Raw genomic sequence first — 144,179 nt, 5'->3', positions numbered from 1 at the left:
GATGCAGACTTGGTGAAGGTATGATCTCCACATGTGTGGTTCCCACCATGAAGTATGGAGGAGGAGGTGTGATAGTGTGGGGATGCTTTGCTGGTGACATTGTCAGTGATTTATTTAGAGTTCAAGGCACACTTAGCCAGCATGGCTACCACAGCATTCTGCAGTGATACGCCATCCCATCTGGTTTGCGCTTAATGGGACTATCATTTGTTTTTCAACAGGACAATGACCCAAAACACACCTCCAGGCTGTGTAAGGGCTATTTGACCAAGGAGAGTGATGGAGTGCTGCATCAGATGACCTGGCCTCCACGATCACCTGACCTCAACCCAATTGAGAGGTTTTGGGATGTTGGACCGCAGAGTGAAGTAAAAGCAGCAAACAAGGGCTCAGCATACTCCTTCAAGACTGTTGGAAAAGCATTCCAGGTGGAGAGAATGCCAAGTGTGCAAAGCTGTCATCAAGGCAAAGGGTGGATACTTTGAAGAATCTCAAATATAAAATATGTTTTGATTTGCTTAACATTTTTTTTTGGTTACTACATGATTCCATATATGTTTTTCAGACTTTTGATGTCTTTAGTATTATTCTAATGTACAATGTAGAAAATATTACAAATAAAGAAAAATCCTTGAATGAGTATATGTGTCCAATCTTTTGACTGGCACTGTATGTATGTGGGTGTGTATATGAAAATATTGAGTAATCATCTGTGTGGGTTATGTATGTGTGTTGTGTATGTGTGTGTGTGTGTGTGTGTGTCTCTAGCCCCATTTACACCTGGGTCTAACATGAGTCCTGTGTCCTGATATTGTCCACATTCTGATTGTGCCAACATTTTTCGACAGGTGTAAACGATTTAAGAGGCACATTGTGATCTGACTGTGATCAGATCTTCCTGACCACCTCGGGAGCAGTGGTGTAAAGTACTTTATTAAAATACTTTTTGGGGGGTATCTGTACTTTACTTTATTATTTATATTTTTGACATATTTTACTTCACTACATTCCTGATGAAAATAATGTACTTTTTTCTCCATACATTTTCCTTGACATCCAAAAGCACTTATTATATTTTCACAGGACAATGGTCTATTTCACACACTTATCAAGAGAACATCCCTGGTCATCCCTACTGTCTCCGACCTGGCAGACCTCACACAATTGCTTAGTTTGTAAATGATGTCTGAGTGTTGTAGTGTGCCCCTGGCTATGCGTCAACAAACAAAAAGAAAATTGTGCCGTCTCGTTTGCTTAATATGAGGAATTTGAAATTATTTATACTTTTACTTTTGATACTTCAGTACATTTTAGCCATTCCATTTACTTTTGATACTTAAGTATATTTAAAACCAAATACTTTTAGACTTTTACTCAAGTAGTATTTTACTGGGTGACTTACACTTTTACTTGAGTCATTTTCTATTAAGGTATCTTTACTTTTACTCAAGTATGACAATTGACAATTTTCCACCACTGCTCGGGAGGTAGTCCGGCAGGCACTGTAATTTACATACAGAGAGAGACGAGGAAATCTGATCACAATGTGGACACAGTGGAAGGATACGAGACACATTTTAATACCACGTGTAGACATATTTTGGAAAATGTGGGCACAATCAGAATGTGGACAAGATCAGGACAAAGGATGCATGTTAGAGCCAGGTATAAATTAGGCTTCTCTGTGTGTATCCACTTGCAAGCATCTGTCATCTTATGATAGTGATGTTTTTAGTGTTCATGTGAAACTGCTCTTCTCCATGATGTTTCATTACGAGCACTAAAATGCAATTAGCCAATCCAAATTAAAACTAGGCAACAAGTCTGATCCTACAAAGTCAGGGATGGTATGTGTGTGTCAGACTCGTCAGATTCCAAGCTCGACAGACGGACGTATTTATGTTGAACTTCGCACGCACACAAACACACACACTGCTAAATCTCCATGAATATGTCCCCAACAGCGTCCATCAGGAATGTGTGTGACCATCAAACCAAGGACAAGCAGCGCTCCATGAGAGACAACAGTCAGGTGAAAGCAGACAGCTTGAAGACAAGATTCCCAAGCAGACACCTGGCCACCTGGCCACCTGAAAGCTCTACTGGGCCTTAACCAAATCAACTCCATCCTTGGCTGATATCTAATTGAAGTTGGGCTCCACTAAACCCATGCCGTTCTCCATCAAATCAAAGAATAAGGTCTATCCATCCAGTTGAATCCAGCAGTCCCAATTGGTGGAAGCCAACCATTATAATGAATTGAATTCAAGCTACTGCATGGGTTCTCAAATCAAATCAATTAACGTTTATTCATCAGCTCTAGTTTAGTGATCATGATTTTAGAGCAGCAAGGCTATAGTTTAATGAAGCACAATTCATTTATTCAATACACATGAGGTTATGGGTTGTTGCCCATTAATGGCACAAGGTAATGTGCTGCTTTATGGCTGGTAATGGTATGGAACATTCACTGGTTCGGTCCAGTGAAGTGATACACACCTAATGCTGCTAGTTGCAAATCACTTAATTATGAATGGCTACTTTCAAGGCAATTCAGGTGAGTTGGATCAAAACTCCTTTGGGTCCCTGGAAGTCACAAGGTCAATATTAAACAGCTAAAGCCTACTAAAGAGACAAGATGCCTTTGTATCAAAATGATTTATTTTCAAGAAACAAACGTTGCATTCAGAGCAATATACTTGCTATTTAACACTCCTGAGAAATTAATTTTACAAGTCAATTCAAATGGGTAGAGGCCAGTGCTTTAGAGTTGGTGTAAGTCTCTACTTCCCTCTCTCTCTCCTTGAATGATTTCAGAGTTCAATGCCTTTATTTTACGTGTGACTTCCTTCACCATGGATCAGAGGTTCTTCGGAAAAGATCACAAAAAGGACAGCAGGCGTCTCGACTCAGGCATACATTCATCACAGCGAAGTAATTAACCCTGTGGGTAGAATGTCGTGCCAGGCTCCTCGGAACAAAACGGGAGTGAATTTAATTACATTATATAGCGGAGAGGGAAGGTTGTTCTGTTAGATCAGGTGATGAATGCATCTTGAGGTGTGACTGACATGCTTTCTCTCTGACCCTCAAACACTGCCTGATTGTAAAGCATGTGAAGGGAAGGCAAGGCAGGGCAAGGCATGCAGATTATGCACCAAACTCAATTACCTCCCCCTTTCGATGCAGAGGGCAGTGACATCAAAGTGATGCCTTGCCTGGAAAATAGCCCTCCAAGATACGAGAATGTTAATGCAAAGTCAATTTCACACTCTATTGGATTTCTGATTTCTTCCATACACACGTGCACACACACACATACAGTACACACGTACAGGCACAGGCACACACATACAGTATATACATATGTGCACACGCACAGACACACACAAACAGTCAGAGTAAAATTCCTGGCCAAGGAGCGACAGCAGCAACACTATGAGGTCGTCTGGTCAGAGCAGTAACTCCTGGCCAGGGAGCGACAGCAGCAACACTATGAGGTCTTCCTGTCAGAGTAGTAACTCCTGGCCAGGGAGCGACAGCAGCAACACTATGAGGTCTTCCGGTCAGAGCAGTAACTCCTGGCCAGGGAGCGACAGCAGCAACACTATGAGGTCTTCCTGTCTGAGCAGTAACTCCTGGCCAGGGAGCGACAGCAGCAACACTATGAGGTCTTCTGGTCAGAGCAGTAACTCCTGGCCAGGGAGCGACAGCAGCAACACTATGAGGTCTTCCGGTCAGAGCAGTGACTCCTGGCCAGGGAGCGACAGCAGCAACACTATGAGGTCTTCCAGTCAGAGCAGTAACTCCTGGCCAGGGAGCGACAGCAGCAACACTATGAGGTCTTCCTGTCAGAGTAGTAACTCCTGGCCAGGGAGCGACAGCAGCAACACTATGAGGTCTTCCGGTCAGAGCAGTAACTCCTGGCCAGGGAGCGACAGCAGCAACACTATGAGGTCTTCCTGTCTGAGCAGTAACTCCTGGCCAGGGAGCGACAGCAGCAACACTATGAGGTCTTCTGGTCAGAGCAGTAACTCCTGGCCAGGGAGCGACAGCAGCAACACTATGAGGTCTTCCGGTCAGAGCAGTAACTCCTGGCCAGGGAGCGACAGCAGCAACACTATGAGGTCTTCTGGTCAGAGTAGTAACTCCTGGCCAGGGAGCGACAGCAGCAACACTATGAGGTCTTCCAGTCAGAGCAGTAACTCCTGGCCAGGGAGCGACAGCAGCAACACTATGAGATCTTCTGGTCAGAGTAGTAACTCCTGGCCAGGGAGCGACAGCAGCAACACTATGAGGTCTTCCAGTCAGAGCAGTAACTCCTGGTACTGTCATTTCCAGCCATAAGCTGTCATGGACTCCCCCAAGCACATAAATAAGTGACCACACTAAGACACTTTAGTTACTAAAGAAAGCTCTAACGGGTACAGTACCACACGTCACATCCCGCTGGGCACACACTGATTGATTCAACGCTGTTTCCACGTAATTTCAATGAACTAGGTCTGGGGAGGATGTCGGATTCTCTAGGACATTGTGAAAGGGTCTTCAGACAGGCAACTTCCAAGAAGTTGGGTAGGCGGGCTACAGCTGAGTTTTCATGAGTTTGGGTAGGTGGGCTACAGCTGAGTTTTCATGAGTTTGGGTAGGCGGGCTACAGCTGAGTTTCCATGAGTTTGGGTAGGCGGGCTACGGCTGTAAAATTCCGTAACTCTTTCTGTAGCCTGTAGGCAGACATGCCAGAACCTCGAGTTTCAAAATTAAAGTTTGCAGGCAAAATCTTTTAAGTGGTTTTACTGAAAGTAGTGGATGCAAACTAGCCAGTTCCGAAATGCACTCGTAACCTCTGTGTTCTCCATCTTGCTAGCTAGCTTGCTACTGTGTGTCTGGCAGGAATGTTTTCACTAGGACAACAAGGGGATCCGTCCCTGATGTCACCGATGACGCGGCTGCCCATTTCTGACACCTTCTCTCTATCCCAACTGACTCTGGAACTTCCACAGAACATGTATGCACGAACATTGGTACATTGTGGAAGGCAACCTGTCTGTCTAGATAGGCTATACATAAGATATAGGCTGCACTGTGTGTTTGGATATCCATATACTTTCCAGCCTACCCCGCTTCCCCGGGGCATAAATAGAAAGCTGAAATAACAGTTTTTCCACATACAGCAGCTGGCCGGAGGCTAGAAGGGGGGCTAGACAGACAGAGTAGTGGTACTGAGATGCCTCCAGGGGGCTTTGCTATAGTGACAGAGGGAAAGCAGGCTGTTTCAGCCTCTAAAAGACTCTCTGTGATCACACCAGGCCTGCGCTGCACCATGCTCAGCCAGCTGGTGTCCTTTCAATCAGGGCAATTATGTTTTCATTACCTGGAACAGCTTCTCAAAACAATGGTGGAAATTGCATCGTCCTCGCGGCATTTTTGTCAAGGGTGGCAAGAGGGCATATGAGAGGGACATGTGAGAGAGGACGCCAGGATTGTGAGCTCGATACCCAGGGCCATCCATACGTAAAATGTATGTATGCATGCATGACTAAGTCACTTTGGACAAAAGTGTCTGCTAAATTAAGGGGTTGGGTTCCATGGCTGGTTGAGTCTGGAGGTTGGGACTGACAGTTGTGGTGCTACCTTGACCATGTGGTGACCTTTGTATCGACACGGTCTGGGCTTGTTATACCTGATCAAGAGTTTATGATTATCCGCAGTAGATGGGTTCATATCTTCATTCCATTGAGAATCTCCCTCTGACTTACATCTCCTCTAATCTATACTGTAAACTTTACTTTATGCAACACTGTATCCCCATGCTGGAGATAATTGACATTTTCATCATTACTTGAGAGCTCAGATATTGGCTTCCTGTCTGATCTGTCTATATCAATATGACAGGCCCGGTTTACATGTTCATAAGGAAACAACATTTTAATCTTCTCACGTTGCATTAACACACGGCACGTGCAGCCATGGAGAGTGTTGTGTTCCCTGCCTGTTGGCCTGGCTCTAGGTGTAATTTTCTGAGGAGAGAGACAGAGAGAGAAAGAGAGACAGAGAGAGAGAGTGAGAGATAGAGAATGAGAGGGGGCGGCACAGAGTGAGAGGGAAAGGAAAAGTGCTCCTCATAACATTGTAGAAAAGAGGACATGATGCAGGATTAGCAGGGGATCAAAACTAGCTCGGCGAAATGGTGCGAAGGAGAGGAACTGGGCTCACACTCCTCTCACCTCTCCTTTAACCTCCATCCTTCAATCAGAAGGCTTTGGCTTCTCTGTCTTGTAGAGTCTCCTCCTCTCAATCACCAGTAGGGAAGGTCTGGCCTCTTGTAACGTTTGTCTTCATCCTCCTCAGACGAGGAGTAAAAAATGTCAGACCAATGCGCAGCGTGGTAGATGTCCATAGTGTATTTAATACAAATACTGAACACTTGAACAAAAATAATAAAACGACAAAAACGAACAGTCCTGAACGTTGAAACAGAACAGAAAATAATCACCCACAAATCAAGGGTGAAAACAGGCTGCCTAAGTATGGTTCTCAATCAGGGACAACGATTGACAGCTGCCTCTGATTGAGAACCATACCAGGCCAAACACAGAATTCCCAAATCATAGAAAAAAAGAACATAGACTGCCCACCCCAACCCACGCCCTGACCATACTAAAACAAAGACATCACAAAGGAACGTGACACCTCTTCAATCTACCAAATTCTTTCACCATATATTATTATTATTATTATTCGTCCTCAAAATATATAATTTCAAACACTATTATATCCAGACAGACTACACCTCCGGGCTAGCTGTTGGATCCACTAAAAACAGAATAAAATAAAGGACTTAAGTTACAGCAGCAGCTGTCCATTCCGCTCACTCACCTGTGGTCATCCAGACACAGAACCTTGGAAAATGTGTCCTGCGGTGAGCACTGATTGAATCTAGCTGCTTCCTGTAACTGCCATGGCATCCGTTCTACAGCCCTGCTATTACTCAAACAGTGGTTGGAGGGGCAACAAGCACCGAAGGGCAGCTTATTTGTTCAACCAATGAGTTGTTTGAATTGCACACAAAAAAACATGAAGGAGCTTTGCAACCGTCTCTGATGGGTATGAGGATCAAATGACTCCTGTGGAGAGTAATCATTATGCAACCTCGTTGAGAGAACGAAGCACTGTGAAGATGGCATAATTGTGGTTTCCAGCTGTTGAAATGATAGACCACATTCCAACAGCCGTCTGAATACCCCCACAGAATTCTATATCCTGTCTGAGGACTAAATATTGATTTCCAGCTCAGTGTGAGAGAGAAAAGAGGGGGGTTGAATCTATGATTTCTGCTTATTCAGTCTATATTATTCTGTATTATTCTTCTTTGACATGGTCTGTTTCTGTCATAAAAAAACAATGTTCTAGTGAGTGCCAATATATAAAGCTCCTGGCATTGGAACTACATTTTTTTTACTAGCAGCTTCCCCTCAGTCTCTCTCTCCAGAGGTCCTGTGAATTGGAACTGGCCACTTAACTTAAGCATTCTGATTCCTATGACCTTGTCTCTCCCACTCTGGCACAGAGTGACATCTGCCACCAATGTCATTTAACCACCACAATAAAAGTCCATGAACAGGGGATTATGCAGTTCAATGTCAGTAGTTTGTTTGCTCCTTATCCTTACTGGAGCTGGGATTTGGGCTTTTGAAGTGTTGGCGTGATATGGGGGACTACCTTGAAGCTGAAGAGAGATTACCTTGAAGGTTCTCCGAGACACTGAGAGGTGGTAGCTAGCTGCTAGAGAAGTCCCCTGAGAGGGGTGACCTAGAGAAAGCCTTTTAGGAGCTCTCCAGGGCTGTGTGAGAGAAGCATCAGGGGACACAAAAGAGAGAAAGAGGCGCCAAACCACACAACTGGACACTTCATGGAACACAAAGCCTTCACTCTCATCCTGGAATATCCAAAGCCTGAGGTCATCAGCTTCTCCATCCTGGAGGGGGAAAGCAATCATTTCCAGGTCGAGGGACATGTACTAGTCTGTGGCGACCTAAATGCCAGAAATGGACAAGAACCTGACACCCTCAGCACACAGGGGCAAAAACACCTACCTGGAGGTGACAGCATTCCCTCCCGCATATGCCCCACTAGGCACAACTTTGACAACATAACCAACTGAAATTGGTCACAACTCCTGCAACTCTGTCGCATGCTGGGTATGTACATAGTCAACGGTAGGCGTCGAGGAGACTCCTATGGTAGGTAAACTTATTGCTCATCTCTTGGTAGTAGAACTGTAGACTACTTTATCACTGACTTCAACAGAGTCTTTCAGAGCATTCACATTCAGCCCACTGACACCCCTATCAGATCACACAACAACAAAAAAGATCAGTCTACTTGAACTGTCAGCAATTGGGTGCAGAGATGTAGCAGAGTCAGGCGCAGGACACAGGTTTTGAGCAACACAACGGAGTTTACTCAAAAAGTCAAGCAAAAATTTCAAATAGGAACATACATACACACTAGCACAATCAACAATCACTAAAGACACCAACAATCACGGACAGAACAGAAATGTATGCCAGAGGGTTAAATAAGGAACATGATATGGGGATTGAAACCAGGTGTGATTAATACAGACAAAACAAAATGAAACTGAAACATGGATCGTTAGTGACTAGAAAGCCGGTGACGTCGACCTCCGAACACCACCCGAACAAGGAGAAGGGCCGACTTCGGCGTAAGTCGTGATAGTACTCCCCCCTTGGCGCGCGGCTCCAGCTGCGCGCAGACACCGGCCTCGAGGACGACCCTGAGGACGGGACGCGGGGCGATCCGGGTGGAGACGGTGAAACTCCTGTAGTAATGAGGGATCTAGGATGTCCTCCACCAGTACCCAGCATCTCTACTCCGGGCCGTACTCCTCCCACTCCACCAGGTACTAAAGGCCCCTCGCCCGACGCCTTGAGTCCACGATGGCTCGTACGGTATACGCCGGGATCCCCTCGATGTCCAGAGGGGGCGGAGGAACCTCCCGCACCTCAGACTGCTGGAGCGGATCAGCCATCACCGGCCTGAGGATCGGTGGTGACTAGAAAGCCGGTGACGTCGACCAACGAACACCACCTGAACAAGGAGAAGGCCCGACTTCGGCGGAAGTCGTGACATGAACAGAGGCATCAAAGTTAAAGGAAATTAATAATATTAAGAAAAGCTACAGATGGAAAGAAAGTAGTGTGGAACCTACCAAAATACAATTAGGCAAAACCAAATTCAATCCCCTTTAGACAACTTCCTGGACAAAAATGTCCACTGTAATCTTGGCAGAAAACCTAATCATTACACAGTTGAAGTCGGAAGTTTACATACACTTAGGTTGGAGTCATTAAAACTTGGCTTTCAACCACTCCACAAATGTATTGTTAACAAACTATAGTTTTGGCAAGTCGGTTAGGACATCTAGTTTGTGCAAGACACAAGTCATTTTTCCAACAATTGTTTACAGACAGATTATTTAACTTATAATTCACTGTATCACAATTCCAGTGGGTCAAAAGTTTACATACACTAAGTTGACTGTGCTTTAAACTGCTTGGAAAATTCCAGAAAATGTCGTCATGGCTTTAGAAGCTTCTGATAGGCCAATTGACATAATTTGAGTCAATTGGAGGTGTACCTGTGGATGTATTTCAAGGCCTACCTTCAAACTCAGTGTCTCTTTGCCTGACATCATGGGAAAATCAAAAGAAATCACCCAAGACCTCCACAAGTCTGGTTCATCCTTGCGAGCAATTCCCAAACGCCTGAAGGTACTACGTTCATCTGTACAAACAATAGTAAGCAAGTATAAACACCATGGGACCACGCAGCCATCATACCGCTCAGGAAGGAGACGCGTTCTGTCTCCTAGAGATTAATGTACTTTTGTGCGAAAGTGCAAATCAATCCCAGAACAACAGATAAGGACCTTGTGAAGATGCTGGAGTAACCAGGTACAAAAGTATCTACATCCACAGTAAAACAAGTCCTATTTTTACATAACCTGAAAGGCCGCTCAGCAAGGAAGAAGCCACTGCTCCAAAACCGCCATAAAAAAGCCAGACTACGGTTTGCAACTGCACATGGGGACAAATGTTGTACTTTTTGGAGAAATGTTCACTGGTCTGATGAAACAAAAATAGAACTGTTTGGCCATAATGACCATTGTTATATTGGAGGAAAAAGGGGTTGACTTGCAAGCCGAAGAACACCATCCCAATCGTGAAGCACGGGGGTGGCAGCATCATATTGTGGGGGTCTTTTGCGGCAGGAGGTACTGGTGCACTTCACAAAATAGATGGCATCATGAGGAAGAAAATAACGTGGATATTTTGAAGCAGCATCTCAAGACATCAGTCAGGACGTTAAAGCTTGGTCTCAAATGGGTCTTCCAAATGGACAATGATCCAAAGCATTCTTCCAAAGTTGTCTCAAAATCGCATAAGGACAACAAAGTCAAGGTATTGGAGTGGCCATCACAAAGCCCCGACCTCAATCCTATATAACATTTGTGGGCAGAACTGAACAAGAGTGTGCGAGCAAGTACATACCTGACTCAGTTACACCAGCTCTGTCAGGAGGAATGGGCCAAAATTCACCCAAGTTATTGTGGGAAGCTTGTGGAAGGCTACCCAAAACTTTTTACCCAAATTAAACAATTTCAAGGCAATGCTACCAAATACTACTTGAGTGTAAACTTATGACCCGCTAAGAATTTGATGACAGAAATAAAACATTCTCTACTATTATTCTGACATTTCACATTCATAAAATAAAGTGGTGATCCTAACTGACCTAAAACAGGTTTTTACTAGGATTAAATGTCAGGAAATGTGTAAAACTGAGTTTAAATGTATTTGGCAAAGGTGTATGTAAACTTCAACTGTATTTGACCGCTCAGCTTCCATATCAAATAAAAAAATGTCAAAAAGAAAACGAACAATGACAAATGGTTTGATGAAGAATGAAAAAAAAAAAAATGTATGCAAAAAAAAAAGAAAAAGAAATTGAGAAACCCATCCAGCCAAAAACACCCAGAAAACCTGTGCCTACTGTACGTCTTCACCATGGTGAATCACTAAAACAATTCAGAAACACACTATGCAAAAGGAACACCTATGTTCCAAATCAGCTCAGTGCAATTGAAGAATCCATAGACTAACCACTACTGGGAGAAATTGGAAACATTAAACAAACTTTCAACAAAGTTATATCGAAAACTGAGATGTATGGGTAAACCACTTCCATCTTTTTGGCCTTTATAACAGCAAAAACATATGATCAAAAATACATCTTAGAGTCAACTATTAAAGACTTTGAGAACCTGCTGGATTCTTCAACTACATTGAGTGAACTACAGGACAAAATACAAACCCTTCAACCCAAAAAGGCCTGTGGTGTTGATGGCATCCTAAATGAGATAAAATATACAGACAACAAATTCCAATTGTATAAGGCACAAGGCAAGACTCAGATGCAGACACAGGAGGCAGATGGTTAGAGTCCAAGGTGTTTATTAACAATCCAAAAGGGGTTGGCAAGAGAATGGTCGGGGACAGGCAAAAGGTCAAAACCAGTTCAGAGTTCCAGAGGTAGAGAATGGCAGGCAGGCTCGAGGTCAGGGCAGGCATAATGGTCAGGCAGGCGGGAATGGAATCCAGAAAAACAGGCAAAGGTCAAAACAGGGAGGACTAGTAAAAGAGAATAGAAAGGCAGGAGCACAGGAAAAACACTCTGGTTGACTTGAACATACAAGACGAACTGTCATAGAGAGACAGGAAACACAGGGATAAAAACACCAGGGAAAATAGCAACACCTGGGAGGTGAAACAGATCAGGGCGTGACAGTGTCTTTAGCCGGAACCCAGCACCTCTCCTCCGGGCCATAACCCTCCCAGTCAACCAGATACTGGAAACCCCTGCAACGTGGTCGAACCCTCAGGAGGCATCTCACCGTATACGCTAGCAGATCCAGGACAGAATCTGCCATCTGACGGAGGAAGCCCAGTGACGAAATCCAGAGAAATATGGGACAGGAAGTGGCTGTAGGAGGCCAGACAAAGCTTGCCGGGGAGTCTTGCTTTGCGCGCATACCATGCAGTGACGAAGGCTGAGACATCAGAAACCATGGTAGGCCACCAGAAGTGTTGACGGAGGAAAGCCAGGGTCTGACGAGTACCAGGATGACAGGTAAGCCTGGAGAAGTGAGCGCATTCCAGGGCCTGAGACCGGACCACCTCAGGCACAACCAGACGGTTAGCCCCAGGACAGCAACACATTAGACCCAACCAATTCATGAGAAAACAAAAAGATGATTACTTGACACATTGAAAAGAATTAACAAAAAAACAGCGCAAACTAGAATGCTCTATGGCCCTAAACAGAGAGTACACAGTGACAGAATACTTGACCACAGTGACAGAATACCTAACCACTGGGACTGACCCAAACTTAAGGAAAGCCTTGCTTGAGCCTTGCTCAAGAGAAGACAGGCTATGTGCACACTGCCCACATAATGAGGTGAACTGCACTGAACTGCACTTCCTAACCTCGTGCCAAATGTATGACCATATTAGAGACACCTATTTTGCTCAGATTAAACAGAAACACAAAGAATTTGAAAAACAAACTATTTTGGGTGAAATACCAGTGTGCAATCACAGCAGCAATCACAGCAGTGACAACCCATATTTATATTGATTTATTTTCCATTTTGTACTTTAACTATTTGCACATAACATGACATTTGTAATGTCTTTATTATTTTGGAACTTTTGTGAGTATACTGTTTACTGTACATTTTTATTGTTTATTTCATTTTTGTTTATTATCTTGAGAGAGAGAGAGAGAGCCCTTCTAATTTCCTTACTTTTGTGGCTAGAGTCAAATACTTTCTGTGACACACATCAGAGTCAAATACTTTCTATAGAACAAACTTCACGTCAGGATAGGCAACCCAAATTAATAATAATTGTGTGTGCTATATTAATCAAAGAGGGAGTAAAATGTTGGCAAGCAATAAACATTTCAGAACAACTATGGCTGAATTATTATACTTACACTTTCAAAAATACTAGTAGAATAAGACATGGGAGAGATGACGAATTTTGGCAAAGAGATTTATTTATAGACCAATACAAAACCAGTGGGGGATTTAGGTATGGGCGACATGGGCGAGCTGCACGGGGCGTCCTGGCGCTGAAGGGGGATTTAGGTATGGGCGACATGGGCGAGCTGCACGGGGCGTCCTGGCGCTGAAGGGGGATTTAGGTATGGGCGACATGGGCGAGCTGCACGGGGCGTCCTGGCGCTGAAGGGGGATTTAGGTATGGGCGACATGGGCGAGCTGCACGGGGCGTCCTGGCGCTGAAGGGGGATTTAGGTATGGGCGACATGGGCGAGCTGCACGGGGCGTCCTGGCGCTGAAGGGGGATTTAGGTATGGGCGACATGGGCGAGCTGCACGGGGCGTCCTGGCGCTGAAGGGGGATTTAGGTATGGGCGACATGGGCGAGCTGCACGGGGCGTCCTGGCGCTGAAGGGGGATTTAGGTATGGGCGACATGGGCGAGCTGCACGGGGCGTCCTGGCGCTGAAGGGGGATTTAGGTATGGGCGACATGGGCGAGCTGCACGGGGCGTCCTGGCGCTGAAGGGGGATTTAGGTATGGGCGACATGGGCGAGCTGCACGGGGCGTCCTGGCGCTGAAGGGGGATTTAGGTATGGGCGACATGGGCGAGCTGCACGGGGCGTCCTGGCGCTGAAGGGGGATTTAGGTATGGGCGACATGGGCGAGCTGCACGGGGCGTCCTGGCGCTGAAGGGGGATTTAGGTATGGGCGACATGGGCGAGCTGCACGGGGCGTCCTGGCGCTGAAGGGGGATTTAGGTATGGGCGACATGGGCGAGCTGCACGGGGCGTCCTGGCGCTGAAGGGGGATTTAGGTATGGGCGACATGGGCGAGCTGCACGGGGCGTCCTGGCGCTGAAGGGGGATTTAGGTATGGGCGACATGGGCGAGCTGCACGGGGCGTCCTGGCGCTGAAGGGGGATTTAGGTATGGGCGACATGGGCGAGCTGCACGGGGCGTCCTGGCGCTGAAGGGGGATTTAGGTATGGGCGACATGGGCGAGCTGCACGGGGCGTCCTGGCGCTGAAGGGGGATTTAGGTATGGGCGACATGGGCGAGCTGCACGGGGCGTCCTGGCGCTGAAGGGGGATTTAGGTATGGGCGACATGGGCGAGCTGCACGGGGCGTCCTGGCGCTGAAGGGGGATTTAGGTATGGGCGACATGGGCGAGCTGCACGGGGCGTCCTGGCGCTGAAAGGGGATTTAGGTATGGGCGACATGGGCGAGCTGCACGGGGCGTCCTGGCGCTGAAGGGGGATTTAGGTATGGGCGACATGGGCGAGCTGCACGGGGCGTCCTGGCGCTGAAGGGGGATTTAGGTATGGGCGACATGGGCGAGCTGCACGGGGCGTCCTGGCGCTGAAGGGGGATTTAGGTATGGGCGACATGGGCGAGCTGCACGGGGCGTCCTGGCGCTGAAGGGGGATTTAGGTATGGGCGACATGGGCGAGCTGCACGGGGCGTCCTGGCGCTGAAAGGGGATTTAGGTATGGGCGACATGGGCGAGCTGCACGGGGCGTCCTGGCGCTGAAGGGGGATTTAGGTATGGGCGACATGGGCGAGCTGCACGGGGCGTCCTGGCGCTGAAGGGGGATTTGCCCAGGACGCCATACAAGCTAGAACCGCCACATACACTTGAAACAAATAGCCAAACCATAAACTGCAGACAAAAATGATTTCTGCTACTAAGATCAGTGAAATGTAGGCTAAACTGACAACGGAGTGAAGAGCAGGAATCTCAACTAGCAAGTAAGTAGCAGCAATGAAGAACGTGAGAGGGGGGGGGGGGGGATTCTGTCAGGGGGAGATTTTCAGCACCACACCGGAACGCATGAGAAAACAAAATCACCTTTATAGTGCAACTGACGGAAGTTGCACACATGGAGAACATTTTTAGTGGCCTAAGGTCTGGGAAAATGTGCAATTCTACATAATTTGACATGACTGGAGACTTTTATGCAGTGTTAAAAACATGGGAACTCGGAACTGGGGAATACCTGACTTCCGACTTCAGTACGTTCAAAGACCACTGGGAACTGGGGGAACAAATCATCCAACTCGGAATTCCAAGTCGGGAACTCAGGCTTCATTCTAGAGCTCTGACTTTCCCACCTGAAGATTACTGACGTCATGATTCAACATCGTTCCCAGTTGTCATGAAAGCACCATCATAGCAAAGAAATTATCGAAATTACAGGCTACAAACTGAGAATCTGAGATCAACAAAAAACGACCTTAAATCCATCAATAGCCTATGCCTAAGTGTGTGCAGACACAATGTAGGCTACAATATTAGGAGGAAATTAAAGTCCTAAAAACACTTTCTAGCTTCACTGACTCACACAATGATGCGCAGCTGACTCGCTGGTGATGCCGATGTGCTCGTGCCAAAACCCTTTCTCTCACTTGTTTTACTTTGTAAAACAATATACCTATTTGAAAGTTTATCAAATATTTCGATAGCCTACAGCAGACCGTTTAGAGTCTTCTCTTTTCAGATGGAGCCATTTGCTGAGCAATACTTGTGTTTTCCAGCAATTGTATTTGTTGCCTTACCTCCCTTATCTCACCTCATTTGCACATGCTGTATATAGACTTTTCTACTGTATTATTGACTGTATGTTTGTTTATTCCATGTGTAACTCTGTGTTGTTGTATGTGTCGAACTGCTTTGCTTTATCTTGGCCAGGTCGCAGTTGCAAATGAGAACTTGTTCTCAACTAGCCTACCTGGTTAAATAAAGGTGAAATAAATAAAAATAAAAATAAACCCAGACCTTTTTTGCCTTCCTTGATGCAAAGTCATCAATTACATCATCATAAGAAATCTGCCGAGCAATTGCATGGTTAATACTGATGACAGCAAGGTCACTAAGATGTTCCTGTGACATGACCTCAAGTAGGATTTGATGAGCTTCAGCTTTGAAAAGCTCCTCTCTGCTTCAGCTACGGTCACTGGAAGAGAAAGACCAATTCTGAGAGCAGTCCACAAATTTGGATACACTTCCTTTCATGTATACATATCAGCAACTCAAGCAGGGTCATGGTCTTTGATGCCAAGTCAGGCAAGTTCTTCAGTTCCTGTGCAAGATCTCTGCCATCCAAGTCTGAGTGTCTTTATAGTGCAGGGTCATACTAAGGGCCTCACATTGTTCTGTCAGCTCCTCATTTGAGAGACATTGGAAGGTTGACAGCACTCCAAACTTCTCTCCCACATTTTCCAATGTGGAAAATCTTTCTTGAAGGGCTGAGGTTGCAGCATCAACAACGACATTGAAAAATGTCACTTCCAGCTTCTTCAGGGCATCACTCAAAGGCTCATCAAATTATTTATATGAAAGTGCCGCTTTGTGGACCTCAGGCTTTTTGTTGTAGAACGGCCTCTACCTTCATACTCTCGCAAATATCCTTGGCTGATGTTTGTGCAGTCACAAAGCCTGTTGCCCTGTAGTAGCTGAGACCTCTCTCTGTCTTTCTGAGAAGACTGACTGCAACAACCACATGAATACTGGGAGACTGCATCAGCTTGCTCACATGTTGGATCTGGCTCCAATGTCATACCACACCACTGTACAGATGCTGAAGCAGTATGATCCCACCTCCTCTGACAAGGACTGGGCCTCAATCTTTACCATAGGGTTTTGGTTTGATCCCTCACCTCAATCAGTGCCTCTCTCAACGCTACTGCATGATACCTCAGTGGCTCGACACTCTTAACTTTACTCTCCCACCTTGTCTCAGTCCTCATCTTCAAGGTGATGTCCACATCTTTCTTCAGGATGGCCCATTGCTGTGTGCAGGCTGAGAACAAGGTGTACAGTTTCTGTAAGATGCCAAAGTAACCTGTGGCTTTTGGCAGCATCAGCCACAACCAGGTTCAATGTGGGACCCCCACATGTCACAAACAGAGCTTGTGCATTCATTTCCAGGAGTCTGGCTTGGACACCTTTGTTTTTGCCTCTCGTGTTAGCGTCGTTATCATAAGACTGTCCTCTGCAGTACTCAAAAGGAATTGTTAGCTCCTCTAATCTTTTGAGAGGGATGCCAAATGTTGGCCCGTGGACTTCTCTGCCTCCAAAACCCCCATAAAATGTTCCTTTATGTGGGGCTCCTCCTTCAGTGAAACAATTCTAATCACAACTGACAACTGTTCAGTGTGGCTGACATCTGAGGTGCAATCTAGAATGATAGAGAATCATTTTTCCAGGGTGATGTCACTCACCATTATTGAAATGACCTTGCTGCTCAACAAATCAATGAGTTCATTCTGTATTTGGTGGCCAAGGTAGCTGGTGGTGTGACTCGAGGTCACTTTTTGAACACGGTTAAGGTGCTCTTTCATGACTGGATCAAATTGTGCCATCAGTTCAACCTCTTTGAGGAAATTTCCATTCAATGGAGAGCACAGTGTTTCTGTGTGTCTCCTTAGTGCAAGATTTCTAATTGCCAGAGACTGCACAATAGCAGTCAGACATGTCAACACCTCTCTCCATCTTATCCTCTCAGCCTCCATAAGTGCCATCTCTTATCCGGCATAAATGAAGCACTACAGATTACGCAATAGAAATGTAACATTTATTTTTGTTTGAGCCAGTATATGTATTGTTTACCGTGAATGCAGTCTCTGCTAACCTGAGAACTTTGCCTTTAATTTAAATCACACTGTAACGCTGAACTTCCGCGATACGGATTAAATAGAGTCCTTAATTCCTGAAATCGTCCCGTCTTCATCCTATTGGGAGGAAGTCAACCCTCCAGACTGACACTGACATTTTGATTGAATCATTTTACTTAATCTCATTTTGAAGAAAGATTGGAAGTCTAACAAATCCCCCAAAAATTGCTCAAAATAACAAAAATATTTGGTCAATGTGTTATTGAATGTCATTGAATGACATCATGATATGGACTAGGCTCAATGTCCTAATATCAGTCTGGTGACTAGGCTCAATATCCTAATGTCAGTCTGGTGACTAGGCTCAATGTCCTAATGTCAGTCTGGTGACTAGGCTCAATGTCCTAATGTCAGTTTGGTGACTAGGCTCAATGTCCTAATGTCAGTCTGGTGACTAGGCTCAATGTCCTAATGTCAGTCTGGTGACTAGGCTCAATGTCCTAATGTCAGTCTGGTGACTAGGCTCAATGTCCTAATGTCAGTCTGGTGACTAGGCTCAATGTCCTAATGTCAGTCTGGTGACTAGGCTCAATGTCCTAATGTCAGTCTGGTGACTAGGCTCAATGTCCTAATGTCAGTCTGGTGACTAGGCTCAATGTCCTAATGTCAGTCTGGTGACTAGGCTCAATGTCCTAATGTCAGTCTGGTGACTAGGCTCAATGTCCTAATGTCAGTCTGGTGACTAGGCTCAATGTCCTAATGTCAGTCTGGTGACTAGGCTCAATGTCCTAATGTCAGTCTGGTGACTAGGCTCAATGTCCTAATGTCAGTCTGGTGACTAGGCTCAATGTCCTAATGTCAGTCTGGTGACTAGGCTCAATGTCCTAATGTCAGTCTGGTGACTAGGCTCAATGTCCTAATGTCAGTCTGGTGACTAGGCTCAATGTCCTAATGTCAGTCTGGCGACTAGGCTCAATGTCCTAATGTCAGTCTGGTGACTAGGCTCAATGTCCTAATGTCAGTCTGGCGACTAGGCTCAATGTCCTAATGTCAGTGTGGCGACTAGGCTCAATGTCCTAATGTCAGTCTGGTGACTAGGCTCAATGTCCTAATGTCAGTCTGGTGACTAGGCTCAATGTCCTAATGTCAGTCTGGTGACTAGGCTCAATGTCCTAATGTCAGTCTGGTGACTAGGCTCAATGTCCTAATGTCAGTCTGGTGACTAGGCTCAATGTCCTAATGTCAGTCTGGTGACTAGGCTCAATGTCCTAATGTCAGTCTGGTGACTAGGCTCAATGTCCCAATGTCAGTCTGGTGACTAGGCTCAATGTCCTAATGTCAGTCTGGTGACTAGGCTCAATGTCCCAATGTCAGTCTGGTGACTAGGCTCAATGTCCTAATGTCAGTCTGGTGACTAGGCTCAATGTCCTAATGTCAGTCTGGTGACTAGGCTCAATGTCCTAATGTCAGTCTGGTGACTTGGCTCAATGTCCTAATGTCAGTCTGGTTGACTAGGCTCAATGTCCTAATGTCAGTCTGGTGACTAGGCTCAATGTCCTAATGTCAGTCTGGTGACTAGGCTCAATGTCCTAATGTCAGTCTGGTGACTAGGCTCAATGTCCTAATGTCAGTCTGGTGACTAGGCTCAATGTCCTAATGTCAGTCTGGTGACTAGGCTCAATGTCCTAATGTCAGTCTGGTGACTAGGCTCAATGTCCTAATGTCAGTCTGGTGACTAGGCTCAATGTCCTAATGTCAGTCTGGTGACTAGGCTCAATGTCCTAATGTCAGTCTGGTGACTAGGCTCAATGTCCTAATGTCAGTCTGGTGACTAGGCTCAATGTCCTAATGTCAGTCTGGTGACTAGGCTCAATGTCCTAATGTCAGTCTGGTGACTAGGCTCAATGTCCTAATGTCAGTCTGGCGACTAGGCTCAATGTCCTAATGTCAGTCTGGTGACTAGGCTCAATGTCCTAATGTCAGTCTGGCGACTAGGCTCAATGTCCTAATGTCAGTGTGGCGACTAGGCTCAATGTCCTAATGTCAGTCTGGTGACTAGGCTCAATGTCCTAATGTCAGTCTGGCGACTAGGCTCAATGTCCTAATGTCAGTCTGGTGACTAGGCTCAATGTCCTAATGTCAGTCTGGTGACTAGGCTCAATGTCCTAATGTCAGTCTGGTGACTAGGCTCAATGTCCTAATGTCAGTCTGGTGACTAGGCTCAATGTCCTAATGTCAGTCTGGTGACTAGGCTCAATGTCCTAATGTCAGTCTGGTGACTAGGCTCAATGTCCTAATGTCAGTCTGGTGACTAGGCTCAATGTCCTAATGTCAGTCTGGTGACTAGGCTCAATGTCCTAATGTCAGTCTGGTGACTAGGTTCAATGTCCTAATGTCAGTCTGGTGACTAGGCTCAATGTCCTAATGTCAGTCTGGTGACTAGGCTCAATGTCCTAATGTCAGTCTGGTGACTAGGCTCAATGTCCTAATGTCAGTCTGGTGACTAGGCTCAATGTCCTAATGTCAGTCTGGTGACTAGGCTCAATGTCCTAATGTCAGTCTGGTGACTAGGCTCAATGTCCTAATGTCAGTCTGGTGACTAGGCTCAATGTCCTAATGTCAGTCCAGTGACTAGGCTCAATGTCCCGATGTCAGTCCAGTGACTGTTGTTGAACTTGTAAGAGAGCATGTATGTCTAATTTGGTCCTTCATCAACTGTTTCCTTTCCTTCTCTGTTAGAAACACACACTAACAATTACATCATGTGCCCACTGACACACTCGGGGAAATCAGCTGTTGAGATTAATAATTTGCATTTAGATCACATATTAATAAAATGTATGTTGAACGTATGAACAGAAGACAATAAATAAATATTGTACAGTAACATGTCAGAATTAGACATTCATTCATCCATGTTTCTCAAATGTCAAATTTCGAAGTTGTTCCAAACGTCACATTTTGAACTGTTTGAAGTTAAGTTTAGGCATTAACTCAGAATTTTTAAGGTTAGGGTTAAGTTTAGACATTGCCATTTAGAAATCTTAAGGATAGTCATTTTCTCTGAATCGTTAAGGTAAGGGTTAAGGTTTGGGATAGGCTTAAAACAGAAATATCAAAAGTAAACATGCAACCTTTGGAACCAGGGGCAGATTGCCAGCAGCATACTACCCTGCATCCCACTGCTTTCTTGCCTCTGAAGCTAAGCAGGTTTGGTCCTGGTCAGTTTCTGGATTGGAGACCATGTGCTGCTGGAAGTGTGTTGGAGGGCCAGTAGGAGGCACTCTTTCCTCTGGTCTAAAAATAAATATCCCAGGGACATTGCCCTGTGTAGGGTGCAGGGTTGGGACGTGAAACGGGTGTCTTGACTCTCCGTGGCCACTTAAGATCCCATGACACTTATAGTAAGAGTAGGGTGCTAACCCTGGTGTCCTGGTTAAATTCCCAATCTGGCCCTCATACCATCATGGCCACCTAATCATCCCCAGCTTCTAATTGGCTTATTCCTCTCCCCTGTAACTATTCCCCAGGTCGCTGCTGTAAATGAGAGTGTGTTCTCAGTCAACTTACCTGGTAAAATAAAATATGCTTATGCAAATCTGCTATCCCCAATGTCTTAGCTAAACTGAAACCTATTTGAAGGTAACAGTGCTCACAGTGGCCAGATTCCATGTTTTCCTCAGACATGGATGGGTGTTGAATAGTGACTTCTATCACGGTGACCTTTCTGCGTATTGTCACATTTCCATTAAGTCTGGGATTTCTTCCATATAAATAACTTTCCTGTTTTTCTTTAACTTTGCAGAGGACATTTGTAGCTGAAGGTGAATGGCTCCTGAGGATTTCCCTCTCTGCCGCTCCTGTCTGTATTTACTGCCTGTTGGCCTGCTATCATAGGGGGGAATTCCAACCCGGGGTAGCCTTTTCCTCCAATCAAATTACCAAATCGTGCTCTAGTAGCCTCATGGGTGGAATGTTCTTAATTCTGTTCCTAATTTCATAATTAATAAACATGAATATATTTTAATAAACACCAAAAATCTGGTGTTTCTATGTCAAACGGTTTTATTGTATTTCAGTATTCTGTGATGTATATAAAGTGTACTATTGGGATGAAAACTCAAAATTGAATATATTTCAACTCTGTATCTGACATGGTACATGTGTCTTCTTTTTTTAAGCCCATAACCATGTGTGTGAGTTGTATACTTTTTGATTTAGCCCAATGCAGTAAAAGATTATGGTCTACCCCAACTTTCTGTTTCCTATTTCTATCATGTTAAATATTAGCCACTATCAATATTGACCAGAAGGCCTAATAATTAAGTGATAATGCCCTCGAAGCCGGTGTTTGGAGGATATATTGGGCCAACATATCCTCCAAACACTGGCTTCAAGGGCATTATCACTTTTATACAAATAGTTACCAACATATTGAAATGTTGGGCCAACAACACAGCTAACACAATCCCTTCAAACGGAAGCAGGAACGGCTGCAAACTAGCTGCACTCCATTTCGTTTTACCTTTTTCATTTACATTTCTTCGAATATGTATCCAGAAAAATGATGCCAGCTGATTCATGATTTCGACTGGCTGAGAAACGCTACCTACCTGTCTGTCTCATTCCGATTCTCCAAACGTTCATTACTATGAGACAGATGGATGTTTTATTTGAATATTGAAACAATATTCAGACAGCAAGGGTTATACAACTCTCTGCTGTTGAGATAATGTCTAGATGCTTTTTATAGTGGAGATCAAGTTTGTTAGTTGCCTGGCTGGGCTGATGAGACAGTGGATTGCGTAGTCAGATGGAACAGAGTAAATAGGTATTTTAACGTCATAGATTTAGCCGGTGGTAATTTGTGGAATAGACACTGGCTGGAATGCGGTTTAAACCAATCAGCATCCAGGATTAGACCCACTCGTTGTATACATATCCAACTGATCATTTACTGTTAGCTCCCTTCAGTTGGTATAGCCTACATTATCATTCCATTTAATTACATTGTTTTGTTCACCTTAATTTGCTTCCTGTCTAAAAAACGTTACATCTGTGTTGCTTAGGATAATTTGTATTCATTATGGATCCCCATTAGTTCCTGTCAAGGCAGCAGGGTACCTTTCCTGGGGTCCAGCAAAATTAAGGCAGTTATACCGTTTTTAAAACATTACAATGCATTCACAACACATGAATTGTGTGCCTCAGGCCACTACCACCTATCTACAACACAAAATCCATGTGTACATGTGTGTATTGTGTGTATGTTAACGTGTGTATATGCATGTGTCTGTGCCTGTGTCTCTTCACAGTCCCTGCTGTTTTATAAGGTGTATTTGAATCTGTTTTTTAAATTAGATTTTACTGCTTGCATGAGTTACTTGATGTGGAATAAAGTTCCATGTAGTCATGGCTCTATGTAATACTGTGTGCCTCCCATAGTCTGAACTGGACTTTGGGATTGAAGTTATTTAAAATATGATGAAAAAAACATGACTGTTAAGAAGTCATTACAACAACAACAAAGGACTTCAGAAACAAACTTTCAAACCAATGGGAACTTCTTGGCAGGGAAAAAAACACATTTGAATAAATGTGAGTTTTGACCCTCATATGTAGGTGTCATAACCAGCCATAAAATAATGCAGTATACAGTGCATTCAGAAAGTATTCAGACCACTTTACTTTTTCTACATATTATTACGTTACAGCATTACTCTAAAATGTATTTTTTTATTTTTTTTATCTCGTCAATATACACACAATACCCCATAATGTCTAAGCAAAAACAGGTTTTAGAACTTTTTGCAAATGTATGAAAATAAAAAACAGAAATATCAAATTTACATTAGTGTTCAAAAACACCTTTGGAAGTGATTACAGCTCGAGTTTTCTTGGGTACAAGCTTGGCACACCTGTATTTGGGGGAGTTTCTCCCATTCTTATCTGCAGATCCTCTCAAGCTCTGTCAGGTTGGATGGGGAGTGTCACTGCACAGCTACTTTCAGTTCTCTCCAGAGATGTTCAATCGGGTTCAAGTCCGGACTCTGGCTGGGCCACTCAAAGACACTTGTCCCGGAGCCTTGTCCCGGAGCCACTCCCGCATTGTCTTGGCTGTGTGCTTAGGGTCGTTCTTCCATTTTAGAATGATGGAGGCCACTTTGTTCTTGGGGACCTTCAATGATGCAGAAATGTTTTGGTACCCTTCCCCAGATCTGTTCCTTGACACAATCCTGTCTCTGAGCTGTACAGACAATTCCTTCGACCTCATGGCTTGGTTTTTGCTCTGACATACACTGTTAACTGTGGGACCTTATAAAGACAGGTGTGTCATGTCCAATCAATTGAGTTTGCCACAGGTGGACTCCAATCAAGGTGTAGAAACATATAAAGGAAGATCAATGGAAACAGGACGCACCTGAGATCAATTTTGAATCTCACAGTAAAGGGTCTGAATACTTATGTAAATAAGGTATTTCTGTTTTTGTTTTTTATACATTTGCAAACAAAATTCTAAAAACCTATTTTCGCTTTGTCATTATGGGGTATTGTGTGTAGATTGATGTGGGAAAAAAAATATTGAATCAATTTTAGAATAAGGCTGTAACTTTACGAATGCCCAGTATGTCACAACTGGTGTAAATATATGGGTCATGACAGTGTTATGACCATACTATGAAAGGTTATGACAAGTTATGTCAGCTGTTATGGCATATTATGACATGGTTATGACCGTGTCATAATGTGTTATGACGCTGGGTGTCAAGTAAAGTGTTACCAATGAATCAAACAACCGTTTTCTTTCGTGCGTAAAGACTCTCCTAACCTTTTTTGCTGATAAGTGTGTAGAAAAGGCGTGAATTCCACTCTGTGAATAATAATATGTTCTTTGTGCTGCTTTGCAGTGGGCCCCAGCTCTCTTAAATACTGAATGAATATATCTGTTGCAACTGCTGTGCCAGAAACATACACTAGCTAGCTGTGGATTATACATCAGATTTTCTATTCAAGAGCATTATCAAAGCAAATAGAAGAGGGTAGAATGAAGTCTAGACAAAGAGCACTACTGTAAACATTGAAGTGAAGATTTACCACACCAACTAGAAACCTGTATTTATTAAAAATCTCAGAAAACTTGAAGACCACTTTATTCTCTGCTGCTCCAAGTTTTAGTGTGTGTAGTCTGTGTGTGTGTGTGTGTGGCATTTGTGTCTGCTTGACCCTTTCTATGGTAACTGACAAAAAAGTAGTTGGCAGGAAGGACATGTTAGGCCTCACTTATGGACTGGAAACATACCAGAGGACTGCGAACGTACCGTGCCTCTGCTAGAGAAGCAGGGTGAAAACAGAAGGCAAAGCCAAAGCAGCACCAGACAGAACAGTGATAGCATCTCAATTATTCATAACTGAACTGTGAGAGGAAGCATCACTGCGGTTTTACGCCCCAATTAGACTGGTTAGTGACATAGAGAAAACAGGAAGTGAGCAGTCACGTCACAAAGACAATAGAAAGTAAAGTCATAACCCATAGAGATGGAAAGAGGTATTAACTCTGTATATATATCATTACGGCATCTATGAAGCATGATCAGCTCCATAGCGCTATTGAGGCTATATCTTCATTTTAAATTAGTCATTTTTCTTCTTCTGTTGTGTTTGAAAAAAGTGTAAGCTAACATTTGTGATTTACCGCCACCAGCAGTGCTAAAGCCATTTTGAAGCCGAAGACAATGATATGATCATTGACTGATTGCTCTTAACCAATAGGAATCCCCATCCAGTTGACTACTTTTAAATGGTGGAAGCACTAAACATGTTATTGCCAAGTTGAGTCCTCTAACTATGTCTATGCCCAAACCTTGCATCATGTCCACAACCCAGTTCCGCATGTCCAGTCTGCAAGGAGCCGCCGGAGCCGCCAGTCACCCGGGATCCGCCGGAGCCGCCAGTCAGCCGGGATCCGCCGGAGCCGCCATTCTAGCCGGGATCCGCCAGAGCCGCCAGTCAGCCAGGATCCGCCAGAGTCGTCAGCCAGTCCGGAGCTGCCCTTCAGTCCGGAGCTGCCCCTCAGTCCCGAGCTGCCCCTCAGTTTGGAGCTGCCCCTCAGTCCTGTGGAGCCATTTAGTAGGGTTGCCAATCCTAGGTCGGCGACGATGGTCGCTACAAAAACGGACTAAGACTATGGTGGAGTGGGGTCCACGTCCCGCACCAGAGCCGCCACCGTGGACAGACGCCCACCCAGACCCTCCCCTATGGGTTTAGGTGTGCGGCCGGGAGTCCGCACCTTTGGGGGGGGGGGGTTACATTTGGGGGGGGGGTACCTTTGGGGGAGGGGGGGGCAGCGCAAGGAGGAATGGATGATGTGTTGGACGGCAAGGGTTGCTACACTTGGGAGGAGATCCTGGCGGGAAAGGATCGCCTCCCATGGGAACAGGTGGAGGCAGCTAGGAGAGCAGAGCCAGCCGGAGAGAGGAGCCAGCGATACGAGGGAACACGGCTGGCAAGGAAGCCCGAGAGTCAGCCCCAAAAATGTATTGGGGGGGACACATAGGAAGTGTGGCGAAGCCAGGTAGGAAACCTGCGCCAACTTCCTGTGCTTACCGGAGGGCGAGAGAGACCGGGCAGGCACCGTGTTATGCTGTGGAGCGCACGGTGTCCCCAGTGCGTGTGCATAGCCCGGTGCGGTACATACCAGCTCCTCGGATCGGCCGGGCTAGAGTGGGCATCGAGCCAGGTGCCATGAAGCCGGCTCTACGCATCTGGTCTCCAGTGCGTCTCCTTGGGCCGGCGTACATGGCACCAGCCTTGCGCATGGTGTCCCCGGTTCGCCTGCACAGCCCAGTGCGGGCTATTCCACCTCGCCGCACTGGCAGGGCGACCAGGAGCATTCAACCAGGTAAGGTTGGGCAGGCTCGGTGCTCAAGAGCTCCAGTGCGTCTGCATGGGCCGGTCTATCCAGTACCACCTCCACGCATCAGCCCTCCGGTGGCAGCTCCCCGCACTCACCCTGAGGTGCGTGTCCTCGGCCCAGTACCACCAGTGCCGGCACCACGCACCAGGCCTACAGTGCGCCTCCCCTGTCCAGCACTGCCAGAGCCTTCCTCCTTTTCAGCGCAGCCGGAGTCTCCCGCCTGTCCGGCGCTGCCAGAGTTTCCGCCTCTCAGTCCAGAGGCGCCAGAGCTCCTCTGTCCAGCACTGCCAGAGCCTTCCTCCTCTCCAGCGTTGCCGGAGCTGCCCGTCTGCCCAGCGCCGCCTGAGTCTCCCGCCTTTCCAGAGCTGCTAGAGTCTCCCGCCTTTCCAGAGCTGCTAGAGTCTCCCGCCTGTTCTTTATCCCTTTACACTTGTGTGTATAAGGTAGTAGTTTTGGAATTGTTAGCTAGATTACTCGTTGGTTATTACTGCATTGTCGGAACTAGAAGCACAAGCATTTCGCTACACTCGCATTAACATCTGCTAACCATGTGTATGTGACAAATAACATTTGATTTGATTTGAAATTGAACAACAATTCCATGTGAATCCGATAACTCTGATGTGTAGACTTTCCACTGAAGAGTTTGTCATCTTATCATTGATGAGAATGTCTCAGATGACAACCGAACTGACATCATATTCACTAAGTACCACCGCATATGTTCAATTGGTCGGATTACCAGAATATAGTTAATTTCCCCCACCTTCTGATGTTCCCAGAATCTCTATGCTAACCAAGGGTTTTTAAATGTAACATCAGTAGGGTAGAGAGAGGAAAAAGGGGGGAAGAGGTATTTATGACTGTCATAAACCTACCCCCAGGCCAACATCATGACAGTTGGCAGACCATTCCATTGAAATGGAGCTCTATAGGAGAAAGCCCTGCCTCCAGCTGTTTGCTTGGAAATTGTATGAACAATAAGGCCTGCTTTATTTAGAACTAACTGAAGTTTATTGAGTGCCTTATCTGGGTAGCCGGAGAGTAGAGAATTGCAGTAGTCTAATCTTGAAGTGACAAAAGTATTGCAATGTTACTAAGTTGTAAAAAGGCTGTTCAAAAGAGAGATCATGGTCCAGAGTAACTTGAGGTCCTTATTTGAGATAAGAAACATCTTGCAAAATTCGAGATTCATTGTCAGATTCGACAGCAGATCTCTTTGTTTCTTGGGACCTAAAATTAGCATCTCTGTTTTGTCAATGACCTCATCCACCTGAGCCGCGGCCTATTCACCCCACTATCATCTAGAAGGCGGAGACTGTACAGGTGCATAAAGCTGGGATCGAGAGACTGAAAAACAGCTTCTATCCCCAGGCCATCAGACTGTTAAATAGCCACCACTAGACAGCCTCTGCCCTGTAGCCTGCCCTCAGCCCAGTACCCTACTCCGTCCAGTACCCTACTCTGCCTTTCAGTCACTTGCCGGGTGTACTCTACCATGCACCTTAGGGACTGCTGCCCTATGTACATAGTCATTGAACACTGGTCACTTTAATAATGTTTGCATACTATTTATGTATTTACTGCTGTACAACATTTTGGATTTATTTAAAGATTTTTGATTATTCTGTGCTTGTTGACATTTACTGCATTGAATGATAGGAAATAGGTTCAAAAGCATTTTGCTACACCCGTCATAACACCTGCTAAACTGTGTACACAAATGTTTTTATTTCATTTGATTTGATATTTCAATGGCTTACTCTATGCCATCCTACCGTCCTCGCTTTCTCTTTATCCCCTAACTACCTCACCACCCACCCTTCCATGGTCCATGCCAGGTCGGACGTAACTGTTAGAGAAATGTAATCCTGCCATTGTTAAGTCTGTTCCTGTTCTGATGCGTCAAGACATAAATCTCAGGCTGCTGTCTAGCAGGCAGGCCCACATCTCTTCACACACACACACACACACACACACACACACACACACACACACACACACACACACACACACACACACACACACACAAGGGGAGGAGGGGGGCTGAGCGATGGCAATCCCCCCCTGACAAGCTTTTTTCCAGGCTGTTCAGATGCTTTATCTCACCGCAATGACTTTGTCATTTGCATTTTTACCGATGACAATCTGCCAGCCTCTCGTTGAGAGATCAATTAAACACCTCTGTTGTGCACTACCCTCTGTGAAACATGTGTATCTGTCTGTCTGTCCGTCCGTCCGTGTGTGTGTGCGTGCGTGCGTGTGTGTGTGTGTGTGTGTGCGTGTGTGGAATAACTAAGATGGAAGAGACTTTGCCTGGAGATGTGTGTTAACACAATGTCATATGTGAACAAACCAAATAAAGGTGACAAGTGTGCACCTTGGAACAAACCCTAAAATAGCCACACTATCTGGGCCAGTGCAGCAGTACTGTCTGTCAGAACTTGTGAGGTCTCACCCAATGTGAGATGTTCCAGGAGAATGTCCTCCCGCCCATACACACACACTGGACCCCAGGAAAAGTAACTGCTGCTTCTGCAAAAGCTAATGGGGATGTAAATAAACAAATAAATAAATAAATCAGGGAGATGAAGGGTGCTCTGGAACTTCAGCAATGTTTGGGCTGACAGAGGCAATTTGTATGCATTAATCTCCCATCCACCCCTAACCAGTGCTCACAGAGTGCGGCCTCAAGTACTGAGCATGTGCAGAATCATGGGGCAAGCAGTGGAATGAACGGAGAAGGAATAGCTAAGAGCAGACAGGAAATAATGAGAGAAAGAGTGGGAGAAAGGCGAGAGAAAGAGGAAGGAGGAGAGGGTGTGAGGGGATTGAAAAAAAAGAATGAAAAACAGTGCTTAAAGAACAGAGTGAGAAAGAGAGAGCAAGGAGAAAGAGAGCGAGAGGAAGAGAGAGAGAGACTTCTCACCAGCAGCTGTAGTTTTCACATCACTGCACAGAAAAACATGTAAGTGTATTTTACAAACCCAGCCATTTCCAAAAGTGCATCTGCATCCTCTAAATGAATTGTCTTAGCCATCTCAGTTATTATTTACACTGTTATCAATGTGTCTGAAAAGCAGTAATAATAACTGAGAAAAGTTATTAAAAGTAAAGGTTTTTATTAACATCTAAACTTTTACATTGACAACCCTTCAAAAGCATATTCTTCATCAGTTTTATACGTAAATCACAGCAATAAATACAATGTATTTCTCTTAATGAAAAAATAAAAAATCTTATAGCTTGACCACTGCGCTCCTTCTCCCTGTGCATCCACATGCATACATGCCAATTAAGAATGATCTTCCTCTTACCATCATCATCATCATCATCATATAATCTTTGTCAACATCATCGATAGCTTCAGCAGCAGTTTTCACAAGATCATCAATAGAAATATGAAGGTCATTTCCAATTGAACTAACATATGCAGTGTGTACAGTGAATGCAGTCTCTGCTAACGCGGGAACATTGCTTTTAAATTTCAATCACGCTGTAACGCTGAACTTCCGCGATACGGATTGAATAGAGACCCTAGTTTCTTCAAAGCAAAACTAAAATAAAAAACAAACAACCAAAACAATACACAAAGCATCAAAGTGTATCATGCACATTCTCCATCATCACGGAACACAGTATCACAACAACGGTATTCAGCGTCATTACGGCCTGAATTAATTCACTTGATTTGTACTAAGATGAACTTCTTCATAAAAACAGTATTGTCCTTATTCACATATCGTATTGAGTAAGTTGGTTTGCTGTAGTGTTTTAAGGTAATGACATGAAGTGTAAAATGCATAGAATAGGTCACATGTCTTCATGCATTACTAAGAGTACAGTTGAAACCTGTAAACTGCATAAGTACAATGTCGTCCGAGATAAAACAGCTTTATTGTGCTTATAATGTACCAGCGAGGGTTTTTCCAGGACACTCCGTCGAGGGGCATCACAGCACCCCATTCCTGACTCAACAGAAATGACCAAATCTGCTGATGTATCTAATGTAGTTGTCTATTCAGTCTTATATCCTTGTGTAACTCTAAGCCTAACGCTATATGCTGACTCCAACCCTAACGAGTTAACCCATACTAACTGGGTTAAATTGTAAAGGGGTTGTTTTTGGTAAATCTCCTGTTTGAGATCATGAGCATAAAATCAGGCACCGTTTGACAATCCAATTGCCTAGTTAGTAGTAGGACCTTGTGAGCTCCTACCGTTGGCATGCTCCCTCACTTATTTGTTATTTACAACCAATAGGGTTTTTACAAATTGTTTTCTACGCTAATGTACGCTGGCCATAATGATTGTCACAATGATATAGATATATCGATATAGAAAATAAACTGTGTGATAAATACTTTTACAGAGGAAACTGTGAAGATAACAAATGTGTCTTTAAATACCCTGTCTTATACAAAAATGTCATGGGCGTAATGGGGTAAAAAAAAATGCAATAATACTTTTGGGGCTTAAACTTTGAAATGCATAATGCTACAGCAGCAGAGAGGAGGCAGGCAGCCTGAGGTGTATACTTAAGGACATGATACATAATAAGTTAGAACATATATGCTTCATGAATGGCACTCTTCGAATTGTGAATAACACAGTCAGTTAGCATCAGTCAACACCATTGTGTGTGTCTTTCTCTTTAATACGCACCATTCTGACTGTTCTTTGAGGCTTCGGTAACAGCACAACTGTGCAGTCAGTGAGATACAGGAGAGAAATGGGACTCCATGACTGAAAAGAGAGAGAGAGAGAGAGAGAGAGAGAGAGAGAGAGAGAGAGAAGAAAAAAGAAACAAGTCCAACAACACCATAGGGGAGGAGTGTAGGAGAGGAGTGGAGGAGAGAAGAACCTTGGAGTCAGCGTCACAAAGCCTCTCCCTTGACGTGATCGTTGTTGTTGAGTCCCAGTCTGGGCGAGGGCTTGCTCCTCATACCCTCTGTACCCCCCTGTGACGCCTCCTGGAAGAACAGACCAGGCATCCACATGGACATGATAATCCGTTTGTATTCCTTACGGAAGTTCTGGTTGAGCAGGCCGTAGATGATGGCGTTAAGGCAACTGTTGAAGTACGCCATGAAGTAGCTGACCACGAACAGCCACTCGGGGATCCGTGGCGCCACCGTCTCTGGGTCGATGGCCACGGCCAGACCGATGAAGTTGAGCGGCGCCCAGCAGATGGCAAAGAGCACGAACACCACGAACATGGTGATGAAGTTGCGCATGTCGCTGGGTTTGAGGCGGGGCTTCACCTCTGACTTCACCTTCCTCCTCACCTGGATGACCAGGATCCAGATCCTCAGGTAGCAGAAGGTAACCACGGCTATGGGCACAAAGAAATGAATCACCACCACGGTGATGGTGTACGATGTACTGACGGCCTGGGCAAAGGTACACGAATACACCCTGGGGTCGTACTGGAGCGACCCTACGAAGAAGTTTGGTATGATGGCCAGGATGGTGAGAAGCCAGATGAGCCCCACCAGTAAGAGGGTATTGCGGTAGCTGTACAGCCTGTCGTAGGAAAAGCTGTGGCAGATGTAACAGTAGCGGTTGATGGCGATGCCGGTGATGTTGAAGATGGAGCCAATGACGCTCAGGCCCATCAGGAAACCACTGACCTAGAAAGAGAGAGCGAAAAACAGAAGCCCTGTTTATACTTGGTTCTAACATTCAGCCTTTGTCGTGATCTTGTCCACATTCTGAATTTGCCCACATTTTCAGAAATATGTCTCCGCATTGTGACCATATTTACTCGTCCCTCCCTGTATGCAAATTATTTGACAGCTATTCTTTCAAAATAATATTGATTTATTTTAAGCCATATGGATGCCATAAGTCAATGGTGCCACCTGTAAATGATTTCAGAAGGCAGGATTATTATGAGTTAAATGGTTTCATTGTCCAGCTACGTCTATATTTGTAAGATATCCAGACACAATGAGTGCCTGACTACCTCCCGAGGTGGTCAGGAAGATCTAATCATAGTCAAATGACAATCTGTATTATAATCATCTACACCAGTATAAAAATGTGGGCACAATCAGAATGTGGTCAAGATCAAGATAAATAACATGTTAGAACCAGGTATAAACAGGGCTAGAAAGGCAGAGAGACAGACAGACAGACAGACAGGCAGGCAGGCAGGCAGGCAGGCAGGCACACAGACAGACAGACAGGCAGGCAGGCAGGCAGGCAGGCAGGCAGGCAGGCAGGCAGGCACACAGACAAACAGGTCTTAGTCACTTTGCACTGTGTCTCTCCCAGCGACCAGCCGTCATGGAAGATGGCGTAGAGCACCAATGGGTAGGGGTAAAAGGCCACCACGAGGTCAGCAAAGGCCAGGCTCACCACAAACACGTTCCCTACAGAGGAGAGAGACCACAACACATTAGCTTATTGGTCCTTTATCAAGGGAAAGGGTAAGGGTTAGGATTGTGGCTAGGGTTAGGTTTGAGGTTAGGGTTGAACCGGGGTGTGCACATTAAGCTAGGGTTAGTGTGAAGGTAAAGGTTAGGGTTAGTGCTTAAAATTGCATTTGAGTTAAAAAGTGCTTGGCCGTGTCACAATACCTGTATTTGTGTTCTAAATAGTAGACATTTTGGGTATGTGAAAAAAAATTGTTTTATAGTATGTGAAATTTAGAAATGTTGTATGCTTTAAATGACAGGATGTCATATTAATTTAAGCTTTTGATCTATTAGAATTCACTGCATACAATTAAGGAAGAGAATCGTCTTTCGAGACCCACGTGTGTCTGACAACAGCTGAGGCGATGCGCTGTACCAAAATGAACGCATGGCTGGAATCAACGCAATAGTGCATTAGATGACCCATTCTCAGTAGGATGAACCTAGTATGATGATATTTTTTGCTTACTGCATTCGTTTTTACTAAACAGTACATTATAAATAGTATGTAGTACACTGTGGGTTAGTTGGGGAGGACGGGCTTGTGGCAATGGCTGGAGAGGAATAAGTGGAATGGTAGCAAATACATATAACATGTGGTTTCCATTTGTTTGATACCATTCCATTAGCGCCGTTCCAGCCATTATTATGAGCCGTCCTCCCCTCAGCAGCCTCCATACATATACAGTACATGGCATCCTCTGCCACTTCACGATCAGGCTGGAAGTCAAGGGCCGTGACCAACATCTGATTTACCTACTACTTATTTCATCTGCATACTTAAAATGCATACTGTGTGCTATTTATACTTCATTGCATATCAATCACACAGACAACCACCCAACTAGAAACACACACCTGCTATCATCCTACCTTGCATATCAATCAAACAGACAGAACCAACCAACTAGAAACACACACCTGCTATCATCCTACCTTGCATATCAATCAAACAGACACAACCACCCAACTAGAAACACACACCTGCTATCATCCTACCTTGCATATCAATCAAACAGACAACCATTCAACTAGAAACACACACCTGCTATCATCCTACCTTGCATATCAATCAAACAGACAACCATCCAACTAGAAACACACACCTGCTATCATCCTACCTTGCATATCAATCAAACAGACACAACCACCCAACTAGAAACACACACCTGCTATCATCCTACCTTGCATATCAATCAAACAGACAACCATCCAACTAGAAACACACACCTGCTATCATCCTACCTTGCATATCAATCAAACAGTCACAACCACCCAACTAGAAACACACACCTGCTATCATCCTACCTTGCATATCAATCAAACAGACACAACCACCCAACTAGAAACACACACCTGCTATCATCCTACCTTGCATATCAATCAAACAGACACAACCACCCAACTAGAAACACACACCTGCTATCATCCTACCTTGCATATCAATCACACAGACAACCACCCAACTAGAAACACACACCTGCTATCATCCTACCTTGCATATCAATCACACAGACACAACCATCCAACTAGAAACACACACCTGCTATTATCCTACCTTGCATATCAATCAAACAGACAACCACCCAACTAGAAACACACACCTGCTATCATCCTACCTTGCATATCAATCAAACAGACAACCACCCAACTAGAAACACACACCTGCTATCATCCTACCTTGCATATCAATCAAACAGACAACCACCCAACTAGAAACACACACCTGCTATCATCCTACCTTGCATATCAATCAAACAGACAACCACCCAACTAGAAACACACACCTGCTATCATCCTACCTTGCATATCAATCACACAGACAACCATCCAACTAGAAACACACACCTGCTATCATCCTACCTTGCATATCAATCACACAGACACAACCACCCAACTAGAAACACACACCTGCTATCATCCTACCTTGCATATCAATCAAACAGACACAACCACCCAACTAGAAACACACACCTGCTATCATCCTACCTTGCATATCAATCAAACAGACACAACCCCCAACTAGAAACACACACCTGCTATCATCCTACCTTGCATATCAATCAAACAGACACAACCACCCAACTAGAAACACACACCTGCTATCATCCTACCTTGCATATCAATCAAACAGACAACCATCCAACTAGAAACACACACCTGCTATCATCCTACCTTGCATATCAATCAAACAGACAACCACCCAACTAGAAACACACACCTGCTATCATCCTACCTTGCATATCAATCAAACAGACACAACCACCCAACTAGAAACACACACCTGCTATCATCCTACCTTGCATATCAATCAAACAGACACAACCACCCAACTAGAAACACACACCTGCTATCATCCTACCTTGCATATCAATCAAACAGACACAACCACCCAACTAGAAACACACACCTGCTATCATCCTACCTTGCATATCAATCAAACAGACACAACCATCCAACTAGAAACACACACCTGCTATCATCCTACCTTGCATATCAATCAAACAGACAACCATCCAACTAGAAACACACACCTGCTATCATCCTACCTTGCATATCAATCAAACAGACACAACCACCCAACTAGAAACACACACCTGCTATCATCCTACCTTGCATATCAATCAAACAGACACAACCACCCAACTAGAAACACACACCTGCTATCATCCTACCTTGCATATCAATCAAACAGACACAACCACCCAACTAGAAACACACACCTGCTATCATCCTACCTTGCATATCAATCAAACAGACACAACTATCCACCGAAAAACAAACACCTGCTATCATCCTACCTTGCATATCAATCAAACAGACACAACCACCCAACTAGAAACACACACCTGCTATCATCCTACCTTGCATATCAATCAAACAGACACAACCACCCAACTAGAAACACACACCTGCTATCATCCTACCTTGCATATCAATCAAACAGACACAACCACCCAACTAGAAACACACACCTGCTATCATCCTACCTTGCATATCAATCAAACAGACAACCATCCAACTAGAAACACACACCTGCTATCATCCTACCTTGCATATCAATCAAACAGACAACCACCCAACTAGAAACACACACCTGCTATCATCCTACCTTGCATATCAATCACACAGACACAACCACCCAACTAGAAACACACACCTGCTATCATCCTACCTTGCATATCAATCAAACAGACACAACCACCCAACTAGAAACACACACCTGCTATCATCCTACCTTGCATATCAATCAAACAGACACAACCACCCAACTAGAAACACATACCTGCTATCATCCTACCTTGCATATCAATCACACAGACACAACCATCCAACTAGAAACACACACCTGCTATCATCCTACCTTGCATATCAATCAAACAGACACAACCACCCAACTAGAAACACACACCTGCTATCATCCTACCTTGCATATCAATCACACAGACAACCACCCAACTAGAAACACACACCTGCTATCATCCTACCGTGCATATCAATCACACAGACACAACCACCCAACTAGAAACACACACCTGCTATCATCCTACCTTGCATATCAATCACACAGACACAACCACCCAACTAGAAACACACACCTGCTATCATCCTACCGTGCATATCAATCAAACAGACAACCACCCAACTAGAAACACACACCTGCTATCATCCTACCGTGCATATCAATCACACAGACACAACCACCCAACTAGAAACACATACCTGCTATCATCCTACCGTGCATATCAATCAAACAGACACAACCACCCAACTAGAAACACACACCTGCTATCATCCTACCTTGCATATCAATCAAACAGACACAACTATCCACCGAAAAACAAACACCTGCTATCATTCAAATACATTTGCTCATTGAATCACATCTCATTACCTTTTCCCTGGGTCTAATTTCCTGTGTTATACTGCACTATTCCCACCACACGGGTCAACCAAGATTAAAGGAGATTTCTGCTCGGTAATGACTAGGAAGTCGAGATTGACTTGAGGACAAGTATGGAATATTAAGGGACTTAGAGACGGCGTAGAGAGAATAGAAAGAGGATGTATCTTTAGTAGAAGAATATATAAACTAGAGTGATATGAGCACGATTTCTCAGACAGATCTGTTGTGTTGTTAGCACGCAGGATGCTAAGCTAAGCCATGGGGTCTCAGAGCTGACTCACTCGATCGCTCGTCACCAAGCTAATTGAATGAGAAAAGGTACACGGCTCCTAATTGCCTTGTGAAAACAATCATTGTGTCAAGTCACTCCCACTTTGCCAAGACAAAATAAAGTATGTGTACTGTGCAGTGGACACGGGGGAGTAGCTGGTTAGGGTTAGCATATTAGCATGCACTATGTACTTTTCATTCTCCTAGATTCGCTCCTCATTTTGAATGGCTGTTAATTTCCACCTTAGCCTGCGTACTAATATTCATAATCGTCAGTCTAAATTGTTCCGATGCAAGGCCTTACCTCAGACCAGCCATTCTCCCTCTACAATGTACTGTATTATACTGAAATTTACTCTACTCAGCAGTACTCCACTGAACTCTACTCTACTGTACAGTACTGTACTGTACTCCATTGAACTCTACTCTACTGTACTGTACTGTTCTGAACTCTACTGTACTGAACTCAACTCAACTCTACTGTGCCGTGCCGTACTGTACACTACTGTACACTACTGAGCTCTACTGTGCTATACTTTGATGTCCAAACTTGTGAAACATAGACGTTTATGATTGGTTCAGATTTGGTCTTGTTTGGGGGCTGAGCTCATAAAAATAATAGCCAGTGTGAAGAATAATACCCAAAATATGCAGAGGAGGATATTGGATATTCCTACCTTTGTTTACCTATTCAGGATACATCACTATGAAGAGAATGACATTTATACCCATAATTATGCATTTCTGTATAGTACAGCTTAGGGACCAATGACGAAATTCTGTTACCGCAATTCCATTACCAGGTATAATTCCCCTTCACTTACTGTAGTTCAATAACCAAAATATGTTTTTTCAAAGTCAAGGATTCATGTCATAGCTGACACCTCATTCTTCTACAGACATCTTTGATACAGAGTGTTTAGACATGGTCACATAAAAAACTGAGGGAGATTTTACCTAAATTCTGTTACCAAACATCTGCACAGTTTTTACAGTAAACTTGTTTTGGTAACATTTTCAGTGTAAATTGTTAAAAATATTCCTTGAGCATGGATTTGTATGGTTTGTTAAAATTTTAAATCAATCGTTTTTTGTTTGGCATACATTTTAGATGCAAAAAAATCTGAGTCTCAGTGCAATTTCGTTACCGTGGAATGACCCATTACTGTCTCCTCCAGTTAATATTCCAGGTATTAGAATGAATGATATTGCTGCTCCGGTCCAATGGCTACGGAAGGAAGGGAAAGAGGCCTATGCTTCATGAAAAAAATATTTCCAAAAATTGCCTGCCACTTCAAAGACATTTCTCTCCTTCCGACTTTTCCACTGTGCTTCCATCTTTACTCTGTTCACTATTCCCCTCTGCTTGTCCTTTTCCCCATCTCGATATCACTTTCTGACATTTCTACTTCCTCATATCTATCGCTATACTTTCTACACCTATTAGAACAACAGTTGTGAAGTTATAATAGGTGCTAAACAACATACCTTGAAGAGGCAATGTGCAGTTCCGAAAAATGTCACCACATAGACAGAGCTATGGACGTATGGGCAAATTGGCACATGGTGGGCGAAACACATGTGGATAATACCATGAGCTCACATTGGGTACAAATAGGGCCAATGTGAAGCCGATGAGCCCAATGTGGTCAGCCTACATGAGGACATTATTTTAGCCCTGGGCCCACATCATGTCGGTCATGGCCGTAACTAAATATGAGGACAATGAGGTCCGGACCTTGGTTATTTTATATATATATATATATACAGTTGAAGTCGGAAGTTTACATACACCTTAGCCAAATGCATTTAAACTATGTTTTTCAGTTTTCCTGACATTTAATCTTAGTAAAAATTCCCTGTCTTAGGACAGTTAGGATCACCACTTTACTTTAAGAATGTGAAATGTCAAAATAAAAGTAGAGAGAATTACTTATTTCAGCTTTTATTTCTTTCATCACATTCCCAGTGGGTCAGAAGTTTACATACACTCAAGTAGTATTTGGTAGCATTGCCTTGAAATGGTTTAACTTGGATCAAACGTTTTGGGTAGCCTTCCACAACCTTCCCACAATAAATTGGGTGAATTTTGGCTCATTCCTCCTGACAGAGCTGGTGTAACTGAGCCAGGTTTGTAGGCCTCCTTGCTCGCACACACTTTTTCAGTTCTGGCCACAGATTTTCCATAGGGTTGAGGTCAGGGCTTTGTGATGGCCACTCTAATACCTTGACTTTGTTGTCCTTAAGCCATTTTGCCACAACTTTGGAAGTATTCTTGGGGTCATTGTCCATTTCGAAGACCCATTTGCGACCAAGCTTTAACTTCCTGACTGATGTCTTGAGATGTTGCTTCAATACATCCACACAATTATCCACCCTCATGATGCCATCTATTTTGTGAAGTGCACCAGTCCCTCCTGCAGCAAAGCACCCCCACAATATGATGCTGCCACCCCCGTGCTTCACGGTTGGGATGGTGTTCTTCGGCTTGCAAGCCTCCCCCTTTTTCCTCCAAACATTGCGATGGTCATTATGGCCAAACAGTTCTATTTTTGTTTCATCAGACCAGAGGACATTTCAACAAAAAGTATGTGCTTTGTCCCCATGTGCAAACCGTAGGCAGTGACTTCTTCCTTGCTGAGCGGCCTTTCAGGTTATGTCGATATAGGACTCGTTTTACTGTGGATATAGATACTTTTGTACCTGGTTCCTCCAGTATATTCCCAAGGTCCTTTGCTGTTTTTCTGGGACTGATTTGCACTTTTTACACCAAAGTACCTTCATCTCTAGGAGACAGAACGTGTCTCCTTCCTGAGCGGTATGACGGCTGCGTGGTCCCATGCTATTTATACTTGTGTACTATTGTTTGTACAGATGAACCTGATACCTTTAGGTGTTTGGAAAATCACTCCCAAGGATGAAGCAGACTTGTGGAGGTCTACAATTTTTCTTCTGAGGTCTTGGCTGATTTCTTTTGATTTTCCCATGATGTCAAGCAAAAAGGCAGTGAGTTGGAAGGTAGGCCTTAAAATACATCCACAGGTACACCACCAATTGACTCAAATTATGTCAATTAGCCTATCAGATACTTCTAAAGCCATGACATCATTTTCTGGAATTTTCCAAGCTGTTTGAAGGCATAGTCAACTTAGTGTATGTAAACTGCTGATGCCACTGGAATTGTGATACAGTGAATTATAAATGAAATAATCTGTCTGTAAGCAATTGTTGGAAAAATTACTTGTGTCATGCACAAGTACTAACCGACTTGCCAAAACTATAGTTTGTTAACAATACATTTGTGGAGTGGTTGAAAAACTAGTTTTAATGACTTCTGACTTCAACTGTACGTACACAATTAGAAAAATCAATTATGGGTCAACATCTAAGTATTGCTCCCAGCATTGATCAAAGCTCAGAATGCTTATATTCATGATCTGACTGAGTTCTAATCACATCTGTAAAAGATAGGCTACTAAGTTCTCATAATAACTTTGCTTTGCATAGAGTAGGTTACTGAGAGAGACAGTGATGTGGCGCTCAGTGGTGAGGCAGGCTGCAATCCATGCAGGAGAAGCAGAGCGAGAGAGCGAGAGAGAGCGAGAGAGCAAGCAGAAAGAGAGGTTAGTACAGTGGTTCCCAAACTTGGGGTCAGACCCCCATGCGGGGTTCCTGAGAAAATCTATACTAATCTTATCAAACATGTTAGGAACATAACTTTAAAAAAATAAGATATGTTTCAATTTGAACATCTCATACAGTAGCTCTCTTTACATAAATACGGTATCTATTTGTAGCCCCCCACAATGCCACCACTCCCAGATGGATCTCACTAAAACTCAAATGCGGGTGACAGCCCCCTGATGCCAATGTGGGCATGTTTACTGGGTAGTTACAGTACTTGGCACCAATACAGTCTACTGGAGATAGGGAGATGTAAAAACCCACCAACAGACTCTTTGGAGAGTAAAGCTTCAGACCTGGGGCGGGAGCGAGGGAATATAAGAGATTATCCAGTTGAATACTGAGAGAGAGAGAGAGACAGAGAGAGACAGAGAGATAAGAGAGAGAGACAGAGGGATAGAGACAGAGAGAGAGAGAGAGAGAGAGAGAAGAGAGAGGGAGAGAGAAGAGAAGAGACAGAGAGAGAAGAGAGAGGGAGAGAGAAGAGAGACAGAGAGAGAAGAGAGAGAGACAGAGAGAGAGAGAGAGACAGAGAGAGAAGAGAGAGAGACAGAGAGAGAGAGAGAGAGAGACAGAGAGAGAGAGAGAGAGAGAGAGAGAGAGAGAAGAGGGCTGCTGTAGGCCTTTTTTAATTTCCCTCTCCACGCTAGCACAAACGGGGCCAAGGCTATGCGCGATCTGAGAACTTTTCCTCTGGGAGAAAGACAGACACACACGCACAAACACACGCACAAACACAAGCGTGTCTTTGGAGTGTTCCATCAAACAGCAATTACACAATCCAGTTGCTAGGCACACACAAACACATTTGTTGTCTCAGTTGGCATAACCCACTTAGAATGCAATGTTAATTCAAAATTTGCATTAACCGATGAGGAAAACTGTGCTTTGTTATTGATTTAACATAATCTAATATACCCTTCTCTGCCAATGCAATTTCCTCCTACCACCCCCTTTGGCATTCCCCAACCACATTGGCACTGTGGTCCCTCTGGCACTTTTCTGCCTCTCACACTCTTTACTTTATAAGTCTCTCTATATACACTACAGGTCAAACGTTTTAGAACACCTACCTACAAATGGATACAATCAGAGAAAGAGACAGACAGAGAGAGAGAGAAAGAGAGAGAGCCAGTTTCATCAGAGCACTTGATGGTTTTTGCGACTGCACTTGAAGAAACTTTTTATATTTGACATTCTTCAAAGTAGCCACCTTTTGCCTTGATTACAGCTTTGCACACTCTTGGCATTCTCTCAACCAGCTTCATGAGGTAGTCAGTCACCTGGAGTGTGTTTCAATTAACAGGTGTGCCTTGTGGAATTTCTTTCCTTCTTAATGCATTTGAGCCAATCAGTTGTGTTGTGACAAGGTAGGGTTGGTATACAGAAGATATTTGGTAAAAGACCAAGTCCATATTATGGCAAGAACAGCTCAAATAAGAAAAGAGAAACAACAGTCCATCATTACTTTAAGACATGAGGGTCAGTCAATCCTGAAATTGTCAAGAATTTTGAAAGTTTCTTCAAGTGCAGTCACAAAAACCATCAAGCGCTATGATGAAACTGTCTCTCTCTCTGTCTGTTTAACAGTTTTTAGGTTACTACATGATTCCATATGTGTTATTTCATAGTTTTGATGTCTTCACTATTATTCTACAATGTATAAAATAGTAAAAATAAAGAAAAACCCTTCAATGTGTAGGTTTGTCCAAACTTTTGACAAGATACGCATCCCAACTGCTCTGCTAAATCCTCCAAAGCAGTCTCCAGTATCTCTGGCACGTATTGTAACTCATCTATACATTTTTAAGGGGAGTGGCAATCGATATCCTTTTATCGATGTACAGGAGCTGATTCTGTCATTCATCAGACCTTGTTTTGTGGTTAGGCAAGGCCAGACCAAACTAATCTAGCACCCTACTTGCCCCCGCTACAGTTTCCAATTCTCCTAGGATTTTCACTTGGAAAAGATGGCCATAGAAGAGCCTGTTCACACACTAACCTTCCTCATCCATCACTCTTACGGTCAGACAAGGCCAAGGTCAGTCCTAACTGCCTGCCAAGCAATTCACCACTTTTCTTTCTCAGTGTCCCCTAGGCTGGCCTAGTGGTATTTAATGGAGAAAAGGTGGCCATAGTGGTGTCCATTCCTATACTTTTTTCCTTATCCATCTCTCCTTCATTTGATGTTGGGCAATGCCCATGCAAGACAGGACAGGACAGTCCCAACAGCCACCCTGCAGCAGCCTCCATCCCACTCCCCTCCACTGGCATGGCAGGTTCCTTGGCTGGCCAAAACTGTGCCTGATCATCTCTACCCAGCAGGAGCTCTGAGTGTCAACCAGAGTCCATCCTGTGCCTGCCGTGAGGTCAACGCCACTCTTGTCAGCCCTATAGTCACGTGGAGAATTGTCATCTTTATCAGAAAATTGCCATCAATATCCGAAACTTTGAATATCCCACGGAGCACAATTAAATACATTATTAAAAAATGGAAAGAACATGGCACCACAACTGTTAGGAATTTTATGAATAATGACTAAACAATATCTACATTTTAAATAGAACTATAACTAATGAAACTTATACTCTGTTTTATTATATCTGATTAATAATATGAATTCATAAGGAAGGGATTGTAGAGCATGAAACAGGGGGTAATTAAATTAAATAAATACCATTCCAGCTAGGTTGGAGAAGACTGGAATTGTGGGTTTTAAGTAAGCAGAAAGGATCGTTAACCTATGGTTGAACCAACTCAACTTAGCTCCGGGATGTTTAGCTAAGGCAGAGAGTGTTTTCTGGGTTTTCCATTATCTGGAACTGTCTTCTAAATAGTGATGGATGAAGGTGAAGATTCCAGAAGTTAATCTAGATAAGTGTGTATCTGCAGTGAGTGAGCTAGTGGGTTGGAATAAACTATTGAACCTGTTCTGTCCTTGTCGATAGGAGGAATTAGAATAAATAACCTATGACATCATATTTTGTATATAAACTGTTGTTCGTGGTTTCATGGGAGCACGCTCCGAGAATAAATAATATTATCTCATTTTGATTAGACTGGTCTCTGTCTATTTTATGCAAATAAGAATCTTACAAATTCTCATAGAATAGACTAAGTTAATTCAATTAATGAAAACATATTGGAATTATGAAATTACATTAACAACAACAAACCTGCAAAAAGAGGGCCGTCCACCAAAACTCACAGACTAGGCAAGGAGGTCATTGATCAGAGAGGCAACAAAGAGACCAAAGATAACCCTGAAGGAACTGCAAAGCTCCACAGAGGAGATTGGAGTATCTGTCCATTGGACCACTTTAAGCCGCACACTCCACAGAGCTGGGCTTTACAGAAGAGTGTCCAGAAAAAAGCCATTGCATGAAGAAAGAAATAAGCAAACACGTTTGGTGTTGGCAAAAGGCACGTGAGAACTCCCCAAACATATGGAAGAAGGTCCTCTGGTCATATTAGACTAAAATTGAGCTTTTTGGCCATCAAGGAAAACGCTATGTCTGGCGCAAACCCAACACCTCCCATCACCCCGAGAACACCATCCCCACAGTGATGCATGGAGGTGGCAGCCCAGACCTCAATCCAATTGGTATGACTTAAAGATACACCAGCGGAACCCATCCAACTTGAAGGAGCTGGAGCAATTTTGCCTTGAAGAATGGGCAAAAATCCCAGTGGCTAGATGTGCAAAGCTTAAAGAGACATACCCCAAGAGACTTGCAGCTGTAATTGCTGCAAAAGGTGGCTCTACAAAGTATTGACTTTTGGGGGGTGAATAGTTACAGTATGCAGCTCAAGTTTTCTTTTTTTGTCTTATTTCTTGTTTGTTTCACAATAAAAAATATTTTGCATCTTCAAAGTGGTAGGCATGTTGTGTAAATCAAATGATACAAACCCCCCAAAAATCTATTTTAATTCCAGGTTGTAAGGCAACAAAATAGGAAAAATTCCAAGGTGGGTGAATACATTCGCAAGCCACTATACATCCTCGTGCATGGGTGTGTTTCCCTGTCAGGAATGCCATGCCACGGTTGCCCTTAGTTTGAAGATGTAATCCGAAGACAGGTGTTTCCTGTAGCTATCATACTCAAAATGTGCTCCTCCAGAAAGTGGAGCAACATATATGCAGCTCCACTACACAATATATATATTTTTTACATGCAGCGTTCGACAGGATTACAAACACAGACTGACAAGCTTCTATGGCAGACGCTTCTGAACTCCTCCCTCGGCATGTCCAGCCCACTCATTATCTCAGCCAATCATGGCTAGTGGGAAGGTTGCTCACTTTTTCTGTGGCTTAACCAACAAGGCTCGTAATTTAACAATTTTATTTGTATTTACAGATGGCAAACAAGTTTGTTATTAAGGCGCATGAAAGTTCACATGTTCAAGATGGCATTTCTGCAACAAAAAAAAAAACATTTTGAAGTGGAGACGTGCGAAACGCCTAGTTTCCTGAATCAGGCCACATTTTACATCAAACAATTTAACTTTATTTCTAGTTTAATCACTCTCTCACACACACGCACACACACGCACACACACACACACACACACACACACACACACACACACACACACACACACACACACACACACACACACACACACACACACTGCTAGATGATGACCTCTGGGTCATGGTTAATCTTTTCCCTTGCAGCCCAGTGGTGTGATAAGTTTGATTCGGTATCACCTTACGCATCTTCTCTAATGGCATCATCAGGCAACTGAACTTTAACCCTTCACCTCCAACCTAAAGGTTTACCATCCACCGTACCCTGCCTGGAGAAACCCCCAGGGTGTGTCTGGAACCCTATTGAGTACATTCTTAGAAAATTGGCACTATCTAGAACCTAGAAAGGTTCTTTGGCTGTCGCCATAGGATAACTGTTTGAAGAACCCTTTTGGAACCCTTTTTTCTAAGAATGTATATAGTGCCCTACTTTTGATCAGAGCCTGATGGGTTCACTATATAGGGAATAGGGTGTGTCGTGACGTTGTTATCGTTAATGTGATGACATGCTATTTATCGAAAAAGAAACTATGTTTATTATTACTTGATTAATTTAATCATGTAACAATTAACTCAGTAACCTGGCTCACCACAGAAAAAAAAACATCAATCCCTCTATACCTCCCGGATTGCAGGAGGGAGCAATATCTCTGTAGAACTAACTATCTACTGTAACCTGATTCTTACAGGACAGTCATGACAGGTGCCATTTCTGATTTACATACATTTAGTATTTATTGACACTTCAGAGTGTTTCATCATTATAACTACCACAATGTGGTAGTATACTAACTAGTAGTATACTAACTCGTATACTAACTATGTTGATAACTACACACAGACATAGCCACACAATGGATGCAATCAGAGAGAGAGAGAGAGAGAGAGAGAGAGAGAGAGAGAGAGAGAGAGAACAGACCCACAAAGAATTAAAAAACAAATCCAATTTTGATAAACTCCCATATCTATATTGGGTAAAATAACACATTGTGCCATCACAGCAGCAAGATTTGTGACCTGTTGCCACAAGAAAAGGGCAACCAGTGAATAACAAACACCATTGGAAATACAACCCATATTTATTTATTTTCCCTTTTGTAGTTTAACTATTTGCACATCGTTACAGCACTGTATATAGACATGATATGACATGTAATGTTTACTGTTCATTTTTATTGTTTATTTCACTTTTGTTTACTATCTATTTCACTTTATTTGGCAATGTAAACATATGTTTCCCATGCCAATAAAGCCCCTTGAATTTAATTGAATTGAAAGAGATAGAGAAAGAGATAGAGAGTGAGAGAGACAGACAGACAGACAGACAGACAGACAGACAGACAGACAGACAGACAGACAGACAGATAAACCGACAGTCTGAACTACAGTGTCAGACCTTAACCTAAACATTAACCCCTACACTCATGTAAAATAAAAAGCATGTCTATTTTATTTACCACATTTAGAACACAGTTTTGTAATTGCTTACATCAATAAGTAAGTCCATAGAGCAGTGCAGAGCCTCAAGGTCTTACCAGGCTTAGCACTACACGCCTGTGTATAATTCCCCAAGATGGACCTAGCTATAGAAAGAAACAACCACTACAGAGATAAGAACTGACCTACCGAAGGCAATCTCGGTTGAGCTTTTTGTGCTAATCCCAAATTGTTAAGATTTTCAGGAAATATCTTGTACTTTTTCTATTTTCTCTGTTGTTATGTAAAAATGTTTGTTGAGTCATTCATAGCTTCCTATATTTATATTCAAATTCCGTATCACATTCTGCTCTTGTTCCCAGTAAATATGAATAAGGAACTGTGAAAGAAAGCCTATGTTCTGAACGATGAATGATTTAATCGCGTGCTGAATGCATTTATCCCTTCTTTCCTCATTAGACAAACAGCTGTTCCCAGTTTTATCTCGTAGCTTCCTGTGAGTTAGCGATACAGATTTACTAGAGCCCTAACTGTGACCCCGTTATACAACCCTGACCCCGGGCCAGCTCTTACTCATCACGATCATCACAGCTTAGCTGGAGAAAGCCGGAGGGTAGAGGAGAGAGTGTGAAGTGGGTGGCAGGATGGGCTGTGTTGGGGTCAGTCTGGAGAGAGCAGAGAGTGGGTAGCACAGCACTGGTGGCCGGATGGGGTGTGTTGTGGTCAGCGCTAACAACAGCTAGGTTAATCGGGGTAAATAAAGGATCTAGAACGAGAGGCTGAGGGTGAGTGAACCTCGTCGTCCTGCAGGGTGCCTCAGCTACAATAGCTACACCTGGTTGGTTTATAATTACAGGTTGGAGGGGAGGAGACAACACCATTTGTCCAGATACTAACACTGAGGGGGAACAAAAGCCACGGCTGGTTCTGTAGAATAAAACTAAGGCTGGTTTGGCAGACATACACTGAGGCAGACGATGTCAGGGCAAGTTAAGAAATACAAGAACAGCAAGGGGGAAATAAAGCTAGTCTAGAAAAAGAAAGAGCCTCCATCAGGTATCACTTTGCATTGAGGGGTATAAGTGATGTTAGAGGTGTCTCATTCTTGTACCAGCTCTGCTCTCTCTTTCTAAACGGTGCGGAGACAATCGACAAGCCAATGTGCTGCTAAACAACAGAAACCATAAGTAGGTAAAGAGATAACAAGATGAACAGAACAAATGGATCGCACCATTCTGCCGTAACTAAGAAAATAACCAGTGGTGGAAAAAGTACTAAATTGTCATACTTGAGTAAAAGTAAAGATACCTTAATAGAAAATGACTCAAGTAAAAGTCACCCAAAAAATGTATGGGGGTAAAAAAAAAAACATAAATAGGGCCTGAGGATAATGAGAGGGAAAGAAAAAACAGAATGAGGGTTGGAGAAAAAAGAGAGAGGAGAGAAAAGGTTTTTGCATTCGAAATATGCCATTAGTGCTCGTTTGGCCATTTGAAAAAGGTCCTCCATTCATACATTTCCAATTAGCTAATGAGCCAATTACACCCTTGGAGCTCTTTAATTGGTGTATAATTTGTGGAAGGGGGTGTTGTGGACATGCTAATGTGCTCCTCCACACAAACAGACAGGGGGAACAGAGCATTTTTAGGGATAGAACAAGTGTTGGGCTACATCTGGCCTCTTATTCCCTATATAGTGGCCTACTTATGACCCAAGCCCTATGGACCCTTGTAAAAGTAGTGCACTATCTAGGGAATAGCGTGGGTAAAAGCTGCTGAGGGGAGGATGGCTCATAATAATGTCTGGAATGGAGTAGATGTGCCTGATGTATTTGATACCATTCCACCTATTCCGCGCCAGCCATTACGACGAGCCCGTCCTCCCAAATTAAGGTACAACCAACCTCCTGTGGTAAAAGCTACACCGCATAGCATCCTAGTATGAACACATCAGAAGGTGATTCCACATAGCCCTGGAATCTTGATGAGCTATAATCTCATCTCTGGTGCTGTTAATGCTATTTATTCCGTCTCTCTAATCCCCTGCATAACCCATGTATTGAGGAAGCACTAAATGAGACACAACCATTAAGGGCGTATAAAGACATCTACTTTTAAAAGCTAGCCACGTCTGACTGCAATTACATCAGGGTGATGAGCGTCAGGGTGATGAACGTCAGGGTGATGAGGATGCTGACTACTATGCAAAATGTAGTACTCGTTGCCACACACACCCACATTTGTTTTACATCACAGTGCTGGTGGACGATCTGAAACCTGAAACACTACATCAATTGAATTGGAGAGTAAGAGAAAGCGAGAGCTTTTGTACTTTAACCATTTGCACATCGTTACAACACTGTATATATACATAACATGACATTTGTAATGTTTTTATTATTTTGGAACATCTGTGAGAGTAATGTTTATTATAGTCTTTTACGTTCCAACAATAAACATTTTAAAAAGTTGATTTATTTGCTCAGAAAACCTGGGGGGAGAAATAAAATCCCCCGCGGACCGGCATTCGGGGAACCCTGGTCAAAACTGAGGATTCACTTTGGATCAAAGTGCTAAATGATCATGATCCCTGCTCAGTGCGCTGTGTCTGTAAAGTGATCTTGTGTGCCTGACTTCTGATTGAAGACACCAGTCTGGGGGATAAATAATAACATTTCTCTCCAAGACAGAGCTGAGTATCAAGATATATATAGCTGCATATTACACATTGATGAATGGTGAGAGCCATAGGTCATTCATTCTCCACCCCAGTCCGCTGCTCTAGCTAGCGTCACAGCCTCACCCTTTCTCTACTCTCCATCACGAGCCCTGTTTTGACTGTTGTCTGTTGAGCACTCTAAAGTGAGTTCCTCACACTCCAACTATACAGACACACTTCAGAGAAGACATGGCAGTACAAACGTTGGGCAGAAACCTACTCTGCTCCTATTATACCTGCATTTATCAAATTGGAATCTCATTAGTTGTACCGGATGTGCTCTTTAACGTCCGACACCCATCCTGACAAGTAACAAAGACATCTGACGGTTCCTCTTCCTCACACCGGCAACTGCACCGTCCATAAGTGTAGGGCTCTCCAGATGGTGGTCTGGTCAGCATAACGCATCACCGGGGGCAAACTACCTGCCCTCCAGGACACCTACAGATGTCACAGGAAGGCCAAAAAGGTCATCAAGGACAACAACCACCCAAGCCACTGCCTGTTCATCCCGCTACCATCCAGAAGGCGAGGTCAGTACAAGTGCATCAAAGCAGGGACCGAGAGACTATCTCAAGGCCATCAGACTGTTAAACAGCCATCACTAACACAGTGAGGCTGCTGCCTACATACAGACTAGTCACTTTAATAATGCCACTTTAATAATGTTACATATCTTGCATTACTCTCATATGTATAAACTGTATTTTATACCATCTAATGCATCTTGCCTATGCCGCTCGGTCATTGCTCATCCATATATTTATATGTATATATTCATATTCCATTCCTTTACTTAGATTTGTGTGTATTAGGTAGTTGTTGTGGAATTGTTAGATTACTTGTTAGATATTGCTGCACTGTCGAAACCACAATAACATCTGCTAATCATGTGTATGTGACCAATAAAATGTGATTTGATTTGAAACAGCTCTGCCAGTAATTCCATTCACCTGTCTATCTGTTTACCAGCTTCAGTCGCGGCTGTACAGCGAGGATCCATTAACAGCCAGGGTTGGGGAGTAACGGATTATATGTAATCCGTTCCATGTAAGGGATTACAAAAAATGGTAACTGTAATCCGTTACATTACCAGCAATAATATTGTAATCAGATTACATATACTTTTGAAAAACTAGTTGATTACTTTGAGGATTACTTTTAAATTCAGAAAGAATGTTTGCAAAAAAATCTTTGACATTTCTCAGTTTTCTCAATGACATTCAAATCAGCATTGAAAAAAGGCTCAAATTTAAATTTGTTCAACGTGAGCGAATCTGACCACAAGTCAGAGACCACTATGATGAAACACCGAATGTGTTTGATGGATCGCGGGAAAAGAGCAGGAACAGGCTTTTGTAGGCTACAGTCCAAGCGATGTCTTCCAATGGTGTGACTGCTGTCAGCATCCAAAGATGATCTAATTTGAATAAACGCTTGGAGGTGAAGATGACAGCAATGGTGTAGTCTACGGCGATATGGATATCACTTATTATTGATATCTACATAGCGCATTGATGTGAATCACACTGCTGCTCTCTCATTTAGCTATTTGTGCCTTACGGATTGTGGTTGTTGTGGATGGCTCCCAAGTGGCACAAGCGGTTTAAGGTACTCAGTGCTTGAGGTGTCACTACAGACACCCTGGTTCGAATCCAAGCTGTATTACAACTGGCCGTGATTGGGAGTCCCATAGGGCGGCGCACATTTGCCCCAGCATCGTCCGGCTTTGGCGATGTACTGTAGGCCGTCATTGTAAATAAGAATTTGTTCTTAACTGACGTGCCTAGTTAAATAAAGTTTCAATTAAAAAAAATATCAATGTGCATTTGAACCCAATAATGGTTGAATAAAAAAAAAGTTTTAGCTGCCTATCAATCATTGTTTTTGAAACCAGTGGACAGCCAGTGAAAAATGAGCTCTTGAAACAGCTGCATAGTGCGGATCCCAGCCTATGGAATAAAAGTGGTACTTTTTTCAATACAATTAATGCTGATAAAAAATAAATCCATAGGCCGAATGGACACATATTCAAACTCGTACACTTTTTATAGACTTAAAGGGGCCATCTGTAGTTGCTTCATCCATTTTGGGATTTATAAATTATATATACACTAACGTTCAAAAGATTGAGGTCACTTAGAAACGTCTTTGTTTTTGAAAGAAAAGACAAGTACATTAGAGTGTCTAGTTTGAGATACAGACACCTCACAAGTCCTCTAGTGGCAGCTTCATTACCCGAAACAACCACCCAGTACCCCAAAAAACACCAGTCTCAATGTCAACAGTGAAGAGACAACTCCAGGATGCTGGCCTTCTAGGCAGAGTTCCTCTGTCCAGTGTCTGTGTTATTTTGTCCATCTTAATCTTTTCTTTTTATTGGCCAGTCTGAGATATGGCTTTTTCTTTGCAACTCTGCCTAGAAGGCCAGCATCCCAGAGTCACCTCTTCACTGTTGATGTTGAGACTCGTGATTTGCGGGTACCATTTAATGAAGCTGCCAGTTGAGAACACTCTAATGTACTTGTCCTCTTGCTCAGTTGTGCACCGGGGCCTCCCACTCCTCTTTTTATTCGGGTTAGAGCCAGGTTGCGCTGTTCTGTGAAGGGAGTAGTACACAGCGTTGTACAAGATCTTCAGTTTCTTGGCAATTTCTCACATGGAATAGCCTTCATTTCTCCGAACAAGAATAGACTGACGAGTTTCAGAAGAAAGTCATTTCTGGCCATTTTGAGCCTGTAATCGAACCCACAAATGCTGATGCTCAACTAGTCTAAAGAAGGCCAGTTTTATTGCTTCTTTAATCAGGACTACAGTTTTCAACTGTGCTAACATAATTGCAAAAGGGTTTTCTAATGATCAATTAGCCTTTTAAAATGACAAACTTGGATTAGCTAACACAACGTGCCATTGGAACACAGGAGTGATGGTTGCTCATAATGGGCCTCTGTACACCTACGTAAATATTCCATTAAAAATCAACCGTTTCCAGCTACAATAGTCATTTACAACATTAACAATGTTCCCACTGTATTTCTGATCAATTTGATGTTATTTTACTGGACAGAAAATGTGCTTTTCTCTCAAAAACAAGGACATTTCTAAATGACATCTGTAAGTCTTTGCTTGGTAAAGCTCTGGCTTATCTCAGCTCACTGATCACCATAGCAACACCCACCCATAGCATGCGCTCCAGCAGGTATATTTCACTGGTCGTACCCAAAGCCAACACCTCCTTTGGCCGCATTTCCTTCCAGTTCTCTGCTGCTAATGACTGGAACGAATTGCAAAAATCACTGAAGTTGGAGACTTATATCTCCCTCACTAACTTTAAGCGTCAGCTGTCAGAGCAGCTTACCGATTGCTGCAGCTGTACACAGCCCATCTGTAAATAGCCCATCCAACCAACTACCTACCTCATCCCCATATTTGTTTTTGTTCTTCTGCTCTTTTGCACACCAATATTTCTACTTGCACATCCTCATCTGCACATATATCACTCCAGTGTTAATTGCTAAATTGTAATTACTTCGCCACTATGGCCTATTTATTGCCTTACCTCCTTACTTCATTTGCACACACTGTATACAGATTTTCTATTGTGTTATTGACTGTATGTTTGTTTATCCCATGTGTAACTCTGTTGTTTTTGTCACACTCCTTTGCTTTATCTTGGCCAGGTTGCAGTTGTAAATGAGAACTTGTTCTCAACTGGCCTACATGGTTAAATAAAGGTGAAATAAATAAATACATAAAAAAATTGAACGGTAGTATATATATCCATTCATTGTTGAAGAATATAACTTATAAATGCCTCATGAGCTTAGTTCAACTGTCACACTCCATGAGAACACAAAATATACGCTTGTTTTTGTAAACAAACACGGTATCGAATCATCACATGGTTAAAACAATAATTTTGATATCATGGATGGTCAGTCCTTGCATCCATAGCTCTGTCTATTAATCTGAGAGTGGTTACATTTCTCCAGGCCCATCCCTCAGCTTTTTACCAAAACAGATGCAGAGCTTTTTGTTAATGTTTCATCTGTGGATATGCCCTTTAAACAGCTGCATATTATCAAAATATCAAAGTGTCACCAACAAAAAGATAAACAATAGGCCTATAGCAAATGCAGCATATGGCATTCATTTTCCCCATGTAAATATCACTTCTCAGTAGTGCTCAAAGCATGCCATTCCATGAGCACAGCATTTATGTTTCAACTCAAATCGATGATCGAGAGAGAGATTGAGGAGGAGGAGAATGAGAGGTTGCTGTACCCTTTGTTCATCTCTCTTTTTCTCCTTTCCTTCCTCTCTCTCTCCCACTTTTTATGCCTCCCCCTCTCCCACCCTCCCCCTCTCTCTCCATCTCGGTCACATCCCTCATCTCCTGTCCTGTCTCTCCCTGGCTGTCCAGATGAAGACTGATAATTTCTGCTTGAGTGGCACTTCCATATAGGGCTCCCTGATATATTCCCACTGTTCCCCTCATCCATCCATCCCTCCTTCCTTCTCCTCCCTCCTCCACTTTCCCTCCACCTCATTCTCATTTTCTCTCAGTTCTGCCCTCTGACTCTCTCCAGTTGTCAGTCGCTAGAGGCCAAGACCCTGAGTAGAAGGCAGGTTTGTATATATTTGAGCAGTGACTGAGAACGGTGACACTAACTAAGACCATGAAGGAATTGTGTTTGAGCATTCACAGAGGAAGACTATGAGTGGACAGAGAGTGAGCCAGTTTAGATTGCAGGTTACTATTCAGGCTCTCTCTCAGTCACACCAAAAAGGTCCCATATGTAGAAATGTGCAGTGAACGTGTGCCGGTGTCTGTACAAATTGTTTTGAGGCTGTCATACAGAAAGATTTCAATTCAGTACACAACATGACCATGATGTCACAAATGACGTCAGCCAATTTTGCCCACTAGGTGTGTGGCTGTGGGCATGTTGAAGAGATAATATATTTGGTGATGTAGTGGCTGTGGGCATGTTGAAGAGATAATATTTTTGGTGATGTGGTGGCTGTGGGCATGTTGAAGAGATAATATATTTAGTGATGTAGTGGCTGTGGGCATGTTGAAGAGATAATATATTTGGTGATGTAGTGGCTGTGGGCATGTTGAAGAGATGATACTGTATATGTGGTGATGTGGTGGCTGTGGGCATGTTGAAGAGATGATACTGTATATGTGGTGATGTGGTGGCTGTGGGCATATTGAAGAGATCATATATTTGGTGATGTAGTGGCTGTGGGCATATTGAAGAGATAATATATTTGGTGATGTAGTGGCTGTGGGCATATTGAAGAGATAATATATTTGGTGATGTGGTGGCTGTGGGCATGTTGAAGAGATGATACTGTATATGTGGTGATGTGGTGGCTGTGGGCATGTTGAAGAGATAATATATTTGGTGATGTAGTGGCTGTGGGCATGTTGAAGAGATAATATATTTGGTGATGTGGTTGCTGTGGGCATGTTGAAGAGATGATACTGTATATGTGGTGATGTGGTGGCTGTGGGCATGTTGAAGAGATAATATTTTTGGTGATGTAGTGGCTGTGGGCATGTTGAAGAGATAATATATTTGGTGATGTAGTGGCTGTGGGCATGTTGAAGAGATAATCTATTTGGTGATGTGGTGGCTGTGGGCATGTTGAAGAAATAATCTACTTGGTGATGCAGTGGCTGTGGGCATGTTGAAGAGATAATATTTTTGGTGATGTAGTGGCTGTGGGCATGTTGAAGAGATAATATTTTTGGTGATGTAGTGGCTGTGGGCATGTTGAAGAGATGATACTGTATATGTGGTGATGTGGTGGCTGTGGGCATGTTGAAGAGATAATATATTTGGTGATGTAGTGGCTGTGGGCATGTTGAAGAGATAATATATTTGTTGATGTGGTGGCTGTGGGCATGTTGAAGAGATGATATTTTTGGTGATGTAGTGGCTGTGGGCATGTTGAAGAGATAATATTTTTGGTGATGTAGTGGCTGTGGGCATGTTGAAGAGATAATATATTTGGTGATGTAGTGGCTGTGGGCATGTTGAAGAGATAATATTTTTGGTGATGTAGTGGCTGTTGGCATGTTGAAGAGATAATATTTTTTTGTGATGCAGTGGCTGTGGGCATGTTGAAGAGATAATATATTTGGTGATGTAGTGGCTGTGGGCATGTTGAAGAGATAATATATTTGTTGATGTGGTGGCTGTGGGCATGTTGAAGAGATGATACTGTATATGTGGTGATGTGGTGGCTGTGGGCATGTTGAAGAGATAATATTTTTGGTGATGTAGTGGCTGTGGGCATGTTGAAGAGATGATACTGTATATGTGGTGATGTGGTGGCTGTGGGCATGTTGAAGAGATAATATATTTGGTGATGTAGTGGCTGTGGGCATGTTGAAGAGATAATATATTTGGTGATGCAGTGGCTGTGGGCATGTTGAAGAGATAATATATTTGGTGATGTAGTGGCTGTGGGCATGTTGAAGAGATAATATTTTTGGTGATGTAGTGGCTGTTGGCATGTTGAAGAGATAATATTTTTTGTGATGCAGTGGCTGTGGGCATGTTGAAGAGATAATATATTTGGTGATGTAGTGGCTGTGGGCATGTTGAAGAGATAATATATTTGTTGATGTGGTGGCTGTGGGCATGTTGAAGAGATGATACTGTATATGTGGTGATGTGGTGGCTGTGGGCATGTTGAAGAGATAATATATTTGGTGATGTAGTGGCTGTGGGCATGTTGAAGAGATGATATATTTGGTGATGTAGTGGCTGTGGGCATGTTAAAGAGATAATATATTTGGTGATGTAGTGGCTGTGGGCATGTTGAAGAGATGATATATGTGGTGATGTGGTGGCTTTGGGCATGTTGAAGAAATAATATATTTGGTGATTTGGTGGCTTTGGGCATGTTGAAGAGATTATATATGTGGTGATGTGGTGGCTTTGGGCATGTTGAAGAAATAATATATTTGGTGATTTGGGATAGAGAGAGAGAGAGAGAGAGAGAGAGAGAGATCGATTTAGAGTTAGATAAACTTGGATTTTTCGGCAAGGACATATACAGGATACTAGCCTCCACAACATAACCTTCACTCCAAATCAAAACTCCAAACCTACAACCTGATTTTGGACAAAATTACCCGGAAAATATTCTTATTTCTCAAGATGTATAGCAAATGCTCTGGCAAACAAACAACATAACCCTGAAAACACCATCCAACCTGGAAATTAATGAATAATGTTTAGTCTGAAGCTATTTTTAAAGCCAAGATGATATATTTCACTTTATAAGGACTGAATGCTAAGTTAAGGCTACTAGCTTTCTAGTACAGAACAGATACAACTTCAATTAGCATTAAAGTGAGAGGTGTCAAATCCCTTGAGCCCAACACTGGCAGGAGAGTCTCACAGCTGACCCCACTCAAATGCAGAGGCATTTGAAGCCCCCTCCTGCTGTTCACAGGTAATTACAATACAGTAGTCTCTGGATGTAAAAACTTATTAGGCACAAAAATAATAAAAAAAGAAGCTGCTTATGGAAAATCAAGAGACACTTTTTGCTGACTTTTATAAAAATGTGAACATAAGCAACTTAACTTCTTCAATATAGGGGGCACTCTTTTAATTTTTGGATGAAAAATGTTCCCGTTTGAAACAATATATTTTGTCACGAAAAGATGCTCGACTATGCATATAATTGACAGCTTTGGAAAGAAAACACTCTGACATTTCCAAAACTGCAAAGATATTGTCTGTGAGTGCCACAGAACTGATGTTACAGGCGAAACCAGGAAGTGCCCCATTTTTTGAAAGCCCTGCATGCCAATGACTCCTTATATAGCTGTGGAGGAGCTAGGAGTCAGCTTACGTTTTCCACGTTTTCCCCAAGGTGTCTGCAGCATTGTGACGTATTTGTAGGCATATAATTGGAAGATTGACCATAAGAGACTACATCTACCAGGTGGTCGCTTGGTGTCCTCCGTCGCAATTATTGCGTAATCTCCAGCTGCAGTATTTTTCCGTTTGCCTTGGATGAGAAACCGACTGCCAGGAATGATTTTTAATCAAATAGAATTGTGAAAAACACCTTGAGGATTGATTCTAAACAACGTTTGCCATGTTTCTGTCGATATTATGGAGCTAATTTGGAAAAAAGTTTGGAGTTGTGTTGACTGCGATTTTCATGAATAGGAAACGTTGCGTTATTGTAATGAGCTTGAGGCTATGATTACGCTCCCGGATACGGGATTGCTCGACGCTAGAGGTTAATCTTCCACACAGACCATCCCTTGGCATGGCACAGTGCTCTATTAACACACTACTCCTCTTTGTTAGCGATGGGTGGAAACTCAGTATACTAGACAACGAAGACTCTGAGTCAGCCAATGTGAACATGTACAAATCTGGAACAGTAATGGTACAGGGCAACCCCAAACAGTTTCAGCTGGACTTTCACATTATCAAAGAGATAGCTCAGCAGGATAAGCTCTCTCTTGAGAAAGATACCCCCACCCCGAGCGTGTCAGACCAGACCTCTTCATTATACAACCCCACAGACGAGCAACCCCAAGCGGAAAGTCAACCTCCCAGCACAGAGTACTACTCCCTCATTGAAATTATGGATGAATTCACCCAGTTGGAGGTAAGACAGGTGGAGCTGGAACAGCAAGTGAACACACTCCAGTCAGCACAAAAAAATAGTCCAGCTCAACAAAACCCTCTCAACCAGACCTAGAGAGCTGGAGGTGGAGAGAGACATATCTGCACTTTGGACTGTGGTGAGACAACATCAACAGGAGAAAGAACAGGAGCAGGACAAGAACAGCGCCCTAGAGAGGATCAGTGCTGGAGGAGGGGGTGAGGGGGATGGATTGTGACAGAGAACCACCCATTAGAGATCTGACCAACCCCGCAGAGAAGCCAGCAGAACGGCCCACTTCAGACCCAGACCAAAGTCTCGACATCACAGCAGGACAGACAAATGAAGAACCCCAAGCCCATGGGATCCCACCCCCTCTGAGCACCCCCCCTGTCAGCCACCCTGATAGCCCTCCTGACAATCCCCCCACACCAACTGAGGACATACACAAGCCACAGATTGTACACCTTATGGACTCAAATAGGAAATATATAAAATAACATTGCTGTCCAAACACCCAGCGTGCCCTAGACCTTCTGTCTGAGGACCAACTAGGGTCACCCAGCCACATAATAATACACACAGGCACAAACGACCTGAGAGCACAGCAGGAAAGGGTGGCCACAGCACACATAGGAGTGATTGAAAAAGCTTATTCTACTTTCCCCAATACACAAGAGGTTATCTCCACCCTGCCAAAATGAAAATACTTCCAACTTGCTACCATATAGTGTGTCAACGCAAGTGCTTCCCATGACTGGTGTGAGGTGCTGGGGCTGCGGTTGAGGGCAATGTCCTTTAGGGTACGGGTGAAGGTGGGAACTGCTGCCTTGTATAGGTGGACCTGATCATAAAGGCTGTTTAAGTCCAGGGTGGATTGGTGGGCCAGGTAAACATTTGGTTTTGGGGCACTGACCTCAACCCAGAGTCTTTCAGAGCGTTCACAGTCAGCCCACTATCAGATCACAGCAAAATCACAGTCTACTTGAACAGAGCAATACTCAATCATGAGGCATCAAAGCCAAAGGAACTGAATGATATTAAAAAATGCTATAGATGGAAGGAAAGTAGTGTGGAAACCTACCAAAAAACAATTAGGCAACAACAAATCCAATACCCTTTAGACAACTTCCTTGACAAACATTTCCACTGTAATCTTGGCACAGTAATAGTGAAGGAGTAAACTTGGCAGAAGAAAACCTAAACAGTATATTTGACCTCTCAGCTTCCCTATTAAGTCTAAAAATGTCAAACAGAAAACTTAACAAAAATGAACAACAATGACAAATGGTTTGATGAAGAATGCTAAAACCTAAGAAAGAAATTGAGAAACCTATCCAACCACAAACATAGAGACCCAGAAAACCCAGAAAACCTGAGCCTACGCCTTCACTATGGTGAATCACTAAAACAATATAGTTACACAAATACACAACGGAAAAAGAAGGAACAGCACGTCAGAAATTAGCTTAATATAATTGAAGAATCCATAGACTCTAACCACTTCTGGGAAAATTGGAAAACACTAAATAAACAACAACACGAATAGTTATCTATCAAAACGGAGATGCATAGGTAAACCAATCCAATCTTTTTGAACATCTATGTTATGTATATATATGTTCAAAAAGATTGGATTGGTTAACCTATGCATCTCCGTTTTGATAGATAACTGATCACCACAATTATATTAAGCTAATTTCTGACGTGCTGTTCCTTCTTTTTCCGTTGTGTATTTCTATATTGTTTATATATGTGATACGCCCAGGCTATATATAGAACATATATATATATATATATAGAACATATATATATATATATATATAGAACATATATATATATATATATATATATATATATGATCAAATAAAAATCTTAAAATGAACTATTAAATACTACCAGAACCCACTGGTTTCTCCAGTTATAATGAATGAACTACAGGACAAAATACAAACTCTCCAGCACAAAAAGGCCTGTGGTGTTGATGGTATCCTCAATGATACAATATACAGACCACAAACTCCAAATGGCTATACTTAAACTCTTTAACATCATCCTCAGCTCTGGCAGCTCTTTCTCAAAATTTGGAATCAAGGACTGATCACCCCAATCCACAAAAGTGGAAACAAATTTGACCCCAATATCTACTGTGGGATATGTATCAACAGCAACCTTGGGAAAATCCTCTGAATTATAATTAACAGCAGACCCGTACATTTCCTCAGTGAAAACAATATACAGAGCAAATGTCAAATTGGCTTTTTACCAAATTACCATACGACAGAGCACGTATTCAATCTGCACACCCTAAATGACAAACAAACAAACCAAAACAAAGATAAAGTATTCTCATGCTTTGTTGATTTCAAAACCGCTTTTGACTCAATTTGGCATGAGGGTCTGCTATAGAAATTGATGGAAAGTGGTGTTGGGGAAGAGCAGAATTAGGCTGATACCCACTAATTGCCAAAATCCAGAAAAGAGCCGTTAAATTCTACATCCACTTAAAAGGACGCAATTCCAAAACCTTCAATAACAAAAACCATCGTCACCTACTGAGAAATTAACCTGGAGAAGAGGCTCCTAAGCAAGCTGGTCCTGTTCACAAACAGACCCCACAGAGCCCCAAGAATGCTATTTTTTCCTAAACAGAGAGTACACAGTGGCAGAATACCTGACCACTGTGACTGACCCAAAATTAAGGAAAGCTTGACTATGTACAGACTCAGTGAACTTAGCCTTGCTATTGAAAAAGGCTGCCGAAGGCAGACCTGGCTCTCAAGAGGAGAACCACAAAATGAGGTGGAAAGTGAGCTGCACTTCCGAACCTCCTGCCAAATGTATGACCATATTATATCCAAACAGCTTTCTTTCTGCTTCGAAACCAAACAAAACATAAAATCGTTACCTCTTTTGAACCGTCCCACAATGAAGAACTCATGATGTCAGTGGTTTCAATAAAAAAATACAGTGATAGCATCAGTGATAAGGATACATGTGTATTTTTCCTTGAACAGAGCTTTTCCTGCTGATATATTTGATATATCAAATCAAATCAAATGTTATTGGTCACATATACATGGTTAGCAGATGTTATTGGTTACATACACATGGCTATCAGATGTTATTGGTCATATACACATGGTTATCAGATGTTATTGGTCATATACACATGGTTAGCAGATGTTATTGGTCACATACACATGGCTATCAGATGTTATTGGTCACATACACATGGTTTTTAGATGTTATTGGTCATATACACCTGGTTATCCGATGTTATTGGTCATATACACATGGTTATCAGATGTTATTGGTCACATACACATGGTTATCAGATGTTATTGGTCACATACACATGGTTATCAGATGTTATTGGTCACATACACATGGTTAGCAGATGTTGTTGGTCACATACACATGGTTAGCAGATGTTATTGGTCACATACACATGGTTAGCAGATGTTATTGGTCACATACACATGGTTAGCAGTTGTTATTGGTCACATACACATGGTTAGCAGATGTTACTGGTCACATACACATGGTTAGCAGATGTTATTGGTCACATACACATGGTTAGCAGATGTTATTAGTCACATACACATGGTTAGCAGATGTTATTGGTCACATACACATGGTTAGCAGATGTTATTGGTCACATACATATGGTTAGCAGATGTTATTGCTTCTGCTTCTAGTTCTGACAGTGCAGCAATATCTAACAGGTAATCTAAAAGTATGGAATGGAATATAAATGGTATAAAATACAGTATATACATATGAGATGAGTAATGCAAGATATGTAAACATTATTAAAGTGGCCTTATTAAAGTGACTAGTGATCCATTTATTAAAGTGGCCAATGATTTCAAGTCCGTATGTAGGCAGCAGCCTTTCTGTGATAGTGATGGCTGTTTAACAGTCTGATGGCCTTGAGGTAGAAGCTGTTTTTCAGTCTCTCGGTCCCAGCTTTGATGCACCTGTACTGACCTCGCCTTCTGGATGGTAGTGGGGTGAACAGCCAGTGGCTCAGGTGGTTGTTGTCCTTGATGATCTTTTTGGCCTGCCTGTGACATCGGGTGCTGTAGGTGTTGAATGCTGAGCTATAGTCAATGAATTGCATTCTTACATAGGTATTCCTCTTGCCCAGATGGGATAGGGCAGTGTGCAGTGTGATGGCGATTGCATCGTCTGTGGACCTATTGGGGAGGTAAGCAAATTGAAATGGGTCTAGGGTGACAGGTAAGATGGAGGTGATATGATCCTTGACTAGTCTCTCAAAGCACTTCATGACAGAAGTGAATGCTACAGGGCAATAGTCATTTAGTACAGTTACCTTTGCTTTCTTGGGTACAGGAGCAATGGTGGCCATCTTGAAGCATGTGGGGAGAGCAGACTAGTATAGGGAGAGATTGAATATGTCCGTAAACACACCAGCCAGCTGGTATGCGCATGCTCTGAGGACGCGGTTAGGGATGCCGTCTGGGCCGGCAGCCTTGCGAGGGTTAACACGTTTAAATGTATTACTCACGTCGGCCATGGAGAAGGAGAGCCCACATAATACAGTGCCACCGACAGGCCACGTCAGTGGCACATTGTTATCCTCAAATCGGGGAAAGAAGGTGTTTAGTTTGTCTGGAAGCAAGACGTCGGTGTTCACGACGTGGCTGATTTTTGTTTTGTAGCGATTGTCTGTAGACCCTGCAACATATGTCTCGTGTCTGAGCTGTTGAATTGCAATTACAACTGAAAGTACAATGAAAGTACAATTACACTTCTGAAAAGTGCAATGGTATTAGTAATTTAGTTTTAAAAAGTTTGACTTTTTTCTTTTAATTTTGATCATGACCTGCATTCAAAAACAGAGTTTACACTTATCTCAAGAAGACTGTACGTTTAACTGGAAGGCTTGGGTAAATTACTCCCAATCTCACACAAAACACACACGCATGCACGCACGCACGCGCACACGCACACACACACACACACACACGCACACACACGCACACACACACGCACACACACACAAACAGTTGCCTGGAGATCTGAGTGAGAGTGACAGGCAGACGTTCCACTCCTGTCCCTCTCAAGGCGATGAATAAACAAACAAGCCATTTACTATGCAAATAATGAAATCCTCCCCTGGACTGTGGCAGGGCTTCCCAATCAATCATGCTGCGCTGAAGAGACAGAAACGTGTGTGTGTGTGTGTGTGTGTGTGTGTGTGCGTGCCTGTGTGTGTACAAATCAAATCAAATCACATTTTATTTGCCACATGCGCCGAATACAACAGGTCTTACAGTGAAATGCTTACTTACAAGCCCTTAACCAACAATGCAGTTTTAAGAAAAAACAAAAAAATGTAAGGGGTAAGAATAACAATAGCGGGGGGGGGGGGGGGGGATTGATTAGCTGTTCGGGAGTCTTATGCTTTTGGGGGTAGAAGCTATTTGGAAGTCGCTCCGGTACCACTTGCCATGGGGTAGCAGAGAGAACAGCCTTTGACTAGGGTGGCTGGTGTCTTTGACAATTTGTAGGGCCTTCCTCTGACACCGTTTGGTACAGAGGTCCTGGAAGGCAGGAAGCTTGGCCCCGGTGATGTACTGGGCCATATGCACTACCCTCTGTAGTGCCTTGCGGTCAGAGGCAGAGCAGTTGCCATACCAGGCAGTGATGCAACCCGTCAGGATGCTGTCGATGGTGCAGCTATAAAACCTTTTGAGGATCTGAGGACCCATGTCAAATCTTCTCAGTCTCTTGAGGGGGAATAGGTTTTGTTGAGCCCTCTTCACGACTGTCTTGGTGTGCTTGGTCCATGTTAGGTTGTTAACGATGGTGTTGGAGTCGTGCCTGGCCATGCAGTCATGAGTGAACAGGGAGTACAGGAGGGGACTAAGCACGCATCTGGGTCCCCATGTTGAGGATCAGCGTGGCGGATGTGTTGTTACCTACCCTTACCACCTGGGGGCAGCCCATCAGGAAGTCTAGGATCCAGTTGCAGAGGAAGGTGTAAAGTCCCAGGGTCCTTAGCTTAGTGAAGTGCTTTGAGGGTATTATGGTGTTGAACGCTGAGCTGTAGTCAATGAATAGCATTTTCACATAGGTGTTCCTTTTGTCCAGGTGTGAAAGGGCAGTGTGGAGTGCAATAGCATTTTGCATCACCTGTGGATCTGTTGGTGCAGTATGCAAATTCAAATCAAATCAAATCCAATTTTATTTGTCACATACACATGGTTAGCAGATGTTAATGCGAGTGTAGCGAAATGCTTGTGCTTCTAGTTCCGACAATGCAGTAATAACCAAAGAGTAATCTAACTAACAATTCCAAAACTACTACCTTATACACACAAGTGTAAAGGGATAAAGAATATGTACATAAAGATATGTGAATGAGTGATGGTACAGAACGGCATAGGCAAGATGCAGTAGATGGTATCGAGTACAGTATATACATATGAGATGAGTATGTAAACAAAGTGGCATAGTTTAAAGTGGCTAGTGATACATGTATTACATGTACGTAGATATATGAGATGAATAATGTAGGGTATGTAATCATTATATTAAGTAGCATTGTTTAAAGTGGCTAGTGATATATTTTACATCAATTCACATTATTAAAGTGGCTGGAGTTGAATCAAGGTGTTGGCAGCAGCCACTCAATGTTAGTGGTGGCTGTTTAACAGTCTGATGGCCTTGAGATAGAAGCTGTTTTTCAGTCTCTCGGTCCCAGCTTTGATGCACCTGTTCTGACCTCGCCTTCTGGATGATAGCGGGGTGAACAGGCAGTGGCTCGGGTGGTTGTTGTCCTTGATGATCTTTATGGCCTTCCTGTGACATCGGGTGGTGTAGGTGTCCTGGAGCGCAGGTAGTTTTCCCCCGGTGATGCGTTGTGCGGACCTCACTACCATCTGGAGAGCTTTACGGTTGTGAACGGAGCAGTTGCTGTACCAGGCGGTGATACAGCCCGACAGGATGCTCTCGATTGTGCATCTGTAGAAGTTTGTGAGTGCTTTTGGTGACAAGCCGAATTTCTTCAGCCTCCTGAGGTTGAAGAGGCGCTGCTGCGCCTTCTTCACGATGCTGTCTGTGTGGGTAGACCAATTCAGTTTGTCTGTGATGTGTACGCCGAGGAACTTAAAAATTACTACCCTCTCCACTGCTGTTCCATCGATGTGGATAGGGGGGTGTTCCCTCTGCTGTTTCCTGAAGTCCACAGTCATCTCCTTAGTTTTGTTGACGTTGAGTGGGTCTAGAGTTTCTGGGATAACGGTGTTGATGTTTTTTCCATTTTTATTTCACCTTTATTTCACCTTTATTTAACCAGGTAGGCCAGTTGAGAACAAGTTCTCATTTACAACTGCAACCTGGCCAAGATAAAGCAAAGCAGTGCAACAAAAAACAACAACACAGAGTTACACATGGAATAAACAAACATACAGTCAATAACACAATAGACATATCTATATACAGTGAGTGCAAATGGAGTAAGGCGGTAAGCAATAAATAGGCCAATAGCAGCGAGGTAATTATCATTTAGAAAATTAACATTGGAGTGATAGATATGCAGATGATGATGTGCAAGTAGAAATACAGGTGTGCAAAAGAGCAGAAAAAGTAAATAAAAACAATATGGGGATGAGGTAGGTAGTTGGATGGGCTATCTACAGATGGGCTGTGTACAGCTGCAGTGATCGGTAAGCTGCTCAGGTAGCTGATGCTTAAAGTTAGTGAGGCAGATATAACTCTCCAACTTCAGTGATTTTTGCAATTCGTTCCGGTCATTGGCAGCAGAGAACTGGAAGGAAAGGCGGCCAAAGAGGTGTTGGCTTTGGGGATGACCAGTGAGGTGTACCTGCTGGAGCACGTGCTATGTGAGACATGAAAAGCCTTTCAAAGCATTTTATGGCTACAGACGTGAGTGCTACAGGTCGGTAGTCATTTAGGCAGGTTACCTTAGTGTTCTTCGGCACAGGGACTATGGTGGTCTGCTTGAAACATGTTGGTATTACAGACTCAGACAGGGAGAGTTTGAAAATGTCAGTGAAGACACTTGCCAGTTGGTCAGCACATGTTCGGAGTACACATCCTGGTAATCCATCTCGTCTCACTGGGCAGCTCTCGGCTGTGCTTCCCTTTGTACTCTGTAATAGTTTGTAGGCCCTGCCACATCCGATGAGCGTCGGAGCCGGTGTTGTATGATTTGATCTTCGTCCTGTATTGATGCTTTGCCTATTTGATGGTTCGTCGGAGGGCATAGCGGGATTTCTCATAAGCTTCCGGGTTAGAGTCCTGCTTCTTGGAAGCAGCAGCTCTACCCTTTAGCTCAGTGCGAATGTTGCCTGTAATCCATGGCTTCTGGTTGGGGTATGTACGTACAGTCACTGTGGGGACGACGTCCTTGATGCACTTATTGATGAAGCCAGTAACTGATGTGGTGTACTACTCAATGCCATTGGAAGAATCCCGGAACATATTCCAGTCTGTGCTAGCAAAACTGTCCTGTAGTTTAGCATCTGCTTCATCTGACCAGTTATTTTATAGACCAAGTCACTGGTATTTCATGCTTAAATTTTTTCTTTTAAACAGGAATCAGGAGAATAGAATTATGGTCAAATTTGCCAAATGGAGGGCGAGGGAGAGCTTTGTACGCGTCTCTGTGGGTGGAGTAAAGGTGGTCTAGAATTTATTTCTCTCTGGTTGCACATGTAACATGCTGATAGAAATTCTGTAAAACTGATTTAAGTTTCCCTGCATTAAAGTCCCTGGCCACTAGGAGCACCGCCTCTGGATGAGAGTTTTCCGTTTTGCTTATGGCGGTATACAGCTCATTGAGTGTGGTTTTAGTGCCAGCCACGGTCTGTGGTGGTATGTGGACAGCTACGAAAAATATAGATGAAAACTCTCTAGGTAGATAGTGTGGTCTACAGCTTATCATGAGATACTTTACCTCAGGCAAGCAAAACCTCGAGACTTCCTTAAACACCAGCTGTTGTTTACATAAATGCATAGGCCCCGCCCCGTGTCTTACTAGAGGCTTCTGTTCTGTCCTGCCGGTAGAGTGTATAACCTGCCAGCTCTATGATCTTAATGTCGTCATTCAGCCACGACTCAGTGAAACATAAGATATTACAGTTTTTAATGTCCCATTGGTAGGATAAACGTGCTTTCAGTTCGTACCATTTATTTTCCAGCGATTGAACGTTAGCTAGCAGGACGGAAGGCATGGGCATATTAGCCACACGGCACCCTGATCTATTTCAGCGAAGTCTCTGTTTCCTTCTCCAGCGAATAATGGGGATCTGGGCCTGGTCGGTTGTCTGTATTATATCCCTCCAATCAGACTCATTGAAGAAGGGCTCTTCGTCCAGTTTGAGGTGAGCAGTCGCTCAAAATAAATAAATTGCATGGTTGGTTAAGATCCGGCGCCATCACTGCTGCCGTGTGTCCCATTGGTAGGATAAACACACACTGTGCATGTGTATGTGTGTGTGTGTGTGTGTGTGTGTGTGTGTGTGTGTGTGTCTGTCTGTCTTCAGCCCCAGCAAAAGCAGAGAGGATGAGTAACACTGTATGAAATTAGGGTTAGAATCAACATCTGACCTAATGTTGGCATCCTGACTACCTTCCACTGTCTGGCTCTAACACACACACACACGCACAAACATTGGAACACACCACAAGCACAGGACCATGGCCTTATGCCCAAGTTATGCACTGAGGGAGAGCGAGAGAGAAAGAGGGAAAGAACGAGAGAGAGAGGGGGAGAGATAGGGAGAGATAGAGAGAGACACCTGTAAGGGAGAGAGAGAAGGAGACAGACAGACAGACAGACACTGAATAACAAAACTGCTGTGCAGGGCAGCACTCTGTAACCTGGCAATTTCCCCTTCATGAACACCTAATCAAATTACTGAGGTGTAAGTGCATACTGCATCGCTGTGCAAGGTGACACTGGCACACAGGATTATGGACCTTTTTTTGCCTCCCATTTTCTCAGATCTTAGACCAATAGAAACTTAATCTCTCTCTCTCTCTCTCTCTCTCTCTCTCTCTCTCTCTCTCTCTCTCTCTCTCTCTCTCTCTCTCTCTCTCTCTCTCTCTCTCTCTCTCTCTCTCTCTCTCTCTCTCTCTCTCTCTCTCTCTCTCTCTCTCTCTCTCTCTCTCTCTCTCTCTCTCTCTCTCTCTCTCTCTCTCTCTCTCTCTCTCTCTCTCTCTCTCTCTCTCTCTCTCTCTCTCTCTCTCTCTCTCTCTCTCTCTCTCTCTCTCTCTCTCAGCCATTCTCATTCTCATGACGGGGCTGTAGTGGAGCAGGTTGAAAGCTTCAAGTTTCTTGGTGTCCACATCACCAACAACCTATCATGGTCCAAGCACACCAAGACAGTCGTGAAGAGGGCACGACAATGCCTATTCCCCCTCAGGAGACTAAAAAGATTTGTCATCGGTCCTCAGATCCTCAAAATGTACTACAGCTGCACTATCGAGAGCATATTGACAGGTTGCTTCACTGCCTGGTGGCAACTGCTCGGCATTCAACCGCAAGGCACTACAGAGGGTAGTGCATACGGCCTGGTATATCACTGGGGCCGAGCTTCCTGCCATCCAAGACTGATATACCAGGCGGTGTTAGAGGAAGGCCCAAAAAAATTGCCAAACATTCCAGCCACCCTAGTCAAAGACTGTTCTCTCTGCTATTGCACGGCAAGTGGTACCGGAGCGCCAAGTCTAGGTCCAAAATGCTTCTTAACAGCTGCTACCTCAAAGCTATAAGACTCCTGAACAGCTAATCAAATGGCTACCCGGACTACTTGCATTGCCCCCCCACCCCCATTTTTACGCTGCTGCTACTCTCTGTTTATTATCTATGCATAGTCACTTTACCTCTACCTACATGTACATATTACCTCAATTACTTTGACTAACCGGCGCCCCCACACATTGACTCTGTACCAGTACCCCCTGCATATAGCCTCGTTACTGTTATTTTATTGTTGCTCCTTAATTATTTGTTATTTTTCTATTTTTCTTATTTTGTTTATTTTAAAATTATTTTATGATTATTTTTTTACTTCCATTTATTTTAGTAAGTACTTTGTTAACCCTTTTTTTCTTAAAACTGCATTGTTGGTTAAGGGCTTGTAAGTAAGCATTTCACTGTAAGGTCTGTTGTATATGGCGCATGTGACAAATAACATTTGATTTGATTTGATCTTAATCTGACCAGTTTTTTACATCAGAAAAATAATCCTGTAGCAATTTATTATTGTTTGGATTATAATTAATGGAGATTTTTGTAGGGTTTGATACATTTTTAGTTAGTGGAAATCAAGTCTGGCATTTTAAAGTGGAAATTACAAACTTTAGAAGCCTCGAATACACTACAAATTTGCATTTCCTGCCGTGCAGGACATTTCCTGCAACAACAGGTTGATAAAATACACTAGTCTAACACAATGGCTACCAAGGTCCAAGGACATGTCTTTACAGCCAGCCTGGCTCGATATAAACAGCACTTTGCTTGTCTCTATGAATGGATAATCAGTGAAATAGGAGTCGTAAAAGTATGCCCTGAACAAAGGAATTGGCTAACACTGTTAGAATCCTTAAGACAGGGACACACACACGTAGGAATGCATGTACGCATATACATGCGCAAAGGCGCACATAAATGCAGGCACACACACAAACACACACAAAGCGATATCTGACACCGAGCGGTTTCCCTGTGGCAGCAAAAAGACGCCCTCTCTACTCCTTTCATCCCTTTAGTTTCAGGTAGCCAATCAAAAGCCGTACCCCTGAGGCCAAGCATTGAGTTGGCATCTCTCTAAAATCCCTCAACTTTTGACCTTTTCGCTCTGCATGTTCTTCCCCTCATCATTCCTGCCAACGCTGTTAATCCTTAATAAGAAATGAAAAACAAATGTTCTGGATAAAAACACGGGGCCAAACTGCTGAATACAGAGAAGTCTCTAAATGAATCTCATCCCATGGAACGTGCTTCATTCATTGGAACGGTGGGTCATTCTTAAAGAATTATTATTTTTAGATTATAGGCTCTTTTCAATCCGTTTTAGCTGACATCTGCATAGCGGTTTATTTTGGCAGTGGAGGAGGTGGAACCACGTTAGAGCTGCTAAATCCATGCAGGTTAGAGATTTTTGTCACAAATGTGACTAATTTCCGGAAACTAGGCATATGTCTCGCGTCACTATTTCACAGTAGCACCATTTGAAAGTAAACTTATTTTTTTATCAAAATGCATTTTTGGGCAGAAATGCCCTTTGGAATATGTGAACTTTAATGTGCCTTAATAACAAACTTGTATGCCATCTGTAAATACGAATAAAATTGTTAAATTACGAGCCAAGTTTGTTGGAAAAAGTCAGCGACCTTCTGCTAGCCATGATTGGCTGAGATAATGAGTGGGCTGGACATGCCGAGAGATGAGTTTGGATTGGTCTGCCATGTAGCGTGCTTCTGTCTATAATATGAGCTGGTCAGTATGTGTAGGTAGTCCTTTATAACACAGCTTTTTTGACAGACATCACGTAGTAGAACTGCATAAGTGTTGATCTCCACTTTCTAGAGGACCGAGCTTTAAAATCAGTGGAATTTGAGTATGATAGCTAAAGAGATGGAGAAAATTCTGCCATTTGATTGCAAATATGCAGACGGCGTCGAAATGAAAAGTTGTATAAAACAACGGATTACATCTTCAAACTAAGGGCAACCATGGCATCCATGACAGAGAGGTAGAAGCGTCCATCCATGTATCGGGAAGTGATTCTATCTACCTACATTTTCAGATATAACACATTTTTTATTTAGTCAGAAAGTCATCTTCATTCCATGTTAAGTTGTATTGTTAGCTAGCTAACCAACGTTAGCTGGCTGGCTAGATAGCGAACATCACGTGTATGACCTGTGTAGAAATATTCGTATCTCAGAGCCATTTGCATTGCTAGTTATTGACTTATGTTAGCAAGCTAACATTGTACCTGGTTGGTTAGCTACCTGCAGATTCATGCAGGGTAGTAACGTTATGAGTTGGGATTATGGTTCATTGTTTAGCTAGCTAGCTACGTGTCTAAACAAAAGACTCCACTCTGCAAGTAACTATTTCAATAGAATGTTTATGGCAACAATTTAATTACAACTGATGATAGACATAGCTGGTAAAGAGCGCAGAATAACTCATGAATATACGTACGGTCAACACCCGTTGAATATGGCTGGTGTCAGTAAACATTGGCAAAAAAGTGTAATTAAATTGTTGCCAGCAGCACAGTTGCAGTCACCAACACTCTGGATAACATAAAAACACCCTAACCATTTCTGTTAGGGCGAGTAAAATGGTCAGAGTCTATCTGGAAGTAGCTAGCAAGCTAGCCAACGTTAGCCAGTTACGTTGGGTGTTTGACTACTGTTAGGTCAGAACGCTCGGATCAACCATACTTTTCGTCCAGAGCCTCCAGTGTGGGCTCTGAATGCTCCCAGAGAAAAACGCTCTTAATTTACGAATAGCCAATCTGACAACACTCAGTGTTTAAGAACGTTAAGAGCACACTCTGGCACTCCAGATTAAATTACCAAAACAGCTGTAGTATAATCCAGCCTTTAGTCTTGAAATATTTGGTTGTTTCACATGTGAATCCTTAAAGAGATGGGTGGGAATAAAGCTTAAAAGTGTGTGAAGGGTGCTGAATGGGTGTCCACAAAGAAGGGCTCTCCAGTAGTAGTACTAAAACATTCAAGGGTCATTTGCTCAAAAGTGAGGTTACAAGTTTGAATTACTTTACCATTGTTCCTCAACTGTACTGTATGATAATATACAATTTTATAGCTCTAAGTCTCTACCTCCATCCAATGTAAAAAAAACACCATTTCAAATTTTGCTACATAAGACCGAACTGATTTTAAACTTAACCCGAACCTTAACCCTAACCACATTGCTAACCTTAGGCGGATGAATGGCATGACAATAAACCTCAGGATCTTGTCACGGTATCTCTGTGCATTCAAATTGCCAATGATAAAATGCAACTGTGTTTGTTGTCCGTAGTTTATGCGTGCTCATACCATAATCCTACTGCCACCATGGGCACTCTGTTCACAACGTTGACATCAGCAAACTGCTCACCGATTGGACACTCTGCCAAATTCTCTAATACTATGTTGGAGGTGGCTTAAGGTCGATTAATTAACATTAAATGATCTGGCAACAGCTCTGGTGGACACTCCTGCAGAAAAACTTGAGATATCTGTGGCTTTGTGCTGTGTGACAAAACTGCACATTTTAGAGTGGCCTTGTATTGTCCCCAGCACAAGGTGCACCTGTGCAATGATCATGCTGTTTATTCAGCTTTTTGATATACCACACCTGTCAGGTGGATGGATTATCTTGGCAAAGGATAAATTCTCATTAACAGGGAGGTAAAAAAAAAATCCACTGTATATACAATATATACACTGAATGTACAAAACATTAGGAACACCTTCCTTATATTGAGTTGCGCCACCTTTTGCCCTCAGAACAGCCTCAATTCGTTGGGGCATGGACTCTACAAGGTGTCAAACGCATTCCACAGGGATGCTGGCCGATGTTGATTCCAATGCTTCCCACAGTTGTGTCAAGATAGTTGGATGTCCTTTGGATGGTGGGCCATTCTTGATACACATGGGAAACTGTTCGGTGTGAAAAACCCAGCAGCACTGCAGTAGCTTGGCACCTACTGACACCTACTACCATACCCCATTAAATATTTTTCCTTGCCTACTTACCCTCTGAATGGCACACGTACACAATCAATGTCTTAATTGTCTCAAGGCTTAAAAGTCCTTCTGTAACCTGTGTAATCCCCTTCATCTACACTCATATAAATGGATTTAACAGGTGACATCAATATGGGATTATATTTTTCAACTGGTTTCACCTGGTCAGTCTATGCCATGGAAAGAGAAGGTGTTCCTAATGTTTTGTACAATCAGTGTACATGCTGTGTCTGTGAGAACACAAGCCTTTGGCAGTTATTATATTTTCATTGACATTACATAACATAGGTATCTATGTAACTTTCCAGCGTTGACATCACTGCTGTGAGTTAACGAGCTCGTCAGTTGCCAGGGTGATCCTGAAAATGACATGAAGACCAACCTTTCAGACTCAGGTTCTGTGTATAGAGGAATAGAGGCAGTTCACTCCCGGAGAGGAGGTGAACAGAATTATCTGAAGGACAATAAAACGTTGCCCATCAGTGACTACGCTACACCACCATCACAGAGAGAGAGAGAAACAGACAGACAGACAGACAGACAGGTTAGAGTTAGCATTAGCAAAGCATGTGTTTTAGAGTGTGTTTGAATGGATAGAGTTAGCATTAAATCTAATCAAATTGTATTGGTCACATACACATGGTTAGCGGATGTTATTGCGAGTGTAGCGAAAGGCGTGTGCTTCTAGTTCTAGTTCTGACAGTGCACCAATATCTAACAAGTAATATATAACAATTCCACAACAAATAAGTAATACACACAAATCTAAGTATGGAATGGAATAAGAATATATAAATATAAATATATGGATGAGCTATGTCAGAGCGGCATAGGCTAAGATGCAATAGATAGTATAGAATACAGTATCTACATATGAGAGTAATGCAAGATATGTAAACATTATTAAAGTGGCATTATTAAAGTGACTAGTGATCCATTTATTAAAGTGGCCAATGATTTCAAGTCTGCATGCAGGCAGCATGTCTGTGATAGTGGCTGTTTAACAGTCTGATGGCCTTGAGGTAGAAGCTGTTTTTCAGTCTCTCGGTCCCAGCTTTGATGCACCTGTACTGACCCCGCCTTCTGGATAGTAGCGGGGTGAACAGGCAGTGGCTTGGGTGGTTGTTGTCCTTGATTATCTTTTTGGCCTTCCTGTGATATTGGGTGCTGTAGGTGTCCTGGAGAGCAGGTAGTTTGCCTCTGTTGATGCATTGTGCAGACCACACCACCCTTTGGAGAGCCCTGCGGTTGTGGGTGGTGCAGTTGCCGTACCAGGTGGTGATACAGCCCGACAGGATCCTCTCAATTGTGCATCTGTAAAAGTTTGTGAGGGTTTTAGGTGACAAGCTACATTTCTTCAGCCTCCTGCGGTTGAAGAGGCGCTGTTCTTCTTCACAACGCTGTCTGTGTGGGTGGACCATTTCAGTTTGTCAGTGATATATATGTATACCAAGGAACTTAAAACTTTCCACCTTCTCCACTGCTGTCCCATCGATGTGGATAGGGGGGTGCACCATCTGCTGTTTCCTGAAGTCCATGATCATCTCCTTTGTTTTGTTGATGTTAAGTGAGAAGTTATTTTCCTGACACCACATTCCAAGAGCCCTCACCTCCTCCCTATAGGCTGTCTCGTCGTTGTTGGTAATCAAGCCTATTACAGTACTGTTTTGTTTTGTCTGTAAACTTGATGATTGAGTTGGGGGCGTGCATGGCCACGCAGTCCATGGGTGAACAGGGAGTACAGGAGGGGACTCTGCACGCACCTTTATGGGGTCCCAGTGATGAGGATCAGCAAAGTGGAGATGTTGTTTCCTACCTTCACCACCTGAGGGTGGCCCGTCAGGAAGTCCAGGACCCAATTGCACAGGGCGGAATTGAGACTCAGGGCCTCAAGCTTAATGATGAGCTTGGAGGGTACTATGGTGATGAATGCTGATCTATTGTCATTGAACAACATTCTTACATAGATATTCCTCTTGTCCAGATGGGATAAGGCAGTGTGCAGTCTTACTCATGTCGGCAACAGAGAAGGAAAGCCCACACGCCTTGGTAGCGAACCGCGTCGATGGCTCTGACTCCCTCTTCTCCGATGGCGTTGTTTTGGGTCAGCCTCTGGAATCAGTTCAAATGCCCTGGGTGGTGCGGTACAAAGAATCCGCTTCGGGAAAGTCGTATTCCTGGTTGTAGTGCTGGTAAGTTGGGGTGGCTCTGATATCTAATAGTTCTTCCCGGCTGTATGTGATAAAACGTAAGATTTTCTGGGCTAACAATGTAAGAAATAATACAATAATACATAAACGTTCCCTAAGGACTAGAAGTGAGGCAGCCCTCTCTGTCGGCGCCATTTTCCACCTCGTGTGTGTTTTAGTATGTGTTAACTGGCTAGAGTTAGCATTAAGCATAGTCCCAGCAGGTTTAATTGAAATAATTTATCAGAGAGGATGGCCAAGGTGCCAAAGTCATTCAAATGAATCATACATCACTGGAAGCAAACACGATGTTAGAGCATTCTAGCATATGCTCTGGGCCATGGCTCCCTACCAAAATAACACACAGGGGATTTGGAGGTACACACAGGAACGTGAACTGGGTTGCTATCAGCTCACTATACCCCCTAGAGTCACTTGGTGTGAGTACGCACTTTGCTATTTTCTCTACTCCGATGTCCTTTCCTCTCTTCTATCCCCCTTATCCTTCTCTTTTTCCCTTCTCATCTCTTCACCTTCCTCCACTTTCCTCCACTCTCCTCCTTCCCTTCTCTCCGCTCCTCCACTTTCCTCCACTCTCCTCCCCTCCCCTCCTCGCCACTCCTCCTCTCTGGTGTCCTATACTTCCCCTTGCTTCGTCCTCTTCATCTTCTCTCTGCTGTCCCCTTTCATTCCCTCTCCATGCTTCTTTTCCCCTGATCTCTCCTTTCCTTTCTCAGCTTCTCTTGTCTATTCATAATTATCCCCATTCCCTCTCCTCTCCTCTCCTCTCCTCTCCCTTCTACCCACTCTATGGGTGCATGGGTACAGAGGGATCATCTCTTTGAAATGGGAGCCAATTGTCTGGGAGAGACGCTCCTTCAGTTTTATACCATGCCATCAGGGAGGTTTAGCTGTGACAAAGCTCGCTGTTGAATAAAGATGACTGTTGAGGGAGAGTATGTGTGTGTGTGTGTGTTTCTGTGTTTGTGTGCGTATGTGTGTTTGTGCGTGTACCGTGGCTGGTGTAATGTGCACTAATGATTGCCGTTCTTTTTAAAGGCTCATGGAAATGTTGGGTCCACCTCAAAGCCTAGCCTATATAACCTCCAACCACCTACCCTGACCACGCACGCACGCACGCACGCACGCACGCACGCACGCACGCACGCACACACGCACACACGCACACACACACACACACACACCCCCCCCCCCTGTGGCTGAACCTCGCAGGTTACATAAGCCATGTTCCATTCTCATGCGATGACCACTGTCGCGCTGCAATGGCCATGTTTCCTAATGGGTAAGCCAGGGTAGTATGGAGAGGTTGCAACAGACATAACCCATCTTTCAGTAATGAGAAAATCCACCAAACGAATTATTTTCACATAAAGCAAGCTCTTAACTACAATAAATGGAATCTCTGGCATAAAAAGAGTTGAGCATTTTGAGCCTCTGTTCAACTTGTTGACTAAGCATCCGCTCTACCCACGGAAAGGAGAAGGAGAGCCATCCAGTCCAGTCCAGTCCAGTTATCCCCTTCAAAACAGCCAGTGAGTCAGTTGGTCAAGCTCCCCAGCAGCCGGCACACATCCCAACTTAGCTCAGCTCCGGGTGCTAACACAGAGACTGCTGGGTTCTTACTTGGGCCTCACTGGGCCAGCCGCATTCACCTCTATCAGCCCAAATACGTGGAGGTGAGAGAGGGGGGTGGATGAGGGGGTGGATGAGAGGGTGGATGAGGGAGTGGATGAAGGGTTGGAGGGATGAGGGGCTTTGTGTTGGGTTACGCTTCACATCGTCTGAAACCAGACTCAGCCCTCCATATTTATCATGAAATGAAAATGAGGCTGACATTTCAAAGTCACCTTGCACCCCTCACAGGCTTAGTGTGTGGCCCTTGGCACACAAGTATAGTGTGTGTGTCCCTTGGCACGCAAGTATAGTGTGTGTGTCCCTTGGCACGTAAGTATAGTGTGCATGTAAGCTGTTTGCTGACAGCACGGAAAATGGAGGGGAGTGCTAGCAGAGGCGACAGAGCGTTGATGCCCCACACCCTTGGCTTGTTCCGTGTGTGTGTAGCTCTTAGCATGATGGCCACCGACAATACCCTCTCTGAATTCCCTTCCTCCCTCATAAGTTGTATTAGAAGTCACAAGACAACTTCCCCAACCCCTCGAGAGCCCCTCTTCAACGGCCTCATAGAATGACAGTGTGAATGACAGTATGATAGAAGGTGACCTCCAAGGGAAGCAGTTCCAAACACACACATACACACACAAACTCAGCTACCGTAGGGGGTAGAGGTGACAGTTGATATACCATCAGGTAGGGATAGTTGGTGCTAGGCCCGACAGCAAATCACAACAAATAACAATACTTGTTTTGATATAATTCAAGAACGGCCAGGGCAAATATTTTAAAGGCTTTTTTATGGCCAAATTCTCAGACATCATCCTACCTAAATATTGAAAAAGAACATCATGTCACAACTTCCGCCGAGGTCGGTCCCTCTCCTTGTTCGGGCGGCGTTCGGCAGTCGACGTCACCGGTCTTCTAGCCTTTGCCTCTCCACCTTTCATTTTCCATTTGTTTTGTCTTGTTTTCCCGCACACCTGGTTCACATTCCCTCATCAGACAAAATGTATATTAACATCTGTTTCCCCCATGTCTGTGTGTGGAATTATTCTTTGTGTAGGGTGTTACACTACAGGCTGGCTTGCTCTAGGTTTGTTTCAAACCTAGGTTTGAAACAAACCACTAGAACCATTACAGCAATTTGTTCCATAACTGTCACTAGTCCCGTTACAGCTATTAGTCCCATTACAGCCGCTTGTCCCATTACATTCACTAGTCCCATTACAGTCACTAGTCCCATTACAGCCACTAGTCCCATTACAGCCACAAGTCACCATTACAGTCAATAGTCCCATTACAGACTCTTGTTCTATTACAGACATTAGTCCCATTACAGTGACTAGTCCCGTCACAGCACTAGTCCCAATACAGTCACCAGTCCCATTACAGTTAATAGTCCCATTACTGTCAATAGTCCCATTACAGTCACTAGGCCCAATACAATCGAAAGTCACCATTGCAGTCACTAGCCCCATTACATATACCCGTCCCATTACAGCCACTAGTCACATTACAGATACTTGTCCCATTTCAGACATTAGTCCCTTTACAGTCATTAGTCCTATTACAGCACTAGACCCATTACAGTTACTAGTTCCACTACAGCACTAGTCCAAATTCTGTCAATAGTCCCATTACAGTCACTAGTCCCATTACAGTCACTTGTCCCATTACAGACATTAGTCCCATTACAGTAACTAGTCCCATTACAGTAACTAGTCCAATTACAGTCACGAGTCCCATTAGAGTCACTAGTCCCATTGCAACCACTAGTCCCATTACAGCCAATAGTCCCATGACAGTCACTAGTTCCATTACACCAACTTTTAATACACTATTGCCATTACAGCCACAAGTCCCATTACAGTCACTAGTCCCATTACATTTACTAGTCCCATGACAGCAATTAGTCCATTACAGTTACTAGTCCCATTACAGTCACCAGTCCCATTACAGTTAATAGTCCCATTACTGTCAATAGTCCCATTACAGTCTCTAGGCCCAAAACAATCGAAAGTCACCATTGCAGTCACTAGCCCCATTACATATACCCGTCCCATTACAGCCACTAGTCACATTACAGATACTTGTCCCATTTCAGACATTAGTCCCTTTACAGTCATTAGTCCTATTACAGCACTAGACCCATTACAGTCACTAGTTCCACTACAGCACTAGTCCAAATTCTGTCAATAGTCCCCATTACAGTCACTAGTCCCATTACAGTCACTTGTCCCATTACAGACATTAGTCACATTACAGTAACTAGTCCCATTACAGTAACTAGTCCCATTACAGTCACGAGTCCCATTAGAGTCACTAGTCCCATTGCAACCACTAGTCCCATTACAGCCAATAGTCCCATGACAGTCACTAGTTCCATTACACCAACTTTTAATACACTATTGCCATTACAGCCACAAGTCCCATTACAGTCACTAGTCCCATTACATTTACTAGTCCCATGACAGCAATTAGTCCATTACAGTTACTCGTCCCATTACAGTCACTAGTCCCATTACATTTACTTGTCCCATTAAAGTCACTCATCCCATTACAGCCAATAACCCATTACAGACACTAGTCCCATTAAAGGCACAAGTCCCATTACAGTCACTAGCCCCATTACAGGCACTAGTCCCATTACAGCAACTTTTCAAGTTACAGACACTAGTCCCATTACAGTCATTAGTCCTATTGCAGCATTAGTCCCATTAGAGTCACAAGTCCCATTACAACCACTAGTCCCATCAAAGCTATTAGTCCCGATACAGTTTCATGTCCCATTATAGCCACTGACATTTACAGTCAATAGTCCCACAAGTCACATTACAGTCACTAGTCCTATGTCAGTCACTAGTCCCATTACAGCCACTAGTCCCATTAAAGGCACTAGACCCATTACAGTCACGTCCCATTACAGCCACGAGTCCCATTACAGTTACTAGGACCATTAAAGTCAATAATCCCATTATTGCCGCAAGTCCCAATTCAGTCTCTAGTCTCATTACAGTCACTAGTCCCATTGCAGATACTTGTTCACATACAGACATTAGTCCCATTACAGCAATAGTCCCATTAGAGTCATAAGTCCCATTACAACCACTTGTCCCTTTACAGACATTAGTCCCATTACAGTCACTACTCCCATTACAGTCACTATTCCCATTACAACCACTAGTCCCATTACAGCAACTAGTCGAATTACAGTCACAAGTTCCACTACAGCCACTAGTCCCTTTACAGTCACTAGTACCATTATAGCCACATGTCCCATTACAGCAACTAGTCGAATTACAGTTACTGGTCCCATTACAGCCACTAGTCCCATTACAGTCACTAGTCTTAATACAGCCACTAGTCCCATTAGAGTCACTAGTCCCATTTCAGCCACTAGTCCCATTAATGGCACTTGTCCCATTCCATCCACTAGTCCCATTACATCCACTACTCCCATAACACTCGCTTGTCCCATTACAGCCACCATTTCCATAACAGCCACTAGTCCCAGAACAGGTGCTTGTCCCATTGCAGAGACTTGTCCAATTACAGACATTAGTCCCATACAGTCAATAGTCCATTACAGTTACTTGTCCAATTAGAGTCACTAGTCCCATTACAGCGACTTGTTCCACATATTAGTCAAATTATAGCCACTAGTCCCATTACAGCACTAGTCCCATTAGTTACTTGTCCCATTATAGCTACTTGTTCCATGACAGAATTATGTCCCATTACAGTCATTAGTCCCATTACAGCACTCGTTCCATTACATCAACTAGTCACATTACAGCTTTTAGTCCCATTACAGTTTCTTGTCCTATTACAACCACAAGTCCCATTACAGTCACTAGTCCCATTACAGTCACTAGTTCCATTAAAGCCACTAGTCCCATTACATGAACTAGTCCCATTACAATCACTACTCCCATTACAGTCACTAGTGACATTACAGTCAGTAGTCAAATTACAGTCATGAGTCCAAAACAGCCACTAGTCCCATTACAGTCACTAGTCCCATAACACTCACTGGTCCCATAACAGCCACCAGTCCCAGAACAGCTACTTGTCCCATTACAGAGACTTGTCCAATTACAGACATTAGTCCCATACAGTCACCAGTCTATTACAGTTACTTGTCCAATTAGAGTCACAAGTCCCATTACAGTCACTAGTCCAAATACATTCACTAGTCCCATTACAGTGACTAGTCCCATTACAGCACTAGTCCCATTACAGCAACTAGTCCCGATACAGTCCTTATTCCCATTACAGTCACTAGTCCCATTACAGTCACTTGTCACATTACAGCCACTAGTCCAATTACAGTCACTAGTCCCAATATAGTCACTAGTCCCATTACATTTACTAGTCCCATTACAGTCACTAGTCCCATTACAGCCACATGTCCCTTTACAGCCACGTGTCCCTTTACAGACATTAGTCCCATTACAATCACTAGTCCCATTACAATCACCAGTCCCATTACAGTCACTAGTCCCATTACAGTCACTAGTCCCATTACAGCAACTAGTCGAATTACAGTTACAAGTTCCACTACATCCACTAGTCCCTTTACAGTCACTAGTCCCATTACAGTCAGTAGTCAAATTACAGTCATGAGTCCAAAACAGCCACTAGTACCAATACAGTCACTAGTCCCATTACAGTCACTAGTCCAAATACATTCACTAGTCCCATTACAGTGACTAGTCCCATTATAGCACTAGTCCCATTACAGACATTAGTCCCATACAGTTACTAGTCCCATTACAGTCACTAGGCCCATTACAGTTACTTGCCCCATTAGACAACAGTCCCATACAGTTACTAGTCCCATTACCGTCACTTGTCCCATTACAGTCACTAGTCCCATTACAGTCACTTTTCCTATTTCAGTAACTAGTCCCATTACAGTCAAATGTTCCATTACAGTCAAATCAAATCTAAGTTTATTTGTCACGTGCGCTGAATACAACAGGTACAGTGAAATGCTTACTTACAGGCTCTAACCAATAGTGCAAATAAGGTATTTGGTGAATAATAGGTAGGTAAAGAAATAAAACAACAGTAAAAAGACAGGCTATATACAGTAGCGATGCTATAAAAGTAGCAGGGCTACATACAGACACCGGTTAGTCAGGCTGATTGAGGTAGTATGTACATGTAGATATGGTTAAAGTGACTATGCATATATGATGAACAGAGAGTAGCAGTAGCGTGAAAGAGGGGTTGGCGGGTGGCGGGTGGCGGGTGGCGGGACACAATGCAGATAGCCCGGTTAGCCACTGTGCGAGAGCACTGGTTTATCGGCCCAATTGAGGTAGTATGTACATGAATGTATAATTAAAGTGACTATGCATATATGATAAACAGAGAGTAGCAGCAGCGTAAAAAGAGGGGTTGGGGGGCACACAATGCAAATAGTCCGGGTAGCCATTTGATTACCTGTTCAGGAGTCTTATGGCTTGGGTTTAAAAACTGTTTGCTTGAAACATGTTGGTATTACAGACTTAATCAGGGACATGTTGAAAATGTCAGTGAAGACATCTGCCAGTTGGTCAGCACATGCCCGGAGCACACGTCCTGGTAATCTGTCTGGCCCCGCAGCCTTGTGTATGTTGACCTGTTTAAAGGCTTTGGAGAGCGTGATCACATAGTCGCCTGGAACAGCTGATGCTCGCATGCATGCCTCAGTGTTGCTTGCCTCGAAGCGAGCATAGAAGTGATTTAGCTCGTCTGGTAGGCTCGTATCACTGGGCAGCTCGCGGCTGTGCTTCCCTTTGTAGTCTGTAATAGTTTGCAAGCCCTGCCACATAAGATTAGTGTTGGAGCCGGCGTAGTATGATTCAATCTTAGCCCTGTACAGACGCTTTGCCTGTTTGATGGTTCGTCGCAGAGCATAGCAGAATTTCTTGTAAGATTCCGGGTTAGAGTCCCGCACCTTGAAAGTGGCAGCTCTACTCTTTAGCTCAGTGCGAATGTTGCCTGTAATCCATGGCTTCTGGTTGGGGTATGTACGTACAGTCACTGTGGGGATGACGTCCTCAATGCACTTATTGATAAAGCCATTGACTGATGTGGTGTACTCCTCAATGCCATCGGAAGAATCCCGGAACATGTTCCAGTCTGTGATAGCAAAACAGTCCTGTAGTTTAGCATCTGCTTCATCTGACCACTTTTTTTATAGACCGAGTCACTGGTGCTTCCTGCTTTAATTTTAGCTTGTAAGCAGGAATCAGGAGGATAGAGTTGTGGTCGGATTTACCAAATGTGGGGCGAGGGAGAGCTTTGTACGCGTCTCTGTGTGTGGAGTACAGGTGATTTAGAATTGTTTTCCCTCTGGTTGCACATTTAACATATTGATGAAAATTTGGTAGAACTGATTTAAGTTTCCCTGCATTAAAGTCTCTGGTAACTAGGAGCGCCGCCTCTGGGTGAGTGGTTTCCTGTTTGCTTATTTCCTTTTTCAGCTGACTGACTGAGTGCGGTCTTAGTACTGGCATCTGTCTGTGGTGGTAAATAAACAGCCACAAAAAGTATAGCTGAGAACTCTCTAGGCAAGAAGTGTGGCCTGCAATTTATCATAATATACTCTACTTCAGGCGAGCACAATTTAGAGACTTCCTTAGATTTCGTGCACCAGCTCTTGTTTACAAATATGCACAGACCACCCCCCCTCATCTTACCGGAGTGTGCTGTTCTATCTTTCCGGTGCAGCATGTATCCCGCTAGCTGAATATCCATGTCGTCATTCAGCCACGATTCCGTGAAACATAGGATATTACAGTTTTTGATGTCCCGTTTGTAGGATATTCCCGATCGTACCTTGTCTAGTTAATTGTCCAATGATTGCACGTTGGCGAATAGTATTGACGGTAACAGCAGCTTTCCCAGTCGCCTTCGCCGGGTCCTGACCAGGCATCCGGCTCTTTGTCCTCTGTACCTGCGTAGTTTCCTCTTGCAAATAACGTGGATGTCTTGTGCGTCCTGTTTGTTGACAAAAAAATCTTAGTCTAATCAGAGGTGAGTGATCGCTGTCCTGATATCCAGAAGCTCTTTTTTGCCGTAAGATACGGTTGCAGAAACATTATGTATAAAATAAGTTACAAATAACGCAAGAAAAACACATAATAGCACAATTCTACCGGCGCCATTTTATTCACTAGTCCCATTACAGCCACTAGTCCCATTACAGTCACTTGTCCCATTACAGCTTGTATCCAAGATGGCGTAGCAGTGCAGATGTGTTTTGTTCGTCCTCTCGTGTAATTTTTCGTCTTTTTTTGTATATATTTCAATTTTATTTTCAATCTCTTCTCCATTTTAGTTCAATTATACCTTCCGGTAACCTGCCTCACCCAATGTGATATGGAACCGCTATTATTTGTCATTTTTTGACCTTATAGCAAGAACCACAGCCATCAGAAGCTAACCAGCTGATTAGCTACAAGCTATTTAGTCATTGTTAGCCACTGCTAGCGGCCTTTACCTTCTGCACAATTACCAGCCCTTTTAAAAAATATATATATTTTGCCTGGATAATACTCGCCAGCCTATTAGTAACGGACTGTCCCTCCACTACAACGCCAGATTCCTGCCGTAATACCTGGACCATTCTCCTGATCTTCACGAATACTACATCCGCTGTGCTTTCAACCGGCCTCCGTCGGAGCAGACGCTTCTACTAGCCCCGGGCTAATTACTTTAAACGCCACGTCGCCCGCGTGCTAGCGTAGTAACGACTACTCCGCTGCCTCCCTGTTCCATCTATTGCTGCCCCCTGGATCCTATGATCACTTGGCTACATAGCCGATGCCCGCTGGACCGTCCATAAATCACGGTACTCCATTCTGTTTATATTTATTTGTTTATTGTTTATTTATTTATTGATTTTTTGTTAGTTTATCTGCCAGCCCCAGCCGCAAACTCAGGCTCTGCCCATTCATTGCCATTTTACCTGTTATTGTTTTAGCTGATGTTGTTGTTTTAGCTAGCTCTCCAAATCAACACCTGTGATTTTTTATTTTATTTTTTATTTTACCTTTATTTAACTAGGCAAGTCAGTTAAGAACAGATTCTTATTTTCAATGACGGCCTAGGAACAGTGGGTTAACTGCCTGTTCAGGGGCAGAACGACAGATTTGTACCTTGTCAGCTCAGGGATTTGAACTTGCAACCTTCCGGTTACTAGTCCAACGCTCTAACCACTAGGCTACCCTGCCTCGCTGTATGTCTCTCTCATATGTCAATATGCCTTGTATACTGTTGTTTAGGTTAGTTATCATTGTTTTAGTTTACATTGGAGCCCCTAGTTCTACTCATTATACCTCTGATACCTCCTTTGTCCCACCTCCCACACATGCGGTGACCTCACCCATTATAACCAGCTTATCCAGAGATACAACCTCTCATTTCATCACTCAGTGCCTGGGCTTACCCCCGCAACCCGCACCCCACCATACCCCTGTCTGCACATTATGCCCTGAATGTATTCTACCACGCCCAGAAATCTGCTCCCGACAATTCTGAGTTTTCCATACCCAGCTACAACATTTTCCGTCAAGATAGAACTGCCAAAGGGGGAGGAGTTGCAATCTACTGTCATACTTTCCAGGTCTATACCCAAACAGTTTGAACTTCTAATTTTAAAAATTAACCTCTCCAGAAATAAGTCTCTCACTGTTGCCGCCTGCTATCGACCCCCCTCCGCTCCCAGCTGTGCCCTGGAAACCATTTGTGAATTGATCGCCCCCCATCTAGCTTCAGAGTTCGTTCTGTTAGGTGACCTAAACTGGGATATCATAACACCCGGGCAGTACTACAATCTAAGCTAGATGCCCTCAATCTCACACAAATCATCAAGGAACCCACCAGGTACAACCCTAAATCCATAAACATGGGCACCCTCATAGACATTATCCTGACCAACTTGCCCTCCAAATACACCTCCTCTGTTTTCAATCAGGATCTCAGCGATCACTGCCTCATTGCCTGTATCCGCTATGGGTCCGCGGTCAAACAACCACCCCTCATCACTGGCAAATGCTCCCTAAAACACTTCTGCGAGCAGGCCTTTCTAATCGACCTGGCCCGGGTATCCTGGAAGGATATTGACCTCATCCCGTCAGTCAAGGATGCCTGGTCATTCTTTAAAAGTAGTTTCCTCACAATCTTAGATAAGCATGCCCCATTCAAAAAATGCAGAACTAAGATCAGATATAGCCCTTGGTTCACTCCAGACCTGACTGCCCTTGGATCAGCACAAAAACATCCTGTGGTGGACTGCCATAGCATCGAATAGTCCCCACTAACTGTTCAGGGAAGTCAGGAACCAATACACGCAGTCAGTCAGAGGCTTGCTTTTTCAAGCTGAAATTCACATCCTGTAGCTCTAACTCCAAAAAGTTTTGGGACACTGTAAAGTCCATGGAGAACAAGAGTGCCTCCTCCCAGCTGCCCACTGCACTGAGGCTAGGTAACACGGTCACCACTGATAAATCCATGATAATCTAAAATTTCAATAAACATTTCTCAACAGCTGGCCATGCCTTCCTCCTGGCTACTCCAACCCCGGCCAACAGCTCTGCCCCCCCCCCCCCCCCCCCCCGCAGCTACTCGCCGAAGCCTCCCCAGCTTCTCCTTTACCTATATCCAGACAGCAGATGTTCTGAAAGAGCTGCAAAACCTGGACCAGTACAAATCCGCTGGGCTTGACAATCTGGACCCTCTCTTTCTAAAACTATCCACCGCCATTGTTGCAACCCCTATTACCAGCCTGTTCAACCTCTCTTTCGTATCGTCCGAGATCCCTAAAGATTGGAAAGCTGCCGCGGTCATCCCCCTCTTCAAACTAGAAGGCATGTTGTCCGAACCTCTGGCAGTCTCTATGGGGGTACCACATGGTTAAATTCTCGGGCCGGCTAATTTTTCTGTATATATAAATGATGTTGCTCTTGCTGCGGGCGATTCCCTGATCCACAAATACGCAGACGACACCATTCTGTATACTTCTGGCCCATTAGTCCCATACAGTTACTCGTCCCATTACAGCCACTAGTCCCATTACAGTTACTCTATAATATTCTATAATGCTCTCTAATACTCTCTTATTGTCTCATTTCCCTCTTTCACATAATTCTGGAATGGGAAGGATAGGGGGCGTTGCAGTCATCTTCATGGCCTTGTCACGCCTACCTTCTCTGGCTCTCTGTAGTGAGCTCTGGAGAGGTTCCATTGGGTACACTTCATGAATATAATCATGTAAATGGGGTCTGGAGTGGAGCAGCCAGAAGTCTTAGTGGCCCCGGCGTCTCTCCCTGGTTTGGCGAGGAGGAGGAGGAGGAGGCTTTTGGCGGAGCAGAGCCGCACACGCCTGTGAAGTGACGGAGCCTGCACTCTTTCAGATAAGTAAATGTCATGGGAATCCTCCAAATCACGTTACATTAGTGAAGAGCGCAGCAGAGTAAGAGAGAGAGAAGAGAGCGAGAGAGCGGGAGAGAGAGAGAGAGCGAGAGAGCGAGAGAGAGAGAGAGAGAGAGAGAGAGACAGAGAGAGAGAGAGAGAGACAGAGAGAGAGAGAGAGAGACAGAGAGAGAGAGAGAGCTACACCAGCAATGGCTCTGTTTCTGTTTCTGTCTCATCACACTCTCGCTCTCCGTACACAAGAAGACACTTATATGATCAGTCAAAACACACACACACACACACAGTCTTGTATAACTAACCTTGCGGGGGGACACAATTCAAACCCATTCAAAATCCTATTTTCCCTAACTCCTAACCCTAACCTGAAAACCTAACCTTTGCTCCTAACCCTAAAACTAAACCTAGCTACTAACCCTAACCCTAAACCCCCTAGCAATAGCATTTGATCTTGTGGGGACTTATAGTTAAACACGTCCACAGACACACACACACACACACACACACACACACACACACATGCACTCAGCACAGCAGGTAGAGCACAGCACAATGGAAGGCTACACTTAATAACATACAAGTCATACATCAGTGACAGTGAAGCACTGAAAGGATCCATTATCAGAGAAGAGATCCTATAGAGACATACTGACACAATGTCAAACACACACACACACACTATAGATAAAGAATATCCCCACACACAACATACACATCCACTGGGGATTCATTAGGAGACACAGCGAGCTGAAAGCTGAAAGCCTGCTTTGAGTGACTTCTTGGTGATACAGCACTTGAACCTGCTGTCTGAATCTTTCTGTCACTCTCTCCCGATGAAGCTATTTTTTTCTCTCTCTCTGTCTACAGTTCTGTCTTTTTACCAAGACAAACTATTGTATTTCTCTGAATCGCACTCAGATATTCTCACACACACACACACACACACACACACACACACACACACACACACACACACACACAGACACACACAATCCACTTATGAAAAGGTGGCCTATTTTCTGAACCCACGATAAAGATGACCAAGGAGAGAGTTTGTCAGTGGGTAGATTTGTGTAGGCATGTACGCTGCTGTACGTGACAGGGTGTTCATCGTTACTCTACGACCATGAAAAAGACTCAAAAGCCCTTTTAATGAGACCAGTCTGCTTTAGTGCATTCAGAGAACCTGTGCCTAAGCATACTCTGGAAGATAGTAGTAGTGCACTCAGAAACCAATCAGAAAATAGTAGGGATGCACTCAGAAACCAGTCAGAAAATATTAGAAGTGCACTCAGAAACCAATCAGAAAATAGTAGGGATGCACTCAGAAACCAGTCAGAAAATAGTAGAAGTGCACTCAGAAACCAGTCAGAAAATAGTAGAAGTGCACTCAGAAACCAGTCAGAAAATAGTAGAAGTGCACTCAGAAACCAATCAGAAAATAGTAGGGATGCACTCAGAAACCAGTCAGAAAATAGTAGTAGTGCACTCAGAAACCAATCAGAAAATAGTAATAGTGCACTCAGAAACCAGTCAGAAAGACACAGGGAGGGATGGAGGGGAGAGAGAGAGGGAGAGAACGAGGGGAGGCACAGAGAGGGAGGAAAGGAGAGGAACAGAGAGGGTGTGAGGTAGAGAGGGGGGAGTGGAACAGAGGGAGGGAGGTAGAGGAGGGGAGGGAGGTGTAATAGAGAGAGAATGTGATTATGGTGCAGACTGATAATAAACTGAGGCATTATATCCGGAACCCAGATAATTACTTTTTAATGGAATCAATTCTAACTGAACTTTTTCCAAACCAAAATAGTTTGAATATCTCTACCAATTAAATATTCAGACATCAGGTGGCAAAAGGTATTAATAGACAGATTTTAGGCAATATATCCGTAACCCTGATAAATACTTTTTAATGGAATCAATTCTAACTGAACTTTTTCCAAACCAAAATAGTTTGAATATCTCTACCAATTAAATATTCAGACATCAGGTGGCAAAAGGTATTAATAGACAGATTTTCTGGTCGATGGTTATCGTAAAAGAGGGGCAGAGTTAGATGGAGGGAGCTGTAAATGGTATTTAGGGGGAAGGTTTTACAGTGCATGGATGGCTGGCAGAAAATAGGATGTTAATATGTTTATAAGTTTATGCCTACTACTCAGTTATCTTAGCCTCTAACCTTTAGTCCCTGAGAACATCACACAGGGGAAGGCAATTATGAGCACATAGGACAGACGTTCAAAAAGTTTTGGAGGGGAAAAAAGAGAAGCTGCAGGGGTAGAGCACTGCGCTGCGCACACACACACACACACACACACACACACACACAACCAACTCACCAGCTCTGGCACACTCCACAAGGGAGATAGAGAGAGAGGGAAATAAACAGAGGAGTGGGGGAAAGAGAGAGGAATGGGATAGATAATATGGAGAAAGAGAGGGGTTAAGCGAGAGAGAGAGAGAGAGAGAGAGTAAGAGAGAAGACAGAGAGAGAGAGACGAGAGAGAGTGACAGAGAGAGAGAATCTGGGGTGAGATGGAGTGCCATGTAGGCTTCAAAGGCAATGTCTGGCGACGTGCTGTCAATGGGCCCGGGCGCTGTGTCTGGGACGAGGTCTGGCTCTAGGAAGGTCTCCCCCCTGGCACATTTAGGAAGAATACCTCTGTGCCTGCCCTTAATTGGCTCCTGCTCATTAAGAGTGGGGGATAGGAGAGCTCTGGGACCTGTTAACAAGCCAGGCATATTAATAAGAGGTTCAATTAGATATTCACCCTCATATCCCCATTCAGCCACACTGACTATGTGGGTCTCAGGTAGCAGTTAGAGCATTGGGTCAGTAACTGAATGTTAAAGCATTGGGTTAGTAACTGAAGGTTAGAGCATTGGGTTAGTAACTGAAGGTTAGAGCATTGGGTTAGTAACTGAAGGTTAGAGCATTGGGTTTGTAACTGAAGGGTCGCTGGTTCGAATACCCGAGCAGACAAGGATAAAAATATTTTGATGTGCCCTTGAGCAAGGCACTTAACCCTAATTTGCTCCAGGAGATCTGTACTACTATGGCGGACCCAGTAAAACAACACATTTCACTGCCCCTATTCTGTGTATGTGGGAATAAAACATGTAATTTTTTCTCCTATCGGTCAATACGTGCACACATGCGTGCAAAAACACACACACACACACACACACACACAGAGGCGGCATGAGCTGCTTCCCCTAAAAAATAAACAGCCTCCACTACAGATATCAATTACATACATCCGTGTGTGTGTGTGTGTGTGTGTGTGTGTGTGTGTGTGTGTGTGTGTGTGCGTGCGTGCGTGCGTGCGTGCGTGCGTGCGTGCGTGCGTGCGCAGTGATGCTGACAATTCTCTTGCTCTGTGTTGCACAACACAATACAATACAAGGAATTCTCTCTCCATTCCCAGACTAAAGCAATTTCTCTCTTATTACAATAATGACATAAAAACCTATACTACCAACAAGTACTCAAGAAACAAGAAATTTTATCAATAGATGTTGTCTTTGGAATGCAATTTTTATGCAACTAGGAGGCGGCTAGGACACAAGCACTTATTTTTTATTTGTGCATTGGGGCTAGATGCGAACTGTCACATCTTGGCATCTTGACTGGCTGCACCCATGCGTTAGATCAGGGTAGAGGTGTCATGTCCATAGGGGGCGCAGAGGCACGTGCCCTCTCACAGTGGTCCTCTTGGAGCTCTTTCCATCACATAAGCTGACCAGGTGAATCCAGGTGAAAGCTATGACCCCTTATTGATGTCACCTGTTAAATCCAATTCAAATCAATGTAGATGAAGGGGAGGAGACAGGTTAAAGGAATTTTAAGCCTTGACACAATTGAGACATGGATTGTGTATGTGTGCCATTCAGAGGGTGAATGGGCAAGACAAAAGATTGAAGTGCCTTTGAATGGGGTATGGTAGTAACTGCAACGCTGCTGGGTTTTTCACGCTCAACAGTTTCCTATGTGTATCAAGAATGGTCCACCACCCAAAGGACATCCAGCCAACTGGACATACACTAACTGTGGGAAGCATTTGAGTCCACATCGATCAGCATCCATGTGGAACACTTTCGACCATTTGTAGTCCATGCCCAATGAATTGAGGCTGTTCTGAGGGCAAAATGGTGTGGAACGCAACATTAGATGAGGTGTTCCTAATGTTTTGTCCACTCAATGTATGTACATACAGTACGAGTCAAAAGTTTGGACACACCTACTCATTCAAGGGTTTTTCTTTATTTTTACTATTTTGTAAATTGTAGAATAATAGTGAAGACATCAAATCTATGACATAACACATATGGAATCATGTAGTAACCAAAAAAGTGTTAAACAAATCAAAATATATTTTATATTTGAGATTCTTCAAAGTAGCCACCCTTTGCCTTGATGACAGCTTTGCACACTCTTGGCATTCTCTCAACCAGATTCATGAGGTAGTCACCTGGAATGCATTTCAATTAACAGGTGTCCCTTGTTAAAAGTTAATGGTGGAAAGTATTTCCTTCTTAATGCGTTTGAGCCAATCAGTTGTGTTGTGACAAGGTAGGGTTTGTATACAGAAGATAGTCCTATTTGGTAAAAGACCAAGTCCATATTATGGCAAGAACAGCCCAAATGTGACTCGGTTCAGGAAAGTAGGCGTATGTCGCGGGTCTCTACTTCACAGGAGAGCCTTTTGAACGTAAACATTTTTTTTTATCAAAATGTGTTTTTTTGCAGAGATGCCTTCTTGAACATATGAACTTTCATGTGCCTTAATAGCAAATGTGTATTCCATCTGTAAATACAATTACCATTTTTTAATTATGAGCTTGGTTGCTTTAGCCACAGAAAAAGTGAGCAACCTTCCCGCTAGCCATGATTGGCTGAGATAATGAGTGGGCTGGACATGCCGAGAGATGACTTCAGATTAGTCTGCCATATAGCACGCTTTTGTCTATTTGAGCTGGTCAGTATCTGTAGGTAATAGTGTTTAAAATATATATATATAGTGTTATATCGCGTAGTAGAACTGCATACGTGTTGCTCTCCACTTTCTGGAGGACCGAATTTTGAAATCAGTGGAATTAGAGTATGATAACTAAGGGAATGGAGAAAACAACTGTCTCCGGATTACATCTTCAAACTAAGGGAAACCATGGCATCCGTGACAGGGAGAAGCGTCCATCCATCCATGTTGTATACGGACGGGTAAGATAGTATAGCTAACGGCTAGCTACATTTTCAGATATTAAACGTTTCTAATTTCAACAGAAAGTTGATTTCATTTCAAGTTAAAGTGCACTGTTAGCTAGGTAGCCAATGTTAGCTGGCTGGCTCACTAGCTAAAGTTACATGTATGATCTTATTATTTGTATCTCAAAGCCATTTGCTTTGCTAATTATAGCCTAATGTTATCTAGCTAACATTGAACTTGATTGGTTACCTACCTGCAGATTCATGCAGGGTAGTAACATCATGGGTTGGGATTATGGTACATTGTTTGGCTAGCTAGCTAGCTACATGTCTTAACAAAATACATAACAAAAGACAAATTGCAAGTATAAATTTCAATAGAATGTCACTGCAACAACGGTTGATAGACATAGCTGGTAAATTCACTCTGGCTATCCACTCTGATTTCAGAGCACCGTAAGATAGTCTAGCTTGTTACATTTTCAGATATTACACGTTTCTAATTTTGACAAAGTCATTTTCATTTCAAGTGAAACTGACAGTTAGCTAGCTAGCTAACATTAGCTCGCTGGCTCGCTAGCTAACGTTACATGTATGATCTGGTTATTCATATCTCAGAACCATTTGCTTTGCTAGTTATAGCCTAATGTTAGCTAGCTAACATTGACCCTGGTTGGATCTCTGCATGTGTGGTTCCCACAGTGAAGCATGGAGGAGTAGGTGTGATGTGTGGGGGTGCTTTGCTGGTGACACTGTCTGTGATTTATTTAGAATTAAAGGCACACTTAACCAGCATGGCTACCACAGCATTCTGCGGTAGCCAACTCATGGATGAGTTGGACCACAGAGTGAAGGAAAAGCAGCCAACAAGTGCTCAGCTGACATGGGAACTTCTTCAAGACTGTTGGAAAATATTTCCAGGTGAATATGGTTGAGAGAATGCCAAGAGTGTCCAAAGCTGTCATCAAGGCAAAGAGTGGTTACTTTGAAGAATCTCAAGTCTAAAATATATTTAGATTTGTTTAACACTTTTTTGGTTCCTACATGATTCCATATGTGTTATTTCATAGTTTTGACGTCTTCGCTATTATTCAACAATGTAGAAAATAGTACAAATAAAGAAAAATCCTTGAATGAGGTGTGTCCAAACTTGACTCATACTGTATATATATTTTTGATGTATTATTATTATTTGTTGATTCTTTGTAATACTCCTAGCCACTTTGCAATTTTATGTTGTTTTATGAAGTTGTTCTGAATAAGACTCACATGCCTTTCAATTGTTTACCCAGATTTTAGAAAAGATGTGAAGCATATTTAGGGAGTGTTAGTAAATTTACTCTGGAGTGCCAGAGGGCGCTCAGAGTGTGCTCTGGGCGTTCGTAAATTCAGAACATATGCAGAAAAATACATAGAATTAAGCCTAACAATTATGCTCTAGATTCCAGGAATAAACTGCCCCTCAGACTTTTAGGGTGCATGACACCCCTAATAGATGATGCCTGAATAAAAGCAAGTGAAACGAGCACGGTAAATCACGACTGTGACTGCTGTCAAAGTGCTACAGAGATTTGAGAGCTCAGTGTTGAGAACAAGACTGGAATTGACCGAAAGTATTACAACTAATCCCCGGCCCCTGCATTACATCCCCAAACCATCACAGCTGAATTGTTTTTCTGTTTTCAAACATATATTGCAATATTAATCAGTAACCTAGATGACAGCTACCTAGCCCGATCAGAAAACGGCAAACAAAATAAATATATTATAAGTCACCCGAATGGGCACATAATGTTACAGCAACTGTAACACAGCTGACATGTGTTGGTATGATTGGTGCTCGTGCGCCTTTTTTTCCGCGCTGGTGGATACCCCTGGCGGGAATCCATCGGTTTTATACGGTGTTACTTTTGCATTGTCACTATGGACACGACAGGCCTATTGTAACGGAAGATTTCCTTCTCTTCGTCTGAAGAGGTGTAGCAAGGATCGGACCAATATGCAGTGTGGTAAGTGTCCATGACGATTTTAATAAGAAAAGCCTGAACACTATGAAATACAAAAACAATAAAGTGACTATAAACGAACCGAAACAGTCCCGTGTGGCACTGACACAGGAAACAAACACCCACAAACCAACAGTGAAATCCAGGCTACCTAAATATGGTTCTCAATCAGGGACAACGATAAACAGCTGCCTCTGATTGAGAACCATATCAGGCCTAACACAGAACTAGAAAAACAAACATACAAACATAGACTGCCCACCCCAACTCACGCCCTGACCATACTAAATAAAGACAAAACAAATGAAATAAAGGTCAGAACGTGACACCTATGAAAACAGTTCATAATGTTGTCAAAATCCAATTTGAAAAAAAAGGTGCAGGCCTCTGTTTATACACAAACAAAAAAACATGTATATTTGCTTATGTATTATTTAATAACAATACTATTAAATAACAATTAAGGTCAATATTGATAGAACAATGGATTAAGGCAACAATAAAGCAAGCTAAAATAATCCCATGAGATTTAAATATGTTATGCTAATCATAATCTATGTATACTTCATGTGCACATTGTTTGGTAGGAATTGAGCGCCACAATAAGATCTGAGAACTCCCTGTAGCTCTTCACAAGTGACTCCCGAATGACTCTCAAAACATTGCCATAGGTTAAAACACCTTACAGACAATAAGACAACATTTTCCCATAACAATCATCAATATTCGATACAATCATAGTTTTTCTCTGTGCATAAAGTAAACTAAATACATATGATGTTCACACCATCCGCATAGGGGGAATACGTTCTGTATGTTCAGCAGTCTCATTCATATGGGGTCTTGAATGTAGGTTTATTGATGTGAATGAGACCATTCAGTGATTCAGATTAGGCACAAGACCGAAATCCTATTTTCAGAATCTCTCCTTGTCATTGCATTTATGATATATATATATATATATTGTATTGGCCGATAAATCAATGTTATGCCAAATAATTTCAACAATATTAAGGTAGGCTATAACCAGGGCTGCCATCTTTCTCCGTCTCTCTCTCTCTCTCTCTCTCTCACACTCACACTCACACTCACACTCACACTCACACACACACACACACACACACACACACACACACAATAATTATCCACTTACCCGCATTCCTAAGTTTCCGGTTCCTAAGCACTGAAATGATAACCAGCAAGTTGCCCAGGACATCCACCACCGTGGTGAAGATCAGCACGCTGGCCAGCACAGTGATAGCCCATGCGGGACGCGCCCCCGGCCGCGCTTCCAGTTCTGTGCGGTTCCTGGAGAACGAAACATTCTCTGGCATTTCGAAAACCTTAGGGCTGCCAATTTATGTCCTCCCAGTCCGAGACATTCAAACCCTGCTGTCCTTCTGACAAAACACTGCCATGTTGTTGCAAAAGTAGACTTGTAGCCTATTTAATAGCTGAATATGTTAAACGTCGCGCTGGGTTTTGACAGTCTGTGATGCACAGTTTCTCAACTTGCTCCGAGTGAGCGCGCCTTCATTGAGTTGTTTATAACTGCGCCCGCTCTGGCTAGCTGACCCTAATATCCCCTATCGATCAAATACTTGAGAAGACTCGTGGGTGCTCCGTGCCCTCATTCCTGGCAGCTTATTTGCATATCCAGTCCAGCTGTTATCCCTGTGTGAACGCGCCTATCGCTTTCTCTCAATCCTCCTCTCTCCTGTTCCGGTCGGACCGAACCTTGCCCGCAGTGCTGTGAGCTGCGGTGTGTCTTGCCTCTGGCAAAGTCTGGCTGGTATCTGAATTATTTGTTTTAAAATTGTCTCGGAATTGCGAATCCACAGCGCAATCAGACTAGGGAGCGAGAGCCAGACGGTTGGTTTGTATTCAGAAAGAGGATATATCGGGGGAGCGGATTCATTAACTCGTGCTTCGAACCCGAGCTCAGTGAAGCGTGCGTTTGTTTCATGATTATTGTTTCGCTCTGTGCGGTGACAATATTTTGTTCATTCATTTGAAGATGTCTGTCTGCCTGCGGTGCGCCGTCTGGAAACAATGTTGTATGACATCGAAATGACTATTATTCCACAACAGATTCTGGCTGTGACCGACCTTTTCACAACAAAAAGTGACCACGGAGCGCGAATTGGATATGAGGGACTGGAATGTCAGACCCACTGGACAAAAACTGGTAGAATCAATATTGTTTTAATGTCATTTCAATTAAAACATGTAATGCGATGACGACGAATCAACGTGGAAAACTGGCTGGATGAAAGGGAATTTCGTCTTTTCACGCATCTTTTAACCAACATCCAATGACATTGTGAATTTAGTTGATTTCACCTTGAATTCACGTTAGTTGACAACTCAACCAAATATGAATCACAACTAGATGTTGAAATGATGTCTGTGTAGAGGGGTGGGGGTATTGTGCACCTCCTCTCTGGGCTTCTGGGGAGCACCATCTCCTATGAGTTCCCTCAACCAGTTCCAGTGTGCTGGACAACTATATATGATTTATATATATACAGTTTTAATCGGAAGTTTACATACACCTTAGCCAAATACATTTAAACTCAGTTTTTCAAAAATGTTGACATTTAATCCTAGTAATAAATTCCTGTTTTAGGTCAGTTAAGATCACCACTTTATTTTAAGAATGTGAAATGTCAGAATAATAAGAGATAATCATTTATTTCAGCTTCTATTTCTTTCATAACATTCCCAGTGGGTCAGAAGTTTACATACACTCAATTAGTATTTGGTAGCATTGCCTTTAAATTGTTTAACATGGGTCAAATGTTTCGGGTACCCTTCCACAACCCCACAAGAAGTTGGGTAAATTTTGGCCCATTCCTCCTGACAGAGCTAGTGTAACTGAATGAGGTTTGTAGGCCTCCTAGCTCGCACACGCTTTTTCAGTTCTGTCCACAAATTTTAAATAGGGTTGAGGTCAGGGCTTTGTGATGGTCACTCCAATACCTTGACTTTTTACATTTATTTTTGACCTTTATTTAACCAGGAAGGGCTCCTTGAGATTAAAATATTTTTTTCAAGAGCACCCTGGCCAAGATAGCAGCACCAAGACAACATGAAAAACTACAAGCAGTCTAGTAAAAACCATTGAATTCACAAGAGTATAAAACAGCAAATTAAAAACATTGACAGGTCAGGGAATCAGCCTCAAAATCCTTCATCAGTAATTTAAAAACACATATCGGGACAAGTTCTTCCAGTATTTTGTAAGGTGTTCCAAGACGATGGCGCAGAGTACATCAAATCAAATTGATTTATATAGCCCTTCGTACATCAGCTGATATCTCAAAGTGCTTTGCAGAAACCCAGCCTAAAACCCCAAACAGCAAGCAATGCAGGTGTAGAAGCACGGTGGCTAGGAAAAACTCCCTAGAAAGGCCAAAACCTAGGAAGAAACCTAGAGAGGAACCAGGCTATGTGGGGTGGCCAGTCCTCTTATGGCTGTGCCGGGTGGAGATTATAACAGAACATGGCCAAGATGTTAGGGCAGAACAGTAAGGCAGAACAGTTGAAACTGGAGCAGCAGCACAGCCAGGTGGACTGGGGACAGCAAGGAGTCATCATGTCAGGTAGTCCTGAGGCTTTTCCTTTTTCCTACATAAAAGCCCTTTTACCAAATTCAGTTCGGACATTTGGAACAGTTAGCAGGATAAAGTCCAGCGAACGAAGAGAGTACCCACCACATTTCTGAACAATAAAAATGCACAAATAAGAAGGTAGTAAACCCAAAATGGCTTTGTAAATAAAAGTATACCAGTGACTGAGCCTACGAGTGACTAGAGAAGGCCAGCCAACCCTGGTATACAAAGTGCAGTGGTGCGTAAGGGTTTTGCAGTTTAAAATAATTCTCAAAGTGCCATGGTAAAGAGTGTCAATTGATCTCAAACACTGAGCAGAAGCATTCATAGTATATAAAATATCCCCATAGTCTAGTAAAGGCATAAATGTAGCTGATACTAGCCTCCTCTGGCTTCAAAATAAAAACAGGCCTTATTCCTAAAATAAAAACCCAATTTCAGCTGAATTTTTTTTGTAAGTTGTTGAATATGCAATTTAAAAGAGAGGCCGTCATCAATTAAAATTGCAAGATATTTATATAACAAAGTTTATATGACTTTATTTATATGACAACTTTGTTTGGTCGCAAATGGGTCTTCCAAATGGAAGACTCATTGTCCATTTGGAAGACCCATTTGCGACCAAACTTGATGTCTTGAGATGTTACCTCAATATATCTACGTAATTTTCCTCCTCATGAAACCATCTATTTGTGAAGTGCACCAGTCCCTCCTGCAGCAAAGCACCCCCACTACATGATGCTGCCACCCCTAGCTTCACGGTTGGGATGGTGTTCTTCAGCTTGCAAGCATCCCCATTTTTCCTCCAAACATAACGATGGTCATTATGGCCAAACAGTTCTATTTTGTTTCATCAGACCAGAGGACATTTCTACAAAAAGTACAATCTTTTTCCCCATATACAGTTGCAAACCGTAGTCTGGCTTTTTTATGGGGATTTTAGAGCAGTGTCTTCTTCCTTGCTGAGCGGCCTTTCAGGTCATGTCGATATAGGACTCGTTTTACTGTGGATATAGATACTTTTGTACCTGTTTCCTCCAGCATCTTCGCAAGGTCCTTTGCTGTTGTTTTGGGATTGATTTGCACTTTTTGCACCAAAGTACATTCATCTCTAGGAGACAGAACGTCTCCTTCCTGAGCGGTATGACGGCTGCGTGGTCCCATGGTGTTTATACTTGCGTACTATTGCTTGTACAGATGAACGTGGTACCTTCAGGCATTTGGAAATTTCTCCCAAGGATGAACCAGACTTGTGGAGGTCTACAATTTTTATTCTGAGGTCTTGGCTGATTTCTTTTGATTTTCCCATGTCAAGCAAAGAGGCACTGAGTTTGAAGGTAGGCCTTGAAATACATCCACAGGTACACCTCCAATTCACTCAAATTATGTCAATTAGCCTATCAGAAGCTTCTAAAGCTATGACATCATTTTCTGGAATTTTCCAAGCTGTTTAAAGGCACAGTCAACTTAGTCTATGTAAACTTCTGATCCACTGGAATTGTGAAACAGTGAATTATAAATGAAATAATCTGTCTGTAAACAATTGTTGGAAAAATGACTTGTGTCATGCACAAAGTAGATGTCCTAACAGACTTGCCAAAACTATATTTTGTTAACAAGAAATATGTGGTGGTTGAGAAACAAGTTTTAATGACTCCAACCTAAGTGTATGTACATTTCCGACTTCAATTGTATACAGTACCAGTCAAAAGTTTGGACACACCTACTCATTCAAGGGTTTTTCTTTATTTTTACTATTTCCTACAAAGCAGATGACCTTAGTTATCTTTGTTTTCTTTATTATTTTGGTTAGGTCAGGGTGTGACGAGGAATGGTATGTGTGTTTAGTCTTGTCTAGGGTTTTTGTACATCTATGGGGTTTTGGTTTGTCTAGGTAAATGTAGGTCTATCGTTGTCTCTGATTGGGGATGCTATTTAGGTTGCCATTTTCCATTTTGGTTTTGTGGGTTATTGTCTATGTGTAGTTGCATGTCAGCACTCGTGTTTATAGCTTCACGTTCGTTTTGTTATTTTGTTTAGTGTTCTTTGTTTAAATAAAGAAGAATGTATTCATCTCACGCTGCGCCTTGGTCCCCTCGTTATGACCAACGTGACAGTAGAATAATAGCAAAGTCATGAAAACTATGAAATAACACATATGGAATCATGTAGTAACCAAAAAAGTGTTAAACAAGTCAAAATATATTTTAGATTTTTCAAAGTAGCCACCCTTTGCCTTGATGACAGCTTTGCACACTCTTGGCATTCTCCCAACCAGCTTCATGAGGTAGCCACCTGGATGCATTTCATTTAACAGGTGTGCCTTGTTAAAAGTTAGGGATTGCTGTCCCGTCTATGGGAAAATTGTTACTCAATTAGCATAATGTTTCAACAACGTTGTTTTTAGCGGAAAAAAATGTTGGTACATATATGTCTTATATGGGCAGAAAGGTTAAATTATTGTTAATCTAACTGTATTGTCCCATTTACAGTAGCTATTACAGCAAAAAATGCCATGCTATTGTTTGAGGAGAGTGCAGAACAACAACAACAAAAAATTCTCACCGTAACAGGTTTGATACATTCACATCTGAAGGTAAAATATTTACTTACATTCTGAAATCTTGCTCTGATTTGTCATCCTAAGGGTCCCAGAGATAACATGTAGTGTTGTTTTGTTAGATAAAATCCTTTTTCATATCCTAAAATGGTCCATTTTGTATGCACAATCAATTTTGTGTTTCCACTCGTTCTGTGAAAATTGAATGCTAAACGTTGTTTCAACTAGTCAAATTCCGTTCATATTTATTCCTCAGACACTATAAAAAGTAATTAGCCTTTGATATATCATTCTGCATTCATTATATCCACTGGAAAGCCAATTTTAGCAAGGAAGATACAGCGTCATTGTGCACCGATGACACGGGCAGTGTTCACTTTATTGAATGTATCTTTGTCAAATGACCACTTATAATTTTGAAACCAAGCTAGCTAGATAGCCAATGAGCTGTGCTTTATGAGAGTAGGTGGAAACTCTTTGTCCATCACACAATCTTTCTGCTAAAATCGCGCTCTAAGAGTCTTGTTCTGTTTGGACATTTATGCAAGAATATGTCGAAGTGCGTTATGCATACAGTGGCTTGCGAAAGTATTCACTTCCCTTGGCATTTTTCATATTTTGTTGCCTTACAACCTGGAAATAAAATGTATTTTTTGGGGGGGTTTGTATCATTTGATTTATACAACATGCCTACCACTTGTAAGATGCAAAATATTTTAAATTGTAAAACTAACAAGAAATAAGACAAAAAAACATAAAACTTGAGCGTGCATAACTATTGTATCATTGTAAATATGATTTTTTATTGACTTGCCTAGTTAAATAATGGAACCTCTTAAAGCTACCCCCACTTTTTTTTCAATTTCCACCTGAAGACATACCCAAATCTAACTGCCTGTAGCTCAGGCCCAGAACCAAGGATATGCATATTCTTGGTACCATTTGAAAGAAAACACTCTGAAGTTTGTGTAAATGTGAATTGAATGTAGGAGAATATAACACAATAGATCTGGTTTAGATAATACAATGGAAAAAACATGTTTTTCCATTGTATTGTCTAAACCAGATCTATTGTGTTATATTCTCCTACATTTTTATTGTTGTTCCATCATCTTTAAAATGAACAAGACAAAACAAACATTCAGATAGGATGATGTGGACAATTTCAGTGAAAACATAAGAGGGCAACAGTACTTGTGCAACGTTTCTGAATGATAACTTCCAAAATGAGTGTGCTACATGACATTTATCATGAAGTCACCCAGGTGTCCCACACAAGTAGCCCAAATGTACCCAAGTGGCCAAATTGGTGAAGTTATAAATTTTGAAACAAATAACTATATACAAAATACCAAAATGGTATTCTAACACCCCCCCCAAAAAATGGAGAAAAAAACATGAAAAAAATATATACATTTACAAAATAACAAGGGTAACTATTTACACACTTTCGATTTTTGGAAGACCCTCAGTCCTTTACACAATATTGTGCTGCTGATGCCAGGGGCCATAGCCGTCTCTTTCTGCTGTAAAGCAGAGGGTCACCAAGCATGTGGTGCAGGTGATGGGGGACTTCATTTTGCAAAGAACACAGCGACACCTCCATGCTGTGCCCTTTTGGCCCTGAGGCACATCCATGCCTGCAGAAATAAATTTGGGCAGATGAACACCACTTGTGGCAGGAGCAGAAAGCTCCAGCAAGCTCCCTGATGAGCAGCTCTCTGAAGGTTAGCTGTGAGAAGGGTGGCTTTCCACAGCTCATAACCATTTCCTTGTGTAGGATGAATGCATTCACCACAGCAATGTCGATGAAATGATAGAAGAAGGTCTTGTACCATTTCATAGTCTTATGGAGAACATTGTAATAGCTAATAAGCGCATCTGACAGGTCCACACCTCCAATGCCCGTGTTGTAGTCCTTTAGTGCAGTTGGAATGGGGACATTTTTTGCGTTCCATGCCTCAGTAGCGCCCTTCACACGCCTGACGACGTGATCGCCACTGAAGGATTTGTGGATTGTAGTGCACATCACCACCTCTCTGGTATCCATCCACTTTACAAACAGCAGGCCATCTTCACGGATCCATCGCATGGTCCCCCCGCTCAGCCCGCTTAGGCATATCTTTCAACTTAGTCTTCGGAAAGCCCACCCTGTTGGTACGAATGGTGTCACAAGCCCACACATCCAAGCCCACACAAGCCCACACATCCAAGCCTACACAAGGTCTGCAAACAGGGTAGGGCTTGTGTAGAAGTAATCCACAAACAGTTTGTAGCCCTTCCCTAGCAGTTGAAAATCCAATAACTGTTCTTCCCCTCATAGACAAAAAAAATGCATGTGTATGCACACACAGAATCAGCCAACACAAACAGCTTGTAACCCCACTTGGTTGGTTTCTCATGTATTGTTTGAGTCCAATTCTGGCCTTTGAGGCTACCATCCTCTCATCTATTGACACGTTCTGGGCTGGCTGAAAATTGGTCTTGCAGGCCTCAACAATGCTGGGGTAGAGAGGTTTGATTTTGTACAGTCTATCAAACGTTGCAGTACCTCTCTTCTGGTCACTCGCTTCATCATCCTTTGGGTCACTGATATGAAGTGCCTGTGAGATAACCAGAAACCTTTTGTAAGACATAACAGTCATGGGGAAAGGCAGTTGGTAGAGAGATTACATTTTCCAGTAGTCCCTCAGGGTTTTCAGCTTCACCAGCCCCATGTAGACGACCAGTGAAAGGTAGCAGAAAGTCTGACATGGATATGGGCTTCCATGCTACTTTTTTGCCTGCTTGCTTCTTCTCCCCATACTTATTCGTGTTAGACATGAGTGAATCAACAACGGATTGGATGAAAAACGCTGAAGGGGGCTGTACGTAGCAGTCATGTTCAGCTGAGGTCCTGGCTTCCTTTTCGGCCTAAATGTTGGTGTAGGTGGCTTCACATCATCTTCTAGGACAGTGTGCCAACGCCCTTCTGTCCCCTCCTCCTCTTCTTTGTCAGTGCCTTCACACCTCTAGATGGCCCGGGAGGTGTGGAGCCAGAGACAACAGGTGTCCGGCTGGATGAACCAGCTTCAGTGGGGATGGACACCTTGGCACTGGGGGCTCCCATTCGGAGTCAGTGTCACTGTGAAAGAAAATGTTCAGTTAGAATAGTTTCACATGTGAGCCCTGTATCAACAGGTATAATAAACATATATATTTAGAGTACAGGGAACATAAGGTTGAATATATTATTATAGACCAGCTAGATCTACTGTCTTTATTATATTACAACAGACCAGCTATCTACTTTCTCCATTTCACTTCGGCCATTGTTGTGGGCCTGCCCTCCCGTCAACAGCCTCAAATAGGCTATTTCATGTGGGGGTGGGGTGGAGCGGCAGACACACGCATCTCGGCCATGCTCCCTCTAATCCACAATACAGTGGGGCAAAAAAGTATTTAGTCAGCCACCAATTGTGCAAGTTCTCCCACTTAAAAAGGAGAGAGGCCTGTAATTTTCATCATAGGTACACTTCAACTATGACAGACAAAATGAGAAAACAAAATCCAGAAAATCACATTGTAGGATTTTTAATGAATTTATTTGCAAATGATGGTGGAAAATAAGTATTTGGTCAATAACAAAAGTTTCTCAATACTTTGTTATATACCCTTTGTTGGTAATGACAGAGGTCAAACGTTTTCTGTAAGTCTTCACAAGGTTTTCACACACTGTTGCTGGTATTTTGGCCCATTCCTCCATGCAGATCTCCTCTAGAGCAGTGATGTTTTGGGGCTGTTGCTGGGCAACACGGACTTTCAACTCCCTCCAAAGATGTTCTATGGGGTTGAGATCTGGAGACTGGCTAGGCCACTCCAGGACCTTGAAATGCTTCTTACGAAGCCACTCCTTCGTTGCCCGGGCGGTGTGTTTGGGAACATTGTCATGCTGAAAGACTCAGCCACGTTTCATCTTCAATGCCCTTGCTGATGGAAGGAGGTTTTCATTCAAAATCTCACGATACATGGCCCCATTCATTTTTTCCTTTACACGGATCAGTCGTCCTGGTCCCTTTGCAGAAAAACAGCCCCAAAGCATTATGTTTCCACCCCCATGCTTCACAGTAGGTATGGTGTTCTTTGGATGCAACTCAGCATTCTTTGTCCTCCAAACACGACGAGTTGAGTTTTATTTTATATTTTGGTATATTTTGGTTTCATCTGACCATATGACATTCTCCCAGTCTTCTTCTGGATCATCCAAATGCTCTCTAGCAAACTTCAGACGGGCCTGGATATGTACTGGCTTAAGCAGGGGGACACGTCTGGCACTGCAGGATTTGAGTCCCTGGACGCGTAGTGTGTTATTGATGGTAGGCTTTGTAGATGGTAGGCCTCTGCAGGTCATTCACTAGGTCCCCCCGTGTGGTTCTGGGATTTTTGCTCACCATTCTTGTGATCATTTTGACCACACGGGGTGAGATCTTGCGTGGAGCCCCAGATCGAGGGAGATTATCAGTGATCTTGTATGTCTTCCATTTCCTAATAATTGCTCCCACAGTTGATTTCTTCAAACCAAGCTGCTTACCTATTGCAGATTCAGTCTTCCCAGCCTGGTGCAGGTCTGCAATTTTGTTTCTGGTGTCCTTTGACAGCTCTTTGGTCTTGGCCATAGTGGAGTTTGGAGTGTGACTGTTTGAGGTTGTGGACAGGTGTCTTTTATACTGATAGCAAGTTCAAACAGGTGCCATTAATACATGTAACGAGTGGAGGACAGAGGAGCCTCTTATAGAAGAAGTTACAGGTCTGTGAGAGCCAGAAATCTTGTTTGTTTGTCGGTGACCAAATACTTATTTTCCACCATAATTTGCAAAATTAATTAAACAATTTATTTTATTGCAATTTGGTTACGCCTGTGCTGGTTGAAGTTTGTATATGGGGCTCTGTCCTCAGTTAATCGCATCGTATTCTTTCGCAGTAATTTTTTTTAAAATCTGACAACGCAGTTGGATTAGCAAGATTCAAGGCTTTCGAACCATGTGAGACACTTGTATTTTCAGGAATGTTTAATATGACTATTTATGTTGTCCAATTTAATCCCGGTAGTGGGATCTGTGCGCAGAGAGGTTAATAAAAAATAATAATTGGTACAAACACTTCACCACAGTGTTCTCCACTCTATATAATATATGTTTATAGATGTGTTGTTTATTTGATGTATTGCTAAAATAAAGGTTCAATAAAATAAGTAATACATTTCCTGAGTTCTTACTGGATTAAAAAAAAATCTTACTGGATTAAAAAAACACTTTAATAGTGGTAAAGACTGACTTCAAAGAGACCACATTCAAGTCCTCCATCCCCCACTTACTCTGACCGCTGCTCTCTCTGGCTTCACAACAAACCCCCGTTTGCGGACGACACTACAGTGGTAGGCTTGATTACCAACAACGACGAGACGGCCTACAGGGAGGAGGTGAGGGCCCTCGGAGTGTGGTGTCAGGAAAATAACCTCACACTCAACGTCAACAAAACAAAAGAGATGATTGTGGACTTCAGTTAACAGCAGAGGGAGCACCCTCCTATCCACAGCGACGGGACAGTAGTGGAGAGGGTAGTAAGTTTTAAGTTCCTCGGCATACACATCACGGACAAACTGAATTGGTCCACCCACACAGACAGCATTGTGAAGAAGGTCGCAGCAGCGCCTCTTCAACCTCAGGAGGCTGAAGAAATTTGGCTTGTCACCAAAAGCACAAACTTCTACAGCTGCACAATTGAGAGCATCCTGTCGGGCTGTATCACCGCTTGGTACGGCAACTGCTCCTCCCACAACCGTAAAGCTCTCCAGAGGGTAGTGAGGTCTGCACAACGCATCACAGGGGGCAAACTACCTGCCCTCCAGGACACCTACACAACCTGATGTCACAGGAAGGCCATAAAGATCATTAAGGACAACAACCACCCAAGCCACTGCCTGTTCACCCCGCTATCATCCAGAAGGCGAGGTCAGTTCAGGTGCATCAAAGCAGGGACCGAGAGACTGAAAAAACAGCTTCTATCTCAAGGCCATCAGACTGTTAAACAGCCACCACTAACATCTAGTGGCTGCTGCCAACATACTGACTCAACTCCAGCCACTTTAATAATGGAAATTGATGTAAAAAAATGTATCATTAGCCACTTTAAACAATGACACTTATTATAATGTTTACATACATATGAGATGAGTAATGTAGGGTATATACTGTACTCGATACCATCTACTGCATCTTGCCGTTCTGTCCCATTACTCATTCATATATCTTTATGTACATATTCTTTATCCCTTTACACTTGTGTATATAAGGTAGTAGTTGTGGAATTGTTAGGTTAGATTACTCGTTGGTTATTACTTTATTGTCGGAACTAGAAGCACAAGCATTTCGCTACACTCGCATTAACATCTGCTAACCATGTGTATGGTGTGTTTGTTCACTTATACTAGATCAGCGTTGGCTGCTAACTTGGCCCTTATCTTAAATATTTCACTTCTGTGTTTGCAGACATTGGATCATTCTTGACGAATCTCCTTTTAATACATTTTATGTGGGGAAGCTAATGATCCATAATGTATGACATTCATGGGAGTGTGTAAACTTGTCATTTTTTACCATAACATTTTTGTATGTTTTCTATAGTTATGTTCTTGAAAATGTATCAATCTACCAATTCTCCACTTGGAGGCCACTTGACATTTGGGCAAATCGTGAAGGACACCTGGGAGACTTCATTCTAAATTTAATGTAGCTTGCTCATTTTTGAAGTTATCAGTCTGAAACTTTGCACATACACTGTTGCCCTCTTGTGGACACCATCTAAATTACCTCCAGCTTCCTAGCTGAATGTGTGACTTTTCTCTTACATTTCAAAGATATAGTACAAAAACAATACAAACATGTATTTTTTATTTGTATTTCCTTTTACCAGATCTAATGTGTTATATTCTCCGACATTCATTTCACATTTCCACAAATGTCAAAGTGTTTCCTTTCAAATATGCTTATCCTTGCTTCAGTGCCTGAGCTACAGGCAGTCAGATTTGGGTATGTTGAAAAAAAGGGGATAATCCTTTTTGGCATTATCTCAACCAGCTTCATGTAATGCATTTCAATTAACAGGTGTGCCTTGTTAAAAGTTAAAAGTGTGGAATTTCTTTCCTTTTTTATGTGTTCGAGTCAATCAGTTGTTTTGTGACAAGGTAAGGGTGGTATACAGAAGATAGGCAGTGATTTACGTAGAATTAAAGGCACACTTAACCAGCATGGCAACCACAGCATTCTGCAGTGATCCGCCGTCCCATTTGGTTTGTGCTGAGTGGGTCTAGCATTTGTTTTCAACAGGACAATGACCCAACACACCTCCAGGCTGTGTAAGGGCTATTTGACCAAGAAGGGGTGTGATGGAGTGCTGCATCAGATGACCTGGCCTCCACAATCACCCGACCTCAACCCATCTGAGATGGTTTAGGATGAGTTGGACCTCAGAGTGAATGTTAAGCAGCCAACAGGTGCTCAGCATATGTGGTAACTCCTTCAAGACTGTTGGAAATCCATTCCAGGTGAAGCTGGCTGAGAGAATACCAAGAGTGTGCAACGCTGTCAAGGCACCACAGGTAACTTCCACAAAGCTGTGAATGATCTGAGAGACAAGGCAAAAAGGAAGATAAAATTTGACATACCAATTAGGATCTGAATAAAAATCCTTGAATCAGTTATAGAACTCATTGCCATTCATGGTTGTGAGGTGTGGGGTCCGCTCACCAACCAATAATTACTAAAAGGGAACAAACACCAAATTGAGACTGCAAAGCAGAATTAGGCCAATACCCGCTAATGATCACAATCCAGAAAAAAGCTGTTAAGTTCTACAACCACCTAAAAGGAAGTGTTTCCCAAACCTTCTATAACAGAGAGATAAACCTGCAGAAGAGTCCCCTAAGCAAGCTGGTCCTGGGTCTCTGTTCACAAACACAAACAGAGCCCCAGGACAGCAACAATTAGACCCAACCAAATCATGAATAAACAAAAAGATAAAAACTGAGCAAACTAGAATGCTATTTGGCTCAAAACAGAAAGTACACAGTGGCAGAATACCTGATCACTGTGACTGACTCAAAATTAAGGAAAGCTTTGACTATATACAGACTCAGTGAGCATAGCCTTGCTATTGAGAAAGGTCACCATAGGCAGACCTGGCTCTCAAGAGAAGACAGGCTATGTGCACACTGCCCACAAAATGAGGTGGAAACTAAGCTGCACTTCCTAACCTCGAGCCAAATGTATGACCATATTAGAGACACATATTTCCCTCAGATGACACAGACCCAAAAAGAATCTGTAAAACAAATCCAATTTTGATAAACACCCATATCTATTGGGTAAAATACCACCAGAGTGTGCAATCACAGCAGCAAGATTTGTGACCTGTTGCCGCAAGAAAAGGGCAACCACTGAACGCCAATGTAAATACAACCCATATGTGTTCATTTATTTCCTCTTTTGTACTTTAACTATTTGCACATCATTATAACACTGTACATAGCCATAATATGACATTTGAAATGTCTCTATTCCTTCGGAACTTGTGTGAGTGTAATGTTTACTCTTCATTTTTATTGTTTATTTCACTTTTGTTTGTTATCTATTTCACTTGCTATGGCAATGTAAACATATGTTTCCCATGCCAATAAAGCCTATTGAATTAAATTGAGCGAGAGAGACAGAGTGAGAAATGTATTGGCACAAGGATAACTGCAGACTGCACAAAATGAAACGTCCCTTTTCAACCAAGATACTCACAGGCCAGCAGCATTTGTCACACCCGCACATGTTAAAGTCTCCATTATCTTGATTTGAACACAATTGAAGGCAAATGAGGGCCAAGCTAAAGCTTCTCTCACAACATCAATTTAACGTTATCAGGGTGTGAAAACAGAGCTGGCGCGCCGCGACTATCCTGTATAGGCCTATCACAGGCAACATAGTGCACGCTCAGAATAGAGTCAGAGATAATCACTGCAATACCTTCCTCTGGGCACAGGCAAAACCGTACTTCCAGATCAGAACCCTGGGTCCTTGGTTGGGACAGAGAGGACAAGTCGGAAATGGGAAGTGCGTCACCGGTAACTTCACTTCCGTATCCACTTGTTGTGCTAGCTAAACATGAGAACATTTCAAGCTGGCATTTTAAAAGCCCAGCCTCCCCAAATTCATGATTTGTTGGGAGAGTTGTCTGTCTGAAAAGGACCCTCCCCTGACCAATGCATTTCCCCTTTTCGAATTGTCCGACACGATATCCTCCCCAGACTTCGTGTCGTTGCCTAGCATACGCTGCTCCAAAGTCTAGGATATCCGAGACTATATATTGTTCTATGACGATGTTAAAGGGACAAATGAAGTTGGAGAAAAGGCTGAGAGTCTCAAAAGCATTGTTTCAAAGCTACAGCCCTCACACCATGAGGACACTTGATTTTAGAACCAGGCTACTTGACATCCTTTCAACTCTTCAAATAAGGCCTGCCCACAAGTTATAGCCTAGCTGATCGTCTCCAAATGAAACTTGAACTGTATGGAATTCAAGAGGGTTCTTTCCCCTATTTGTAGGCTACAAAGTGTTTCTCCTGTCGGCACTGGCAGTACTGGCAGCCCTGCTGTGAGCTTCTGACTATCAGTAGGGCCACCTGGTATATCAGTGAGTTTGCTGTCTAGGGACACAAAGAGGTGAGCTGGTGTGACAGACACAAGTTTGACTGTGCTGGAAGACGGTCATACATAGTCTATACATTTCTTCGGTTATTTACCAGCGCCACCTGCCACCCACTTTCCCGCCTTACTTCAGCCTGGAGGGAGCACAAAGCCTTTGTGCTGTATGTTTACATTCCCTGTAGGCCTATCTATTCTCATGAATGTTAAGTAATCCTAAATCAACAGAGCTGTTTGATGGATCATATGTCAATGTTGTATTTTTAAGGAGCAGAAAACTATTATCTTGTGGATACAGCATGCCCTCTTGATTTCGGAGTCACATTTGTCAGCTATATAAATTATACATTTAAACATGTAGACTTGGCTTCACCACACAGTTCGACAGCTGATAAGGAGGTGACAAACCCTGCTGTCCAGACTTGAGCAGCCTCGCGGAGTGTGAAACACTTCCACCTCTAGAAATTAAACAGAACTACTATAATTATTTAGGCTAGGTTATTATGTTTTATCAGCATGAATAAATCTAGGTAAAAACATGGCAGATAAAACATTTCCCTTGAGAAGAGAGGACACAGCATTCAAGCGCTAGTTGTTTTCTCAGTGTCTGCCTGGTGTTGGTGCGCACGCGGGGGCAGAGTTTGATTGTTCCAGCGCATGTCTCGTTAAGAGCTCACAGGTTATGTAACTGCCTGTCTGTCTCTGAATGAACACCAAGGCATATCTGCTTTGATGTTGGCCTCACTGGCTCTACAAAGTAGAGGGACTGCGTATGCATGCATGTGTGCGTGCCTGTGTGTGAGCGATCGAGCGAGAGAGCGACACATGCAGAGGGATTATGCCTACCCCCAAATATACCTGGGGGACTCCACACACCCCTCTGTAAAAGTGTGTGCTTTTGCATACAGTGTGTTTATTGCATACATTGTGTATACATTGTACATTGTGTGTGTTTATCTGTGTGTTTGTTGTATGTATGCACATGCTCTCTCCTTGTCCTCCAAATGGTAATCTTCCCAATGCATATGTGCTCCATGCAGCTGTGTCACTTGTGTAAATGTCAGATTGAGAGGGGTCGTTTTTCCTGACTCCTCTCTCCTCTTGTGGCATACGCTCTGCTCTCTCCCTCTCCCTTTTTCACCACTGCAAAAGCCCAAGACACAATCGTCTGTAGAAATAGACCATGTTTAGCAGACCAAATCGGAGCATGGCAGACAAGCCTGTCCTAGCTCCGGACCCTCTGCCTTACCAACTGAAAGTCAGACTCAGCTAACAGTACAGAGGGGCAGATACAGTTGAAGTCGGAAGTTATATACACTTAGGTTGGAGTCATTAAAACTCGTTTTTCAACCACTCCACAAATGTATTGTTAACACACTATAGTTTTGGCAAGTCGGTTAGTACTTGTGCATGACACAAGTAATTTTTCCAACAATTGTTTACAGACAGATTATATCATTTAAAATTCACTGTATCACAATTCCAGTGGGTCAGAAGTTTACAGACACTAAGTTGACTGTGCCTTTAAACAGCTTGGAAAATTCCAGAAAATTATGTAATGGCTTTAGAAGCTTCTGACATCATTATCAAGCTAACTGACATCATTTGAGTCAATTGGAAGTGTACCTGTGGATGTATTTCAAGGCCTACCTTCCAACTCACTGCCTCTTTGCTTGACATCATGGGAAAATCCAAAGAAATCAGCCAAGACCTCAGAAATTAAATTGTAGAACTCCACAAGTCTAGTTCATCCTTGGGAGAAATTTCCAAACGCCTGAAGGTACCACGTTCATCTGTACAAACAATAGTACGCAAGTATAAACACCATGGGACCATGCAGTTGTCATACCGCTCAGGAAGGAGACGCATTCTGTCTCCTAGAGATGAACGTACTTTGGTGCGAAAAGTGCAAATCAATCCCAGAACAACAGCAAAAGACCTTGCGAAGATGCTGGAGGATACAGGTCCAAAAGTATCTATATCCACAGTAAAACGAGTCCTATATCGACATAACCTGAAAGGCCGCTCAGCAAGGAAGAAGACACTGCTCCAAAACCGCCATAAATAAGCCAGACTACAGTTTGCAACTGCACATGTAGACAAAGGTTGTACTTTTTGGAGAAAAGTCCTCTGGTCTGATGAAACAAAATAGAACTGTTTGGCCATAATGACCATCATTATGTTTGGGGGAAAAAAGGGGAGGCTTGCAAGCCGAAGAACACCATCCCAACCGTGAAGCACAGAGGTGGCAGCATCATGTTGTGGGGGTGCTTTGCTGCAGGGGGGACTGATGCACTTCACAAAATAGATGGCATCATAAGGAAGGGAAATTATGTGGATATATTGAAGCAACATCAAGACATCAGTCAGGAAGTTAAAGCTTGGTCGCAAATGGGTCTTCCAAATGGACAATGACCCCAAGCATACTTCCAAAGTTGTGGCAAAATGGCGTAAGGACAACAAAGTCAAGGTAATGGAGTGTCCATCATAAAAGCCCTGACCTCAATCCCATAGAAAATTTGTGGGCAGAACTGAAAAAGCATGTGTGAGCAAGGATACCTACAAACCTGACTCAGTTACACCAGCTCTGTCAGGAAGAATGGGCCAAAATTCAACCAACTTATTGTGTGTAGCTTGTGGAAGGCTACCCAAAACATTTGACCCATGTTAAACAATTAAGGCAATGCTACCAAATACTTGGCACGATCGTTAGAATGATTGGTAAACAAACGAACCGTGAAGTAATTGCAGTGTTAACAGGCACTACACAGAAACAAGATCCCACAAAGCACAATGTGGAAATGCCTGCCTAAATATGATCCCCAATCAGAGACAACGATAAACAGCTGCCTCTGATTGGGAACCATACCAGGCCAACACAGATATATATAATCACCTAGATAACCCACCCTAGTCACACCCCAACCTAACCAACATTAGAGAATAAAAAGCTCTCTATGGTCAGGGCGTGACAATACTAATTGAGTGTATGTAAACTTCTGACCCACTAGGAATGTGATGAAATAAATAAAATATGAAATAAATCATTCTCTCTACTATTATTCTGACATTTCACATTCTTAAAATAAAGTGGTGATCTTAACTGACCTAAGACAGGGAATTTTTTACTAGGATTAATTGTCAGGAATTGTGAAAAACTGAGTTGAAATTTATTTGCCTAAGGTGTATGTAAACTTCCTATTTCAACTGTATGTCTATTGGTCAAGTGATTCAGAGTTCAAACACGTGTCCATGTGGCAGCTTCCCAACACAGACGCAAAACTCTCTTTTTATATTATTTTCTTCACTTATTTTTTACGATTTTTTAAAACAATAACAACCATATATAAACAAAAGCCAAAAGAGCCACAACTATCTATGCCGGGGAAAGAGCTTCTGTCTGTATGAGTCCCTCTCTAACTCACTGCCTGATGAGTCACACTCTGAGAGTGACAAAACACATAGTCTCTAAATGACTTTATAAATTGTTCTGGACAAGATGAGCCTGAGGGAAAAGGAATTACACTGGGGGTGGGTAGTAAAAGGGACATAAACAACCACTCTAATAAGGAGGAGGTGGAAAGCTGACAAGACTGAGGTTGTCAGACTGTCAGTGAAGTGTCAGTGTTATTGTGTGTGTTTGTTTGTCTCGTTTGCTGTATAAAACAACTTCAGTAGCATCCGATGGAGAAGTCTGAGTCCATGCTTACTCCCTGACTGCAATTATTCTCGGATTAACTCTTTAGAACCCAAAGCGGCCGTTGAAGGCCTTTCTTTAAATTACTATAGCGGCCGCGAATGGCCTTGTATTTCTAACAATAATATCTGTGTCAATATCACAAAATTAACTTGCTAACAACCTGTTGTCATATTCGCGTGGCGGTTGTCATCAACCAGACTTTTCAAAGTTTTATGCACATAATTACTCAAAATGAGGGTGCCGAAGGGGACACGACTTTTCACTGTGAAGTCTGGTTGAAGATACAAATTCGGACAGTTCCTTACACTTTGAAAAGCGATGATGTCGAGGTGAGTGAAATAAGTAAACAGCAGATTCATGTTTGGTGTTGTCGATGTTTGATGCTGGGAAACTTGGGGAATAGCTCTCAGATTAGCAAATCCCTGTCATGATAACTTGGTTGGTACAGGCAGGCACATCAGCGGTGGAGCTCTAATGATTGCTCTCTGTCTCTGTCAAGGCTGTGGGTAATTGGTGAAAGGAGTCAGGCGCAGGAGAGCTGAGATGCGTGGACAAGGTATTTAATACAAGATAACACCAGTATAAACACAATACTATGGTGCGGGAACAATACCAGTACCACAAAATAAACGGGCATAATAACGAAACCCGGCAACAAAATACCAGCCGTCAGTAACAGCCTGAACAATAACCAGAGGGTTAAATAATGAACATGTAATGGGGGAATTGAAACCAGGTGTGTAGAAAACAAAGACAAAACAAATGGAAAATGAAAAGTGGATCGGCGATGGCTAGAAGGTCGGTAACGTCGACCGCCGAACGCCGCTCGAACAAGGAGAGGGACCGACTCCAGCGGAAGTCGTGACAGTCTCATGGAAATAGTTGCAGTGTTTAACTGTATATAGTCAGCTAACTAGTTGGTTGTTTTGTGTTGTTTCTATGTAAATCATATGGAAACGACCCAAGCTGCTTGCTATAGCTAGCTACTGTACCAAGCTTGTTAGTCTGTCAGGCAAGACAAGTTGCATGTAGCTGTAAATTTGAGCTGCACTCACGAAGCGTCAACCTCAGCTGTCAATTTTACTAGGCTAGAATAATTTGTGTTTATTTGTTGGGCTTAGGTTATTGTTTGTCATGTTTGCTAGGTGCAGATATTCATAGGCTATATATTGCCTCGTTTTCCTATTTGACAGCTTAGCTGGATATTTGTTTGGATATTTGTTTACATAGCCAGCTAACAAGTTACTTGTTTTGTCCTGTTTCTACTGATGCAATTCATTTGGAAACTGTCTCAGATTCGTAACTAATCAGCTAACATTGGCGAACTCAGTAGTTAGTCTTTCAGGCAAGAAAGTAAGAGTTGATTGGAGGAGAGAGAGAGAGAGAGAGAGAGAGAGAGAGAGAGAGAGAGAGAGAGAGAGAGAGAGAGAGAGAGTGTGTGTGTGTTTTATTTTTAATTTTTTTTTAAATTTCACCTTTATTTAACCAGGTAGGCTAGTTGAGAACAAGTTCTCACTTGCAACTGCGACCTGGCCAAGATAAAGCATAGCAGTGTGAACAGACAACAACACAGAATTACACATGGAGTAAACAATAAACAATAAACAAGTCAATAACATAGTAGAAAAAAAGAATCTATGTACATTGTGTGCAAAAGGCATGAGGAGGTAGGCAATAAATAGGCCATAGGAGTGAATAATTACAATTTAGCAGATTAACACTGGAGTGATAAATGATCAGATGAACATGTGCAGGTAGAGATACTGGTGTGCAAAAGAGCAGAAAAGTAAATAAAATAAAAACAGTATGGGGATGAGGTAGGTAAATTGGGTGGGCTATATACTGATGGACTATGTACAGCTGCAGCGATCGGTTAGCTGCTCAGATAGCAGATGTTTAAAGTTGGTGAGGGAGATAAAAGTCTACAGCTTCAGAGATTTTTGCAATTCGTTCCAGTCGCAGGCAGCAGAGAACTGGAAGGAAAGGCGGCCAAATGAGGTTTTGGTTTTAGGGATGATCAGTGAGATATACTGTACCTGCTGGAGCGCGTGCTACGGGTGGGTGTTGCCATCGTGACCAGTGAACTGAGATAAGGCGTTGCTTTACCCAGCATAGACTTGTAGTTGACCTGGAGCCAGTGGGTCTGGCGACGAACATGTAGCGAGGGCCAGCCGACTAGAGCATACAGGTCACAGTGGTGGGTGGTATAAGGTGCTTTAGTAACAAAACGGATGGCACTGTGATAAACTGCATCCAGTTTGCTGAGTAGAGTATTTGGAAGCCGAAGTCGAGGATCGGTAGGATAGTCAGTTTTACCAGGGTAAGTTTTGCGGCGTGAGTGAAGGAGACTTTGTTGCGAAATAGAAAGCCGACTCTAGATTTGATTTTGGATTGGAGATGTTTGATATGAGTCTGGAAGGAGAGTTTGCAGTCTAGCCAGACACCTAGGTAGTTATAGATGTCCACATATTCTAGGTCGGAACCATCCAGGGTGGTGATGCTAGTCGGAGTGTTGTATGGCATTGAAGCTCGTTTAGAGGTTAGATAGCACAGTGTCCAAGGAAGGGCCAGAAGAATACAGAATGGTGTCGTCTGCGTAGAGGTGGATCAGGGAATTGCCCGCAGCAAGAGCGTGTGTGTGTGTGTGTGTGTGTATGTGAGTATATGTGTGTGTGTGTGTGAGTGTGTGTGTGTGTGTGTGTGTGTGTGTGTGTGTGTGTGTGTGTGTTGACTAGGAGGCTTGTAACTGTATAATACACTTTATAATGGAAACCCCTTATTAGGAAGTCAGTGTGTATGGTTGAGAAGGGAGGAAGAGGAGTTAGAGATGACTGGAGGGATAGAGATGTGGAGCGAGAGGAGAGTGGAGGGAGAGAGGAAGAGGAGAGTGAAGGAGAGGAGATTGGAGGGAGAGGATCGTGATGAGGAAGAGGAGGAGGAACAGGAGGAAGAAGCAGTAGGTGAGGAGCCATCAGAGGGAGAGGAGGAAGCAGAGAGAGGAGGAGAAGGAAAAGGGTGGGGAAGAGGGAGATCACACACGAGAGGGGAGCCTATGTTTCTATGGAGTGTTTCTGCCGCATGTCCCACCATTCACCATTGTACCACACAGCCAGGGCCTAAAGTGACTTGTTTTGGAGTTGTTTTTAAAAGTGGTAGGAAGTTATATCTGCTCCGGAGCTTGTCATGGATTACAATAAGAAAATGGGCGGGGTTGCCCCTCTTGACAAACTGAAGAGCCATTAAAATGTTGGAAGCACATGCAAAAAATGGTGGAAGTACGTGTTTTGCGGGATGCTCAACATTGCCATCATAAATGCGTACATTGTGTGGGGCACCCTTCAAAGGCCCCTTCCCAGAAACCGCAGGCGCTGGTCCCTGAAGACATTTAAAATGCAGCTTGTGCGTCACTTTGTGATATGGCTACAGTGGCAGGAAGAGGAGAGCACCAGGGCGGCACCAGGGCGGCACCAGGGCGGCACCAGGGCGTGTAGACCAAGTTGTAACTCATTTGAAAGCAGGTGAAGTTTGAAGGGCACAAGAGAGGGTGTGTGGTGTGCATCTGGAGTGGACGCAGGGCAAAGAGTGGCAGATATGTAGAAACCTCCTTTGGGGGCTCTACGTGTTCTGAGCCACTTTGCAGGATGAGGCCGTGCTTCCAGAAGTTCCATGATATGTTGTAGGCTAAATGAAAACACTAAAGTGACCGTGTGAAATATGAATTTGTCTTACAAATATTTTATTGTCGCTGAAGAGTTTTGTATCTTGTCTCTCTATCTGTCTCTATCTAATACTTGTTGCATTCACTGAATTGTTGTCAAAGTAGGCTACTATTTCTACATTTTGTGTCATGCCTGGTCTGTACTAAATCTTATTGAGAGAAGTTATCTACATTTTGTTTCAGGCCTGGTCTATACTAAATCTTATTGAGATAAGTTATCTACATTTTAATATAGTCTCTGAATAGTTGTTTGTATTTGTACATTTGTTTGTGTTGAGTGTTAATCGTTTTTTGATAGTGAGAGTCTTTACACAATGAAAGACAAAATGACTGTTGTTCCTATTGACATGAATGTGGTGTCATATTAAAGAAGAGGTTGTGTTCTTTAAAACTAAGTGAACTTGTAATTCTCATTTGTTATTTGTTTTTGAGCTATGTTTGTTTGTTTGAAATGTGTGAGAAAATGAGCTTCATCGTGAACATTCTCAGTAATCGACAGCAGCATTCTAGAATTGTATTGGGGTCTGAAGGGTTAACAAATTGCCAGGGAAAATCAGGACCATTTTACATTTTAAAAAGCTTTTGCAACTCCATAAAGCTGACAGTTTGCTGACTTTCGCGTTTGATTGGGCTTCAGAGAGCCCTCGACAGGCACTTACCCTTAGCATCGCAAAAGACCAAATGAAGCAGAATTGCACTTTCATAAACGTATAAAGGAAATGACAGTCAGCTCCTTGAAAAAGAGCCCTTGATGATAAACATGCGGCACTACACTCTCTATTCATGGGTCTTGTACCATGTTTGTAATGCCTCTCACAGTCCTAATAAACCAATTCTCACGGTCCTAACAAATTACTTCTCACGGTTCTAATAAACCAATTCTCACGGTCCTAATAAACCAATTCTCACGGTCCTAACAAATTACTTCTCATGGTCCTAATAAACCAATTCTCACGGTCCAAACAAACCACTTCCCAGTGTCCTAACAAATTACTTCTAACGGTCCTAATAAACCAATTCTCACGGTCCTAACAAACCACTTCTCAAGGTCCTAACAAACCAATTCTCACGGTCCTAACAAACCACTTCTCACGGTCCTAACAAACCACTTCTCACGGTCCTAACAAACCACTTCTCACGGTCCTAACAAACCACTTCTCCCGGTCCTAACAAACCACTTCTCCTCATCCTAACAAACCGATTCTCACGGTCCTAACAAACCACTTCTCGCGGTCCTAACAAACCACTTCTGGCGGTCCTAACAAACCACTTCTCACGGTCCTAACAAACCACTTCTCACTGTCCTAACAAACCACTTCTCACGGTTCTAACAAACCACTTCTCACCGTCCTAACAAACCACTTCTCACGGTCCAAATAAACCGATTCTCACGGTCCTAACAAACCACTTCTCACGGTCCTAACAAACCACTTCTCACGGTCCAAATAAACCGATTCTCACGGTCCTAATAAACCAATTCTCACGGTCCTAACAAATTACTTCTCACGGTCCTAATAAACAAATTCTCACGGTCCTAACAAACCACTTCTCCCGGTCCTAACAAACCGATTCTCACGGTCCTAACAAACCACTTCTTCCGGTCCTAACAAACACTTCTCCCGGTCCTAACAAACCGATTCTCACGGTCCTAACAAACCACTTTTCCCGGTCCTAACAAACCACTTCTCCCGGTCCTAACAAACCGATTCTCACGGTCCTAACAAACCACTTCTCACGGTCCTAACAAACCGATTCTCACGGTCCTGACAAACCACTTCTCACGGTCCTAACAAACCACTTCTCACGGTCCTAACAAACCACTTCTCACGGTCCAAATAAACCGATTCTCCCGGTCCTAACAAACCACTTCTCACGGTCCAAATAAACCGATTCTCACGGTCCTAACAAACCACTTCTCACGGTCCTAACAAACCACTTCTCCCGGTCCTAACAAACCACTTCTCCTCATCCTAACAAACCGATTCTCACGGTCCTAACAAACCACTTCTCGCGGTCCTAACAAACCACTTCTGGCGGTCCTAACAAACCACTTCTCACGGTCCTAACAAACCACTTCTCACTGTCCTAACAAACCACTTCTCACGGTTCTAACAAACCACTTCTCACCGTCCTAACAAACCACTTCTCACGGTCCAAATAAACCGATTCTCACGGTCCTAACAAACCACTTCTCATGGTCCTAACAAACCACTTCTCACGGTCCAAATAAACCGATTCTCACGGTCCTAATAAACCAATTCTCACGGTCCTAACAAATTACTTCTCACGGTCCTAATAAACAAATTCTCACGGTCCTAACAAACCACTTCTCCCGGTCCTAACAAACCGATTCTCACGGTCCTAACAAACCACTTCTTCCGGTCCTAACAAACACTTCTCCCGGTCCTAACAAACCGATTCTCACGGTCCTAACAAACCACTTTTCCCGGTCCTAACAAACCACTTCTCCCGGTCCTAACAAACCGATTCTCACGGTCCTAACAAACCACTTCTCACGGTCCTAACAAACCGATTCTCACGGTCCTAACAAACCACTTCTCACGGTCCAAATAAACCGATTCTCCCGGTCCTAACAAACCACTTCTCATGGTCCAAATAAACCGATTCTCACGGTCCTAACAAACCACTTCTCACGGTCCTAACAAACCACTTCTCACGGTCCTAACAAACCACTTCTCACTGCCATAATAAACCATTTCTCTGGCCTCCCGAGTGGCGTAGCAGTCTAAGGCACTGCATCGCAGTGCTTGAGGCATCACTACAGACCCGGGTTCGATCCCGGACTTTGTCGCAGCCAACCGCGACCGGGAGACCCATAAGGCGGTGCACATTTGGCCCAGCGTCGTCCGGGATAGGGGAGGGTTTGGCCGGCCGGGATGTTCTTGTCCCATCGTGTTCTTGCGACTCCTTTGGCGGGCCGGGCTCATCCACGCTGACATGTTCGCCAGTTGTACGGTGTTTCCTCCGACACATTGGTGCTTCTGGGTTAAGCGAGCAGTGTGTAGACCTTCGTCTCTCCCAAGTTCGTAAGGGAGTTGCAGCAATGAAACAAGACTGTAACTACCAATTGGGGAAGAAAATGGTAGAAAATACACTTCCCATGGTCCTGACAAACCATGTATTGAAAAACAAGGCCAATTTCCCAAGAATCTTGTTAAGCAGTCAGGACATAGTGGTATAGCTCCCCCCATCCCTCCTCTTCCCTAAGTAGTCGTCCCGTTCTATACATGTTTAATGTGAACTTTGACCTGTATCATATCTATTCTATTTTGATATAGTCTCTGAATAGTTGTTTGTATTTGTACATTTGTTTGTGTTGAGTGTTAATAGTTTTTTGATAGTGAGAGTCTTTACAAAATGGAAAACAAAATGAGTGTTGTTCCTATTGACATGAATGTAGTGTCATATTAAAGAAGAGGTTGTGTTCTTTAAAACTAAGTGAACTTGTAATTCTCATTTGTTTGTTTTTTGAGCTATGTTTGTTTGTTTGAAATGTGTGAGAAAATGAGCTTCATCGTGAACATTCTCAGTAATCGACAGCAGCATTCTAGAATTGTATTGGGGTCTGAAGGGTTAACAAATTGCCAGGGAAAATCAGGACCATTTTATATTTTAAAAAGCTTTTGTAACTCCATAAAGCTCACAGTTTGCTGACTCTTGATTTGATTGGGCTTCAGAGAGCCCTCGACAGGCACTTACCCTTAGCATCGCAAAAGACCAAACGAAGCAGTAAAGCGTTGAATTTCACTTTCATAAATGTATAACGGAAATGACAGTCAGCTCCTTGAAAAAGAGCCCTTGATGATAAACATGTGGGACTACACTCTCTACTCATGGGTCTTGTACCATGTTTGTAATGCCTCTCACGGTCCTAATAAACCAATTCTCACGGTCCTAACAAATTACTTCTCACGGTCCTAACAAACCACTTCTCACGGTCCTAACAAACCAATTCTCACGGTCCTAACAAACCACTTCTCACAGTTCTAACAAACCACTTCTCACGGTCCTAAAAAAACATTTCTCTGGCCTCCCGAGTGGCGCAGCAGTCTAAGGTACTGCATCGCAGTGCTTGAGGCATCACTACAGACCCGTGTTCGATCCCGAGCTTTGTCGCAGACAGCCGCGACTGGGAGACCCATGAGGCAGTGCACAATTGGCCCAGCGTCGTCTGGGTTAGGGGAGGGTTTGGCCGGCCGGGATGTTTTTGTCCCATTGTGTTCTTACGACTCCTGTGGCGGGCCGGGCTCATCCACGCTGACATGTTCACCAGTTGTACGGTGTTTCCGGTTGACATTGGTGCATCTAGCTTCTGGGTTAAGCGAGCAGTGTGTCGACCTTCGTCTCTCCTAAGTCCGTACAGGATTTGCAGCTATGGGACAAGACTGTAACTACCAATTGGGGAGGAAAACGGTAAAAAATACACTTCCCATGGTCCTAACAAACCATGTATGGAAAACCAAGTCCAATTTCCCAAGAATCTCGTTAAGCAGCCAGCACATAGTGGTATAGCTCCCTCATCCCTACTCTTCCCTAAGTGGTCTTCCTGTTCTATACATGTTTAATGTGAACTTTGACCTATATCATACCTATTCTATCCTCCCCTTGCTCCCTATTACCATACCTCCATTATGTGACTTTGGGGAAACTGTTCTTCAAAGACCTCTCGGTCATCTGAGGGGAGATTGTCTTACCAGTTAAAAATGAATTGGGTAATATACTGTAATGCTAATATAATTGTCACGACTTCCGCCGAAGTCGGCTCCTCTCCTTTTTTGGGCGGCGGTCGGCGGTCGACGTCACCGGTCTTCTAGCCATCGCCGCACCACTTTTCATTGTTCCATTTGTTTTGTCTTGTTTCCCCGCACACCTGGTTTACATTCCATAATCACACTACATATATATTCCCTCTGTTCCCCCCAATGTCTTTGTGTGGAATTGTTTTGTTACATGTTTTGTGTGACTCGCCAGGCTGTTTTTTTCCCCGGGTACCGTGTTTAACCCGAAGTATGTTTAATTGTTAAACATTTGCATTATTGTGACTGTTGTCGAGCTTTTCACTTTTGCCATTGGCTGGAGGTTTTAGACGCAGTTTCGTCCGTCATTTGTTGCTTCTGTCAAATAAAGTGTGCTCCTGATCACAACTCTCTGCTCTCCTGCCCCTGACTTCTATACCAGTAGTGGACAACCTGACAATAATAGTAATTAATATCCTCTGTTGTGTTCTATACAGCTTATGGTTCTTCCTCCTTGAGAGAGGTCTTTCCCCAGCCCGCTGTTAACTGTACAAGCTCTAGTCTACAAACCTTTTCTTTCCCTTACCTCATCCACCCTGTACTGTAAGCCATTATAACACATTGAAGAAGAGTACCTCCATTTTACTACACACATGCACACACTGTTGATGGATGGGAAACAAACAACCCCCTCCATCCAATTAGCAACACTGTTGGGTGATGGCCCTGTTGGGTGTTCGTAGAATGTGGGTGTAGAACATACATGGTTTATACAAACCTGGACATCCCTGTGTGTATGTCTCCTGTGTTACATTCTAGTCTATTATTACCATAATGAGAAGCGCTTACATTTTGCAACGTGGTCTAATGAACTGTTCATCAAAGCACACCTCTGTCGACACTCGTGGAAACTGGCGGTGCTGTAGTCAACAAACAGACCAAACCCCCTTTAGCGCTTAATGTGAAAGCAAACAAAGATGATGTAACTGAAACAACATACACACACACAACCCACCACAGTATAATATCGCCAAGACAACACACACACAGCCCATCAACAGTATAATATTGCCAAGACAACACACACAGCCCACCACATTATAATATCACCAAGACAACACACACACAGCCCACCACAGTATAATATCACCAAGACAACACACCCACAGCCCAACACAGTATAATATCACCAAGACAACACACACACACACACACAGCCCACCACAGTATAATATCACAAAGACAACACACACAGCCCACCACAGTATAATATCACCAAGACAACACACACACACACAGCCCACCACAGTATAATATCACCAAGACAACACACACACAGCCCACCATAGTATAATATCACCAAGACAACACACACACAGCCCACCACAGTATAATATCACCAAGACAACACACACACAGCCCACTACAGTATAATATCACCAAGACAACACACACACAGCCCACCACAGTATAATATCACCAAGACAACACACACACAGCCCACCACAGTATAATATCACCAAGACAACACACACACAGCCCACCACAGTATAATATCACCAAGACAACACACACACAGCCCACAACAGTATAATATCACCAAGACAACACACACACAGCCCACCACAGTATAATATCACCAAGACAACACACACACAGCCCACCACAGTATAATATCACCAAGACAACACACACACAGTCCACCACAGTATAATATCACCTAGACAACACACACACACACACAGCCCACCACAGTATAATACCACCAAGACAACACAACCCACCTCACCAGCAGGACAATGACTAATCAGCAATGTGAAAGGGCTGAACAACACGTATCGCCTCAGACTCAAAGTTTTATCTGCCCTGTCAGTCTGAATAAGTACTGCCTGCCTTCAAAATGAAAGATAGTAAAGTTGTTAGGGTTTCTGATTTTAGAAGAGAACTATTACATGTCATACTCTAGAGAGCATGCAGGAATTCAGGCAAGTCAAAGGTAGTCTGGCTAACCCAAACTTTGGGTGGTTTATATTGACACGGAGTCACCTAGCGCTGGTAGTACTTCACAAGCACAGCCAGAAAGGCTGAATGCAGCACTAAAATAGTACATTGAGGCATACAATCCTATCAAACTTCTGAATAGTTATGATGCCAGTAAGGCTCTGGATTTCACCACCTGGCAGTTCTCATAGTTTCTTTCATCCTCCACTAAATTGGGTACAAGCCTTGCTTTTCTATATATAATTATCCTATTTTAGATACAAGCCTTGCTTTTCTTATCTAATATCCAATTATCCTATTTTGTCACTTGCTTCGGTCAGTTGATTTCTTTTGTTGTGGTTTAATTGGTTTCCTTTCCCTTCCTCACCCTGCTTTTAACAACTCCGCCTGTCTCTGAACGAGTCTATTTCACTGTTTCTCTTACTGTGGAATAATTCAATTAGAGCCATCATTCCACTGTTCACAGATCCACCATTAGGGAACCACTCAATGATGTTTAAGTTGGCCATTTTCTCCCACAAACTACAATTAACAGAAAGTCAGTTAAACATTGATTGACTCTGTGGTTAATGTAAGAAGAGTCCCTGTAAGGCATTTGGCTTGACTAACTGTGCTCTTTCCCAATGTCTATTTTTCTGCAACTAAAAAGAGTAGAAGCATTATGTAACGGTCGTCGTATGAAGGAGAGGACCGAAGCGCAGCGTGGTAAGTGTTCATCTTGATTTTTAATACGAATAGTGAACACTGAAACAAAAACAATAAAACGACAAACGAATAATCCTGAACGGTGAAATAAAACACAGAACAGAAAATAAACACCCACGAAACACAAGTGGGAAAAGGCTACCTAAGTATGATTCTCAATCAGAGACAACTAACGACACCTGCCTCTGATTGAGAACCATACCAGGCCAAACGCAAACACAACATAGAAAACGGAACATAGACAACCCACCCAACTCACGCCCTGACCAACCTAAAACAAAGACATAATAAAAGAACTAAGGTCAGAACGTGACACATTACACATTTACATTTCAGTCATATAGTAGACGCTCTTATCCAGAGCGACTTCTTAAAATCATAATCTATGAATACTGTATGTGTAAACAAGAGCAGTTTTCAAGAGCAGAACGGATATGCTTTCATGACCGTGAGCGGTTTATTTCAGAATGTATTCCCTTTCGTGTAGGTGCTACAAAGCACAGACATGTGGTAGCATTATCAGCATACACCAATTTCACTGTAAGCGAGACAGGTTGTGATGCATTCTATTCTCTGTGGAACCTGGCAATGAAAAATACCATTATAATATGTGCATGCCTGCAATGCAAATGTATTTCAATTAATGTCATGACTCATGCAGAGCCGAGGAGAATGCAGAGCTCGTTCTAATGTGAGGAAAAGATGGGGAAGACGAGGAGGGAAGGAGGAGGAGGGAGCAGGGAGGGCTGGTAGGGTGAGGGGGACACTTCATAGATACAGTTATGAGTCTGTGTGTCTAGATTAACTGGAAATAGTATAAATTATAGTACTCATTGTGTCACTGGAAGGACAGGACAGATCCCACTACAGTACCAATACATCTGGGTCATTTTTACCTTACATACACATACGTCTGGATTTGCAATAACACACACACACACACACACACACACACACACACACACACACACACACACACACACACACACACACACACACACACACACACACACACACAGACACACACACACCCACACACACACACACACACACACACACACACACACACACACACACACACACACACACACACACACACACACACACACACACACACACACACAAACATATATGCTGTGAAAGCACATTGTAAGTCACTCGCAATCGCATGATCTGTCTTTATTCATCTCTTTCTACCTCTCCTACACTTGTGCCTCATCGCTCAGTCTTTTTATATCTTTGCCTTCTATCTCTAACTTTGTCTGGGACAATAGGACACTATCACTCTCCTCCACTCCTATAAATGACCCTTCACTCTTGACTCATTCTTTTTCACATTTGCAGTTGCTGTAGTACACACACCCAACAGATATAAAAGATGCAGGGTATACCGAATTATAGAAAGGAGACTACCTGTGCACTGTTAAGACCAACGTTTCTATGTATCAACGGTTTGGCAAATGAGAAGAGACACGTGCTATGTACAATACCAGTCAAAAGTTTGTATTTTATATTTTATATTATTCAAAGTAGCCACCCCCTCCAAGATCGCATAGCAGTTCAGACGTCTTTTGTCCTCGTCTTGTCGTGTCCTGTATATATATTTATATATATATATTTACAACTTTTTTCACATACATTTTATTTTTATTTTCCATCAACTCATCTTCTAAACACTCTCCTGCAACCAGCCTCACCAATTTATATTTATAAAAAATTATTATTTACCTCAGATCTGTAATCCTCCAAGAAGCTAGCCAGAAACTCCAAGAAGCTAGCCAGAAACTAGCCAGAAGCTAGCCAGGAGCTAGCCCAGAAGCTAATCCAGAAGCTAATCAGAAGCTAGTTAGCTTCTTTACTGGCAAATCGTTAGTATTCAGCTAACCACGGTTTGTGGTCATCAGCTATCCTTTAGCTCGAAAATCTATCGCCAGTTTTGTACGGCGCAGCGCGGCTCGGAACGGAACATACCGGACCAATTTTTCTCTCCATGTCCCTGGATTTCAACTGCTCTCTGGACATTCATACCCGGATCTCACAGCTAGCTAGCTGCTATCCGTGTGACAGTCGGCTTTCGTCGATTCCGGAGCAAACATCGATTGTTCCGGTGCTAGCCAGCTCCGTCAATCACTCCTGAGTTCCATCATTCACTCCTGGGCTGCAGTCACCTATCCGGACCCGTTTCACTGCCTACGCGGAGCCCCACCGGGCCTTCACAACTGGACTGCCGACGTTATCTACCTGAAGGAGATCCGGCTGGCTCCTCTGTCGCGACGTTACCTGAACGCCCATCTGCGGCCCGCTAACCGTTAGCTGTCTTACCGGCTGCTATCTGAATAGACAATCGGACAATTTATTTATTTTTATTATTATTATGTTTTCTTCTCGGGCCTCTATAACTATATCTATTGTTCTTATTTTTGTTGTTGTTGTGTGATTTGGATTAATCCCCTCTACCTCACGGAACCCCACTAATCTACTGACCGAACGCAAGAGGTGGCTAACAACTGACTCCATCCTATGCTAGCTTGCTACCGGTTGGCTTGGCTAGCTGTCTAAATCGCCGTGACCCTCAACCAACCTCTCCACTCACTGGACCCTTTTGATCACTCGACTAAGCATGCCTCTCCTTAATGTCAATATGTCTTGTCCATTGCTGTTCTGGTTAGTGTTTATTGGCTTATTTCACTGTAGAGCCTCTAGTCCTGCTCACTATACCTTATCAAACCTATTAGTTCCACCACCCACACATGCAATCACATCTCCTGGTTTCAATGATGTTTCTAGAGACAATATCTCTCTCTTCATCACTCAATACCTAGGTTTACCTCCACTGTATTCACATCCTACCTTACCTTTGTCTGTACATTATACCTTGATGCTATTTTATCGCCCCCAGAAACCTCCTTTTATTCTCTGTTCCAGACGTTCTAGACGACCAATTCTTATTGCTTTTAGTCGCACCCTTATTCTACTCCTCCTATGTTCCTCTGGCGATGTAGAGGTGAATCCAGGCCCTGCAGTGCCTAGCTCCACTCCTATTCCCCAGGCGCTCTCTTTTGACGACTTCTGTAACCGTAATAGCCTTGGTTTCATGCATGTTAACATTAGAAGCCTTCTCCCTAAGTTTGTTCTATTCACTGCTTTAGCACACTCTGCCAACCCGGATGTTCTAGCTGTGTCTGAATCCTGGCTTAGGAAGACCACCAAAAATTCAGACATTTTAATTCCAAACTACAACATTTTCAGACAAGATAGAACTGCCAAAGGGGGCGGTGTTGCAATCTACTGCAAAGATAGCCTGCAGAGTTCTGTCCTACTATCCAGGTCTGTACCCAAACAATTTGAACTTCTACTTTTAAAAATCCACCTCTCTAAAAACAAGTCTCTCACCGTTGCCGCCTGCTATAGACCACCCTCTGCCCCCAGCTGTGCTCTGGACACCATATGTGAACTGATTGCCCCCCATCTATCTTCAGAGCTCGTGCTGCTAGGCGACCTAAACTGGAACATGCTTAACACCCCAGCCATCCTACAATCTAAACTTGATGCCCTCAATCTCACACAAATTATCAATGAACCTACCAGGTACCTCCCCAAAGCCTTAAACATGGGCACCCTCATAGATATCATCCTAACCAACTTCCCCTCTAAATACACCTCTGCTGTCTTCAACCAAGATCTCAGCGATCACTGCCTCATTGCCTGCATCCGTAATGGGTCAGCGGTCAAACGACCTCCTCTCATCACTGTAAAACGCTCCCTGAAACACTTCAGCGAGCAGGCCTTTCTAATCGACCTGGCCGGGGTATCCTGGAAGGATATTGACCTCATCCCGTCAGTAGAGGATGCCTGGATATTTTTTAAAAATGCCTTCCTAACCATCTTAAATAAACATGCCCCATTCAAGAAATTTAGAACCAGGAACAGATATAGCCCTTGGTTCTCCCCAGACCTGACTGCCCTTAACCAACACAAAAACATCCTATGGCGTTCTGCATTAGCATCGAACAGCCCCCGTGATATGCAGCTGTTCAGGGAAGCTAGAAACCATTATACACAGGCAGTTAGAAAAGCCAAGGCTAGCTTTTTCAAGCAGAAATTTGCTTCTTGCAACACTAACTCAAAAAAGTTCTGGGACACTGTAAAGTCCATGGAGAATAAGAACACCTCCTCCCAGCTGCCCACTGCACTGAAGATAGGAAACACTGTCACCACTGATAAATCCACCATAATTGAAAATTTCAATAAGCATTTTTCTACTGCTGGCCATGCTTTCCACCTGGCTACTCCTACCCCTGTCAACAGCACTGCACCCCCAACAGCAACTCGCCCAAGCCTTCCCCATTTCTCCTTCTCCCAAATCCATTCAGCTGATGTTCTGAAAGAGCTGCAAAATCTGGACCCCTACAAATCAGCCGGGCTAGACAATCTGGACCCTTTCTTTCTAAAATTATCTGCCGAAATTGTTGCCACCCCAATTACTAGCCTGTTCAACCTCTCTTTCGTGTCGTCTGAGATTCCCAAAGATTGGAAAGCAGCTGCGGTCATCCCCCTCTTCAAAGGGGGGGACACTCTTGACCCAAACTGCTACAGACCTATATCTATCCTACCATGCCTTTCTAAGGTCTTCGAAAGCCAAGTCAACAAACAGATTACCGACCATTTTGAATCTCACCATACCTTCTCTGCTATGCAATCTGGTTTCAGAGCTGGTCATGGGTGCACCTCAGCCACGCTCAAGGTCCTAAACGATATCTTAACCGCCATCGATAAGAAACATTACTGTGCAGCCGTATTCATTGATCTGGCCAAGGCTTTCGACTCTGTCAATCACCACATCCTCATCGGCAGACTCAACAGCCTTGGTTTCTCAAATGATTGCCTCGCCTGGTTCACCAACTACTTCTCTGATAGAGTTCAGTGTGTCAAATCGGAGGGTCTGTTGTCCGGACCTCTGGCAGTCTCTATGGGGGTGCCACAGGGTTCAATTCTTGGACCGACTCTCTTCTCTGTATACATCAATGAGGTCGCTCTTGCTGCTGGTGAGTCTCTGATCCACCTCTACGCAGACGACACCATTCTGTATACTTCCGGCCCTTCTTTGGACACTGTGTTAACAACCCTCCAGGCAAGCTTCAATGCCATACAACTCTCCTTCCGTGGCCTCCAATTGCTCTTAAATACAAGTAAAACTAAATGCATGCTCTTCAACCGATCGCTACCTGCACCTACCCGCCTGTCCAACATCACTACTCTGGACGGCTCTGACTTAGAATACGTGGACAACTACAAATACTTAGGTGTCTGGTTAGACTGTAAACTCTCCTTCCAGACCCATATCAAACATCTCCAATCCAAAGTTAAATCTAGAATTGGCTTCCTATTTCGCAACAAAGCATCCTTCACTCATGCTGCCAAACATACCCTTGTAAAACTGACCATCCTACCAATCCTCGACTTTGGCGATGTAATTTACAAAATAGCCTCCAATACCCTACTCAACAAATTGGATGCAGTCTATCACAGTGCAATCCGTTTTGTCACCAAAGCCCCATATACTACCCACCATTGCGACCTGTACGCTCTCGTTGGCTGGCCCTCACTTCATACTCGTCGCCAAACCCACTGGCTCCATGTCTTCTACAAGACCCTGCTAGGTAAAGTCCCCCCTTATCTCAGCTCGCTGGTCACCATAGCATCTCCCACCTGTAGCACACGCTCCAGCAGGTATATCTCTCTAGTCACCCCCAAACCCAATTCTTTCTTTGGCCGCCTCTCTTTCCAGTTCTCTGCTGCCAATGACTGGAACGAACTACAAAAATCTCTGAAACTGGAAACACTTATCTCCCTCACTAGCTTTAAGCACCAACTGTCAGAGCAGCTCACAGATTACTGCACCTGTACATAGCCCACCTATAATTTAGCCCTATCAACTACCGCTTTCCCAACTGTATTTAATTAATTTATTTATTTTGCTCCTTTGCACCCCATTATTTTTATTTCTACTTTGCACATTCTTCCATTGCAAAACTACCATTCCAGTGTTTTACTTGCTATATTGTATTTACCTTGCCACCAAGGCCTTTTTTGCCTTTACCTCCCTTCTCACCTCATTTGCTCACATTGTATATAGACTTGTTTATACTTTATTATTGACTGTATGTTTGTTTTACTCCATGTGTAACTCTGTGTTGTTGTATCTGTCGAACTGCTTTGCTTTATCTTGGCCAGGTCACAATTGTAAATGAGAACTTGTTCTCAACTTGCCTACCTGGTTAAATAAAGGTAAAATAAATAAAAAATAAATTGCCTTGATGACAGCTTTGCACACTCTTGGTATTCTCTCAACCAGGTTTCACCTGGAATGCTTTTCCAACAGTCTTGAAGGAGTTCCCACATATGCTGAGCGCTTGTTTGCTGCTTTTCCTTCACTCTGCGGTCCAACTCATCACAAACCATCTCAATTGGGTTAAGGTCGGGTGATTGTGGAGGCCAGGTCATCTGATGCAGCACTCCATAACTCTCCTTCTTTTTCAAATAGCCCCTAGACAGCCTAGAGGTGTGTTTTGGGTCATTGTCCTGTTGAAATCAAATGATAGTCCCACTAAGTGCAAACCAGATAGGATGGCGTATCGCTGCAGAATGCTGTGCCTTGAATTCTAAATAAATCACTGACAGTGTCACCCGCAGTGTCACCCGCAAATTACCCCTACACCATCACACCTCCTCCATGCTTCACGGTGGGAACCACACATGCAGAGATCATCTGTTCACCTACTCTGCGTCTCACAAAGACCAAAATGGATCCAAAAATCTCAAATTTAGACTCATCAGACCAAATGACAGATTTCCACCGGTCTAATGTCCATTGCTCATGTTTCTTGGCCCAAGAAAGTCTCTACTTATTATTGGTGTCCTTCAGTATTGTTTTCGACCATGAAGGCCTCATTCATGCAGTCTCCTCTGAACAGTTGATTTTGAGATGTGTCTGTTACTTGAACTCTGTGAACCATTTACTTGGGCTGCAATTTCTTAGGCTGGGACCTCTAAAGAACTTATCCTCTACAGCATAGTCTTCATTTCCTGTGGCAGTCCTCATGAGAGACAGTTTCATCATAGCACTTTATGTTTTTTGCGACCGCACTTGAAGAAACTTTCAAAGTTCTTGATGGTAATGATGGACTGTAATTTCTCTTTGCTTTTTTGAGCTGTTCTTGCCATAATATGGACTTGGTATTTTACCAAATAGGGCTATCTTCTGTATATCACCCTACCTTGTCATAACACAACTGATTGGCTCAAACGCATTAAGATGGAAAGAAATCCAACAAATTAATTTTTAACAAGGCACACCTGTTAATTGAAATGCATTCCAGGTGACTACCTCATGAAGCTGGTTGAGATAATGCCAAGAGTGTGCAAAGGGTGGCTACTTTGAAGAATCTCAAATATAAAATACATAATTTGTTTAACACTTTTTTTGGTTACTACATGATTCCATGTGTTATTTCATAGTTTTGATGTCTTCACTAATTATTCTGCAATGTAGAAAATAGTAAAAATAAAGAAAAACCCTGAAATTAGTAGCTGTGTTCAATCATTTGACTGGTACTGTACAACTATTACTGATGAATAACTGTGTTTTTCTTCCTTTCTGCTTGCATTTTGTATTTTTAAGTTTTTATTTTCTGTAATTTCTGTAATTCAGGGTTTGTCTGTAAAGAGCGACCTTGGTCTCAGCATGACTCCCTGAAAAAATAAAGGTTACATTTTTTTTATTTATTAACTGCAGTACTATCTCTACAGAGTACTTATATCTCCTCTTACCGCACCCCATGACTTTTCACCTCCAGCTCCTCCCTCCTTCCCTCCTTCCCTACTTCCCTCCTCCCAGCTGAGTGATAATTACAGTAGGCCAAGGCCAAAGCGTTCAGGGCCAAAGCCCTTGGCCTCCCATCATTGAGAGCAGCTGCTCTGCCCTGGGTTGACCACAGAGGTGTGTCCGCTGTGGCTCACTTTCCTCACATTTACATTTGAGTCATTTAACAGATGCTCTTATCCAGAACAACTTACAGTTAGTGCATTCATCTTAAGATAGCAAGGTGGGACAACCCCATATCACAGTCATAGTAAGTCAATTGTTCCTCAATAAGGTAGCTATCAGCAAAGTCAGAGCAAGAGGTAGGGTTTAAGATGTTTTCGGAAGAGGTACAGGGACTCTACTGTCCCTGTTTCAGAGTGAAGCTGGTTCCACCATTGGGTTTCCAGGATAGAGATGAGCTTGAATTGGGCTGAGTGGGAGCTTCCCTCCCATAGGGGTGGGAGGGCCAAGATACCAGAGGTGGCAGAACGGAGTGCTCGGATTGGGGTGTAGGGTTTGAGCATAGCCTGAAGGTAGGGAGGCAGTTTTTGTTGCTGTTCTGTAGGCAAGTACCATGGTCTTGTAGTGGATGCAAGCTTTGACCGTAATCCAGTGGAGTGTGCAGAACAGCGGGGGGACATGGGAGAATTTGGAAAGGTTGAATACCAGGTGGACCGCAGCATTCTAGATAAGTTGCAGGGGTTTGATGGCACAAGCGGGGAGCCAAGCAAACAGTGAGTTGCAGTAGTCCAGATGGGAGATGACAAGTGCCTGGATTAGGACCTGCGCCGCTGTGAGGTAGGGTCGTACTCTACGGATGTTGTAGAGCATGAACCTGCAGAAGCGAGTCACTGCTTTGATGGTCGGTGGGTGGTGTCCAGGGTCACGGCAAGGTTCTTTGCACTTTGGGAGGGGAACACAGTGGAGTTGTCAACCGTGATGGAGCGGGCAGGCCTTCCCCGGGAGGAAGAGCATCTCCGTCAAGGTTGAGCTTGAGGTGGTGGGCTGACATCCAAGCTGAGATATCTGCCAGGCACGCAGAGTGTGTGTTGCAACCTGGGTGTCAGAAGAGGACAAGGAAAAAAGTAGTTGAGCGTCATTACAGTGATAGGAGAGATGATGTGAGGATATGACCGAGCCGAGTGTATGGAGACAAGATGAGAGGGCTTATAACCAAGCCCAGAGGGACACCAGTAGTGAGAGTACGTGTTGCAGACACCAATCCTCTACATGTCACCTGATAGGAGCAGCATGTCAGATAGGATGCAATCTGGAAAGGATGGAGAGGAGGATCTGTTGGTTCATGATGTTGAAGGCAGCGGAGAGATTCAGGAGGATTAGAACAGAGAAGAGAGGGTCAGCGTTGGCAGTGAGGACAGCCTCCGTGACACAGAGGAGAGAGAATCAGCTCTGGCAGTGCAGAGAGCCTCCGTGACACAGAGGAGAGAGAATCAGCTCTGGCAGTGAGGACAGCCTCCGTGACACAGAGAAGAGAGAATCAGCTCTGGCAGTGCAGAGAGCCTCCGTGACACAGAGGAGAGAGAGCCTCCGTGACACAGAGGAGAGAGGGTCAGCGTTGGCAGTGAGGACAGCCTCCGTGACACAGAGGAGAGAGAATCAGCTCTGGCAGTGCAGAGAGCCTCCGTGACACAGAGAAGAGAGGGTCAGCGTTGGCAGTGAGGACAGCCTCCGTGACACAGAGGAGAGAGAATCAGCTCTGGCAGTGCAGAGAGCCTCCGTGACACAGAGGAGAGAGAGTCAGTTCTGGCAGTGTAGAGAGCCTCCATGACACAGAGAAGAGCGGTCTCATTTGAGTGACCCCTCTTGAAGGCCGACTGGTTAGGGTCAAGAAGATCGTTGTATAAGAGATAACGAGAAAGTTGATCGGAAACAGGGTGCGGTGCGCAAGTGTTTTGGAAAGTAAAGAAAGAAGGGATACCGGTCTGTAGTTTTTGACATCAGAAGGGTCGAGTGTTGATTTCTTGACGAGGGGAGCGACTCTGGCCATTTGGAAGTCAGAGGGGAAGGAGCCTGTGGTCAAGGATGAGTTGATGAGGGAAGTGAGAAGGTCTCCAGAAATGGTCTGGAGAAGGGAGGAGGGGATGGGGGCGAGCTGGCAGGTTGTCGGGTGGCCGGACATCACTGGTCGCAGGATTTCATTTGTAGAGTGAAGGGAAAAAGAGACCAAGGCGTAGGGTAGTTGTGGGTGAGTGAATGAGGAGTGAATGTCATCAACCTTCTTTTCAAAGATGTTGACAATGGTGGACGATTAAGGAGGGAGGAGAAGGTGGAAAATAGTTTCCCAGGGTTAAAGGCAGAAGCTTGAAATTTAGAGCGAATGAAAATGGCTTTAGCAGCAGAAACATGGAGAGGGGAGAGTGAAAGGAATTTAGTTTTCCTCCATTTTCGCTCAGTTGCCTGCAGCCCTGTTCTGTAAGCTCGCAATGAGTCACTCAGCGACGGAGATGGAGGGGAGGGCTGAGCCGACCCGGGAGGAAAGGGGACAGTGCGAGTCATAGGATGCGGAAAGGGAGGAGAGTAGGGACGAAGAGGAAGAAACAGGAGATAGGAGGGAGAAGGAAAGGAGATGATAGGATAGAAGAGGAGAGAGTAGTGGGAGAGAGAGAGCGAAGATTGCAACAGTGCATGACCATCTGGGTAGCGGCTGAGTGGCTAGGGTTGGAGGAGAGACAGAAAAATAAAATAATTAGAGACCTGGAGGGGGGTTGCAGTGAGATTAGTAGGCGAACAGCCTCTAGTAAAGACGAAGTCAAACGTAATTGCCCTGACCTTTAATCCTGGTTGATGTGTCAACAGTCATCTGCAAGATATGAGCAGTCAGTTCATAACCTGGCCTCCCTAGTGGTGCAGTGGTCTAAGGCACTGCATTGCAATGCTAGAAGCGTCACTACCGACTCTGGTTCGTTCCCAGGCTGTGTCACAACCGGCCGTGATCGAGAGTCCCATAGGGCGGTGCACAATTGTCCCAGCGTCATGAGAGTTTGGCCCGGGGGGGTTAGGCCGTCATTGTAAATAAGAATTTGTTCTTAACTGACTTGCCTAGGATATTTTTAAATATTTTTTAAAGCAGTTCACACACCAAGTATGTTACTGGGAAGACAGGCAGCACTAGCTGGCCCTAGCTAGGAAAAAGACAGTACTTGACAACAACAGATTAGGACAAAAATTATACTTATCACTCCTGGAGTGTCCCCCAGCTATAGAAGGAAGCACATACAGTGGGGCAAAAAAAAGTATTTAGTCAGCCACCAATTGTGTAAGTTCTCCCACTTAAAAAGATGAGAGAGGCCTATAATTTCCATCATAGGTACACCTCAAATATGACAGACAAAATTAGAAGAAAAAAAACAGAAAATCATATTGTAGGATTTTTTTATGAATTTATTTGCAAATTATGGTGGAAAATAAGTATTTGGTCACCGACAAACAAGCAAGATTTCTGTCTCTCACAGACCTGTAACTTCTTCTTTAAGAGGCTCCTCTGTCCTGCACTCGTTATCTGTATTAATTGCACCTGTTTGAACTTCTTATCAGTATAAAAGACACCTGTCCACAACCTCAAACAGTCACACTCCAAACTCCACTATGGCCAAGACCAAAGAGCTGTCAAAGGACACCAGAAACTAAATTGTAGACCTGCACCAGGCTGGGAAGACTGAATCTGCAATAGGTAAGCAGCTTGGTTTGAAGAAATCAAATCAAACTGTGGGAGCAATTATTAGGAAATGGAAGACATACAAGACCACTGATAATCTCCCTCGATCTGGGGCTCCACGCAAGATCTCACCCCGTGGGGTCGAAATGATCACAAGGACAGTGAGCAAAAATCCCAGAACCACACGGGGGGACCTAGTGAATGACCTGCAGAGAGCTGGGACAAAAGTAACAAAGCCTACCATCAGTAACACACTACGCAGCCAGGGACTCAAATCCTGCAGTGCCAGACGTGTCCCCCTGCTTAAGCCAGTACATGTCCAGGCCCGTCTGAAGTTTGCTAGAGAGCATTTGGATGATCCAGAAGAAGATTGGGAGAATGTCATATGGTCAGATGAAACCAAACTCGTCGTGTTTGGAGGACAAAGAATGCTGAGTTGCATCCAAAGAACACCATACCTACTGTGAAGCATGGGGGTGGAAACATAATCAAATCAAATCAAATCAAATGTATTTATATAGCCCTTCGTACATCAGCTGATATCTCAAAGTGCTGTACAGAAACACAGCCTAAAACCCCAAAACAGCAAGCAATGCAGGTGTAGAAGCACGGTGGCTAGGAAAAACTCCCTAGAAAGGCCAAAACCTAGGAAGAAACCTAGAGAGGAACCAGGCTATGTGGGGTGGCCAGTCCTCTTCTGGCTGTGCCGGGTGGAGATTATAACAGAACATGGCCAAGATGTTCAAATGTTCATAAATGACCAGCATGGTCGAATAATAATAAGGCAGAACAGTTTAAACTGGAGCAGCAGCACGGTCAGGTGGACTGGGGACAGCAAGGAGTCATCATGTCAGGTATTCCTGGGGCATGGTCCTAGGGCTCAGGTCAGTTGAAACTGGAGCAGCAGCACGGCCAGGTGGACTGGGGACAGCAAGGAGTCATCATGTCAGGTAGTCCTGGGGCATGGTCCTAGGGCTCAGGTCCTCCGAGAGAGAGAAAGAGAGAAGGAGAGAATTAGAGAACGCACACTTAGATTCACACAGGACACCAAATAGGACAGGAGAAGTACTCCAGATATAACAAACTGACCCTATCCCCCCGACACATAAACTACTGCAGCATAAATACTGGAGGCTGAGACAGGAGGGGTCAGGAGACACTGTGGCCCACTCCGAGGACACCCCCGGACAGGGCCAAACAGGAAGGATATAACCCCACCCAATGCTTTGGGGCTGTTTTTCTGCAAAGGGACCAGGACGACTGATCCATGTAAAGCAAAGAAAGAATGAATGGGGCCATGTATCGTGAGATTTTGAGTGAAAACCTCCTTCCATCAGCAAGGGCATTGAAGATGAAACGTGGCTGGGTCTTTCAGCATGACAATGATCCCAAACACACCGCCTGGGCAACGAAGGAGTGGCTTCGTAAGAAGCATTTCAAGGTCCTGGAGTGGCCTAGCCAGTCTCCAGATCTCAACCCCATAGAAAATCTTTGGAGGGAGTTGAAAGTCTGTGTTGCCCAGCAACAGCCCCAAAACATCACTGCTCTAGAGGAGATCTGCATGGAGGAATGGGTCAAAATACCAGCAACAGTGTGTGAAAACCTTGTGAAGACTTACAGAAAACGTTTGACCTCTGTCATTGCCAAGAAAGGTATATAACAAAGTATTGAGATAAACTTTTGTTATTGACCAAATACTTATTTTCCACCATAATTTGCAAATAAATTCATTAAAAATCCTACAATGTGATTTTCTGGATTTTGTTTTCTCATTTTGTCTGTCATAGTTGAAGTGTACCTATGATGAAAATTACAGGCCTCTCTCATATTTTTAAGTGGGAGAACTTGCACAATTGGTGGCTGACTAAATACTTTTTTGCCCAACTGTATGAATGGTGTTATATAATGGCCTGGTGTGTGTGAGTGTGTTTGCGTGTTACTGGACCTCGGGAGGTCAGACTGAATGAGACGACCCTGATGACATGTCTGGGCTTTTCAGACAGATGTAACCAGACCCCAGGACCTAACCAGACCCCATGGGACCTAACCAGACCCCAGGACCTAACCAGACCCCAGGACCTAACCAGATCCCAGGACCTAACCAGATCCCAGGACCTAACCAGACCCCAGGAAGTAACCGGCTGACATGAAAAAGTGGAAGGAGCTACAGGACCGAGCTGTTAAACTGTTTTTATTACAATAAGACACAGGGAGGTCTGTTGAAGTGTTCGAGAATGCAGGGCTGTGAGGTGTGGGGAGGGAGGGAGAGAGAGGGTGAGAGAAAGTCTGAGCTGCAGTATTTTCACAGCCAACAGTAAAGTTGAGTTGGCTCTCAAATGACTGTGGTCCATTATGCCAAACATCTATAAAAATGACACTCTGTAACAAACAGTCTTTTGGCGGCGATAACTAAAACTCCAGACATTACATGCCCTCTTCAGGCTAACCCTAGAAGCCCATTATAAAGGAAGTCATCTTCAGGATCCCCAGTGTCCATAGCGTCTACTCATCAGTCTTTCTCCCCTTATCCATGAACGTAGACCCAGAGGTCAGGTGGGGGTGAAGTGGTGATCCTCTCCCAGGCTCACCTAACAGTAGGCAGGGAGCGGGGACGTGCAGGGCAGGTGGATAAAAGCCTGCTGCTCTCCCGTTGGGGGTTCATGTCTCCATGCTCTTACTGAACTAACCACTGATGACAGGCGGCCCAGTATTACCTCCCACCTCTCCTCTCCCTTCCCCCTCTCCTCTCCCTGCCTCCCTCTGCCCCTCCTCTCCCTTCCTCCCCCTCCGCCCTCCCCCGTCATCCATCTCATGGATCATGTTAATAAATGATGCCCCCAGACAGCGTTTAATAGAGTGAAACACTGCCGGCCAGAACCATGGAGAAGGTGTCACCACTCTCCTTTCAAACCGCTCAGCAACATGCTAAATTAATAATGAGGAAACCGTTTAAGTCAATGAGCCACCTTTCCTGTCTTCTGCACCTGCAATGACAGCTAACAGCCCTGGGAGAGATGGCCACAGAGGTGGCCACAGAAGGAGAAACACAGTACGGCTGCTTAAGTAACATCTACATATGAAAGGTGCTTATCCAACTGGTGTACTCAACATGCTACTACGTCAACAAATTAACTTGCAAACCTTTTTTCCCCCATCCTTTATATAATGGTCATTAAGCATAGTCCAGATGAGCTACAGGCACAAACAGTTGATGAGAGTAATTTTCTCTCCACCGATACTGTAATCGGATGAGTTAGTGCTGTGCTGGAACAAAAACCTGCAGACCCTGTATCTCCAATTGTGAACACACACACACACACACACACACACACACACACACACACACACACACACACACACACACACACACACACACACACACACACACACACACACACACACACACACACACACCAGGCTGGGGGATGGCAAGCCGCCAGTTTAATTTACTTGTGGTGGATCATCACTTTGCCCATACAGTAAAGTGAAGGACACCATTGAGTCGTTTGATTGGCTGACTCGAAGGGAACAGGGAAGGAGTAATGGGTCAGGGTGTAGGTAGTGGAGTTTCTAGGACCGATCCCATGCTTGTTCGAAGTAAAATCAAAATAAAATTCTGTTTTCTCAGGCCTTTAACTTTGTCTATAAACTCTGTCCTCTGTATTTGTTTTTAGGAGGCAGTACAGATGTGAGAAATCCCTCTAAGAAGCTTACCGTCCACTTTCCTTTTGCATATAGCTAGGCTCCGTCTGGACCGGCGATAAGGCAGGGAGAGAGAGAGACTATTCATGTGGACACCGGCTTCTAATTCCACCCTCAATATAACACTCATTACGGGTTCATCTAGATGGGAAAGGAGTGTTTAAGACACTTTTACTGAGAGGGGAGGGAACTCAGTACCCGGAAAATACACTGCTGGGTTGATGATGAATAAACACTTGTTTTGTTTGTCTGGCAGAGAGAGAGACTCGGGCGAAACAAAAAGAGTCTCTCAGGTAATCACCTACGCCACAATGAATCTGCATGGAAAGTGGTAAGCACACTACTGCAATGCACATTAAACATGTGCAAATGTAGTTCAGGTTTTCAAAAGCAATCATCTCTCTGCATCAGTGTTTCCTCTTCAAGAGCTCTCTTCAAACAGACAGAAATGAAGCGTCAAAATGTGGCCAGGAAAACATTTTTCAATGAGAGCAGTTTGTGGATGAATATAATGCAATGGAGTCTGCAGAGATAATGCTATTGTCAAACAGAGAAATTGGAGAGAGTACGACTTTTGATAGAATACATCCTTAAATTGAAATCCGAGGAGTACTGCTCCAGCCCTTCGAGGGATGCAGTCCCTGTTGGTTTTAAGTTCCTCATGTTATTTCACTGATCAATCATTGTTACTGATAGGCCATAGATTTCACACACCTGTTCAAATTCTGTCTCATTCCATGTCAAGGTTGAAGAAGTTTGGAGTTTTCCACAAACGAGTACTCTGTGGCCCTTGAGAACCAGAGTCAAACAACCCTAGTAGAGATCATTCAAATTGGCTACGAGCATCATCATTTCTTCCTCTTCCATTCCCTTTCACTCCTTCAACATGACCTCTAACTGCACTCTATGGACATATCATGCATGCAACACATGCCATCGCAGGCATCACACAAAGAGCCCTCAAACCAACATGTTTAATATAATATATATCCATATAATGAATCTGTGTGTTTCTAAGAAGAGGGGGAAAAACTCAAGGTTATTTGAGTTTAATCTAGGTGAACGTAACAACGTGAGTTTATAAATATAATATGTGTAATGATGCTGGTGCTAATCTTAATCTCTTCTCCATAATTCATTCTAATTACATCACTTGTGAGTGCTTGTTTTATTTACGAGCAGAAATATGTGTATGTGATTAAACTTGTCAATATTCTGGCAGTGTGAGGGGATTGGAATAGGGAATGGAATGGGAACGGTATGGGGTGGCATTCCAACACCGATCTCACACCTGGAGCTGGGAAATAGGGATGTACAGATGTAGGAACTTAATGTGATCACCCTGTTGCAGGATACATTTTATGCAATGCAGGAAATTAAAAACTTGTGTATTTGAGGTTTGAAAATGCTTCTGAAGTCTCTAATTTCCACATAGTAATTTCAGACTTGATGTTCCCTTCTGAAAAATGTATCGAACCCTACTAAAATGTCCATTAATTATAAATCACATTTCCTGTTGCTGCAGGATTATTTTCCTGCTGTAGCAAACTGGCTCAAATTAACAACCTACAACAGTGCTCACTTATCCTTTCCTAATGCACTTTATTTTCCTTCCCAGGGGAGTGAATACAATACCTATATCATATAGGTATTGTCAGACTACATTAAATCCCATTTGTTGTGGCCCGAGGTTGTATCATCTTCTTTAGTAATAACCCACACTTCTGCAAACACAGTCAGAAACAGATGGATAACCATCCACTCCATAGCATATCTGAGTAAAAGGTATTGTTCTCTTTCAGATTAGAAAAGGAATGTGTGAGTTACCGTAGAAATGACGCTGTTTAAACATCATGCGTCATGTAAATCTAAAAATCTAAACATATCAAGATAGAGTCATTTACTGCTCGGCCTTGACAGAGAGAGGAAGGGACACACGCACACACACGCGCGCTGAGTTACTGTAGGAATGATTGACATTGTCAGACCCCCAAAGCACTCAGCAAGCTGTTTAAACATCATGCGTCATGTAAATCTAAAAATGTCAATTTAACAAACCAAAGTAACCCACTGCTAGACATTGACAGAGAGAGGAAGGGACACACACACAGACACACACACACACCAGGTCAGCGTCATAAGATCATCCTCACACACACCATGGCTTGTCAGTCAACATCATAAGGTCATCCTCACACACACCATGGAGTGTCAGTCAACATCATAAGATCATCCTCACACACACCATGGCTTGTCAGTCAACGTCATAAGATCATCGATTTGCAAAGCGAGAAAAGCCAAACACTGAAGCTGAGAAGAAACCCAATGACAACCCAGAGGGAGTCAGTCAGTTTTGCACCTCAGTCAGTCCTCCACCTCAGTCAGTCCTCCACCTCAGTCAGTCCTCCACCTCAGTCAGTACTCTTTTATGAGTGAGCAAAAGATAGCGAAACCCCTAGGTCTCTGAAGCTCAACAAAAAGGAGAAGAAAACTACTCTACTGTGTGTGTCTCCATATTTGTTTACTTTAATTTCAAACAACAAAAACTCCAAACGGTTGTTCCTGTAAGCTGATAATGCGAGTTATCAGAGTTTGTTCTGATGTGACAGTGAACAAAGTGGATTAGTTTTGGGGTGAATAAAGGTGAATGAAAGGAAAAGGTAGATGGGAGGAGACTTCAGAGAGTGCCGCAGAGTGTTTGACAGCTGACCTCAGCTTAGAGGTCAAAGGTTGAAGGTCAAAGACAGGGCATTGAGGGTTTAGATAGGAAGTCCATAATCAAGGACATTTCCTCCTACTTGTTTCCCTGTATGCCTAGATGTACTGTACACATTGGAACTTATTCTAAAACCGATTGCAGCCCTGAAAAATAGAAATGTAAGAGAAATTAGCATGACAAAGCTAAATAGCCTACGGAAAGAGAGAGGGATGAGGAGAGAGACAACAGCTGAGAGAGACAGACAGAAAAAAATTGAGAGAAAGAGAGGGACAGACATACAGACAGAAAGCATTTGAGAGAAAGAGAGGGACAGACATACAGACAGAAAACATTTGAGAGAAAGAGAGGGACAGACATACAGACAGAAAACATTTGAGAGAGAGGGACAGAGGGAAAAGGTCTCTAGTGACTCTAAGCTATTAATATGAGATTGAGAAAACAACAGGCCTATCTGGTTTCCACTGCATTAATGTGCTATTAATAAACACAGACTCACTCACACACACACACACACGCACACGCACACACACACACACACACACACACACACACACACACACACACACACACACACACACACACACACACACACACACACACACACACACAGCTTGCGTGCGCGCACACATAAACACATACGCACATGAGGTATGGAGGTATTTATATACTATAGTATTCACTGTAGTGTTTTTACGGACTTTACTGTAGTATTTACAGTTTATAAATACAGTAGTATAAATACTGTAGTATTACTCTAGTTAAAAACACTATAGCATATACTATAGTAATTACTGTAGTGTTTTTGCAGACATATTTACTATAGTGTTTCTAAAAAAAGATTTTCAGCATAGAAGTGGGAGTTTTCTCCTTGAGGAAAACTACTTGACAAA

The 144,179-nt window shown here is 43.4% G+C and overlaps 1 protein-coding gene across 1 annotated transcript; it reads right to left on the bottom strand.

Moving 5' to 3' along the window:
* Positions 1-29,786: 29,786 nt before the first annotated feature.
* On the bottom strand, positions 29,787-96,609 carry LOC110507985 (melatonin receptor type 1B-B-like). Its single transcript, XM_021588412.3, has 3 exons — positions 95,702-96,609; positions 32,940-33,058; positions 29,787-32,314 (listed from the first exon to the last, which is right to left on the bottom strand). The coding sequence occupies exons 1-3, from the start codon at positions 95,880-95,882 to the stop codon at positions 31,559-31,561; spliced, it is 1,056 nt and encodes a 351-aa protein (XP_021444087.2). The 5' UTR covers positions 95,883-96,609; the 3' UTR covers positions 29,787-31,558.
* Between the last annotated feature and the right edge of the window lie 47,570 nt (positions 96,610-144,179).

Source organism: Oncorhynchus mykiss, chromosome 27 (genome assembly GCF_057628025.1).
Source record: "Oncorhynchus mykiss isolate SJ-2025 chromosome 27, ASM5762802v1, whole genome shotgun sequence".
NCBI classification, from domain to species: domain Eukaryota; kingdom Metazoa; phylum Chordata; class Actinopteri; order Salmoniformes; family Salmonidae; genus Oncorhynchus; species Oncorhynchus mykiss.
This window is presented reverse-complemented; position numbering and strand designations above follow the sequence as displayed.

Excerpts from the sequence above, each read along its gene's own strand:
- LOC110507985 (XM_021588412.3), bottom strand. The coding sequence starts at position 95,882 with ATGCCAGAGAATGTTTCGTTCTCCAGGAACCGCACAGAACTGGAAGCG. Across the intron at positions 33,059-95,701 it reads CCGGAAACTTAGGAATGCGG|GGAACGTGTTTGTGGTGAGC; the intron begins GTAAGTGGATAA and ends TCTCCTCTGTAG. Across the intron at positions 32,315-32,939 it reads TGGGAGAGACACAGTGCAAA|GTCAGTGGTTTCCTGATGGG; the intron begins GTGACTAAGACC and ends CTCTCTTTCTAG.